Here is a 106,021-nt window from a genome sequence, read left to right on the forward strand (position 1 = left end):
CAGGCAGCATGGTGGATGTGCTGCCCTGGCTCCTGCTCTTCCCCAACCCCGTGCGCCGTGTCTTCCGTGACTTCCAAGCCCTGAACCGGGAGCTGCACAGCTTTGTGCGCACCAAGGTGGCACAGCACCGCCAGACCTTTGACCCGCGTGCCCTCCGCGATGTCAGTGATGTCATGATTGCCGCCGTGGAGCGTAGTGACAGGCCCCCCGAGGGGCTGGGACCCGAGGACGTGGAGGGTGCCATGACTGACATCTTTGGCGCAGGGCAGGACACCACGTCCACGGCCCTTTCGTGGGTCCTCCTGCTGCTGCTGAAGCACCCGCAGCTCCAGCGGCACCTCCAGGCCGAGCTGGACCAGGTGGTGGGACGCTCCCGGTTGCCCACGGCTGAGGACCGGCCCCACCTGCCCCTCCTGGAGGCCTTCATCTATGAGACGCTGCGCTACAGCAGTTTCATACCCATCACCATCCCGCACGCTACCACGGATGACGTGGAGCTCGAGGGCTTCCACATCCCCAAGGGCACCGTGGTCTTCGTCAACCAGTGGTCAGTCAACCATGACTGCGACAAGTGGCCCGACCCGCAACGCTTTGACCCCACACGTTTCTTGGACGCGCAGCTGCGCCTGGACCGCGACCGGGCCAGCAGCGTCATGATCTTCTCGGCCGGCCAGCGGCGCTGCATCGGCGACCAGCTCTCCAAGCTCCAGCTCTTCCTCTTCACCGCCATCCTCCTCCACCAGTGCTCCTTCCACGCCAACCCGGCGGAGCACCTCACCATGGACTGCGTCCACGGGCTGGCGCTGAAGCCGCGGCCCTTCACCGTCACCGTGCGGCAGAGGCTCCCCGCGCTCATCCAGCCCTGAGCGTCTGCCGGAGGCGGGCGGGGCTCCCATCTGCGCCGCACCCCCGCGCTCTGGAGCTGGCAGCGCCGGGGTGGATGCGGCTCTGGCCACCGGCGGGTCTCACGGCAGCGCACCCCCGCCCCGGCAGCGAGCCCCCGCGGCAATAAACGCCTTCGACACGGGCCCTGGCTCCGCTCGTTTTCTTGGGGCGGGGAGGGGTGGCTGGAAGCATCATTCGCGCCCGAGCCCCCGTCCTGCATCCCCGTGAGTTCTCCTGCCCCGAGACAGGTCAAAGCCCACCTCCCCACGGGGACCCCCCTGTAGGGACGAGACCCCCACCTCGCCCCGGGGGGTAATTTGCTTCACCTATGGCCGCAGGAGGATATTCGGGGGTGGGAGATGGGAACGCACTTCCCAACGTCAAGGAAAGCCACATGGGAGCCAAGGGAGGCTGGGGGGGGCTTGAAGGATCTTAAGAAGAGTTTAAGAACCAGTTGCTGGGGGTGGGTGGGGAGGAGGGGCCTGGCAGTTTGAAGCCATGAGCAAGTCTCCCCGCTGCGGGGTGGGCGTGGAAGGAGGTTTGGGAAGGGTTGGGCGGGGGGGGGGGCTTTCTCACCTCGCTTCCCCCCAGACCCCACTGGTGTGGAGGGACACCTCCCCGGGGACAGAGCAAGCCGGGTGAAGGCATTTCTCCTCTGGGAGCCTCTGCTTGAAGCAGAAAGAGGTTCTGGGCACCCAGAAGCGGGCTCAGCCTGCGCAGGGAGCCGCTTCATGTAACGGGGCACGACCCATCTCCAAAACCGACCCTTCCGCCCCGCGTTCAGCTCCTGAAGGCAGTCAGGAAATCCTCCTTTCCTGGGCACAAGGCCCTGCTGCACGCCGCAGGCCCGTACCGCAGCGCTGAACTGCTGAAGCAGATAAACCTCAGCAATTTTTTTAAGGTGCGACCAGAGGTAACAGAGTTGGCTTTGCATCAGGGTGTCTTCAGCTTCAGCCAGTCCCCAAAAGGGAGGACAGAAACAGCCACACAAGCTAAAACCGTGCTTACCTCCGCGCCAGCAGCCTGCGGCAGCCCCGCGGCGCCTCAGAGGGGGGCACAACCCCCCTCCTAAAGACAATAATTTGCCAATAATTGACCTCCTTCAGAGGCTCTACCAGTCGCTAAGGCTGGAGTTACGTCTGTTTGGGGGTGAAGGCGGCAGAAACAATTGGCCACGCGCCTGTGCTGGTGTTGGCTCTCAGCAGGAAAATGCCGGTCCTAAAAATCACGTTGGGAGTTCCAGTACCACCCGGGAGCCGGCCGGTCTGGCCGCGGCTGCCTCTCACCTTCATTCGACCCGCTGGAACGCTGCCCCGTAAGGTGCCGCGCCACGGCCGGTTTTCGTACCCGCGCGCCCGCTCTTCGCCTGTCGCCGGGGGTGCGAACGCACGACACCACAAACCCTCACCCGCCCCCCCAACGGCGCGAGGAGGATTTGAAACTCCTTGGGGGTATAGCGCAGAAACCAAGCCCTGGTCGTGCCCCGGCGAGCGGCGGGGCTGGGGGGTGCCCACCGCCGCCGCGGTGGCCCCTGGCGAGGCCCTGCCCGCGGCTGCCTCCGCAGGCTCCTACAATCGCCGAGCACCAACGGGGCAGCGGTCGGCTCCATGGGCCCAAGGCTTGAGAGCAAGCACACGATTTCTGCTCCTCCTTGGGCACGAGCCTTGAGCTGTCCCACGACAGAAAGCGGTGGCCAGCTCGGCATCACCCGCTGCGCGCTCCGAGCTTCGGCACCGACGGTCATCTCCAGCTTCCGCGGCGCCGCTGCAGCCCCCCTGCCCGACGGCAGCAGCCGCTGGGGGTGCCGGCGCCGCGGGCTCCTGCGCTCCTCGTCCGGAGGCCAGCCTTCCTGCCCGGGACCGCAGGCTGGCTACTCGCCCACCCGTACGTCACGGGCACGCTCGAACGGAGCGCGGGAGCGGCCCCAGGGCCCCCGCCCTCCTCTTCAAGCCACCTCAGGGCACGAGGACGCTTTCGAGCCCGTCTCCGTGCACCGCGGCGCTACCGGTGGCACCGGCGTGACCGCGGCACCCACGGTCAACAGAAGCGACGCGCTCGCCACAACCCCCCGGGACCCAGCACCGAGTGCCGAAGTACACGAGGTGTACGCGCTCGCCGCGGCACCGAAACGCTGCCGCGCGGAGCGTACGCCGCAGCTCCCCTTTCCCCGGCTGGGGGAAGAATCCGCTCCCAGCCCTTGAGCCCCTCCCAGCAAGACTCTGACCACCTCCTTTCTCGTGTTTAAGGAGAGGCGCTGCCAGGAAATACGATTATGTTTTTTGACCGTGGAAGCGGGATGCTGGGAAACGCGTCGCGTACTCACAGCCCCGTGTCATTCCCGCTCCCCGTCGGCGCCGGCAGCTGCCTTCGCGTGCAGGCAGGTACCGCGCCGCTCCCACCACAGCCGCCGAAATGCCGCAGGGTGCTCTCTGTCACTAAGCGAAAGACACCTGAGAGACCTGGCTGCAGAACCGAGCCTTTTCGCAAGAAGAAAAGCCGCCGGTCCTGTACGTGCACACCCAGGAGCATGGCAAGTCTGTAGCAGGCAGCGAGTTCAACCTTATTCGCCCCTCTCTCCCCACCCCCATTTTAACCTCAATTTCCCTTTACAGGGAAAACATTTCCCGAAGGTCAGATTTTGCTACGTGCTTTGCATACTACACTCAAATATTAGCCAAGTCAACTCCTGTAAATTAAAACAAGACAGCAATCCTATTGCTTGCAATCCTCCCACTCCAGGTTGTCTCTCAAACCAAGCAGGGTCTGTGCCGGGGTCAAATTTTGCCAGGGAATTTCCAAGGAATTACAAGTGTCGTTGAACCGAAGAAATCCGGGTTTAGCAGAAATAAGCCGGGTTGGGAGCCGGAATGACTGTCCCGTCCCCAGGAGGAAGCGATGTTGACATTTCTATTCCAATACTGAGTCAGAAGTTTCCCAGCACATCGGAGAGGTGCTCACAGCTCTGGTATTGTTGGAAACCAACTACATAACCGCATTTGTCTGCTTCCAAATCCCTCTCTCTGAACAGCTACCCTGCCCCAAGCCGCAGGGTCAGTACTGACCTCCTCTCCCAGATGTCCAGGTTGCTTAAATCCCTTTTCCCCAACCGTGCTCTAAGCCACCACTCCCTCGACCGCCAAGTTAACTCGCAAGTATTGCAAAAAGTCCCTTTCAAAAGCCATTCGGAAACCTCCGACGGCCCAAGAGTCAGAGTTACACTGAAGGACGGGGTACCGACACGTCCGGCCCCGACTCGGTGTCCTCGGCGTGTCACGCCTTTGGCTTCCTCCTCCTCCTCCGAAGCAGCAGACCTCGGCAGGATGCCCCTTGTATCGGCTCCGGCTCCTTTTCCTAGGGAAATCAAAATTCTCTGTAAGGGGACCCAGCGCACTAGAGGATGCTACAATTTCACCTTGAGGAGGAGATAAAAGGCACGAGATTACAGAGAAGTTGCGCACCGAAGACGGCCTTAATTCGGCAAGGAGGACGAAGCCAAGTGACGCTCGGCGGTGCTCAGGCCACCTCCCGAGCGAGGACTTCTTCCATGCTGGCCGCTCCCGTGTCCTGCTCCCCAGCACGGGGGTATTAGGTCTGCAGCGCACCAACACGCGAGGAATTTAAATCCGCAGCCGAACTACTCCTACCTATTCCGCTAAACCTCGTGTCCTGCTTCACTTACTCCTCTGCGCAACCACTGTATTCGAACTCCCAAACTAAGGGAATTTGGAGGAACGCTGAAGCGCAGCCGGCGCTATCATTCATTCTCTCGGCAAAGTAATTTGAAATAAAATGAGCTAAAAAAATCAGGCAGTCGAAACCACCCAGAACCAACACGGAACACAGCCTGCAAGCCCCTTGTTTGTGGTTTTTGTCCCGGAGAAGCTGATGACGGCGTTCAGGATCGCGACGGTTGAGCGCAGAATACTCGCACCGGGGCACAACTGAGGATCCGCCTTTATTTAAGAACAACTTCACCCAGAGTACGTCGTTTGCCACAAAGCCTGGCTGTATTACTTTGGTGCCTTTTAAAAACATCAGCAGCAGTTATTGTGTTGACATACAAAACCTGCTGCAGGTGTAACCCCCATTATTATAGATATAAACAGCGCTATACTAACAATAATGCTGTGCGTTACCTCCCCATCATCTCCTATTGCATTTGGCAGAGCCGCCACGCGTGCGACGACCTTTTGCGGAGGACCTCCACCGGCTGTCGGGTTTCTTCACCCACGGATCTATTGGCAAAAAAAGCAAGCGAGCAACACGGGCAACTTTAAGCAGGATTCCTTTCTCCTTATTTATAAACACTTTATTTCAAACGGAACAGCACAGTGACAATAAAGTAGTTAAATAGCTTCAGTTATCCTTTAGTGTCATAATTTAAGCACAGGTAGGTACGTCTTAAAATTAAGAGTAGCTCCAGGAAAGTATATTCCCTCACCCTGGGATAAGTCCAGAAGAAACTTTCTGGATGGGAGCAGCATAGAGAGTCTCTCTACCAAAATAGTACCAGGCAAAGTAACTCCCTGTGGCCCTGGAACGTATACAGCGCAGGCGTCTTCGAGAAATTCACACTGTACTGGAGGATTATTCTGCAAAGCACGTGCAAATTTTTAAGTCTCCGTTTCTGTGGTGTCTGAAAGCAAAGTGCACTCTCCCCTTGCAAACAGAAGGAACAGTTTCCCCGTCCCAGCCTGCGGCGTAGCAAGAGCCTAGCAGGAGACTGCTCATTTTATTGCAAAACAATGAAAAAAAAATCCCCGGCATTGATTGGGAAATGTTCTAGGTACGCAGCCTTGCCTTATCTCCACACCAACCTGCAAGCTATGCTATTAGAATGATATTATGCCAATTAGTCACGTTGTTCTTATTGGCAACAAGCCAGGAAAAGGGAAAACCAAAAGAAAAAGGTTCTTTTGCTCGTTCTGTCGTAACTTCCTGGCGACCAGACTGGAAACAGCAAAACGCAGCTTTTACCTGCGCTTGGAAGGGTCTGCGAGTTCTGCCGTCGCCCTTCAGCGTCGTCCCAGGGATGCACCAGTGCGGCCGGGCAGGCAGAGCAGAGCAGCACACACCCCGGGCCAGGCACCTGCCGGGGCCGCCCGCGGAAATCCGTCCTGGACGGAAACCAGAACAGACCTCGCGGCTTCACTCCCCAGGAGAGGGACAAGACCACGCACACAAAGGACAGGTGGCAGCGAAATGCCAGACCCTGCTCTTTTAAGCCAAAACCGAAGCCTCTTTATTAAAAACAAGACAAAAAACCAACAAAAACAACCCCAAACAAACAAAAAACCCAAAAGGGAAGCAGGCAATCAAATGCACGGAAAGCTTAAAGCATTCACCAAAGGTCTGAAACAGAATAAACGAGAGTTGAAAGGTCGCACCCATGTGAAATCATCTGAGAATGAACCCCAAAAGGAGAAGAATTACCATAATTTAATTACCACCACCTCCTCCAGGGAGGCAGGTTATTTTTATTCGGAGACTGAAGAGGTTCTGGTCACAGCCCCATACGCCCCGCACGACCACGCCAAATGCCTTCCCCCCCCGCCCCAAAGAAAATGACTTCAGCTTCCCTCGGTAAGGAAAACAAGGTTTTCTGTATCTGTTTCCAAACACGCCGTTCAGTCTGTAACCCAAAGCCATGTTTTTACAGCACTCTCTTGTGAGAGCCTTTAACAGAGGCTGCTTCTCTGGAGAGGTGCTGCCAACCCATTCGGCACCTTGGTAATTAGCAAATTAGCAAAATGCTTTCCTCGTGCATCACCCTCCTAAAGTTAGGAGGACTCAGTGAACATAACTGGGATAAACACTCAAACCTAACCCAGCAGAGAATCCAAAGCAGCAGCAGAACAGCAAATCAGCTTCCCCCCCCAAAGCCTACAACCCCTTGTTGTTTTGAAACAGACACCCCCCAAAAACCAAAGGAGAATTTAAATCTGTGAAAACACAGAGTGAAAGTTATCTCCCAAAAATACATAACCTAAAGACTCCTATAAACAGCTGACACCTTGACAAGTTAAACAACAGGCGAAGGCGTGAAGGAGTTTGCGAGTAAGTAAAGCCTTGGACTCTTGGCAGTGTAAGTATCTCCTTTTCACACTCTTCCGATCACGTACGCTGAAACCATTTACTTTTGAAAGGCACCAACGTTTAAGCAACGCACAGAACAGCAAACACTGCTGATTAATATCACTCTTGGACTTGCTGGCAGGGAAAGGCAAGGCAAGTGCAGCTAACCACATGACTGTTTCGAGAGCTGTTTCTCTCCAGGAAAAAAACCCTGCAAATCCTTCATGAAAGAATCAAGCTGTTGGTCATCATCTTTTGGATATCACTGTTGAGGATTTCCCAGTTTGGCTTAAGCAACCAAAAGAAAACTTGTGCAATTTTTTAAAGACTGAATGTTTAAAAGAAGAAAATGGTCATCGACTGGGAAATATTCAAAGCAAGACAGATTCACACTGAGTAAAAAAGGCAGCTTCATCATTCCACTGAAGAACTGCAAGAAAAGCATACATTAAGTATAAAAAAAGTCCCGCAGTTACAGATCAAGTGCCCACTCATCACAAGGGGAGCTCCGCACAAAAGCGCAGGGATCAACTTTAGCCCGTCAGGGTTCAGTTCTCCATTCGTAAGTACCAATTTCTATCGTTTCAAGCAAGCAAAGCTAATTGCACACTTGCCTGGATCTCATGAGATGAGTTCAGCACCAAAATCTTAGAGGGGGGGGGGCAGGGAGCTGAAGAGTGCCAAATCTATAAAATGGGAAGATTCTAAGCTTGGGTTTGCTACACATTTCCCCTTCAGCATTATTTTCACAAAGTAAAAAAGCCATCAGTTTAATACACAGGTGCAAGGGACTAAAAAGGTGATTAAGAAATGTTTTACTCTTGCACTTCTTTACACTTCACAAACACTATACAACATGGTAAGACATAACAAACATTAAAAAATAAGCCTCCGCTTAGCTGCCAGCTGGAATTTGAAGGGGTATCAAGAAAGCCTTGCTAAATATTTGGGGAAATTTTTGAAGGTAGTTTTTGCTCCACCATTTGTGTCAGTGTGCAGCACAGTTTGCTTTTCCTCTTTGGTACCCAGAAGCTGTCAGAGGAAATGTCAGTTGTCAGCTTCACCTTCTCGATGTCGCCTACTGAGTCAAGAAGAACTGGTAGAAGAACATTACAGGGAGGCATCAGCTTTGCCACAGAATATTCCCATTCCCATAACCAGTGTTTCATTGGTAAATAACTACTTTTCAAACTAAGTTATTACATCTAAACCATAGCAGCACAGTTTGGAGGGACATAAAAAGTTTTCAGTCTCATGCGAGTGCAGTAACATCAGCGGGAGGAAGTCCTAAAGTTTAAAATCATTACTCACTTCTGACAAAAGCAATGCACCTCTTAAAAAATAAAAGTTTGTATTGTGAAGGAAATCTCCTTGGTCCCCTGGTAATAACTCACTATAGTGAGCAGTGCTGGCTTCCCCCCGGTGGAAAACCAGTAAGGTAGTTTAGGCATAGTTGGAAAGGGCCAACAAGAGCGTCTTTTGGACACCACCATTAATTTTTTCACAGCAAAGAAGAAAGGGCTGACAACTCGCTTATTTTAAGTCACTGTCGTCATCTTTTTCTGCAATTGTCTTTTCTTAAGCCACAGTTTCAGTGTCCTTTTGAGTCACCGGGCTGCGGGCAGTGTGAACATCCCGCTGCCTCCAGTGCATCACGCTGGTAAAAATCAGCGGCACACCCACCGCTGAGCAGAGTAGCTCGAAATTCTCTCTCACCTATATATCTACGAAAGGCCTGTAATCAGTTATTTCAACTGATCCACTTAATACATATTATTAAGGAAAAGAGAAAATGGTTAATCTGAAAAAAAAATTTGGCTGAAGTCTTCCTCAGGGATCGGTTGAGAGAGCTCACCAGCAAGCAGGCCTGAAGCTCAGGTTGTCAGGCAGGTAGAGTTTGTGATATAAAATATATATGTGTATATATAAATATGTATATGTTTCTGTATATATTTTATACCACAAAGTATATCTCTCATATATATCTGATATATATAATCACAAATATTTTTGTATCACAAATTCTACCTACGCAGTCGTCGTCCCCCCCACCCCTCGGTTTTTAGGAATCTGACTTTTTTTTTTTCATTTTAAAATCAAAACACATGCAGTGCTGTAAAAAGGAAAATAATACAGAATTGTATCCGATTAAATCCCACCAAGATTTTTTCCAGGATGTGCTGATGAGACCGCTGCGTGTTTTCTCCTGTATACTCTTGTGGCTTATCCATGAAGTGCAATCAAAATTGTCAGGATCACGAAACCCTTTTAACTGGAATTTTACTGTCTGTGCAGTATCAAGTGGAATGAGCCTCTACATATTTATTCTTCCCAGACTGACCGCATCTCTTCAAGTTCTCTCTCGCTTTCTGCATCCTGTAAATGCAGTAAGAGAACAGATAAATATACAGCCCAATTGAAACAATTAAAAAAAGAGAACTTCCCGTTTCTTCTCCAACCCCATACCAGGTTTTAAGTATACCCCCAGCCTTACATTTTTCCTCCTAATGCTTTTTCCCTCCCCTGTACTTCCCTATTGACGCTACTGTCTTTGAAGCCTGTTTAAGTTTTCCAAGTATCAAAGAGAGTTTCTCTTATATTTCCTTTTGTGCGACAAGAACTGACAACCAAAACAGCAGAACTGAAACCTCTGCTCCCTCGCTGACTTCCACAGTCTGGATAAATGCCTCTGTGTTTCCTTCTCAACATAGTGGAAGTTATTTGATTGATGATGAGAACCAACATTTACAAAGACAAGCACTGGCTTCCTTGCTCAACTCCCACTTTCAATGTCAGAGCTAGAGAGAGAATTAACTGTTCATGACCTTTCTGACTGTAGCTTTTGTTTTTTTCCCGAAAATCTCAGTGCTCTTCCGATTAAACTCTTATGCCTCCAACACATGTATTTCTTGTTCTTTTGGAAAAAATCCTGTTTCTATTTATCAGACATACCATTCTAACTCTGTCTAGAGAGACTGCCAGCCAGCGTACGGTGAGGAAGCTCCTCATCAGGCAGAGCTAGGGTATTTCTTTCTGCACGAAGGGAATAAATTCTGCTCCACGCCCTGGTTTCCCCAGACTTGGCGCAGCCAGTGGCCAAGTGGTTTATGCAATACAGGACAGTGCCCTGCAGGTGGTAGCACAGGCAAACCAGCCCCCCGCCAGGATCTCTTGCATACTTGTGGCTTGAATCTCTGCAGAATACTTTTGCTACAGCAACCTAAAAACTAACTATGGCCTTAAAAACAGAGTGGCACGAAAATGCTGCGCGTTTCTGTAATTCTGCCTTCCACCCAGAACGTTCATTCCCTCAGACTAAGGCTGAAGCTGTAAGAGCTGGAGGACGCTGCTTACGTTACTTCGCCTGCATTTTTCATGACAACGCAAAGAACCTCAGATTAATATTAAAAGCTGATGTGTTTTTATTCAGTTTCTATTCAGTAATTCGAGGGCACCGTCTATACAGTTTCTACTTAACAGGAAAAGTGCAAAGGAAAAGGAAAGTGCAAAAGAGCTCCCAGACAGGGAACACTGCCAGACGGCAGTTTCTAAAAGGCAGTACAGTCTGCTCTCCAAAACCCTGTAAAAGCAGTAAGAGATGAAATATCCTAGATATTGGGGAAAAAAAAAAATGCTGGGCAGCACACGCAAACTTCCGAGTGGCTCGGCACAACCAGCTCCAGCCTGGGGGAGCTTAGGAGCCAACGTGGCACCAAGGGAGTTACATGTTGGCTGCTCCCCCAAAGCCACACGGGTAACTAGGAGAGGAAATACAGTGCTCCCGCCCTGGGACAACCACCCAGCTTAGGTGTCCCCGTCTGAATGGAGCCGGCCAGGCATGACAGCACCCAAACGAATAAGCCTTCCCTAAAAACGGCGTACCAGGAAACGCACTGCAGTTGCTCGGCGCTTCTGCAGACGCTCCGGTTTATGAGCTGCGCTGCTGGATACGTGCTGGGCCTTCAAACGTGTCTATAAGCTCACCCTGCAAGTAACACAGTATTTGCATGGTGCTGGGCTGGACTTCTAAGCCCCTATCAGACGTACGCTCAACTTCTTAGTATTTTTCACTATCTTGCTGAATTGCTTTAGGCATTCGGGTAACAGGTCCCAAGAGACGAAGAGGGTCCACAGTAAGGAACAAAATACTTTAAAACCTGGGCTTACGAGATGGAACACCTTTTAGAGAACAATTTTATCTCTGTAACTATTTCATCTCTGCTCATCACCAATGTGCGCTCACTGAGACTGCTACCTCTTTTGTATTAACTGGAAGCTCTGAAGCAAGATTCATCCAGAGAACAGCTGCAGAGTTATTCCCCAGGTCCCTGTAACACTGTGAAGAAAAAATGACAACGTGAGAAGAGTAAAATGGGAAAAAACAGGCAGCAAATTTAACTGAGCAATTAGGAACCCTGGCAACTGGTAAAAATAGCTATTTCTACCCCTTAACCATTTGCACTGTATAGTTTCAGGCTTCTGACATTTCCTGCAGTATCCTTCATTCACTAAGCACTACAATCACCGTCAGATTATGGAATACTAGACTTCCTTTTTTGTTTTGGCTTGGGTTTTTTTGGGGGGGAGGCAAGGAGATTGGGTTTTTGGTTGGAGATCTTAAGGTGTCCACAGGGATTTTCACCATTTTCAAAGCTCTATTGCTATTTCCACTTAGCCACTATTCCTCACACCACTTTCATCATCAAACCGCTATGTTGAGAGCACAGCATCTTACGAAGCTTATATTCCCTAGACCCTTGAAAATGAGGTTCAGCTGCAAGCACTGTAACATCTAATATTTACGGGTCTCTCGGGTCTCACAATAGGTGTGAAATATTCTTCATCGTGAATTCTTCTCCAACAGCAGAAAACAATCATCTCTCTGTAACAGGAAGCTTTTTGGTGCCTAGAGAGTCATGGAGGCATTTGGGGACTACGAAATAAGTATGGTAAAAGGAAGCCGTTGCTAAAAAAACCCAAACCATCCGCAATGCAGTTAATCATTGTTGTAACTGCCATAAAAAGCCAACGTTCAGTTAGAGTAAGAAGAGCAGTTAAAACTCCTGCAGGGCTATTACTTCAGACTCTGAAATGTCACTGCACGGTACATGCAATGTGTGTATTTTGGTGATTTTTCCTGCGTCGTGGGATAGCTCTGAAAGAGAACTATCTGTTCTGCTGTGAGCGCTGTCAGATTTCTGCATCTGGTGAATTCAAAATAGATGGAGTCATGGACCTCCTCAAAGCCTTTAAAACCCTATGTCCCTGCATATCAGTCAAAAATGTCTGAAGATGACTATAAAGCTTGAAGTACTCAGAGTGGTACTTTTTTTTTTACTCTTGAGTACCATTTCAAAATAATTAGATACCAATTGCACTTTTTAAATTTTGCAATTAAGTACATGATCCAAAGTGACAGAGCCTGAGATTAAGAAAAAAAACCCACAAACCAAAACCGAAGAGATACAAGTAGTCCTATTAACTTTTATGCTAATTTGTGTTTGCAGAGTATTTCAGAAGCTCAATCACATCTGCCACACATGTGGTGAACCATTAGTCCGATAAATACGTATCATCCCATGTAGATTACACACAATGAAACCCAAATTTTTAAATCAGCTCTGAAAAAATCTATTCAGGTTAAGACTTGCAAGGATTTGCTGCTGTAACTTCACTGGAAGTAAGTTCCAAGCCTTCCATCCTTTACTCTACACAAGACATTTAGGGGTGATTTTGAATTTCCATGAATGCTGGCTCTATTTACAAGCAGAGAGAGAAGCAAATAAGAGCACATTCATCATGGTACATAAGCAGCCAGGCTAGCTGGTTTACAAATACATAACGGATTTTACCTAATAGACTCATTACCAAATACACACAGTGAGTGGCAATATATCAAAGACAAAATCCAGCTGGTGTGAAGGCTACTACACCTCGTGCTGGATTTTCCTCCTCTGCTATCACCTTCATTTTCCTTTAACGAGATACTTATTGAGAAATAAATTCTGCACCTAGGTTCCAGTAATAATGTGCTCCAGACCAAGCAGATCCTACAACTTGCACACTATCCTGACAAAATTCACATTCTATGGGACATTGGGAATTCAGGAATTTCACAGAGAATGACTACAGTTACTCTTTGCTATAACCACTCCGGCTAATATTTCTAGAGCTATTTGGGTTTAAGTATTTCTAGAGTCCAACTGCAGGTTGTATGAATTAAGCAGCAATTTTAACATTTAAGAATTCAAAACAGATTACTCCCTCAATGCAAACAAAAAGATCTCTGGAGCTTCAGCTCCAGACAGTCGCGGTGTACCGAGTCGCTCAAGACTCCCATCTGTATTGGTAAGAGAGAGACATACTTTATCCTTTGCCCCGTGATTCTCTTTCTGTATACATCACAGAAATCCACGGGGGTGGTGGGACTAAACCTCCAGTCTGTGGCTTACAAGTTACCAATGCGGCTTTATATAGAATTTGATCTGTTAAAAAACAAGACGGATGCTCCACGGGATGACTCAAAGGCAAAATTCTCCCAGAATTTTAATACTTCTAGGTGATTTGGCATTTTTTAGAAACATTATCTCATAAAATCTTGCTTCTGCATGGAGTAATTTACATGTTCTTAGCACTTTACAGCCAAAGCTAATTTTTTAATACAAATATTTCTTGTCCTAGGAGTATATGACTGATCTAAAGAAAGCAACAAGTGACTGGTTACCTTGGCAATGTATACTCTTCCTGCTTTGGAAAACCCTGGGCTCAGTTCCTCAACCTACAAAGAACAGAGGGGAGGGTGCAAGAGGCAGAGAAAAGTGACATTAGACTATGCAAGGGACACAGTCAATGCTTCCATCAGGCTTACTGCATCTCTTAAAAAAGAAAAGGAAAAAAAAAAGATGACTAAACCGTACTTTCGTAAATATATAGATCAGTGTAGGAATTTTTCGTAGGCTTGCCTGGCTGGGCTAGTAGAGTCCTCAGATTCCCATAAAGTGCCTGTGACTCAAATGAACAACATTCATGCTCTCACCTAATATAAGCGTCATGGAAGAACAGTGAGGTTGTGAAGTCGAGCACTGAGAACCTAAGGGAAACTCAGAACCAGCTTGATATCCTCCTCCTGCACATGTGTGTGCACTATTTTTAACCTCCTTGCCCATTCAGTCTCATCCACTTGGGCTCCTCCCAAATACGCTGGTGCCAAACCTCAGCCACCTGAGGTGAGCAAAAAGGTGCCACCTTTCCCCAGTTTTTATCTTCTCCTTCCCAGCTACTAACTCCCAGTTTCCTAGTTGCTGACGTCCCTCTGCGTTCTTCCATTCACCTCAGTTATAGTCATCACTCTCCAAGCAACTTTCTTCCAGTCTGTTCTATTACGAACCCTTGGCTTGACCCATATCCCACCTGCATTCAAACTCCCCACCGTACTCTCCCAGGAAGCCCCAGGCCAGACATCAGAGGAAGCACTGAGAGCACGACACAATGTTCCTCCCCTTAATCCTGTTCTCTGGCCTTAGACCTAGTTCAGCTTGTGACTATCCCAGAGCTACAATTTGCAGGAAGATTTCCATTCCCCTGAAGCATGCCAACGGTGGCTGAAAGCTGAAATGGACCCTGCTGAGCATATGGGAAGTGCACTTGTTCAGGGGACAGTTAGCTTCCAGAGGGATGCTTTTGTGTCCTTTTAAAATTCTCTCCGTATTTGACCAAAGCTAAACCTCAGAAAAATGCAAGTTCCTCTTTCAACCCACAGCACCTCTACCTTTTCAATAAAAGTGACAAGCTATGTTTCTCTCTAATAAAAAGACACAAAACACTTTGCCTCAAACTTATCTCTGAAATGATTTAACCACTTTGGCTGAAAAGTATATTGCCTAGAGCAGATACCTATCACAAGCTTCCCTCTCAGACAACTACATTTTGGCAAAATTATAAGAAATTGAAATGAGTATGATATTCCCTGACACTTTGCAGAACTGCTGGCCCGATCTATGAGTTATAAAGTGGCAGGGCAATTTGTTTCTGTAACACTTCATCAGAGGTGCTTAAGAGTAGTTCTCACAGGCACAGCAAGACAGTGTTTAACTCATGCATTTTGTGCAGACCCTTTCAACAAGAGCTATACGCTCAAAAATGCACCTCGGGCCATGTCTTAAATTCATTTTCATCAACAGGGGGACAAAAAAAAGGTATTCAGAGGGCAGGATTCTTACAACATAGAAAGTACTCCTAAGAATTTCTTTCTAGAAACACATAAGCAATGTGCCCCTGAAAGCTTTATGTAGTTGTCTTCGCAAGCTTGAATTGGAGAAGTTTGACCTAATCAGACAGTATCTATGCAAGTATTCCCAGGGATGAGCTCAAACAGATCTTACAGACCCTGAAAGAGTACAGACCATATGCATTTAGTATCAAGCAATGAATCACTCCACTATGCAGGTTTTAAAAGGAAAAACAAAACCCTTAAAACAATTCTGAACACTCTGGGTCTAGTTCCGACGTCTTCAAAATCACGTTCTTCTGTCAAGCTATTCTATAACAGAGGCTCAAAAATTTTTACTTTCACCAGCTTTTCTTCCACAAGTTCTAGTCAACTGAGACGTATCATGGAGCACTTGGGGAGTGATGAGTTTAAGCAGAATACAAGTACTCCAATCCCCCACTTGTGATTGCATTTGTTAGGTTAGCGATTCCCTTGCTTATCAGATTTATTACCCGTAAGAAGTTCTGCAGGGCGTCCAGTACAGTGGCTGTAGGAGGGGCTTCAAACAAAGCAGAAGCAGTCTTTTTTTCAAGCCATCCCAGGTGGGAAACCTGTGGAGACAGTAAGATGGACTGTCAAACCCACTAGAGACACAGCATATGCAAAACTATACAGACAAGGAATTATCCAGTTTCTTGTGCGCCTGGGAGAAAGCCAAAGATCTTGGTAGTGTCGGCAGATTCCGGACGAGTATCCAAGTCCAGCCACAGAATTAAACCCGATTTGCTTTTCCTTGTCCCGAGTCAGCTGTTGCAGTTCCATACAGCAGCTGCCACATAACATGCATAACACTCAAATTAAGATTTGTCTCCACAACTGAGTATTACAGGCGTGGGACAGTGTGGGTGGTCCAAAATCCCAAACCGTCCTATTGCCACCACACCAGTCCTGGCAGCTCCCACCTACGCATCGGAGCAAACGCACAGATGGAGCCCACCCGTCTCCCATCTTAAATCTTGTACGAGAACGTGTTCTCACCATGCGAAGATCCCTTGAGAGAGGCAGGCTAAAGCCTTCCCACCAACAGAGATATTCACATTTTGAGAAATAGGTAGCTATTATAATTATTTAATGGAATCTTATTCTCCTGCTCCCAGCTCCCCTCTCTCTGATAACAAACACCCTGAAGGTTCAGTGGGGGAAAGGACGCATGGGACTGTAACTTCTGATAATACCATCTTTGTTTAATACTCTGTAATTCTTACAATGCAGAATAGCAGAAGTACTAACATATTTCTACATACATCTGCTCTCGTTCCATAGCTTCAGCAGCTCTAAGAGCAGTCAGGCTGAGTAGAAAGTCCACAGCAGAATGAAGAGCTAGAAGCTCCCACTAGTTTAGCTCACCGCTCCTCTGTAACTACCGGTGTCAATTATCCCAGCTACGATCTCTGCAATGTGACTTCGTTTTTGACAGCAGCAAAGCGCTTTCAAATTGTATAAACTGAAAAGTAGATAGTTACTGCAAGCTCTTATTTCTTTTTATAGGCACTAAATCTGATTTATGGTATTTGACTCCAAGCTTTTCCCTGTCAAGAAATATAAAGCAGCCGGCACGCTGCTTCTAATACCTCCAATACTTTGTGTAGCAAGGGCAAGGAAACACATGCAAAGGATTATACAGACATACTGTGTGCAGAAGCTCTTGCCAGCCCTGACATCTCCTTGATCACATCCATATGTGCCTAAAGGGTTGCAGGTAGTTTCTTTTTACTGAGTAAAGCACAGGGAACAGTAAGCTAGTTTGCAGCTAGTGCCTTTCCTAATCCATTCTTTGCCATTTCACCTCCCATGCCACCTGCAGTGACTAAAAAACAGTCCAGAGCCCTGAACCCTTCAGCGCTCCAATTCAGAGCGGTTCAAAAATAACACTTTTAGCAAACAGCTTCCCTCTAGGCAAGAGACAAAAAACAGGGGAAAAATGAAGAGCGGAACAGCGGCAATAAATAAATGAAACAGCAAAAACCCCAGCAGCTTTTACTCTATTGCAGACAGGTACACCAAATACTTTTAAAGCCTTTGTTGATCCAGGGACAAAAGTATTACAACAGCAAGAGCAAACGATACAGCCAATACAAAACCACACTCTTCATGCTTTTAAAATCTTCAGCGTGTCTTCAATACCACTAACCTTCCTCTACCTCCTCCTGGCCTTTGATCGTTAGCACAGAGCAACGCGCTGGAAAGGGGCTCAGCCAGCATTTGTCCTGATCACCAACTCGGTGTTTCTGTAGCCCCTCTCTTGCTATGAACTTACATAAACTCTTACCAAAAACCTGTACCGTTTAAAATCTAGTGCTCTGAGTGGTAACGCCAAGATGAAGGTATATGTTTCAGGTTTAACGGGAGGCAGACAAGAGGGAGATGGACTGCCCAAGACTTCTCAACCCCAGTTAAGGAAACAACTTAGATGGAAAGCTGCGGGGTTTGGAATGACACTGTATCCTGGCAGACAAGAGTTTCAGTAGTGCTTTTATAAAAGCATTGAGGTGCTACACGTAGAAGAACATGAGCTTTTACATCGTAAGAGGTTTCTGAACGCAATGCATTTACAGCAATCATCAGTGGAGTGTTTTTCCCGGCACTGTTTCAGGGCTGAAATGAAGAGTTTCTAGATCCCATGCAAGTGCAACTTCTAAACTACTTCCTCAAGCAGCTGGAATATTTCTGTACCAGAACTTTCTGGTACAATATCTGAATTCAGTAGCTAAAGAGTACCCTCAGTCCTTATGGCTGGTGGTTTGAATCCACCTATCTTTCACTCAAACAGGGAATTAAATTCCAAGAAGGAAGAAAACAGCAATAAGTAGTAATAAACTATTTTACCTGGTAACACCACCTGCCCAAAAGATAGTAAGACTTTGGATCTTCTGGTTTCAGTTCAATCGCTTTATCAATGTGTTCCTATGGAAAATCATCACCAACACACATCACATTTTTGTTATCAGCAAATACAATAACCACAAGAGCAGATGAACAAACGTGCAAAGAGGAAAGGAAGAAGTCCACAATTCAAGTGTCAGTGATCAATAAAACTAAGCTACAAAGAGATTCTTGAATCTTCTCAAAAAGGCTTCAGTGAACACAGAACACCAGCATTTTATCAGCCTTGGAGACAAGAATTACTACACACAAAAAAATGAAGCTGCCCTTCATTTTATTCTACCACCTTTTCAGAGCTTTGACATAACCAAATTACTGGCCATGTCAATAACTGATGAGGTAATAATTATACGTGGCCTGTTCTGTAGTGACTGTTCCAGGTGCATCCTTTTACCCTGTAACATCCCCGCTGTGGGTGAAAGGCAAATAAAGGGATCTGAGGCAGATTAAATCCTCTTTGAAAATAACCATTTTGCATTTATGAGCTGGTGCTGTATCTTATTACCACATGGTAATTTCATGTTTCAAGTTCTCTGTCTCATCAGATACATACATTTTATTTGCAAGGCTTTTCTTCTTTTTTTCTGAGATTATAGCATGCAAAAGTGCAGAGCCAGACCCGCCACCCTCATCACGTGTCGCTGGAATCACCCTCCTCAGCCCAAACCGCCCACCCACAGCATCCCTTTGAGACCTATCGCCTCCCTAGTAAGAGCTGCAGCCAATTTTTCCTAGCTGACTACTATAGAAATAAGTATTGATCAATACTTACACAAAAACCAGCATGTCCTTTCTACTCACCTTAAAAACATATCCAGTTTGAATGCGCTTCTGAATACTCTCATGTTCTGATAACTGCCCACAAAGAATAGCGTACCTGCACAGAGGAGACATTTGCATGAAATCAGACAGTCAGGTTTAAAAATACATTTACATTCTGTTGATATCTTCAGAAGGAAGACGTAGAAGTGCATTAAAGCTTCACAATTTACTGGGGAAAACAAGGAATACCGTACATCTTTTACAGGGAAGAGGCATATGCAGTAAAAATTTAGTGCACAAGAAGGTATTAGCATGAAGGATACCGGCAAGTCAACAGGAACGGTCTGAAGTGACACAAAAATTCATTGCACTGATGGCTGGAAAGCCTTACTTCTACGTAAAACAGGAGCAGCACACTTCTACACCCTGAATTTCTTCATTCAGCAGTGAAACAGTGTCAAAACACAGAGCAGCGAAGAGTAAACGCTACTGCAGCGAGAGCCAGAACGACGAAAAGCTCTAATTAACTCAGGTGCACAACAATCTTCCATACACAACACTCAATCGATAGCACAGCGGTTGTCTACTTCGAGGGAAAATACTGCGAAAACCTACCTATATCCTGCAGCCCCACACGGCCACCAAACTTGGGAAACAAAATAACAGGTTTTCAGTGTTGCAAGTGCAAAGCCATTTAGTTTTGTCTAGCAAGAGATGGTAAATTTTGACCATGAGAAGTACAGTGCCTAGCAAAATCAGTTATTTCATGAGCTGTGAAAGTTAAGTAAGGTTAGTTACTCATGGATTTGCACCCTCCCACCTCACCTCCCCGCACCACAGGGTTCAAGAAGCGGTTCCCAAGAAGCGACAAGTCGTGGAGGCGTGCGAGGGCACCACTGCTAAATAGAACAGGCGAACTGAAGTTTCGGACGCGCTGATTTGGTCTTTCACCTCTGCCATCCCGCTTAGGTGAGGGCTGTGGGAACGGAAGAGGCTTCCCCCCCTCTCCTCTGAGTTTGGCTCAAAAAATATTAGGTGGAACAGATGGACAAATGAATAACACAAGCCTCGTTCTTTCAAAAAATAAAGCTGAAAAGAAGACAGATGTGAGTAAACTTCCCCTGAGATTTCTTTTACTCCATCCACATCCCAGTGCCACATGATATCCCAAAGCATGCCTGGTGATGGTTAACCACAACAGATGTTCGTGCGGGAATTTGTCAGGAGACTTTTGAATCTCCAAGTTCACTTTCTTCAGTGTCATGAAAACACCCACAAAACATTTCACACCTCATTGCTCTTGCCTGAACTACATTTTCAATGTGTGAGTTACAACAGAAAGAAGTTTCATCTCCTGAATATTTACAATTCTGTCATTAAATCTCATTCCTTAACATGCTAATTCTCTTGTGAAAAGAACCAACTGTTTTAAAATTCTTATTCTTCATGTTAATGGAAAAGATTACCAGATCAATGTCTCAATGGGGTAAAATCTTTTCCCCCAGTTGAAAAAGTTCACAGTTGCACCGTCATAATCTGTCACTTGCAGACAATGAAGTGTTTTTATGACCTTCTCCAGTTTGTTTCACAACAAACATCAGCCTGTGCTAAATATCCCTAACCATAACACGATTAGGGTTTAGAAATACAAGCCAATAAAAGGCTTCTTTTCTAAGACCACAAGATAAAATATTCCTATACAATAAATCATGTGGTCTGTAGCCTCGTTTAACGCACAGGAATTTGCCAGACGATGGCTCCTATAACCATATTGTTTAGGCTCTTGCATACGTGGGCAGGCATTAAACATAATTAGGTCAAGTTTCAGGTTTTGCAACAAAACGGGGAAACACCATGCCTTTTTAAAACAGAGGCTAAAACTCCACGTAGTCTCCCTTTATACTACCCCGTCCTTCCTCAGGGAAAGCCTAACGAGCCCCTTAGATCAGCCACAGTTCCGATGGGACGCTGAGCTAGCCCAGCCCGATCCCTCCCACCAACCACCATATAAAAGTCAAGTGCTGTGATACTCAGCTGTCAAGGAATATAAATACCACATTTTTTAACAGCCTGCTGCAATGTTATGTTAAATAAGCAGTAAAGAGTAGTCCTAAGTTTTGTGTCATGAAAAAAAGTTTAAAAAAAAAAATTTTTTTTTAAATGGTAAGAGATGCCCAAGCTGGTTTTTCACTGCAGTCCCAGGAAAAGACAACTCCACCCGACCCAGCTTTTCAAGTCTCAGCCCTTTGCATGAACCTTCCGTTTCAACTTGCGCCTGCAGGCCCAGGGCCACCAGCCCGTTGCTGATTCTTATACGCAAGACTTTGCAGTTCGGAGATTTTAGGCTCTGGAGCTCTTCAGATCCCGACTTCCCCTCCTGACTCGGCAGCGCCAACATGGTTTTCTGCTTTTATCTCTCCTGCTTGTTTAGCTTGGCTTGCTGGAGCCATTTGTTCTGGTTCGTTTTGTGAAATGCCTCGGGGTGAACGTCACGAGAGGCACTGCTGAGCCGCAGGAGGACTGACTGGCAGTGACAGGCCGGATTAAAAATAATGCGTTAGGGAAAGGGAATTTCATCTTCCGCAAACAAGATGTAACCTCTGAAGCACTGTTCCCGAAACCTTCTGTTATGATATCGCCCAGCTAATTATTAACCAGAACTACTCATTAAGCTGCCGACACTGGCCAAACTGCAAGTTCCCGTAGGGATCTCAGCTCAGTAAGGATTTCCCCGTTTATTAGAAAATAACCTCTGTGGAAGCAGATACACTACCAGACCAGAGACTGCCTGTTCTTCCAGCTTAAATCCCCAAGCTGGGAACACGCAGCGCTGAAGAAACGTCATTTCGATGCTGCACTCTGGCTGACTCCCCCCGAAGCAGGACTCCCGGCCCCCGAACACCAACCACACAGCTCCGCGCGGCCCAGCGCCTCCAGCCCCACGGGCAGGGTGGTTTGCCAACCCAAATACATCTCCTTTCCCTCTTAACTCTTCCAAAGATGCGCTAGCGGCTGTGCCAGTGCTCTCTTCTGCAGGAGGCAATAGGTAAATTAAAAAGAAACTGTCAGGCAAAGGGGAATAAAAGGCGAAAGGGGAAGAGTGGGGAGGAGCAGCTATTTTGCAGCCCGCTGATCAAAGTGAAATACAGCGTGTTCTACGTTGCCGAAGATGAGTCAAACAGGAAAGCCTGGCCACTGACAACAGCATGAAGAGATCGAAGTCCTTTCCTTTTATTGACATCAAAACTTGCTTTATACGTATTCAACTAGTTTTTCATCGCAACGCCCAAATTAATGAGCTAGAATATATTCCATTTGAATCGGCATTAGCTGTGAGCTGAGCATATCAAGGCTAGCCTGTAAAAATTGTTCAGCGTCGTGCAAGCAGCATTGCCAGTAAATCAAGAGAGAGGTTTTATCACACACAGACAAAGAGGTAAAAATCCTCGTTGGAGCTCAACTTTCAGTTACCAGAGTCAGATAAAAGCTAGAAGAATAAAACTCTTTCGAATCAAGTAAATAATTCGCAGAAACAGAGCTCCAAAATATACGTCTTGAAAAAGAATTTGGAAGTTTTCCCAGTATTTTATAACTGTTACCAGTTTTTCGCCTTCCTGGGCACTGAGTAGATATGTGTCAGCCTCTTCGCTTGAGTAAGGGAAGGAGACAGATAATTAGCATGCAGGTATTTAGACTGCAACAAAACACACCAAAAATGAAAATAATCATTAATTTAGGAATTAGTACTGTGGGAGAGACAGCAGAATTCCCAGTGACTTAACCTGAAATTAATAACCAGCTAATCAAAAGAGCTTGGGAAAAAAGTTTTGGCTTTTCGAAGGGGAGACAAGATCGAAGGAAAAATGAGGAAGGCAGAAGTACTCCTCCAGGCTCGTCTGCAGAGAGAGCTCAGCGAGGAGGTCGGGGTGTAAATTCACAAAGCATCAGTTAAGCTGAAATAATTCCCCATTTGGATATACTTAGCGGCACCATCCTCCTGCACAACCAGGACCTTACAGGCCACGAATCCACCTGGGAGAGGTTCTATACTCCCTGTGTACGACTAGTCTCTGCACTAACCTCCCAGCGCAGGCGAGCCCCAGGTCCGAGCTGGGCTTTGCCCTGCCAGCAGCAGGGCTCTGCAGGCTGCGTGCCAGCTGAGCGCTAATAGGTGCTACGCTACCGAAAGCCGTGCCGCTGCTGTGCTCACTGCCGCTCACATGTCTCCCCAGATGAGGGTAAGAATTCATCAAGAGCCTTACTGGCTTGACTTGGGAGATAAGAGCCCAGTCTGAGGCCTAAAAAAGCCAAGATTTATACAGAGAGAGCAAATCTATATGTACGTACTAGTTGAAAAGGGTAGCTGACAACGATGGCACGTATGCTCGAAATTTAAGCACAATAAATCATGTTCTGGATTAAAGCAACACCAATTTTTTACTGTCACTGTCTCAATTTTCCATGAGGATTAAAATTTTATACACGTACTTTCACACTAAGGAATCGCATCAAAAACTGAAGTGATGAACATTGGCTTCATTCCTGTACTGACTCACAAAAATACTTACAGCTGCTCTCAAATTGTAAAAAAAAATAATCAAGTGTGTATACAGGAACACTTTTCAGGATGCTTCCCACCACCCCTTTAATAAATTTCATTTAATAAATTCTGAAAATTGGCCACTGCCCAAAGAGTTTTGAGACATCAAATGTTTTAGCCTTTGAATGACCCACACGGGTCACCATACGCACGTTATTCACAACTTTTTGTATGGTTAATAGGTAAAGCTGAAGTCCTCTCTGCACGCACATGTAATTACAACGTTTTGCTGTACAGAGGCTGCTGTTTGTGCGAAGCGATGCTTCATCCTCCCAGGGTTTGCCTCGGCTCTGCATTTCTGAAGTCTGACAACATGATAGGACAGAGAGTAATGGTTTGAAACTAAAAGAGGATAGATTCACTAGATAAAAGGAAGAAATTTTTCACACTGAGGGTGGTGAAACCCTGGCCCAGGTTGCCCAGAGAGGTGGTAGATGCCCCATCCCTGGGAACATCCCAGGTCGGGTTGGACGGGGCTCTGAGCAACCTGCTCTAGTTGGGTATGTTCCTGCTCATGGCAGAGGCCTGGACTAGATGGCCTTGGTCCCTTCCAACCCAAAGATTCTATGATTTCCTCACAGAAGGAAATTCTTTGCACAGCTACGTCCCAAACCTTCAAATACTGTGAGTCTCTGTGGGCATGGCAAACTCCTCTTACACAAACACCTAAGCTCCCCACCTTAGCAACAGCATCCCCCATTTCCCGCGCGTTGCTGGCGTTCACAGCCTCATACTTGATTTTCTTGATAAATCAAATGCTACCTGCAACATTGCTAGAGCCACTGCCTGAACCACTATCCAAAGAGCACAGATCTTCTTGGGTAAGTCTTTCTAAGACTCTATCCTTAAAATTTAAAACCAAGTCCCACAAAAGAAAATAGTGTATGAAAGAGTTTGCAGCACTTCCTCCTCTGAAGTCTTGCTGAGGACTGTATCCTTTCAGGAGAAGATTGGCTTCTGCTTCCTACAGAGCGGGAGTAGACTTGGCCTTACATTATAAAGTAAAGCTTTGACACATCATAAGCCATCTGAGCTACAGGTATTACATGGAAAAGGTGTCAACATAGGCAGCTCTTGGTTTTGCCTGTCACTCCGAGATAGCTGAATGTCAAATCCACACAGCTTGTTTGAACTGTCCATTATTGAGATTAATTATTCTAAAGAAAGAAACCTGCAATACTTAAAAAATACTGTTTTTCCTGGCACACCACTTGGTGAAGCCCGAAAATACTTTGTCACGTGAGAGCAGCTATGCTGGATTAGACCAGAGGCCACTCTGACCCACTACCCTATTTCTGTGTGCACATCTGTAAACAGCTTTAAAAATAGGAAAGGTACAAAGCCATCATTTACTGAAAGCTGGGAGAAAAACCAACTTTTATCAAGGCTTCAGTGAGGAAGCTCAAGTTCAGCTCACTTCTGTCAGAGCTGAAAAATCCCAGTCTATTTAATTGCTCCTCTAAGCTTTCTTTTTATACTGTTAATCATTCTTATCACCTTCTTGGTACCTTCTCTACCTCTTTATCTAGTCCAAAAAGAAGCTGCCACATAGATATGCTATAGATGTGTACAGTGAATTAAGATGCTTTCTTCGTTCTCCTCTTTCAACACATATTTTGCCTTTTGACTCCTAGGAGTGAATATTTTCAAATAACCGCTTAAGACACAAACTCTCTTGTTTTAAAAGACCATCATGGTACACGCACAACTAGGAATGCTTTGTACCTGCGATTATTACTTTGCCTCTATTGACAACATCTGCCATTTTTGCACAGTTATTTGATGAAATGACATCATTCTGCAACTTTTCTAAAGTCAGTTTTAGCTCACGTTGCTCTATTAATGAATACACTTAACAGTACACAGCCTGGCACAGACTCGGCAACCTCCCCCAGCGCCGAAAACTGAGCACATCTTCCCTCCTCTCCCATTTTTTAGCCTGTTATTAAGCCCATGCTGTTTACTCATGATAGCTTAGTTTCATTCAGACCTGCACAAGGGAATTGTCCAGTTCTTCGGAAACTCCAAGTACACTGAATCAGTGGCTAGCACCCTCACCCACAGCGAGGCATTTCTGCACAAGAGTTGCATTTTCTCATGGAGGTGGCGTATCCTATTAGTCTCAAAGCTATTTTAAATATAAGTTGAAGTGACAAAGCAGGCAGGGATGTTGGATAAGTTGCTAGTTTCCTGGATCCTCTCATTACCTGTAAAAATCACCATTACATTTACCACCTTTCACTGCTCTCATAGTGATGCAAATTTAAACCATTAACTATGTATCACAGCTAATATTTCTCAATTTCTGGTAATAGTTCTGGTTTTAATGCCTCTGAAACATTTTAGTAGTGATTTTAATTTAACTTCCTGGAGTTTCCGCCCTGTTCTATGTTCCTTGCGTACAGGACATTGAAAGATGTCTTCTTGTAGTTCTAACAGTCTCCTCTGCTGTTTAAAGCAAATAAAAAAAAAGTACCATGATTAAAGGCTCCTTTTTATTTTTATTAATGAGTCACTTCTTACTCACCCTGAACCTCTAAAACACTGCCTTTAAACAAGCTTTGAATTATCTGCCAGCACTTTACTCCTATGGCTCTTCCTGTACTCAAGCTTCCTCGCAGCCGTTTTGTTTTCTTCTGAAGTTATCATTACTCACTGGAGTCTTTGCCATGCTCCTGCCAGGATGTTCAACCTCAGCACTCTGTGGCAGCGACAATAAAGCGGGTTTGCTCTTATAACACCTTGAACCAGACCCTATTCATTGCTCAATGCCAAATCAAGGCTTGTTTCTCTGCTTTTAATGCTCCATGACATTGTCATCGTCTTATCGTATCATTTATGAAGCTTGTACACACACACAAAAAAAAGCAAAAGCAACAAAAGAAATTGCTACTTTATGTTCCAGCATGACACTTACAGAGCCTTGGGGAGAGCAAAGAGAGAAATGGTGTTCCCTGACTATTGCGGATTCTGCCCTAAAAGATATTCTGAGCTCGGTAGTTTTCTTTAGTTTGTGTCTCAATATCCAAGCCAACTAGTGTTACGCATTTTCTGTTTCAACATGAAATTTAATTCATGGGGATTCTCTGTTATCTGTTGATATGTTTAACTTACGGGGTTTTTTAACATACAATACATCCCCCAGTACAACAATTCCGTAACAGAATTTGCATTCTGGCATTAAAACAAACATAGTGGATATCTGGGGTTTACCACCTAAATGAGATTATGTCTTAGTCCAGTTCCTCACCATTTCCTATATGAGTTTTTCTAGTTCTATCTTTTTAGTTTAAAAAAAGTTACAATTTCAGGTATATAATCAAAATGCCACAGACTTTTTGCTGCACAATCTATTCTTGGGCAGGGGAGAGTTGCTCTTATTCACAACCACTATGAACTTGTTTAAGTCTGATTTTTTTTTTTCCTCCTTCTTAAGAATTTTTACCTTGGTTATAGCAGGAGTGCATATTGCTACTTCTTACCCACAGCCCGAATACGCTATTCCTTCCCTCCCAGCATCTCAGCAAACTTTCAACTTTCACAACAGCCAGCTGCTCTTAGCTCCACAGCTCCGTGTTTTCCTGAATATCTACTACACTACTGTATCCTCGTCAAGTAAAAATTTTCCCCTAAATTTGTAATTGTATGTATTAATCTTCACTTACTGCTCCAAAACTGCAAATGATGTTGCTGTAAATTACTATAGCTCTTGCATTTCGGGTCAGACTGTCCTCTAGCAGTGGCTAGTTGAGGGAGACCTATGTATCTAACTCAAGGGAGCACAACCTCTCAGATTTAACTAGCATACACGATTATTTGGAATTGGTTTTTGTTTTTTTAAATTATTATTCCTTTTTTCACCCCTGACATTTCCTAAACAGATTGGTTTGCAAATACCGTGGAGGCAAGATTTCTAGCTTTATACAAGAAAAGTAAACAGGATACAATTTGCACAACCTGGGCTTGAGCCACACGTATTCCCTTAAAAAGAAAACAAAACCCAGCAAAAAAGCAAACCACACAGCAGCACAGGTCCTTGAGGATGGAGATGGGTAGATGAGAGAATACAAAACTCAGAATTCTGTAGGGAAGCCCATGGTCTACAGGAGAATCCATCACGCTCCAAATGATAACAGTGTCAGGACTAAAATTACATGAAAGCAGAAAATCGCCATCCAGTATGGAAACACGTTAACACTTGCAGGGACTGTCTTACAGGTGTGCCTTGGAAACCAACAGCCCTGTGCATAAACAGGCTTTCAGCTGTTCCCGATCACCCCGAGGCCAAGCATCAGCAAGGCAAGCAAACCCACAGGGATGTCGTTACTCGGCATGACCAACTGTAAACCCTAAACCACTCGAGATAGCACTTTCAGCTCCTCGGACTGGCTGCACAAAGCATTTAAACAGCTAGTAATTCACGGGGACGTTTGCAGGTGGCTCCAGCTAAGAGAATATCCTTTCTGTCCTTCTCGGGCTGTTGTACTGGCCAGGTAAACCAAGGCTCAGAACAGGAGCAGCGCCAAGTCAGTGAGAGTTCACGTGCTCCTCTAAGTACCCGGGGGGCTTGCTAAAGGCAGGGGAACAAGTTAGATAAGGGTGGGGCAAGAAATGGGATCCGGAAAAACTTACCCCTCAGCTCCACAACTACTCCTTCTTGCAAACAAGAGATTTTAAGAGATTTATCTATCTGCTCTGCTTGCCTCCCGCTGCCAGAGAAAGGCTCCACAGTTACAGCAGCAGATGACGGCAGCAGGGAACGACAGTTCAAATCCTGCAGCCAGGGTGCTGGTATGAGGTAAAGGATCATACTCAGTCTGGAACCAGGATGTTATTAATGAGTTTGTATTTCTTACCCATTCGCCAACATTGTGCCCAGAAGCAACCTGGATGAACCTCACTCCATATATTGGGCTTCCTCCTGAGCCTACACGCTCGATGCCTGCAGATTTCCCACTCCAGGAAAATACAGAGGCATAAACTACAAAGACATAAGGAGGCATAAACTACCGACTCTAAAGACTCCACCTGCATGGAATAATTCATAAAGTTAAAATGAACTGTGAAGAAAGGTGATTAAAAAAACCCAAAAACATTAAGATAACACTGAAGCAATTTTTTAACTCTTAAATGCTGACAATTATCCTTAGTTGATCTTGCAGCATTTAACTGAAGGGAGTAACAGTGGCAAAAGACAGCAGGTTCCAAACAAGATACTGACATGGGGTCGTTAGGATGTCACACCTCTGCAAAGACGAAGGTGCTGATGCAGGACCAGCACAAGAATGGCCACACAAACTCTGCTGATTTTCTCCAGAAGTGAAAAATGGCAGGTGCGTAGGTAAGAACGTAAGAAAGCGCAAGCACATAACACTGCTTCCTCTGAAGATTCTTCCGGCCTCCATTTGGTCAGGTTTTGTCTGACTTTTTCTCTCCATGGCCACTTGCGTTTTGAAGCCACATAGGCTTTCAGTAGCCACCACAGCCTGGGGCAAAGCGTTCTGCAGCTTGACCACGTGCATGATACAAAACATTTCTTTTGGTGTGAGCCTGATGCCGTCTAGTTCTTGCCTTGGAAGAAAGAGTTCCACTTCACCCTCGCCATGCCACTTGAGGCGCAGGTAAGAGATATTCCTCTCAGTTACCTTTCTTCCAGCCTGACAAGCCTTAAATCTATTAACTAATTCCATCTACAAAAGCTGTTCTGTGCTTTCAATCTTCCTTGTCACACACCTCTGATAATGCTGCCGATTTACAATACTTTCTCAGAGAAGGTGGGGATAGGTTTGCTTAGTTTTTAGAGATATGTTAATCGTATTCCCATTTCACACAAGTGTAACTCCCCTGTTTTCAAGAGAAAAATTACTCATCACAGTCCATCCTGAGCTGTAGGTACAAAGATTTGTAAGACTAGTCCCCAGATACTTACCTGAACAAGTTTTTAATCACTTGGCCATGATGCTGAGGCTATTTGAGCACTCTACTGTTTTAGTCACAGACCATCAGCTCTGGTGGAACAACTAATCTGACAGCTTCCTGCATGTTAATTCCCCTTCCCAAGATTTAAAACTTCATAATGCTAGGTAAGTTGACCAGTACATAGCTTAAAAAGAGAGACATATGCACACACACTTTCCTAAGCTACAGACTTGTTTCTGCATATTGTTGGGTTTTGTATAATGATATATTTTATAATTTATATAGAATTTTATAAATATATAATATATAATTATAATATAGGTCATGTTTTAGATATATAATTATTTATAAATATATTATAATATACAAGATATTATATATTTATAAATACATACTATATATGTACATATTTTTACATATATACAATTATTTTACTTGCGTGTGTGAACTTTTTTCCACAATACACCGCTAATTAAACTCTGCGTCTCCTAATCTAGAGACTGGTATATTGATTTTAACTGCATGTTAAACAAGTTTTAACTAACATCCAAATATATCCACATATAACCTAAGTGTATCTACTCTATAACTAAACATTTATTTTAATTACATAAACTATGTAATGGAACTAAACATGTATTTTTAACATAAAGTCACTCAGAAGAAAGCAAAACAGGCTATTCTATGGCATACAAATAAGCAGAACGATTTAAGAGATAATTACCAAGTCCTGCAGTAGTATTTGGTTCACGGGAAAAGCATGTACATAGGTAAGTACACATGTATGTATAGTGAGAAAGTGGAAAAAAAAAAACCAAAAACAAACCATGTGTCTTAAATTCCCATAGACCCGGTCCAAACCTTTTATCTTTAAGTAGGTGTCCTCCATCCCATGCTTGCACAACTTGGTGGAAAAGTAACAGAAGATGTAGTTCTAGCTGAAGTGATATGGCAACTGGGAGCAAAGCTATGGAAGAAGCTCTCTGCAGGCTTCTCGCAATTGCTCTGGATGAGACCTCTATCTCTGCAGGAGACCTCATAGGAGTTTGACTCCTTAGTAGAATCCACAAGAGCTATGGTTATAGCAGTACAAACATTATCCCATTGCCAAGCCAAAAAATTCCCAAACGCCCAGATATCTGTATGAAGCTCTTCACTATTTTATATGAAAACAACTTTGATTTTCTTAAATTGAGGCAGTACTGTATTTTTTAAAATTTTTGTTCCTTATTGTACAGTCAAGGCAGATTACGGCTCCTATCTGCCAAGTAAGAAGCATCTCAGCTTTGCTCTGGTGGAACCAACAAGAACACACAACTGAAGCAACTCACGACGACTCTCGTCCCTCTGCAAAAGCAGCCAAAGGCTGCTACACAAGCAAAGCCTCACCCTTCCCAAGGGCCATCAGCTGCACAAAGACCATTTTATTTGACCAAGATACACTAAGATGAGAAAGCAAGAGCCCAGCTTCCACAAATGAGTAATTCCTATACCACCTTAAGGGCTTGAGGCAGAATATCACATAAGATAGTATCACTCTCAACTTGGAAGTCAGAAGAGTGCAACCCTAGGAATCTCGGGATGAACGCAGACGATCACTCAAAACCACTTCCAGATAGACAAAATCTGCTCAGAAGCTTGGGGTTGTCTTTAATATCCATTTGTGCTTCGCGCCAGCCACTATCAATGAGTTGTTCTTGGTTAATGCAGTTGCAATGTCTTAGGAACAAGCTCTCAAAAAACCCAAACCATCCCCAAAACAGCAAAACCTCAGCCTTATTACATATGGGATGCAGAATGTTCTAGCAACTTGAATTCCCAGTCTTGCCAATAAGAGAGACAAGAACAACATGTCAAAGTGATCTAAATGTCCTGCTTTTAGAGAAATGAACAAGGACAAAAAAAAGACAGACTGATGTACATTAAGTTTTAGGATCACTAGCATCCTTTTTGTGAAATTCCTGTACGCAAACAAAGGAAGCATTGTATAGCTGTAACTGGTATAAAGCTGATGTGCAGTTCTTCGAAGGGTGAACGTGGGTGGTTCATTGCTGAAGGTCTGTCTAATCTGTTTTGAAAAGCACCCATCAGAAAGAACAGGACTGTTTTGGAGTGAATAAGTTACCTGAGTCTCCCTAATTTTTCCACAATTAACTGTTCTTTGAAAATTACTGTGAATGAATGGACATTGAAGGGAGGGGCAAAAAAATCCCAACAACACCACTGATGTTATTAAGTAACTCCATTAGGTTGGGTAATATAGTAGAGATTACATTTAAATAGGCTGCAGACTAGCATATGCTAGAAAATTCACCAATTAATGAGGGGATGGCTGCAGAGAATCAAATTTAAAGGTTACAGTAAAGCATAAGCAGCCCAAGGCAATAGTATGATGCTGTACTAGCAAGCCTCAGCTAAAGTACTATAGAAAATTTTTGAGTAGTAAATTAAAAAGAAAAAAAAAAGGACGAGCTGGATATCATCCATAAGACAACAATAAGACGGGGAGGTTTGCAGAACGCCACCACACTAAAAGGTTGTGACAAGTAGGGCTGCTTTCTTTCAAAAGATTGGGTGAATAAAACAACTATTGTATTCTCTTACAAATAGTTCCTCATGTCAAGCTTTTTTTCCACATCAAGAGGACAGAAATAAAAACAAAGCTCAGGTTGATATCAGGAAATATCCATATAGTTATAGATATTATTTATATACGCATGTATATATGTATTATACTCACGTAATTAAATACACTACTTGATAAAACAGGAGAAAGGGGAGAGAAGGTGAGCCCCATCGCTGAAAGTTTTCAGGGATCAGGTTCAGCATACCTGGTATGCACCACTGCAAGACGACGGGCGAGATGACTTTCTGGAGGTCCCTCCCCGCTGTGTTCTTGATTCCTTAAACACCAGAAACCAAACACTTTCCTGGATCAGTGCTCTGTTTCATACTGAATTCACATTCCTATGAACATATTCAGGTTCCAAGGAGACCTGGCAAACTAGGTTATGTGTTAGCTAGTAAGGAGTTGACTCAGGCACACAGCTAAAACCAAAGCTAATTTTCATTAGTGATTTAAGCCAAAATTCAAATGACTGCCCCAGAAAAGAAAGGCTGAAATATGCCCTTCTCTACCTGCACTGAAATCCACCTTTCCCGGATCCTAAAAAAGTTCAAATCTTCATTAGCTACCTCAGCTGGGACACAGAATATGTCTTCAGTTTTGTCCAATTTCGATGTTGGTTTTATCTGCTGAAGATCTCTAGCCTGCCTCAGGAGGGAGAAGGAAAGGACCAGATGTGCTCTTTTCATAGAACAAAATGTATTCATCCCCAATGAAGTCTGAAGACACAAACGGTATTTATTGTGTAGAACATACAATTTTTATGGCGTGACCTCATGCTTATTTAAACCTCTGATTTTACTCAGAAGACTTGCAGTTTCAGCTGTCCTCCCCAAGAGCTACCAGCAAAGAGTCTGGACATACCTGGGCAAGATGTTCAAACTACAGAAAAAAGACTGCAGGAACTACTAGTACTTTCAAGGAAGGTGTCACCTGCATCAATACCGATGAGAAGAGCTGCAAAATGAAGCCTTTTGCAGAGTTCTTTTCCACATTTGTAGCATTACCTACTGTGCTGTGTGAGCTTTCTACTACATACTCATATACCCTTAAGACCTCAGTTCTCAGAACTTCTCTTTTCTTTATGCCTAACAAATAAAAAGCAACCCACAGACAGTAAATGTCAAGTTACTTCACTATCTCCAAGAGAAGGAGGGAATATTGTTCCCTGCTGAGATTTCTGTTGTCCTTGCTTATACTTTTTAGCACTTTCTCATTCTTGACTCCTCTCCTGTGTTCCCACTCCCAGAGCCTTTGTGGCTCGGGACATGGAGATGTTTCAGGGTACTGACATCCCTGATGAAGGGAGGGACCCTCCCGAGTCAGGGGGATGCTGTCAGGCAGCTCTAGCTGCATGATATTTTTCCTCCTCTAAGTGCTGAAATATCTTCTAACACCTATTCCTATTTGTTACAATATAGATTAGGGGCAGAAGCAATTATAACTCCCCTGTTTAATCCACCCAGAGAACAGGAAACGCTCAGCTCATAAATCCAGACATGGCTCAAAATTGGCCAAATCTGGGCAATAATCCATCAAGAGTTAAATCCTGAAGTACTGCCAATTGTTAAAATTAAAGCTATCTTCAATTCATATCCGGAATGCTGTCACTTTTCAAAAAAATTATATCCACCCACAGGACAGCCAGATATAGCAAAAGAATTTAAAAGGACTGGTACACAATTCAGCAGCTATCAAGTGTGCAAGATGCTCCACCAAAAGTGACAGACTCTTCAGAAGGGAGGGCACATTTTGGAGGCTTATCCAACCCAAGAAGGCATTCTCCTCCCACTTCTCTGTAACATATATAACAGCTCCAAGAGGGCCAAAGCTTATTACTTCTTCTGCAGTGACAGCTTTCAGCTATCAGCAAATAGCATTTAATTTCCAATGCAAAATACTCAATTCAAACAAAAGCTGGTAATACAGCACCTGCAAAATTTTTCCCAGACGGACCTCTGAAATCCCTCGTTGCTCTGGTTGCACTTCCAATATTTCTTCTACCAACAGAAGCAGAAGCCAAGGCAAACACACAGCTCGCTAACCTTTCCCAATCCCTAAAGCTGCTGTTACGTGCTTGCAGTTGCACTGCGAAGAGCCATACCGAAACGGACAGGGGACTCTAGCAAGGCCACGGTTGTTCCTCTTGCTTCATTTGTGACAATAAATAAATAAGTAAACCACACAGGTTTGTGCAGCGATCAATGCCTCTTCCATCCACCCCTAAAAGCAAGCAAGAACAAACTTACGAATTTGCTCTGTCCTCCTATTCATGAGCTGAAATCAGCTAAGGGAGTAATCAAGTTAGCTGGACATAAGATCTGTCTGTTCAGTGATCTCTTGCAATTAAAGCAGAGAATTATTTTGGTGCCTGTATCAAGAGTAAGAAATCAGGTAATTCTACACAGGCGTATATAGGTATTAAGAACACTTGGTATACTATCACTCGGCCTACAATACACAAATCTATTCTAAAGGTACTAAATACATCAAACGCCCAACACAACTCTCACGTGTTGCTATGTTCCTAAGTGGTGCCTACAAGAAAAGCACAGCCAGAGATCACTCCCACTGCACAAAGGCTGATTTGTCTCTGTAGCCCTGATCAAACCTCAGTTCTGTTTCGACCAGCTCTGCGGAGATGGCTCTCCTGGGAGCAGCTGACATCCAAGAGCAAGAGACTAACAATAACAGCTTTGTACCAAATCTAATGTCAAAAAGACCCAAGAGATCCATGAAAGGACTCTCCTACATATTTGGGCAGATCCCAAAGCTAATCCAGACATAGTCCCAGACGCTTACTGCTTTCTCTATCACTCTTGAGAAACCACTATCATGCTGCCAAAGCCTTCAAAGCATCCAGCCACAAAATGCTCCGAAGCTGCAGCCAGTCACGCTCCACACAGCACTGCCTTCGCCAGCATTCAGAAATCCCTTCTCGTTCACAAAGTTATTTTCTTTGTTTGTTGCTTTAAAATACTAGTCATTACTGCAGTAACTATGAGGCACTGAGAGAGGGGGGAAAAAAGTTTTACTTGCAATAATGATTGTATGCAAAGTATCTTCTGTCTTGCTTGCCACGCATCACACCTTAAAGCCAATAAAAAGGGGAGTGAGCTGTGCAACAGAAGCAAATGATACAACACAGAGGACAATGAATAAGCACCAAAAACCAGTACAACTGCATCTTAAGTAATCCACAAGCATTAAGTGGCAATTGATAAAATAGAAAATAATGACAGTCAATGTGAAAGAATGCACACAGGAAAAATGCATCCCTAACGACACTTACACAATCACAGACTTCACACAGCCTGTATCACACAGAAGAGGGACATTAAAATCACTGGGAACATTTCTATTAAAATGTCCGTTTAGTATGTTGTGGGGAAAAAAGAGAAAGACAACGTTGACCACTGTATATGGAGGTAAGAATGAAAAGGATTATCACATCAGTATTATACAAATCCACGCTGCTCCCACAACTTGTGTTCTGCAACCAATTCCCATACTTTTGTCTGAAAAAGACATGGTAGAAAGAATAATACAGGAAAGACAACATGTGTGATGAGAGATAATAAAATGATTCCCTATTAAAAGAGATAATAAAAGATTAGGATTCTTCAGCAAGGGAAACAAGATACTAAAGAGAGAAATATGACAGAATAAAACCATCCTTTACAAAGGAAGTGTGAATAATCATTCTCTGTTCACTTCTCCATAAACCAAGAGCTAGGGCATCAAATCAAACCAAAAAAAGCCTTAAAACCTCCACTGGCAATTTCAAACAGAGTGGGCAGGTTTTTGCTACCCAGAGCACGTTAAATTCTGGGATCTGTACCAGAGATTACACAAACTCACGGAGAATAGCTCCATCATAGGCTATGAACTCACCTCTGCACCTCGCCCTGCGGGAGGTAAGGATGGCACGGAAGGAAAGGCATCATTGTATTGTTTCCTTTTTTTTTTTTAGTTTCCTAAGCATTGCTACTACAGACAGCATAGTGAACTAAACGTAATTCTGAGCAATGTGCCCATTGCTCGAGTAAAGGGAAGACAGCCTATAATGTCTTTTGGAACTACGTTTTATCCTGTATTTTTCCTATCTATGCATCTTTTAATGCATTAAGCATCATTTCATTAGCAGTATTTTTTCTTCTCAGGGTAGTATTAATTACCCTAATGAGAGACTGCAATTAAAACAGCTTGCAACCATCCTATGACCCATACAGTGCCGGAAAGTGAATAATTTCCTGTTCTATGCGTGGCAGAGAGCAATTATTTCTGCGGCTGATAAAGGTAGTTACATATTCATTTCCAATAAATCTCATGCCTCCCACATGCTGCTCTGCTATTTCCTTTCTCCAGCTGCCCTTTCTGCAGCTGCTCTCTAGAATTAAAAGCAAGATGTAGATGTGCAGAAGCCTTCCTGATTTCGAAAAAAGACAGGTCTAATAGGACAAGAATTGAGCACTCTTTCAGCAAAATGGCTGTGGGAGGCGGTGGGCAGAGGCTGTAACTGGCACTGAGAGCATCGTAGCTCGAAAAGCTTGAGGTTTTCTACTGTAGACACATGACTACACGTCACGTTACAGCCATTACTCGTGCACACTATAGACTCCGAATTACAGAGCTAAGCTATTAATATTATACCCTGAAGTAGAGCCTTGCTTTGTAAAAATATCAAATAATCAAGTATTAAAGCGTCTTAAACTGCAAGACTCAACCTGGTGACTAAAAACTCATTCCTTCAAAATGTTAAACCAGCAGACAAAGTCAAACACCATACTCTGCTACAGATTAGTCACATTGTTTGTCCCAGTACTCCTACTGCATATCAAACCTTTGAGAACAGCAATTCATTACTAAGGGCTAAAATACACAGCCTTTTCACAATGATAGAGACATTTATTTAGATGCCAGTAGTCCAAACTGATCCTCCAAATAAACTTAACTCATCTCAGAAGAACACAGATCTTGTTTGGTAAAAGATATTTAGCATCCTGTTTTCCCAGTAATTTCCATTTGAAAAAAAAGTTCTCTTTTATTCTATTTTATGTGTTGTCAGTCCTTCACAGTAACTGCTGATAAACACTGTTCATCAAGGAATTCACCAGAACACCAGAAAAGCATATTCCCTTACCTCTACAAATATCTGTACCACTCTACAAACTCTCTTTTGGTGTATTTTTAAGAAAGATGAGCAATTCTTTCAACCCCATACATGAGTTGCAACCAAAGCCTTTTTGTTCACGCTGCTAAAGACAGCAAGGTACCTCCCCTCTTGCCTACCTCCTTACTGAAATTGTCACCAGCTGCAGCATTTATACAAACATAGAACACCTTGCTTGGCTAAACTGCAGATCATTTCATCTTTTATCATGAGGGGAAAAAAAAAATCTTTGTTAAAAAAAAGAGCCATATGCTTCTGTCTCAATTTCAAAGCCAGAGTGCTTTGCAGAGTGACAAGTAGCATCCATGAGCAGAATACAGCAGTGTCAGGCCAGGAGACACTCTCCAGAAGACTAAAAGGCTGTCTGGTAAGAATGATGTTTCTACTTACTCCAGAATTAAGACCAATGTAAGAACACTGGCACAGCACTAAGCCCACGCTCACAGGCATAGCTGATTGAGGCAAATATATCACCTCTTGACATAAAGCAAGCATCTCTGTGCAGCACAGCGTTATCGAAATGTCAATAACAGAGTAAAAACCAACAATTAACCCAAGAACGTTGGAGGAACACAAAGGAAAAACCTCATTTATATTTAATATGTAACTCTTAAGACTTTGCCCCCGCAGCTGTGCAGCTGGCTGTGAGCTTGGCTTTCAAGGCTCCACACATTACTCTACAGGGGGCTGAAAGGGGGCCAAAGGAAACAGAGGACTCGGGAAAGAAAATAAAGAGAGCCTCACCATACTGAGCTCTCAAACTCAGGAACTAGCTTTCTGCAAGTTATCTGTGTGAAACATATTCTTTGGCAGCCCATCTACACCCAGCACAGACCAGGCCGCTCTGATACGTGTTTTCCCAGGGTCTGTGCAGTCAAAAGCACCGCTGACAGAGCGCAGCTCCTTTCTGTGCCAGGACGCTTGCAGCATCCCGCCCAGGCACACACACGGGCCCGGAAGGCAGCTGCTGGGCAAGTACTGTCTTCCACTTTTGGAAAGGGAAACTGCACAATTCCTAGGAAAGCTTCGAAACAAACTTTCCTTCACCTTTTCAAAACATATGCACTTGAGCTGAGTAGCCCAAAGAATATGCAGTCTTTAAATTTAGCCTGGTGAACACCAAATGGAGCTCATAGTCCTCAATTCATCTCAAACTCATTTTATCAATAGCTTGTTTCTCTAAACATCATCCAGAAGTTCACCCTTCCCTACCACCAAAGTTCATTGACTCGTTAGGTGCAGACTCACAAAACCTTGATACAATCTGTTCTTAGTATGCAAAGAAGTTTATTATTTTATTTAGGAGCTTTTGCTCAAAAACTCTTCTGCCCATTCTCGTCTCACAGAGAAATTCATAATTAAATTGGTGCAAGCAGAGCAAAGTTTATTACTACAATCATAACCAAACCTACTGTCTGTCAAGCCATTACTTACACCAATTAATCAAAGCTGTTAAAAAAGGCTTTTTAAGGAAAATAGTATCAGTGTAATATACTCCCAGAGCAAATAAGTTTGGTGGTGGGTGGGGTTTTTTTTTAAGTTTTTTAAATGCCGCTCAGCTCACAGTAATCTCCAAGTCCTTTTCCTACGCTTCTTAAAAGCAAGAAGTAAAAAGTTACATACCACTGATGGCACTCAGCACTTTGATCCCATTTCTGTAAGGCAATGTCTATCACTTCTTTCCCTGCAAGTAAGTGGTCAGAGATAAGAAATTCAGCCACTTTCTCTTTCCTTCCTTCTTTAAGGCTGTTACAGTACAATAACAGAATGGCATAAAAAGTTGTATATTTGCTAGTTTTATACTACACTTGTCTTGAAAATGTTCTGTAAATAATTTCATACTCTTGCAGTGATATGGAACATCCAAGACCACTCAAAAAGATCCTGCAAAAGTAGAGTAGCAACATGGTTTCACCTCATTTGGAAGTAGAGTCACCTATAATGAAAACATCTTCCCCACCATGCTAAGAAAAGGTAAGGAGAGTTTTCAGTGGTTTTGTTCTGATTAATTTCACAGCCTCAGATCTAGGACTCGTCCCACTTCCCTTCCTCTCTTCCAAAAACCAGCAGGCCCAAAAAGTTGAAGAAGGGGGGCAGGGGGAGCAGGGGTTTTAACTCTGAAGCGTAATGTCAGCTTTGACCACCCCGCTTCCCTTGCCTTGAACACGCAATTCCTTACCATCAGATGCGTACGATCTCCTCTCATCTGGGTCTTCTGTGATTTCGCACATATCACTATGTGCTCGGGCCAGGCGCCAAAGAAAGTCTTTCTGGTCTGCATACTGCAGTAAAAACATAAATGTGATACATCAGGACCCATCCTGCCATTGACAAAGAGCATGAGAAAGAAAAATCAAGTGGGGGCATATACTGGAAGTCACACAGACATTTTCCTTAAACTTTAAAAGGCCTCAACTCTACAAGAACTGAAGCAAAACCACAAAAGAGCAAACTAGACGGCTAAATTTATAATTAAGCTTACCATGCTACACTACTGGTATAGGTCTAATTGTTGCTACCTTCTAACAAAGAACCCCTCCCCTTCAAAGGCCATACCAGGGTCAGTTCTTCAGCAGTCTCCAGTAACCTCAAAACACTGGAAAAATTCACCCCAAACCTCACCACTTCATTAAAATTCACAAATTGAATTTTACTTTTTTCATGCTTCAGTCCGTATTCAAACAGTTTCATATCCTGGCTTGTTCTTCAATCCGGGACAGTACTGTAGGTGTACTGCTAAATTTGAATCAGGTACATTCTGACAAACTCAAACTTACTTTAAAAAAAAAAAAAAAGTAAAAACTTAAACCACAACCACCTAACAGTCTGATTTCTTTTGTGATAGTATTGTAAATGAATGAAAGTGGGACAATCACCAGAAAGAAGTATGCAAGAGAATTTCAGAAACCAACAGGCCTGACATTTCTTCCTGGTGGGAAGGAAAAAAAACCAACCTACTTGAAATTAGAACTGATCAAGTGATCTGTTATTTCTTTCCTTCTATTCCTCCTGGAAATACAGGAGCCAAGCACGTCTTGCTTTTTAAAAGGCTAGTAACCCAAGAGGCTCAGTTTACTTTGCTGGCTGTGCAGTACTTCGGTAAACACTAACAGAGGCTGACAGTGCAACTGCAGCAGGCACAGGCAGGCCTACAACAGCCGCAGCAAGACACATTTTGGTGTAAGCTAGCTATCTGCAACAGCTAGGGCAAAACTATCGCTGCCCTTTGCTATGTCCCCACACCTCACGGGCAGCTCCAGTGTTCACTGAAGCAGGGGATCAATTAACATCACCTACAGGACATAAAAAAGACACATTCTTTAAGGCAAGGACCTGCACCATCCAGGTTTTTAATCTCATTAACTAATATACACGTGTTACCTAACCCTTCTGTTTGAATATGCAACTTAGTTATTTCATGAACCACCACACACGTGCACTGGGCAGTTCTCGGAAAGACCAAGTGTCCTGAATACAGATGGACCCATTGCACATGCAACGAGGTGAATGTTCTCAAAACGTTTGCTGAGTTTAATGTATACACACAGTACTGCTACTTTACACATGTACGGTGTGTTCACTCAGGGAAAGTGATGACATGATGAGACACAGAGTTCCACGACAGAAAGCGACTGGGAACTGGCTGCTGCTGCAGCCTGAACAGTTTTGGCCTTCAGCCCGCTCCCAAGCTGCTCCTGAGGAAGGGGGCCACTGGAAGCTGGCCCAGTTGTTGCGTGGGACCTGGACCCTGCTAAGACATGCAATTTCCTCTTTCCCAGCCATTTAGCTGAAAACACAAATCACTGCTGGAAAATATAAAAAGGCAACCTTTACCGCCAGTTTATTATTCAGCAGCAGCTGGAATCCCTCTCTCTTCTCCTGCTCGTCTCCGTTGTGCAAGCGGTCAGCCTGCTGCAGTAGCTGACCCAGTCCTTCCTCTAGCGAGGAATCTAAGATTAAATGGGCATCATCCTCGCTGACGAGATCCAGGGAATCCCGTCGCGCAGTTCTCACTGTTTCACAGCTCACTTCATCTTCCCCTTCTTCACTCTCTCTCTCGGACTCCCGGTCGTAATCAGACTCAGCGTTGGCTGTGGTGTACCTTTGAGGAAAAAAACCACAAGCAATGCAAAATTAGTTTGAGGAGATGCTGTGCAGCCTATGACCGTTTTATACACATGGTACAGAAAGAACAACTCTTCCTCACAGAGGAAGAGGAGAATCTTAGTTTATGCTGGAGAATACTGTACAATGCAAGTGTCTCAAATAACACACCAATCATTGTTCCTCATGTAATATACACCACCTCAAAAAGCTGAAGAAAGAAGGCCCCCCAAAAGTCACATAGAATTCAGTCACAGGTGCCCACTTCTCACTGGCGTACGTACCAGCTTCTCTTAGGCCTTCTAACTTCAATGTAAGAGAATTCAACAACTAAGAACAGAGCCAGGACAACTCTGTTAAATGTATGGATTATAGAAGAGAATTTCAACCAAAAAATCTAACATACTTGTCCATGTTGAAAATATAACCTGAGGTTTTTAGCCTGTTCCAGGAAATTTCAGACACAATAGCTGTTTTGGCAATATCTAGTACCTCCATCATCTCCATCATCTTGTCTGAGTGCTAAATACAAAACAGCTTGTTCACACTGACACGTGAAAAGGTGCAAAACAGTAGGAGAGCGATCAAAACTATTTCACACGAGCAAGAAGTCCAGCAAGGAGACAGCAGACAAGCCACAAAAAGACAGCACATGTGCAAAAACACAGGCAACGATTAGCTGCGGAATTAGTCAAATGAACCAGGAAAAAGCTCAGATCAAAGTTTCTGAAAATGGCTAAAAGTCAGCTCCCCCAAATCATATACAGGCACCTAAACTGGCAATTTAAAACAGCATTATATATTGACTGAAACCATTGCAGCAGGGTGTCTACTTACAGAACTAATTTCTGTTTTGAAGAAGATTCTCTATTTGTCCCCCTCACATTTATCTGCAAGCTCTTAAATGAAGAGTAAGCGCAAGTCAGCCAGTAATTTAAGAATGTGCACTTTCATATTTGGATTTTATTGGTTTATCTGAATAAGCTCTCTTCCTGAAGCAAGCTACTTCAAGTAATATAAACACTTAATTCTAGGGGATGTTTGTAATTGTTACCCAATTAAACTGTGCCCAAGCCATGTGTTGAACTTAACAAGTTCTGCTAGAATTAAAAGTCATTGCAGTCTGGGGGCATTCAGTAACTACAGCTGCATTGCCTTTTGTCCTGGCTGAATTTCCCCTCCGAGGGAGACCTTCAGTGCTCCGTGTGTGAAGATGCCTTTGTCTGGAGACAAAGATATGCGACCAAAGCCTGTATCTGAAGAAAGCAGTTACAGTAATTTGGCCACACAGATAACAAGACACATTTGGCTATCGAAGCTTCAATTTGCTGAGAACCATCAACAATGCTCAAGCATTTCCCTCTCTGCTAGAGGGTAAACAAACACCCTCACTCACCACAGCCTCCAGCCCTCATCCATTAATTTAAAAAACGCACCACTTTGTACTGACACGTTTTAAGATAAGAAATAAAGTAAGAGTCAGTCTTGTCACTTCAAAGCCAGGAAACCAAGCACTACAAGACAACACCCTGGAGATTATGTAGGCAGCACTAAATTAATGGATAACATAGCAACATGGTGGTGAGTGACACTGACACAGCTCTGTTTCAGATTAAAAGCCTCATTTCTTGATAATTTCTCTATAATACTGTATACTGTATAAATACTCTACACCTCATTTTTGGTACTTACACACAAACTCCTCAAACTCTCTTATTCCCCATCCTAACCGACTATGCAGCACATTTGTGGGCTACACAGCCATGACACCATCTCACTACACCATTTTACTGGCAGCTGCAAAGATTCCAGTACTTCAGCTGAAAAACACTTTCCACATTGAAGGCTCCTGAAATACAATATGGTCTTTAAAAACAGACAGCAATGGATGGCTCCTACATACTTTTTTTCTCCACCACAAAAACATGTTTTCTCCAAGACAGCTCATACAAGATGCTGCCAGTTTAAAAAGACAAGTAATACTGTATATAACTTCATAAACTCAGAGTCTGCAGAAAGATTGAGGGATTTAGATGTTATCAGCCTGTTTTCTCAAGTTTATGATGATGGAAAGTTCTTAAATGCTTCAGTATGTTGAGGCCTCTGGCTAGGGCACATCCTGAACGAAAATGAAAACATACTATCTGGAACAAAAAAGTACATGGCAAGAGGAGGCAAAGAAGCCCAAAAGACCAGTGCAGTGCCAATGCAATATAGAGAAATTAAGCAGCCCAAGACCTCTGGGCTCCTGAAAGCTCATGATGACTTTTGTGAATTGTATATGAAATCGGAGGAGGTGCTTATGTCTATGTGGCTTACAAAATAAGGCTGAAATAAGAGTTCTTCTTCCTGAATTTCATTAAAATAATACAATTGCCAGAAATGAATACACAGCTGAAATTTATCAGTTGAGAATAGTCTTATTCTTCCTCCCAGTGTCTGCTAAAAAGCTTAAATAGTCTTCTCCAAAATTTACATTTCCTACACTGATTTTCTACTAGAAAACTTTAGTATTTACATCTCTAAAAGACAACACTGCATACAAAAAGGCAGCTGGTCCTGAACAGACTCATATTATACCTATTGGTACAGGACAAACACCAGAGTGAGAATTTATATACTATTTGAATTTTTTTTAAATCAAATTAGAGATGCTTACCCACTAATTCTCCACACTGGTCATTAAACCCAACTACAGCTTTTAAATAAAATGTAAGAACTCCTCCAACCACCACTAGGTTCCCAATGAAGTAATGAGGTTGTGCAGTAACATACATCCCTGCTCCACCGATCACTGGAGGTCCCCTGAGGGGGATGTGTTCTCTGAACCTGAGCATTACTGTCGGGCTCTATCATCACAAAATTTTCTAATGATCCGACAACACCTAGGGCTGGTATCTGTTGAAAAAGACCACCCGTTTCAGCATGCTTTACAAAATACATTGGCACCCTGATGACTCAGTGCATCTGCTATCATCGAGATAGCAAGGTCTTGTCTTTAGAACCAACTACATAGTTTTAAAATTTGAATGCAGCCTTGTTACCTATTACACCATCGTGAATCACCTACTCCCTAATTTTGCTTTCATACGAACACCTGCTTCAGATGAATGAAGCAGTTCTCTAACCTGAATGAGGTCACATCAGCTCTTTCCCGCTTCACCAATTCCAGCTACTAGAGATAAAAATACTAAAACGACACATTTTTATGGCCATCACAAAGCTTGCTTTCCTGCAGATCCGTGTCCTTTGTTCTAGGAGGCTGCTTCCAAAATGGCTGCTTTGTCCCCCGATTACAAACCCATGCTACCAAGTGTCACTTTGCACCAACTTACTGGTCATTTAGCTGCCACAAACAGCATGTCATGTCCAAATTCTGCCTGCCTTGCTCTCAGTGCTACGATTAACTTGGAATCGTAGAATCATTTGGCTTGGAAAAGACCATCAAGTCCAAACTTCTCTCTTCATTTCAGCTTCCCTTGGAAAACGTATACAGCCAGTGCTGCATGTTTTAGAACACACGTACCTCAAAAGCTACAGAATTCATCTGATTAAGGCACAGAAGCATTTCACCAGAAAAGTAGCAGTCACATACATGTATGCAGTAGACCTCTTGTTCTCTAACAATATTTGCATCTCTATTGTAATTTTTACCAATGCTCTTAAACTACATGGTATTTTTCACCTGTTTTTAAACTACAAGAACTTAAGCAACACAACCGATCACACACTGAGAAAAATCTGTAAGAAATACCCTAGCCGAAGACATTTTAGTTAATTGGAATATATTTTTAACTCTCTGAAGCTTTCCAGACATTCTAAGATTATATTATTGGATGGAAATTTTATTTATAAACTCTCTCACTCAAGTCCCAGGCTGGACTTGTACTTCCGTTCTTCCTGCAAGGTTCCCTAATCAAATCACTGCTTTAAAAAACCCTCAATAACTATACACTTTTTTTTTTTTTTCTTCTTTCCCCCATTTCTCCGAAAGTCAGAATCATTGCACTTCTCTCAATCTGGCCCAGGCAGTAGTAGACTTACTGTAATAAAAGCAAATAAAACCACAGGACACCTAGTGGGGAAAAAAAATCCCTTCCTTTACGTTATAAACTGCTCCAGTAATTGGGCACCAAAGCCCATAAAAGCTGCTTCTAACTCAGTGCTCTGCTTACCCTCCTTCACTTTCTCCGTCATCCGTATTGGCTGTTCCTGAGCTGGCTGTGAAATAAATTGAACTGGAGCCTGTGGAATCACTTCTTTCTCTAGAAAATGGGAACCGCCTCCGGCGAGTTACTTTCTGGGTTTCTTCCAGATGGGACCTTTGAGGAAGGCAAAAAGAGAAACAAATAAACACTTGATACCAAAATGTCTGTTATTTTGCTTCCTTTCTCCTCTCTAGCAGATTCTACCCAATTTACTTTATATCCAAAAACTCACAAGGTGACTTACTCTGCCTTATACAAACATCCCGCTGCCATACACAAAACATCATATTCTACAGTTAAAGCAAGTCTGACCACGGACTTGGTCTATATACAATCCATATATGCTGTCCATACACAAAGGGGTAATCACATCACATGCATTCCTCTGATTTCCTTAACAAAGTCCATGGTATCCTGAAACATCTTGCAGAGCAGAGGACTTTTTATTCTGTATCAAAAGTTGCCTACGGTTGGCAGCAGAGAGAAAACAGCAGTAACAAAAGGTTAAAAAAAAAACATTTACAGAACAAATAACCTTCCCAGGCTAGAATATGAACCAAGCGTCACTACTTAATACTCCATAAGAAAAAAAAAAAAAAAACAACCCTGGCTAAACATACTGGTTTTTTACATTCATCTCACTGGAGGTCAAGACATAATGCCAGTGGAAACTAAACAGACACTTTTTCCACTTTTGGATTTAAATTTAACACACTCTGTCATGGCAGTTTTACCATGCTACAGAGGAATTGTGTGCAACAGTAGGAAAAAAGAGAGAGGGGCAGGGTCGATACCTGACTTCACCAATGATTTCTGCAGCCAAGTGCTGCAGGCTGTTTCTTAGCTCCTCCACTTCTTTTCTTAGCTCTGAAATGTTTCTCAACACCACGTCAAGGCGCTCCAGGACATCCACCTGCTCGTTGTGCATTAGGAGAGGTGTGTACATAGCACTATCTCCTGCCTCTACAGGAACCGGCACTCGGGGCGTGACTTGAAGAAAGCAAGAGGAGAAAAAGTTCATTAGATGCAAATGGGAAAGGATTTCACATGGGAAACCTCAGTCCAATTTTGTTTTCAGAAGATGGAGGATATGAGGCTTGGTCTCAAGCACTGCTGTCTGACCTGGCCTGACGTTTTGGGGTTCTTCAACTGGTTTATGGCTCCCTTGTCTGACAGCAGCATCTAGCCACACTTAGTAGACTTGCAATAGCAATTAGGGGTAAACAAAGCTCTTAACTACACTTCTATAAAAATCCCCTTGTAATTAAAAAAAAAAAAATCCATTCCAAATATCACAACGACTGCAAATTAAGAAATTGCTTGTTGTTTTTTTTAAAAGTCCTTACCACAAATTAATTTAATTCTTATTCTCCACACTTCTGTATTAACATCACACTGAAAAGCTACACTCTGCACTTCTCCTGAACTGCAATCAACTCCAGAGGCCATCAGCCAGGAAAGCAACCAGCTCACAAGATACCATGTGACAATGAACAAAGACAACAGAAGCTAATTTTGGCCAAAAAAAAGACCTATTCCTTAAAAAACAAAAACCAACCAACCAAACAAAACCCCACCCAATCCACCTCTATTCTTATTCAAGGAAAAAAACCCACAGAAGCCCAAAGAGGAAACATCAGACTAATTAACATCAGCAGTTTAGTCATTAAAATGTGTCATTGCCTTCTACGGAGTATCTAGAACCTCTACCAGTCTGTCTGATCCTTGAATCTTCCTGCAGATATAGCACGATCGGCCAACATGTAAGAACACTTACATCTGTGGATTTTAAATGTTTTCTTGAAAGCTCATAAATATTATAAATAAATACATTACCAGCTGAGTCAATTATTTAAGAAGGAACACTCTTTTTACATTTTTATATTAACAACAACGAAGAGAATCACTCTGAGAAAAGCAGCCACATTTGCAGAAACACAGGGCTTATATTCCAGCGCACCCTGTGTCAACGCACCTAAACTCAGAGATAAAAATCTAAATTCTCTTAAATAAAGAAGTACTGTAGTCTTTTCCCTACTCTTCTTTCGCTTCTTGGAAACCACGCTGTTTGCTTTGCTAGCAGGTTTCTCAGGAAGGGGCTGTAGAGAATCTCAGTGTGCTCTTTTCAAGGATCTGCCCTGCTCTGGCAGCACTTGTCGCTGCTCCGTTACCCCAGCAGCGGAGGCCGACGCTCCTGTCCTCCCCATTTCTGCTCAGGACCTGCTGTTTCAGGGTGAAGCTGCAGAAAACTGGGTGAACTAACTCCTTCCGAGATATACGGTCAGCAGCCGGGCCAGACGGTTGTTGCAGCCGTAGCTCCCAGCCTATCAAAGCCACACGGGCGTACCTGCTCCCCCATTACCGCTGTGCTGCTTGCCCGGTATGTGCTACCTGTAGCAGGGAACCATTACGGTACAAGCCTCTCAAACCGGCTTCTGTAACACCGCAGACTAACGCAGTGCACCGACTACTCCCGCCCCAACACGGTACCAAAGACAAGCCTGCAGACACCCCAATAAAGACGCTCCAGCGGAAGTTCTTCCCTGTGAGTAATAATGCTTTTTAAATCGAGCCCACTGAAGCACACGTACTGCGGCAGGGCCACCCCCGGCACCAGCGCGGCGCTCCCGCCGTCTGCTTTTAAAACCCGACCAGCGAACGCGGCTCCGCTTTCTGCCGCCGCCGCTTTGCGGGGCCGCGGATCAATTCGAAAACACCGCAGGTTTCCGAATCGGCCTCTTCAAGGGGAGAGGCCGGCAGCGAGCGGGTAAACGTGAAGCGTTACAGCAGCGCTGACACGCACCGCCAAGGCGCGCCTGGGCCAGAACAGGTGCCCGCGGCCTCTGCCGGCTCAAGGCAGCCTTTCGGTAGCCCGTCTGGGAAGAAACGCGCAGGACTACGGCCCGAGCGCGTTTTCCCAGACGCGCGGGACGTGGCGAGGCCCGCGCCCGGCCGGGAGGGCCGGTGGGCGCCGCTCCGCTGCCCCCCGCCCCGCTCCGGGCAGAGCGGCGACCGACGGCCCGGCGCGCAGCCCTGGGCGCGGCGCCCACCGGCCCAGCGGCCCGACCCCCGCCGACCGGCCCGGCCCGGCCCGGCCCCGCAGCGCTCTCCTACCCTGGCCCCGGCGCCCCGCGGCCCCCGCCTGCCGGCCGCTGCCCCGCCGCCATGGCCGCCCGCCGCGCCTCCGCAGCACCCAGAGCAGGCCCAGGCTGGCGCCCGCCGCCGCCGCGCCCAACGCCAGCCCCAGCGCCAGCCCCAGCCGGCCGGGCCCGGGCCGCGCCATCGCCGCCCCGAGCCGCTGCCCCGCGCGGCCACCGCCCCCCTGCCGCCCCGGGCGGCGCGCGGGGCTGACGCGCACAGACAGGCGCCCTATGGCGTCGAGCCGCGTCATCACCGAGCGCCGGGCCCGGCGCCAGCGCGGGCCTCGTGGTACGTCAGCGGGGCCGCCGAGGCAACACCTGCACCTGTACCCACACCTGCACCTGTACCCACACCCACACCTACACCTGTACCTACACCTACACCTGTACCCACACCTACACCTGTACCCACACCTACACTACACCTATACCTGTACCCACACCTACACCTGTACCCACACCTACACCTGTACCCACACCTACACTACACCTATACCTGTACCCACACCTACACCTGTACCCACACCTACACTACACCTGCACCTACACCTACACCTATGCTTGCACCTGCACTACACCTATACCTACACTACACCTACACCTGCACCTATGCTACACCTGCACCTACACCTGTACCTACACCTGCACCTGCGCCTACCCCACACCCCAGGCCCTGCAGCTCCACGCCCAGCAGCCCAACACAAGCGCTGGCGCTGCCCCGTGGCCTCACCAACAGCCCCTGCCGCCCCGCTGCCCCGAAAACCGCTACAGCCCCCGCCGCACCCGCACAGTGCCGCAGGCGTGGCGCCGCGGTTCTGCCTGGTGCCAAAACCGTGGGGCGTTGGGTTTAGCTCCGGTGGTATCGGGAGAAACACCACAACTGCCACTGGCTCTTCACCCACCGTCACCTTGTGACCTGTCCCCGTCCTCTCCGGCGGAGGAGCGACAGCCACTGGACACGGCTGCGGGGACAGGCCCTTGGCGTGGGCGTGGACGGAGCAGGCTGAACGCCTGCACGCGGTTATGACGTACAGCCCTGCCGCCCCGGGCAGCGCGAACGCGGGCTCGCGCGGATATTAAAGATGGTATCTGAGGGACGCCACGCCCCAGCCTCGTTGTTGTTCTTCCCCGCCGCGCTTTAATGAAAGTAATAAAAACAAGCTTTTGGAAAGAAATCATTTCCGGAAAGAGCAGGTGCTTTGCTCTTCCCCTTTAGCCCCTTCAGACCAGCAGAAAACAACGGCACGCCGGCGGGTGGTGGGTCTGAGACCCCCGTTGGGTTTGATGTTCTAGTATTATCTTTTTGCCCCGAAACGTGCCAGCCCCGCAAACGAACCCCCAAATCGTGCCAGCGTTTTTGTTATTGCCATTAAACCATTCCGCAACAGCAGCGGGGATTGTAGTAACACGGTAGTAACATCCCTTCCCGCGTCATCGCGAATCCTTTTAGCTGGGGTGTAGGCAGCGGTGTAAATCACAGACCGCTGACGAAACCGCTGCGGTCGGGCAAGGACGGGGCTGGCCAGCGGCTGTGGACGGTGTTAATTCCGCTCGGAAGTCCTTTTACGTCCCGGAGCACCTGCCCTCAGACCCACCCGGTGCAGCACTGGCACGCGGCGGGGCTCCGGGTGAAGTAGATACGCACGTAGGCTGATTTAGGAAATTTTCTTTAAATGCTTCACTTTTCCTAAAATAACCTTGTGATTCGGTTTTACAAAGACACCTCGGGCGTGTTCGCTACTGCAGGTCTGCAGCAGACGTGCCGGCTGAGTCGCTGAGACCGGCGACGCGTGGCCGCGCCTCTGACGCACGAACCGAAGCTCCTCCAGAAGCACGAGGGAGCTGCGGAGCGTTTTCACCTGCGGCTCTAGGGGGAAAAGGCTTTACTTCCCCCACGTGGCATCAAAACGTGGTACCAAAGTCACTGCTTCCTCGTAAAAATGGCTCCACCACTTCACGCCCCAGAGCGGGATCCAAGGCAGCGGCTTGCAAAGCCCCAGTGCTGCGGACCAGCGGCTTCTTGAGGAGTTGGGGACACTGTTAGGAGGAAAGGCAAAGACCCTCATACGCATCGAGCTGTCGCCAAGCGCCGTGCTCTTGGAACACCCACCCTTTTTAACGCCGCGAGGGCTGCTCGTCCCCCGAGCTCTGGGAGCGGAAGTGTGTCCCGAAGGATGGTGCCATGCTCCGGGAGCTGCGGCAGGACCGCAGTAAAACGGGGAATGTCCCAAACCTCCCTCTGGGCTGGCTGGGGGTTCGAGAGCTTCCAGGAGTAAGGGACAAATGTACAAAAAAGGGGTACTCGGCAAAGCCCAAAGCTGCTGAGTGAGGCAGCGGGAGTGGAAAACGGTTATTTTGGCGAGCGCACCAGTCACAGGACTTGCGGTGGTACGGGCGATGTAATGAGCCGCCGGTTCTCGGGTTGAGATCGTGGTATTTTAGGTGGCAACGGACTCTGTGTAAGGTGAAGATGGGAATGGCCAAACAATCAGCCCGAGCCTTTGAGGGTTGAATTTCTCCATCCAGCAGTAAAAGCAGCGAACGCGTGGGGCAGTTACACGTCCGGCGTGATCCCCCAAACCTGTGGCTTGTAAAGCAATTGCTGCTGCCGGGATTATTGAAACGAGAAATGCCGTCTTCTGGAACAGCCACAGGAAAACTAGTGATTCGTCTAACACCCTCTGCGGCGGATTTCATTACTAGCTGAAACGATGGATTAAACATGTTCTTTTACGACTGTGTCCCAAGTACAAAGCTCCCCAGCGGCAGCCTCCGGGAGCGAACGCTACCACCTCATCAGCTGTATGACACGACCTCCTGCGTTTTCTCCTTGCCACCAGACACAGCGATTCGCCTTCAAGAAGCAAACCCACACCTCAGGCTCAGGGGATGCTTGTCCTAAGGTGCTGCCCTCCATCCAGTTAGTAATGTTCTGGGCAGGAAATTTAATTGGGTGCTGCAGAAAGAAGAGGGTGTTAATTAGAAAAAGCCGCTGCTGTGGGGGGAGGAAGAATAAAGCTCTTCGTGTGCCGCTTGCCTCTCATAGGCGTGGGTAACGGGGCGATGATTCCTGGCAGAACCAAATAACCTTTTGCTTTTCTTTTACCCGAATTATTGGGAGAGATTCAAAGCCAGCAGCTCCCACCGGCCCCGTTCCCTCCACGACTGACGAGGGCTGTAAGCAGACCGAGCGCAGCCAGTGCCAAAGGGCAATAAGCTGCTTTCGGGTGACGGATGGGATCGCTGAGATATATTGCACTGCATTTCGTAGCTGGCTCTCACGCCACTGCAGGGCTGAGCGCTCGGGCTGTCTCCCAGATTTCGCTATCTCATCAGGAAATTCAATACCGAAATGCTGTGTGCAGGCTCTGTTTTCATTTTCCTCTCTAATTTTTTTTACCCCCGAAGAAAGAGCAGTGTATGAGCCAGACCGACTAGCGAGAGCAAGAGCCGGGCAGGCTGCCATGCAGCGAGAACCCCGGGCTGTTTTTTTCTTTACTTTGTGGATAGACCGAAGGGTCTGGATTTCGTATCCGTATTATTTTCTGCGGCCGGCAGGATGGTGACCGCGGGACCACGCTCACAGTGAGACCGCCCGATTGAGGTGCAAAGGGGTTACGGATTCTGGGACCCGTGTTGAAATCAAACACAACTCAGGTGAAATACGCAGGAGGCAGCATTTCTTTTTCATTAATTGGGCCACAGCAGCAGTAATGTGTTAATTTGTGGCACTAGAAGCCAAACGCAGGTTTACACTGGAAAATAAGAGTTAGAAGTAAACATTCGGACTGTCTGGCAGGGTGGATTTTGGGAAGATCCTCCTTAGGATGGAAATGATCTAAATGGGCTGGTGTTTAACCCATGGGGTAAGGCATCCCACACACAGCTTGAAATTAATATATTGGGATATTTGTGGCACATTTTAGGAAGACGACACCATCAGCCTCTGTTGGTTATTTTCTTTTATCACGCCAAACCCAACAAAAATGTTAATAATAATGATAACAGCGGTTAGCAGGATTTGGCTTTGTCAGAGCGTTTCCTTTAGTCTAAAGAGCAGGAATGTTAAATTCTCTCCCTTGCACCCCGTTGGAGTTAATCAGTAACTTGGGGCAGCGCAGAGAAACCAGCCCCAGGTCAGGCAGGAGGGACACGGCAGAGCACGGCACCGCAACGTCCTTCATCAGTTTTCTCCTCCAGTCATTTATTTCTGAAGGTTATTAGCAAAATTAGGGATCGATTACAGCTTGTTAGTAGTTTCTGTCGAGCTGCATGGAGATGTTTCTGTGCAAGTTTTGAGGCTGGGGGACTATTATTTGCAATTTATGGAAATATTATTTGCTTCATATACAATTTTCAAAGTGCTAGGACAGGTGTTGAGAGGGAATTACTCCCTCAGCACCTACAGAGGAAGCATCCCTGTCTGTCCCGGTCTCAGGAAAGGAGCTTCTCCTCAAATTTTGAAGGGATTTAAACTCCCACGTTTCCAGATAAAAGCTCAGCAGCCCATAGAAAAAGGGACTTTTTCCCCAACACGCTGGTTATGCCAAACACCCTGCTTCGGGGCAGTGTTTGGGACGGGCCCCAGGGCGGTGCCTGGGATGGTCTGCAGGGTCCAGAGCTCTCCACCTGCCTGGCTCCTGCTCCGTCGTCTCCCAGTCCTCACCTCCCTGTCCATCATTTCCCAGTCCTACATCTCCCCGTTCCTCATATCTCCGTCCATCGTCTCCCTGTCTGTCACGTCCCTGTCCATCATTTCCCTGTTCACTCTCTCCTGGTCCTTCGGCTCCCTCTCCATCATCTCCCTGCCCATCACCTTCCTCCCCATCACCCCCTGCCCATCACCTCCCTGCCCATCACCCCCTGCCCATCACCCCCTGACCATCACCTCCCTGCCCATCACCCCCTGCCCATCACCTCCCTGCCCATCACCCCCTGCCCATCACCCCCTGCCCATCACCTTCCTCCCCATCACCCCCTGCCCATCACCTCCCTGCCCATCACCCCCTGCCCATCACCTTCCTCCCCATCACCCCCTGCCCATCACCTTCCTCCCCATCACCCCCTGCCCATCACCTCCCTGCCCATCACCCCCTGCCCATCACCTTCCTCCCCATCACCCCCTGCCCATCACCTCCCTGCCCATCACCCCCTGCCCATCACCCCCTGCCCATCACCTCCCTGACCATCACCCCCTGCCCATCACCTCCTGCCCATCACCCCCTGCCCTTGCCGGGGAGGCAGAGCCGGGGTCCGCGGGGGAGCGCAGCCCCGGCGGGGCAGGGCCGGATTACCCGCGGGTCCCCCCGCGCCCCCCGGGCCCCGCGGGAGGGGCGGGCCGGTCCCCGCTGCCCGGGGGCGGTGGCGCGGCGGGGCGGGGCGCTGGGGCCGCCCCCGGGCACGGCCCTCCCGAGCGGCGGCGGCGGCGGCGGCGGCGGCGGCGGCGGCGGCGGGGGGACGATGCCGTACCTCCTCATCAGCACGCAGATCCGCATGGTGAGTGACCCCGCCGCTGCCCCGGCCCGAGCGGCGGCGGGGCCGGGGGGGCCGGGGCGGGCTGTGCTGCCCGCGCCGCCGTCCCGGGCCGGGCTGCACCTGCTGCGGGGGGCGCCGGGCTGCGGGGGTGGGGCGCAGATTCGGGGGACCCCCGGCACGGCCGGGCCGTGGCGGCTGCCGGCGCCCGCTGCGAGCGGCCGGGCACGGCCACCGGCTGCCTTCACCCGCCCCGGGGGCGCGCGGGGCTGCCTGCCCCCCTCGCGCAGCGGCGGCGGGAGCGCGGCGTGGGAGCCCGCGGGCGGCGGAGGAGCGGCTACCGGCCGCGCGTCCTCACGGTAGCTTTTCTCTCTCCCCCGAGGAGCCGTTTCACGGCGGCGAGCGCAGCCGTAGCCCCCGGACGGGCACTGCCGGCGGGCGGGGAGCGCGGCCCGTTATCCTCAGGCAGAGGCGTGAAGGAAGCGTCGCTTCCGAGCGATTGCAGCAGCCGCGGTCCCGGCGCAGCGGCCGCTGCCGGCTGGCGCGTCCTGCGGGGCCCGCAGGCGCGGGTGGGCGGGTACGGGTCCCGGCGCAACGGGGGACCCTACGTCCCAAGGGCCAAAGAGCACCATGCGTTTCGCGGCGGGGGGGGGTCGTGCTGAAGAAAGCACACCAAGGAGCTGAAGTTTGGCGAAAGGCGCTGCCGCCGAAGTCGTCCCGTTACACACGCACCCCAAACCCAGTGCGCGGTGCGGTGGGAATGAGGACGTGGGACATAGGGACGCTGCGGCACCGGAGCACCGGGCGGCAGCGGTAGTTGGCATCGCGCGAGTTGATGAAGCGATTACGGACCGAGACACCAAAGCGCCACGAGGTCGGGGTTTATGGTGCTTTCGGGAGAGGCACGCAGCAGGGTTGTCGTAGCTTCGCACGTTTGCCCCCCGGAGACTTTGGAAGCTCTGCTCTTTAGCAGGGCAAAGCAAACATTTCCACCCTGAAAGCCGGCCTTGAGCCGCGGCTGGACACAGCCCGTTCCCGGCCTAGCAGCGGGCCGTTGGCTTGGCTGCTGTTCCCGGCGGTGGCTGCGGCGGGGACAAGTTGCTCCCTCCCACGGCACGTCTCCCGTGGGGTTCACGGGGCCGGGCTGCGGGTGGCAGGGCCGCGCGGGGAGCGGTGAGCAGAGAAGTTTCTGCTGCCGTTGCTGCCTTTCGCAGCGCTGCGGGCCGCTGGGCGCGCAACGTGTTCGCCCCGCGTGCTGACCTGTTTGATGAGTGGTGCCACGTGAGTGCTTCTAGCTGGGATCTGACCGAGGCTCATGATTTACACCCAGTTTGCCAGTGCCGGTCTGTAAATGGATGCTGTCGGGGAAGGATTTCACCCTCTCTGCTGCGTTCGGTCCTCACCCATCCGCTTTCCCCAGCCCAGCTGTCTTGGCTCTCCCAGCCAAGGAGAAATTCTCTGCTTTCTCTGCCGTCAGACTGTCCGGCCGCTTTGTTGCTCAACTCACCGTCGGTCGAGGTGCGCGGTTCCCCGTCCTGCTGCGCTTGCTCCGAGGGCTCCGCACCACCCTGGCGGAGCATGCAGCCTCCCCGTGCAGCCTCCATTGGAGGCCCAGGGACCCTCCTCCTGTCCCTGGGCTCTGCTTTCTCCAAGGGGAGACAGAGACGGGTCAAAAAGGGTCTGGGTGATACTTAAAATATTTCTGAGGTTGTTTTGGGCTGAGAAGCCCTTTGTGTATTACACATTGTTGATAATTGATGTAGGTTTGCCGGTGGATGGGGACATCCCTCAGAAGAACAGTTTTCACTTGCAAACTTCTCATGAGTAGTGTGGAGGAGATTTAGAAGGACACAGTTGCTCCACCTACTAAAATCAATTAAAACTTGCTATTTTCAGGGGTAGCCTGGGGGGTGCGGGGGTAGGTATTGGTGCATGGAGCATCTTAGCACCCCCATTGGCGCCGAGCAAGGGGGAGTGGGTTGCGTGTCCCACGCCGGAGGTATGTGCGACGTCTTTCCCACTGACCAGCACTCGTGGCTGTGGGCAGTGCTCAGGTCTGGGTCTTCCGGCCCTTCTGGCCACGGTGTGGCTGGGCGGCTGGGTGCTGCCCTCCCCGGCTGTGCCGGCGGTGGGTTGGGATCACTGTGGAGGTCACACTGGTGCTGTCGTTACCTGCTGTGCGCTGATACCTCGTTCTGGAAAACCTCCAGACCAGGAATATATCATAAAATAACACTTTTGGAGCGCCGTGCAGACGTGTCCCTGTCCCCCCCATCTGACGTGTGGGAAGCCCACCTGACGGCGCTGGTGGCGAGATGACTCACGTCGCCGACAGCCTCGCCCCAGCTCCTGTCGCTTCCAGGGGAGCGTGACTGTCCCTCGTCAGCCCACGGGTGCTCATCTGCCCCACTCACGCTGCGGCACCTCCTCACCCCAACCCGCTCACCCTTTCCTGCTGGTGGAGCCGTTCCCAAAGACGTCTTCAGCCAGGACAGACAAACGGTCTGCCTGGGGACGCTCATTCCGTGCTAAAACACGCAGGTTTGCTGGTTTTGCACGATGAGGCTGCGAGTAGCGGCTCCTTGCTGTCCGACAGACTTCCCAGCCGTGGATCCCAGAGGATCAAAGCCAGCAGGTGGCCCTCCAGGAGCAAAGCCACCGAGGGCCTCTCCTGGGACGGGCAGGCGGCTCACAGCAATGGCCTTCCCAGTAAAGCTCTTACTGGACTGTCCCGGGGAGCGGGGAGGGGGTGGCCGTGCGGCCGCACATCGCTGACCCGCTCTGCTGCCTTTCCCTGCAGGAGGTTGGCCCCACCATGGTGGGAGACGAGCATTCGGATCCCAGCCTGATGAGCTTCCTGGGGGCCACGAAGAGGAACATGCTGGGCAACCACTTGTAAGTCCTCCTCTGCGACGTTTCAGGCTCTGCCCTCTCCTCGTTTTCCCAAGAAAATTGGGAACGTTTTTGCTCTTTGTATTCACGGTGGCACCTTCCAGCTGCACGGTTAATCCTGGGACTGGTTTGATGCTGGAAGGGCACGCGGTGTCCTTGCCCCAGCCTGTTGACGCTCACCCAAGAGAATGCTGCCTGATACTTCTTTTAGTTTGTTCTTTTTTTCTTGCTCTGGCCCTTTCTGGTGCCAAGCCACCCGACACGCTGACCCGCAGCCCGTCCCATCCCGCGCCCTACTGCAGCTCGAGGTTTCTCCCTGCGCCCGAGTGCCCGAGCCAGCTCCTCTCAACAGCTCCCGCAGCTTTTCCTTGGGCTGCTGAGCCCCAGGGTTGGAGCTGCTTCCCATCATGTCCCCCGAGCCCAGCCCATTAGCCTGCATGTTCCCAAGCCGTATGTATTTGACGCTTTGCCGTGTCCCTGTCTCTCTCTCTGCCCATGCTGTGTTGGACACCAGCCTTCATCAAGGTGCAACCTGGAGATGTTACCAGCATGTCCTTTACATCTTGGCCCACTTTGTTTTTTCTTTTTCCCCAACTTGGTATCTCACTTCTTGTTTTTCTCTAGGAAAAAAAACCACAACACAAAACAAAGCAAAACAAAACCCCGACTGCAAATTAAAAGAGAGAGGAGCGGTTAGGTTTCTGCTGAAGCTTGCCCACTCGTGCTGTGGTGCAGAGGAGGAGTAGGAGGAGAACCAGGCGTTAAACAGAAGGGGCCTCTCGGTCCCCGTATGTTCTCAGACTTCCATCAGCAGAGCTGGGAAAACCCACCTACTCGCTACCAGCCTGGCAAACACCGAGGTCCGGGTCCTCAACTCCCACAGCGTTAAAAACCTGAGCAGGGTGGGAGATTTTAAAGAAAGAGGAGATACAAAAAAAATAGCGCAGGCCCCCCGTTGAAGAGAAACTCTTCCCAACGCATGCTCCGGCCACCGCCAGCTCCCACGCACCTCCCTGCCGAAGAGCTCGGGGCTTGCTGGGCCGGGCGCTCGCGGCGCGGCTACTCCCAAGCCCGGGGGTGGCCGGGAGATCGGCGGCGGCAGCTTCGTGCCGCTGCCTGCCGAGCCCGGGAGCGTGCAGGGAGCTGTGCGGTGAGGAAAGGGACACCTGAGCCGGGGGGGAAGAAGAGGCTTTAGGAAAGAAGTGGTGCTGCCGGCCTCCGAGGAGGGTGAGGGTCCCTCGGGTTCAGCTGGGAGCGGCCAGCGAAGAAAGATAAAGTGCCTCGGTGGCGTCTGCCCCGGCAGCCCGGGAGGAGATGCAGCGTTGTGAGGAACCGGAGCGCCAGATTTTGCGTGTTGGGGAGAAGGGATCCGAGCTGCCCGTGGCATCTCCCTGCTGGATTCACCACCCTCCTGCCCTCCCTGCGGCCTGGAGCATTTTGAGCTCCCTCTGGCCCCACCGGCTTCTTGGTAGGGCTGGTGTTATACCACAGGTAACACCGCCGTGGCCCCGCGGCACGTCTTCCCCGTTTGCGCTTGAGCAAGAGGAGGTGGAGAAGACAACCTGGCTGGAACGTGGCTGCTGACGCCCCGAGAGGCCCAGTGGCATGGCAGCGGGGTGAGCCCCGCCGCCTCCCTGCCAGAAACGCCAGTCAGGGACGAGAGCTCCTCTACGTGTGCCACGGCCGAGCGGGACCCTCCATCCACCAGACCGCGAGGCTTCGCTGGCAGTAAGGGCCCCGAAACCTTAAACGTGACCTTGGAGGGAGCCTGAAAGGAAAGGTCTAGGCAGTATGGGCCCGCTGGGGCACTGCGATACACAGGTGAAGCACTTAATGGCCTCTCCGAGGGGAGAGCAGCGACCCTGGCGTGCAGCTCTGCGCCGGCTACCGCAAACGGCACGTCGTCGGGCGGGGGCGGCCGCCGGGGCGCAGGCACGCGCTGCTGCTCCCCCGTCGACGCGCAGAGGCAGCACCCGGGGGCGTCCGGGCTGCAGCGAGGGGGGAGCCCGGCTCAAATCCCCGGCCCTCGGCTGCCGCAGAAAGGGGGGTTCTTCTGGGTCCATCCAGGTGGAGGTAGGTGCCTGGGTGGCTGCTGGGCGCTGGCCCCAGACTCTGCTGCAGTTACAAAGGCCATCAGCGCCATTGGGTCTGAAATGAAAACCAGTGCCTCTCTGCCAAATTTTGGGAGTTTTGGTCTGAGGCACCTGCTAATACTTCAATTTAGCTGTTCCCCGGGGTGCCACCAGACCCCGTCCTCGAGGAAGCCAAGGGGCGGCCGGGATGACCAGGAGGTTGTGGGCTCTACCACTACCAAGGGCGCGGAGGACGCCCCGGCGCGGCTCAGCCGCATCCCCGTGTGCATGCCTCTGGGCTCCCTGGCTGGGAGGCAGGGCGGCCGGGGCCCCGGGCTCGCGACACGCAAGGGCAGAAGCCCTCTCCGCTCCCGGGTGACTCTTCTGTTCCCTGCCGGCGTGCGGCTGAGAGGGGAGGCTTTGCAAACGTTCCCAACCGCTTCGCCCCGATTCAGGCTGGTGGCACACGGAGACTGCAGCGTATTTGACAGGCACTGTCCCATCTTTTGTTTCACTCAATGTGGAGTTGCGTTGAAAGCCCTGGACAACTCGGCTTTCCTTCCGCTTTTAGCTCAGCCACTCAGTTTTTTAGGTTCCTACAAATAGTAAACAATCCCGGCCTCCGCTCTTTCCTCTGCATAATGGGAATAATATTTACCAACTCCAACATGTGAAGCCGATGGGTATGTGGCAAGCCTCTTAGAGAAAGCATTAAGTTCAAAGACACTTATAATAACACATATTATCTTTACACCACATCTATAATTACAGCAAAGTATAGTCTGTCTTGAGAAACTGAAAAAAAAGCTTTCACATCTTGGTGGTATTTCATGCTTTAAAAGCACTCACCACTCCATTAATGTTTTGCAATCTTAGCAAAAAAAACTTTGGATATGCTTTTGGGTCTTTTTTTTTTTTTTTTTTTTATTACTATTGGTACGAAAACTGGGAGAGTCTTTGCTAAGGTGCCCAAACAAGATCACCAATGATCCTGCAGCCCATCATTATCAGCTTATCTGGCACAGTGAGTCATCCAAGAGCTAAACTATTATGTTTATCCCATCTGCTTGAACAAATACTGCATCCAAAAAGACTGCGTTAAAGGAACAGAAAGGCTGCCAAATCCAGCGCTGAAGGTTATACTTGCCATGTCAGCTCTGCTACTTCCCCATGTAAATTCAGCCCCTTTTGTGCCTCTACTGTGCTATTCTTCCAGCCCACAATCACAGTCTCTATTCTTTATGGCGGGAGCAGTCCCACAGCCCGCGAGTCTTCTGCGGAGAAGCAGCCTCAGGGATCAGGCAGAAGAGGGAAGGACAGCTTCTGCCCCAAACGCGCACGGCCAGCAGAAACTGCAGAAGAGCGGACAGAGATCGCCAGTGTCAGCTCCTCGACGCCCATGGAACTGCTCTGACCTGCCAGGGCAGAGAGGAGCCTGCGCTCCACCTTACTTGGCAGCTCTCTTGAGGACTGATGACTTCTGGTTTGTCAAAGGCTTAATACTTGGCTGAAGGCAGCGTTTTTTTCCAATCCCCAAATTTCAAGCACACCCTCTCAAAACCACCCCATTTACAGACATGCTCTGACATAGGCAAAACATGGGGTTTACATTCCTTAGAAACACCTGAATCATTCTTCCCTGCTTTGCAGAGATCGTCCTCTTTTTCCATGAATTCCCAGCTGTGAGTACGTGGGAACCCTCTCTGCTCCAGTTCCAGCCCAGTTAACCGAGCAGCACGTGGCTTTGGACAACTGGTCCCTGAGCCACATTCCAGTTTAACATGACCCTTCCATTTTGGACAGGCTTTCTCCTTGGTTTGGTAGCTGTGGGTTTTGGCCTTCCCCAGCTGGTTAACCAAACAGTCAGTATGCCAGAGGTGATCATTGCAGTGTCCTACAGCAGTTTAGTAGCAGGGCAGAGTCACTTCCACAAGGAAATTCTTGTCTCTTTCTCCTCCACCTCATTTTATTTCTTCTCCTGTTTCCTGCTTGCAGCTGGGAGTACTACGTGAACGACGCACCGCGGATAGTCTTGAACAAGCTGGAGAGCTGTGGTTACCGGGTGGTGAGCATGACAGGCGTGGGCCAGACACTGGTGTGGTGCCTCCACAAGGAATAGCGAGGAAGACTTCTGCCTTCCACCTGGACAAGATCCTGCTGAGGCCCATCTCACACAGGACTGACAGCAAACTTTGCCCCTTAGTTCCTTTCTGTCCCAGACTCCAGGCACTCGGGCACGGGGGGAGGAGTGGTGTAAAGGCAAAAAGCTGACCCAAAGGAAACTTGCCATCCCTGCCGCTTCACAAGACCAGGGGGAGGAAGGTATGCCCAGTCCAGACAAAATCTCGCATGCAGAACAGATGGCTCTCTCTCCGCATTCATCCGAAGGGCAGTCTGGCAAATACCATCTTTTTACATTTTAATCATCGCCTATTTAGCATGCATTGGAGGAGCTCAAATAACAGACCTGTCTGCCTGTTCCTCAGGGCTGCCCAGAGAGGTCCGCGCTGAGCTGCGAGAGCTCAGGCCATGCTTTCTCCCAGGGCATGGGGGGCAGGGAGGGGAGGCCAAGCATGGATGGCATCCTGTCTCATCCCTGAAACGTAAGCGGGAGCTGCTAAACTTACACAGTGCTCTTTCAGAACGCCTTCACTCGGCAGCAAGGCCAGTTTCTCTTCCCAAATGGGATTGTGGTCAGCAGCAGCGTCAGATTTTCAGCCCCAGGAGTGCCATTCAAGCATAACACATCGTTCCTGAAATAGTCTTAGGAAGGTCTTGTGAACATTTCAGGCACAGGTTCTGTAATCTCAACAGCAGCAGCTGCACTGCTGGATTGTTTGGGACTGTGTATCAATCCTGCTGTAGGGGTAACACCAATAAAACATTTCTCTAAAAGAGACCAATGTCTTTCTGTGGGTTGTTTTAAACAGTTGTTGCCAAAGCCGCCTGGATCCACAGCTCCTGCACAAGCTTTCAGGAATTAAAAGAAGCTCCAAGGCTTGGTGTTCCAATAGCACCTCTCACACCCTATCCTCTGTGACTGGGCAGCTGCTCTGAGTACACAGACCGACAGGTTAACACACTCACTCTGAAGCTGAGGCAGCCTTTTTCCCCCCGCCCTGCTCTGGAAAGGGACAAAGGCTGCAGTCACTGAGAGTTTCTATTTCTACAACAGTTTAAAAAAAAAAAACAAAGGAGGTTTATTGACTTAATTTAAGAAACAACTTTGGAAATGGAAAATGATGGGGTGGGGAGAATCCATACTCTCTCATGCTAGGTGTGAGACTCTTCCTCATCTTCCCGCTTGAGCTGTTCAATAAGCTGCTGCCTCTCTGCTGCTTGGCGCATCCGCATCATCACCAGGCTCTCGTAATCCCGTTCTGATACCACTGATGCCTAAGAACAGAAAACAAATGCAACTTGTCAAGGACTGCACACTCCCCAGTCCCCCTCTCCATAAAGCACGCTCACAACAGGCACGTTCGGGTCAGGCAGGCAGTCCGTAGCGGTATGGCCCCAGGGAAATCGGGTAAGCTGCGAAAGCTGCCTGGCCTGCAGAAAGTAGCCTGCTTCCTAACAGCGTTACTGACCCTCGGGAGTGTCAGCGGCGAGGCAAAGGACAGACAGGGAGCCGGAATTACCCTCTTGCTGCTGGAGCTACTCCCTGCTCACAGCAAGGCTGGATGGGGAAGCATGGCTTGCCTCGCTGTGGCTGGTTATTCTGGGTGCCGAGCTTGCTCTGCAAGTACAATGCTGGTGCACAGAGTCCAGCATACACTTCATCCATTACAAAGGCTAATGCCATAAAAAAAATAAAATAAAACCTTTCTGTGGTTTAGTCATGGAAGCGGCTGCAGAAAGCAAGCCAGCGGGTATGTTCCCAAACCTGACACAAGAGTGTTTTAGTTCTCAAAAGCTCTTGGAGCCTTTCTGCTGTGTGTGGTAGCAACTGTCACGTCAGCGAAGTGGTGACTGCAGACTCTACCTAATAAACGTAGGCAGCAGATGACAGCTGCTATCGCAAAGTGGTGGTTTTGGCACTCTACTTTCAAAAGCCATTTAACATTAGTAGGTGGCCATACCATTTCAGATATATTTAAAGCACTGCAATGCTTGGAAACATCCATCTCATTTGCTTGACAGTTCAGGTAGAAATAAAAGCATCTTGACAGAAGGTGAAGGAAAAAAAAAATCTCATGTTCATTTTTCTAGGAACTAGATTTAGTGGTGATTTAAGGACAACTTAAATAGAAAATAAAAGGGATGAAAAGGCAATAGAATAGCTAAGTAAGATTCTGCATGAAAACGCGGCAAATGCAAATTTGTTATCATGTGCCAGCTAAGTGGTTCCTCCAGCTGCAGAGTGTCTAGTTGCAAGGACAAAATAGAAGCCCACAATAGCTGAGAAACTTAGACCAGGAAATTAAGAGGCTAATATGCCATAATTGGTGTCTTAGGAGCTGCATGAATGAAATAACCTTTCAGTACTGCGCAGCCCAGGTTTTCAGTGTCTGAGAAAGCACCAGATTGTATCGGCCTTCAGTGGCAGAACTAGGCTTCTTCAAAGAGCCTGTCCACTAACCACAGGTGCTTACTGTCATTTGCTTGGCTGAATGAAACAGCCTACATGAGACTCATGCAGATGAATCACCCATACAACCTGAATCACTACCTCACACTCTGGATTTAAATTTAAAACAGACAAGAGATTATTTCCGGCCTTGTTTGGGAGCGCTGCTGATACAACAAGCCATCAGAAGTGGCAGAAGGGAGAGCACCAAGAGAAGAAACAGTCTGATTCAAGATGGGCTACAAGTCGATATTGCCGCTGACGGTTCTCAAGCAATCTGGGTGCCTCTAAGGGAGCTTGCTTTCTCCTCAGGCAGAGTGTGGGCTGATGCTTTGCCACTCTACACACCTACTTCCTGCAATCCTAGCAATTACCAATAGTGTAAAACCCAGTTTCTGACGTGGCTGACTCAGCAAGGGCTTGGCTCAAAACAAATACATACGCACAAGGAACTGCAGCCTGGGAAGCAGTGACAGGAGGCACATGCAGGGAAGGCGGCATTGTGGATTTTTAGCATTCCGGGTCCAACCTGGCTGAATCATCTCTGGACTTGCTTCTTCCAACGTCCCAGCATACTGGTGAACGTGGCGGTCAGAGTTCTCCGAGTCCCTCCGCAGTTCCTCCTCACCGCCTGTTAGACTCGGGTGCTGCTCCGACACAGCGTAAGTCTATTTTGCATTCAATTTTCCTAACGCTTGTCTTTTACGTCCGCGTTCTGTTGCTTTTTACATTTCCATTCGACTATTTCTTTGGTTTCCTTCAGTGTGACTGAGTCACCATCTCCCTTCCTAACCACCCACCGAGATTTTTATACTGTGCCCTCCACCATGAAGGTGGCTGGTTACCATGGTACCAAAGTGCCCTTCTGTTCTAGATGCTAGATTAAATCTGTTCTCATGGTGACTGTGTGCCTTTGCTACTCTTCAGCAGCTTGTTTCTGCAGCACAGATTTAATAAGCTCAGATATCGCCATTCCTTCTCCACTGAAGAAGGAGACTCCTTGGTATCTCAGACAGGCCAATTGCTCCTTAACACAGGGACATAGTGTGAAGTTTGCATTTCCTGCAATACCAGCCTCTCTTTTTTTTTTCCTTCCAGCTACGGGAACAGGGAAGGAAGAGGTTGTTCCTGTTGTGTGGCTTGCTGCTGATCCTGCGACTTCAGTCCAACACCTGACTGTGAAGAGTCAGCAGTTTCCTTCTTCTCGTTGCCTTTCATCAGCATGGATACTTGGCGGAGAGGGTCCATTAAGTCCACAACGTTCTTCAGACGTTTCTCACTCAGGAGACACAAAAAGCTGGGCAACCAAGTCATCATCTTGAATCAGAACAGCCACACTCTGGACAGTGATGGGCAGTGCCAGAAGAGGGAATGCTTGAGGGATCTGAAGGACAAGTCTGATTACCTGTCATGTCAGAGTGAGCAAAACCTGGCCAAGGCACAAGCACCTCCCAAGCCTCCCCGGCTCTACCTGGACAGTTCTAGCTGCCCTAACATCATTGATCACACGGATTCTCACTCCGACATCTCCTTTTCTGGTGCTACTCATCAATACCACAAAGCCACTCAAACTCAGTTCCACAAGGACCAGGCTACAGACTGCGGGACCTCGGCGACAGGTTCCCAGAATGGCACCGCTCCTTCTGACCTGTCTGATCCCTTCCTGTCCTTCAAAGTGGATTTGGGGCTATCGCTTCTCGAGGATGTTCTGCAGACCCTCAGGAAACAGAATCCAAGAGATTACGCCATTTGAAGGTATTTATCATTTAACATATCGTATTTACTTACTGCTGCTGCCAGTTTCTCTAGTCCTAGCAGGAGGAAGGATGCTGCAGCATTCCTGTTGTGTGTGGCCTGTTTTGTTGTTCTTGCCTTACGAACCACAGACTGTCCTTGCCCTTACCAAGAAGTCCTTCGGAGCAGAGCTCACAGGCTCTGTGCTCAGATGAGAGCACTGTCTGCTGGAACCTCGTGGGCAAGTTTCCATTCTCCACATGGGGAATTTTCCACTCTTGACTGCGCATCTCCTCCTCATGGAAGAATGGCATTGTTTGGCAACAGACTTGTTATTTTGAGGATGTGGATGTGACACTGCAGAGCACGGACAGAAAGGGACATGGCATACATCATTTGTGGATAAGCAGGCAGCTCGCAAGGAGACAATAGCATTGCATCTCAAAGCCATAGCTATGGCAAGGGGCAAGAGACAGAAGCTGGTGTTTCTTCTCCTACCATGTTTGGATGTGAAAAATCAAAGCTGTTCCTTTTTTTTTTTCTTGTGGGTTTCTTCTCCCCTAACTCAAGTGCAGTTGGCACTCCCAGCCTGGAAACAGGTAAGCATTCATGTAGGCTCGTAACACAGCAACAGCAGTTTATTCATCCTACTAGCAGGAGAAGAAATTTCTCTAGATACTGCTGCTTGAAGCATGCACTGACCTATCAGCTGTACAGATATGGAAGAATAAATGTATCTGTGACTGGAAGTGTCTTGTTGCCTCATTTCATTGGTAGCAAGCCAGAAAAAGCCCAGGCACCAAGAGCATAGGTCTCTTATCTGTAGTGGCCAAGATCTATCCTCTCTGGCGCTTCAGGTTTTTATGAGGGTGGTGAAAGAGTGTGGCTCTGTTCTTCTGGGCTGGGAGAAGGCTAGAGCTGCTGGTACTTTATCTTCCCCTGAGGGGAGTGCACACAGCTCAGGTCAAGACCCAATGTTGAAATGAACAGTTCTTCACCCCGTGAGCTGGACAGCGGGAAAGGCTCCGCCAGGCTAAGAATATCTTAGGCACTATCAGGGAAAACTGTTAAAAGAATGCTGCAGAAACTACCAGGTCACCAATCTTACAGTTTTCATACCTAGATTAGATACTAAAAAAAATTAATAAATAAAACCTCCATGCATCCAGATAGCCATAAGCTTTGGAAGGCGGCTACAGCAAAGTGCACAAATGGCTCTTAACCTACTAGAGCCACATCAGGCTGTGAAGTCAGATAATATGCAGATAATATGAAACAAACTCTGTGAAACCTCAAAGGAGCTTAGAAAAGATGCAAGAATGCCAGACAGAAGGCTTTTCTCAGCACTTTAATACAGCAGAATGGATGGCCCAAAATGAGTGAGGAGCACTGGCAGGGAGATCCCACTACAGGCACAAGGAAGACCTTCCCAGAAGCGAGTGCTTCATGCTCTTGTAGCAAAATACGCTCTTCACAGCACCGTACGGCTGTTGCGTGCTTTGAACCATTCAGAGCTGCAGCAATCAAATAGTCATTGCTCTCAAATAGCCTGGAGTAACACTGGCCAATCCACAGCTTTTGTAATTCAAGTGTAACTCGCCAGTTTGGCTCCAGCAGCTCTCCAGGAACTGCTGGACAACACGCACCCACTGCTGTAGAATACAAGCCAACGAAGACTGTGGAGGCAAGCATCTTGCAACTTACTGCCTCCTCACAGCACGACTTTTCAACAGGCAGCCCTGCTTTCACCTGGAAACTGCTTCCAAAGCCCCTCTCATCTAGTTAGTGTGTGGCTGTCCTTTATTTGAAGACTTTGGTGCAGAGCTCCTGGCTGACTACCCCAGGCAGGGAGCAGACACAGCTCTGAAGCCGATGAGTGGCGACTGTGTTGCCATGAGAACACTGCAGGTCTTCGGCTGCTTTCTGAAGCAGAGCAGCGAAGAAGCTGCATTTGCACAGAGTGGGAGCAAACACGGGGGTGGATTCGGACAAAAATAGGAGCAAGCCAGAGAGAGCAGCAAATAGGAAGTGAGGGCAGCTTAAATGAGAATGAGATTAATGCAGCTTGAAAGCAAGAACGTGGACCCCGATGGCTGGGAAGCCAGACTGGGTATGAAGGGATGAGGCAGGAAGTAGGTTGAGGCAGTGAGGCAGATACCTGAAAGCTCATTTTGCATAGTCTAGAGGTGAAGAGCTGAGGACAAAGAATAAGTCAACTGGAAGCAGTACAGCCAAGAGAAGCTACTACCGCCTTACAGATTTTGGAAGCATCCTAGTGGAAGCAGAAGCAGGATTTGGGGAAGGTCTAGAGTAGGAACTCGGCAAAGCAGGAACCAGAGCAGCTTGGAGATCTTAGCCTGGACAGCAAGACTGCAATGTAAGCAAAGCAATTGCTGCTGCTTACATATGAAAGCAGTAGAGAGGACAGACAAGCATCAGCAGTGCAATTCTTGGGAAAGGATGCAAGTCACTGGCCATAACCCCTCACCATTTTGGGAGCTAATATGGGATTGACGAAGCTGTGCTGGACAGAAGTGACTCACCACCTTCACACAGCATGAACACCATTTGCTGCTTTAGCCTGCTTTCCCTTGCTGCTCCACCAAGTTAATCCTTCACAGCAGGCAGATGCTGCAGTTCCACACTAACAAGCTTTCATCATGGAAACTAGCCAAGATAAGCTCAGTCAAAAGCCAGGGGTTTTGAAGCCACAGAGGCAAGAATCCACTACCAAGCTCCAACTGCACCAGCAACTGCAATTGCACCATACCCTTAGGTACAAGTGAGCCCGTTCTCATTCTCTATTAGCGAGAGATACTCAGATAAAACTGGATTGGATTCTGCTTTTTTTCCCCCTAATTTGCCTTCTAACACTTGGGCCACCTCTGTGAATCTGCTGTGTCTGCAGGACTCTCACTGGTTCTACACTGCGCATGGAGATCTGCCTGGCTCCTGGGCTACGATGCTGTAATGCCTTTGCTTGAGATTTCTGGGAAACTATGCTGCTCAGGCCAGGCTGTTCGGACAAAGAACACACATCCCAGGTGAAAACATACGACCCTAAACAAAATGAGGATAACAACAAGGCATTCTGATGTATAAATGCATCTACTATAAAAAAAGTACTTAACAAAAAGTCAGGAGAGTGAATGTACTGAACAATCTCATAAGCTACTAAAATATTTAGGTAGTGAACACACGCAAGGCTTATAAAGAAACAGACACACAGACTAAGGGCACCTGTACAGCAGGAGGCAGGCGTCCTCTCAGCAATTAGATCTTTTTGATCTTTATACCACAGGGAAGGAGACGGGAATAAGTGTCACATGAAGTTTGAACTCAAATAACCAGCAAAGGATCTCGGGTGCCTTCACACCTTCCCAGCCAAGGAATTACTAACGAGATCAGAAGACATGTAGAGCACAAAATAAATTATATGCTATAAAGCGAAGTGTAATGTAATATGCTTCAGAAGATGTTGATAGATCTCCCACTCGAGGGCCAACAGCAGCAAGGGGTAACAGAGAGCCAACAATTTGCTGCAGCATGGCCTTAGATTGGTCTCTATGTTTTAACCACTGGATTTTATTACCTTCCATGTGTTTTGTGATTGGAATACATTTTTTATTCAAGAACAACAGGTTCAGAGGGATTATCTGATGAAGTAAGACAGGAAGTGGCTAAGAGTTAACAAACACCTTGCACTCAAAGTAACCACACTGAAAGAGGACTCAAAGCACACAATAAGGTCTCTACAAAGACATTTAATTTGATATTGCTTTCTCTGCCCTCCTGCAGACTCTAAGAATATAGGTCTCCTTCTAGCACTGAAATTTCATCCTTTTGCGAATGCAGTGAATAAGCAAGCCTCTCTACAGAAACCTTCTAGGAGATCCATTTCAACCAGTTATCAGCCAGAGGATTCCCACAGTCAAAGTATATCAGAAAAAATTCCAGAAGAATGGCATTAGAGGCTTTGGGCTTAGCAAGGAACATGCCTGTTTTTCACTTGGAAGAGACAGAGTGAGATTGTGTGAAGTCACCCAAATAGCTTGTGTTCTCACTGTGCTGCTACTCAGGCAAAAGGTGCTTTAAAAAAGCCACTGCTTCAGCACAAAAAGGCTCATCAGAAAGCCAGGTCTTTCATTAACAGCTTCTTCTCAGCTTTGCTGGGAATCAACGTATCTTAGCATAAATGCGAAGCACAGTTAAATTTAGCTACAGAAACAGCTTTAAATAACAGCAGCCTATGTCTCCTTACCTGTGAAGTCCTCGGCTGACCAGTGCTGTCAGAAAGGACAGTGCTGGGATTGTTCCGGGGCTGGCCCTCCAGCCAGGAAATCTTTAGGGGATTATTTATCAGGCCAACTTCATTCTTCACAGCCATCTCCTACCAATGAAAATATTATTCTGTCACCATCTGAATTTCAGACCCCACTCCCTCACAGGTCGTGAACAATCATAAAAGTTTCTCCATCTCAGCCTGGCAACAAGGCCAAGTAGGGTACAAAAAAAGATGATTTTGCAGCACTGTTTATGGTTCATATCTGCATCAAGCATAGATAGAACATATCACTGCCAGTATTTCTGATAAACAGGTCACAGGCAATTCTGGGGTTTTTTTTTCATTATTTGGATATATGAGGGAAAACAGGAGACAAGGAATAAAGACTCTTGTACAGTATAAGTTGAGGGAGATACTAAAATTAAGGGTAACTGATGATTTCTGTTTCTACAGCTACATGAATTATTGTAACTCCTAGTGAGTCAAGACATTTTGGTTCCTTTTAAACTGCAAATGCCCGATATAACCCCTAAAACTCATTAAACCCATCCCCACAATGGGTAATTCACCTTCAGTGAGAGGTGATTAAATGGCTCGGTGCCTGCTTTTTTAAAGCAGTGTCTCTTTCCTCAGCCTTTCACATGCACAGCCTGCTTGTTTATGTGCATGATCTGCTCTGGGTTTACGCCTCCAGCTTTGCCACTCCCTTCATGCATCTGTGCCTTTAGACTCTCATTACCCTTCTCCACTGCCTTAATGACAAGGCAGCGTCCCTAGGCCGTCAGTCTGCTAACCCTTCCCTTCTGCAATACAACTTCTTGCCCACTCTCCATTACACACAGCTGGGGTCTCCACCAGACTTACAGCGGCCTTAACTGTAGCGAATTCCACAACTGCACTCCCAGTCTTCCTACTTGAGATCAATAAATTGAGCACATCGCCATACTGTTAAGACAAAGGAAGAAAGAAAAGTTAATTACAGACCCAGAAGAGAAGTAAAGTTCATCTGTGGAATGCGTGCAGAGAAAACATGTGTTTTCACAGACATGAGGCTTGAGCCGTCACCCCTTCTGTCTTGCATGATCCACTGATCCCAACCTATCATAATTTCTGTCCCTCCAGGAAATAATTCCGGGGAGGCAGGGAGCTACACGCTTTGCTTCCAGCAAGCCCCAGTGCAAGAGGGCTGCTCAGCTCAGCGTCAGAGCTACAGGAGATACTTGCATGAAGGGAAAAGAAAGACCACATGCTGGGATTAATCAGATCAAAGGCTTGTCTATTCCTGTCTCTGAACTTCCCGCAGCAGCTAATGCACTGTGCTTTAAATGAAGGCAAAAGTGCACAGCCAGACTAACTTTTATACAGGGCATGAACCATTCAGTGGGAGGAGTTTGCAGTTGCTCTATTTCCACAGCAGTCCCTGCTGGGAATGAGAGAAAGGTGCTAGCTGGGGAACAGTTACAGCTAATGGATCACGCTGATGATCTTTGAAAATGGCATGAGTGAGAAAGCGGGAAAAGGGCAAAAAGGGCAAAAAGGGCAAAAAGGGCAAAAAGGGCAAAAAGGGCAAAAAGGGCAAAAAGGGCAAAAAGGGCAAAAAGGGCAAAAAGGGCAAAAAGGGCAAAAAGGGCAAAAAGGGCAAAAAGGGCAAAAAGGGCAAAAAGGGCAAAAAGGGCAAAAAGGGCAAAAAGGGCAAAAAGGGCAAAAAGGGCAAAAAGGGCAAAAAGGGCAAAAAGGGCAAAAAGGGCAAAAAGGGCAAAAAGGGCAAAAAGGGCAAAAAGGGCAAAAAGGGCAAAAAGGGCAAAAAGGGCAAAAAGGGCAAAAAGGGCAAAAAGGGCAAAAAGGGCAAAAAGGGCAAAAAGGGCAAAAAGGGCAAAAAGGGCAAAAAGGGCAAAAAGGGCAAAAAGGGCAAAAAGGGCAAAAAGGGCAAAAAGGGCAAAAAGGGCAAAAAGGGCAAAAAGGGCAAAAAGGGCAAAAAGGGCAAAAAGGGCAAAAAGGGCAAAAAGGGCAAAAAGGGCAAAAAGGGCAAAAAGGGCAAAAAGGGCAAAAAGGGCAAAAAGGGCAAAAAGGGCAAAAAGGGCAAAAAGGGCAAAAAGGGCAAAAAGGGCAAAAAGGGCAAAAAGGGCAAAAAGGGCAAAAAGGGCAAAAAGGGCAAAAAGGGCAAAAAGGGCAAAAAGGGCAAAAAGGGCAAAAAGGGCAAAAAGGGCAAAGGAAGCTGCTCTGGTTTGCATGTAGCTTCCCAGAATTTACTGTCCTTTCTTATACCATTGACAGCAGGGGAAGATCAAGCAGTAGGAAAGAGTGTCAGACAGGACCTTTTGTAGAATCCGCAGCAGAACCTCTTTTGAGTATCCCCCTCTTGTCTCATCTTCTTTCCCGCATTTCCATTTTAGCTGGGAAATAAACACGACAAGTTAATTTTGTCCATCTGAACACATGTTGCCACATTCAATGCAGCTCCTGCCACCTGCACAATAATTAAGTTTGCTATTTACAGATACACTCCCAGAATTGCCAGGACAGTGATTTCAACATCAGAATGTGCAAAGGGAACAAGTCATTGGGGGAACAGGGAGAAACACTGCTCACTGAAATAAAAAAGTTAATACTTGAAAGCATACTAATGGCTATATGAGGTTAATAAGCAGAGAGAACTCAATTCAGGCTCAAAAATGTAGACCAGACAGAAAAGGGTGGGGGTGGAAGGGTATTTTAAAGGCAGTGACAGGAGCTGTTCACTTGCATGATACACATTAGATACAGGAACTTCACCTCTGCTGTACAAAGGGACGTGTCACTTCAGCAGAGTTGAAGTGTCCCTTCTCTTATGCAGCTTTGCAAAACGTTCTGTCAGCTTTGACCAAAACCCAGCTTTATAAGGAATAAGGATGTCTTACTTTGAGTTTGGGAGTTATTTTGCCTTCTGCTCCATTTCTTGCTTCCTTGCCTGAAGAGGGGAAAGGAAAAAAAGATGGAAAGGACATGGGTGAAAACTCCTAAAGAGCATTTAGCACAAAAATTTACCCCAAGAATGTACATATGGCAATAGCAAATACTTCTGGATTTTCACTAGACCATTTCAGCCCCAAAAGTCTTGTGCAATGCTATCATCAGGAACACCGCTGGATGTCAGCATTTTTCCCTTCTATGATGGCCAGACTTGCCATGATCAAGACTAGAAACAGCTAAGTAAAAGCGCAAGCAGGAGACCTGTTAGATTCTATGACTTTTTCCCTGCGAGAGGGTTATGCTGATGGGAACAAGGGTGGAAAAATTAAGGGTAAAAAAAAAAAAAGCATAACCCAAGAATTTAATCTGGCCATGCATCTAAATACTTCATAATGATATGCTCTCGTTGCAAGGTTCTCAAAGTGTTTTACACTAAGCAACTGCTCAACATCCTCCCCAATTCCTGATATGTGAATTTTTTTTTTAACTCATTAGATCAACATTCTTCCTGTGAGAAAGCAGCAGGCCTTATACTATAGCCTGTGTCAGAACAAAAGGTGTAGGAAGCAAGAGACAATAAATCTTGCCATTGAACTGAACAGCACTCTAATTTCTTTTGAAAAGCAGAACAGAACTTTCTGAAACATAAAACTGTATTTTAAGTCCACACATACAGAATACTAAAAAAGACAATTCACTATAGAAACGTGTGGATGGGAGTGAGGTTCAGGAATACAAAGGATGAGGTACTGGGATTCTGGAAAAATCTCATCCCCTCCTGTATGAAGGAGACTAATTACAGCTACTTAACAGCCCACAAGAATTAGAGGGAGGGAACTTCAAACACATCAACTTCCCATTGTTGTATGGCAGCACAGGACACAGACGTTTTCCAGTTCAGTATGTCACTCATTTCCTGACAGATTTGTGTCTGCTCTTTGTACAAACCTGGGATTAAAACTGTGTATGCCCAAGGAACACAAGAGCATAAAGTTCCAGAAAGTAAAGCCTCAGCAACCATAGGCTAAACAAAACTTTTTTTCTCCACACTGAGTCTATTTTGGGTGATAAGTACTGAGAACTTTCAAGGGGAAACAGAAGTAGTAACCCAATGACAACCACTGTTTTTTGCAAACTTGAATCATTCCCTATTTTGAGTCTGCAACACTGACTGCTTTAATTGTGACAGACCAGCAGGACTTTAGGCTCTCTCCAGCATAACTGAGGGGCTCTACATCAGCCCATCTAGACTCAATGCTTGAGAATGTTTATTGAAAAGGAGCAGCAACAATGTCTTAAAGAGCAGCATGCCACATACAAGCAAGCAAGCCCACAACTAGTCTTTTGATTTATCCCTGAAAAAGGTGCCAAGCAGGATCCCACATAAGGCAACGCGACCAAGTCACAAGGCTGCATCTGTATGTGAGCTAAGTCTACAGGAGAGTTGGAGTCCCGCATGCACGTCGTTTGGCTGGGGGCTCCGATCTCATCTGTTCTCACCTTGGATGTGCTGCTCTCTTTCAAGCCGGATCTGTTCTCGAATGAGTCTCTGCTGCTCCTCAAGCTGACGGGAGCCTTCTTCACGCAAGCGTATTATCTACACCAGAGGTAAGACAGCACAGATATATGAGGGCACAGTTCCACGGTTGGCTCATGCCAGCTAAAGACTGCCACGGAGAGCTTTTGTCTTACAACCATCTCTTGGGGCAACCCTCCTAGTTCCCCTGTGACAGCTCCAGTGCTCATACAGTTGGACCCCTCATGTTCCTAGTGACACAGTCCCTATCAGCCAGCATATAACCAATTAGCTGTTACTGTCTGCTATGCAAAAGGAAAAGGGCAGACAAAAAATAAAATCCTGAGACTGACACATTTGCCAGACTGCTACAAGACCCCTTCTACATGCCTCTCTTCCACAGAGCCCATTAATCCAAAAGGCTGAAGGACTGCTATACATAGATTTGCTGCATGTCATCACATGGTTTTCATTATTATTATAAAGACTTTCAGCAATTCTTCTCAACAGAAGCAGAGAAATCTAAGAATTTATCATTACTTCTTGTTCTAATGATCTCGTTATCCTGATCTCTTCCTCTTCACTCTCATGGGTCTGGGCTTCTCGTTCTCTGGCTTCAAGATCTGCAGAGAAAGAAACAAAATTAAAACAATCCAAAGAGAATTTTCACTGCTGACGCTGCTGACCAGAGGTGAATGGAAAGATCACAAAATTGGCTACACCTACACCAATTTCAAAGTACAGTCCTGATGCTCTGCTGCTTTTCCTCTGCCCAGGCACATCTATGTATCAGCAGTCCTAACAGTCATCAAAACCCCCATTCCTTCCCAGAACAGGACCATCCCCAGCAATGACTGCAGGAGGAGATTTCAGACAGCTGCTATATTGTACTGCACATAAAGAAACGACAGCCATCACAAATGGACAGCAGATTAACCAATGCTGAATTCCAGTGGTACAAGAAATGCAAACACCCAGCTAACGAAGACTTCAGCCAAGAGAAAAAGAAGTTTTGATTTTATTACCAAGCTTTACTTTCTTTCGCTTCTCATCAAGCTTTTGTGTCCTTTCTGCAGCTTGCTTCTTAGCCTTTCTCACTTTGTCATACGCCGCCTGCCAAAGAACCAACACAGTAGCGTGAAACTATATAAAGCAGAAGAGATAAAATGGAAAGTGGCAAATAAAGGTGCGATCAGATACTGAAACTGTAAGCAGAGGCGAAGCATTTTCTGCTTCTTGCTAGCATTCCTCCTAAAAGCTTTGGAAGTTAACACAAATATCCTGAAAACATGAGAAGAGGCCCAAGGATCTCCAGATGGAGCCTGAAAAGGTGAGGAGGAATCAGTGCAAAGTGTACTGGAGAGAAAGTCTGATCCATCTTCAGAAGTGGGAAGAATATTTTGGTTTACTGAACATTCCAAAACTAGCTGTAGGGGCACCGATAACAGATAGGGTTTCGTTTAGAGCAAAATTCTACAATTAAAAAGGTCTATTTTATATCAAAGATTTATTCACAAGATAGATGTTTGACTCACATGAACATATTCGATCAAAGAGCATCAGAACTCTTCAGCAGCAATAACACGTCAGCATTCATTTAGCACTACAGAGTCCTAAGAACTGGGGTAAACTGGTATTTTCACTGCCCCCTGTTTAAACCAGTAGGTAATCTGTTCATCACCCTGCACAGAACCTTTCTGTAGCAAGTTAAGCAGACTGGCACAAATGCTCGGATATTACTTGTAGAATAGTTGTACAGAAAAGCACTGCTCTTGTTTTATAAACTGAAAAAGCTGATATTTTTCCTTCCTGCATGGGAAGGGTTTGCTAAACAATTTTTCATTTTTAAAATGTAGAAGCCAGGAAGTTCTTGGATGCCAAAAGCTTAAATACCCCTTGGAGGGGAGATTACAAGCTTTGCCGATGTTTGAAAAGAGGAGAGTTATTTCATGTTTTTAAATCTCATCATCAAATACACCTTCTCTGATGACTTTTTCTGGATAGAGTTACTTGCTCATTTTTATTTTATTTTTGTTCTTTCTCTTCACATGTCCAGATTACTTTCAGGCCTTGAGCAGTAGGCACTCAACCACTTCCTCACAGCAAGAGAAGTCCAAGCTACATCTGGCAGCCTGCAAAGCTCTTGCAGCAAAAGGACAGAGATCGTGACTATGATTCAGCTTTTCTGTTTACAAGGCTCTTGTGCCCCATGGAAAGGCAGGCTTTGGGCCTCAGCAATCACATCTAGATATTGTTTATTTGTCAGACTTTGAGTTCAAGGGAACTGCAAATGCACCGTTGTGATGGGAATTTAATGTGTGCCTGAATCAGTGGTGGTTATCATTTATTTTTTTAAATGGAATATGCCCCAGTCCAACACATTATTAAAGACAGTATCTCACCCTTGCAGCAAGTGGACAGAGCTACTCCCAGCACAACAAATCAGAAAAATAATATTTGTTCTTATCTGGCACCTACTATTTGATCTCACAAAGAACAGGGAATAACAGATGAGACCTGCATTCATGAAGTGACAATCGGAGAAGAGAGCAGGACTGGCAGGAAGAGAGTTTCAAATACTTCTCCAGCATGCCTGCAGAGAACTACACCACACAATCCCAACATCCCCAAGGGATGGGCATCCTTACCCTTGCTGCTGCATCTGTTAGCACGGCTAAGGCCTGAGACAGTTGGTGGAAGACTTCCGCTGGGAATTAGAAGAAAAAAGGGTAAGATGCAGAAAACCATGCTAGCGGCCTGGAGATGAACCAGAAAAGACAATCCCTTACGGAAGTGACCTGCAGAACATCAGAAAGAAGAATAATCTTTCCAAAGCATTTGTAAGCCAACCTATAGCCAGGATCACCTCAACTCAAAGGACAACATTTGTTACACAAACTTCAGTGTGACTTAAGAAATAAAAACTGGGACCGTTTCATTTTAACAGAAGTCTTGAAAACATGAATTCAGCAGAACCCATCTACAGAAGTTTATTACCCAACCTGCAGTCAGCCTGAAATACACAGTTACAAACAAATTCTCCCTTTCATATCAATAGCTTTTCAGCCCAAGGTTGAAACTTTGCATTTTACATCAATATTGCTGACCTTCTCCCTGGAAGGTTACACATATAAGCCAGAGGCCTCCCCACACACTCCAAATCTGCAGAACCTTCTGCAGATATCAAAGCCCATAGCTTTCTTCACACTGCTGCTAAAATATATTTTTTTTCTGGTAGAAAAATTCTCTCTGTACTGCAGTTATAAGTTTTCCATCTATGAGACTGTAGCCTATCAGATTGGAAAATGCAGATACAAAATGATGTTTATTTTGAGGTGTCTTGATGAGCAGCATCCTCTAGTTACCACTGCTGTTCACTGCTACCTATAAACGTAAATGGAGCAGCTGCAGAAGCCAGACCTTGCTAACAGTTTCGGTACACTCAGTTCCACAGAGTCAGGGCTTTGTCTCTAACAGACAAAAATGGGCACTATCCATAGGTAATATGATTTATAAGCTTACTATGGAAGTTTTGACTGTGAGAGGTACAAATCAAAATAGGGATCACCCAGTAAACACCAGGGACAGTATGGCCAAAGGTCTGGGATTCAAGAATCATGCAGTAGGATCTTGAGAGGTGCAACTAAAATTTCACCACTGACTTAACACCGATGTTTCTAAAACCAACATGTATGCATTTAACCCTAAAAACCAGCGCTCTCTAATAGTGACGAAAATAACTCTTAGTCCTGCGTATGCATACTTCACATGACATACACCCAGGCATGCCCTTAACTAAATGCAAAGGCAGACCTGAAGTTAAGCACAGCCACTGCCAGGAGTCTGCACCTGTGAAAATTAGCATGAAGAGTTGTTTCTGTCTGCACAGCCCCATCTTACCTGCCCTGGGATTGTCGGGGTTCTTATCTGGGTGACAAGTCAGGGCCTTCTGCCGGTACGCTTTCTTAACCTGCAAGAGCCACAATTGAGATTTACTGGTCAGTGCTGTTTAGTCTGTGTTGAGAAAAGCAACTTAGAAAAAAAAACACAAAACAAAACCAAACAACAACAACACACTGCAGAAACAAAAAACTACTCTTCAGAGGGTTTCCTTTTGTTGGTTTTGCTGTTGTTTTTGCTTAACTTAAAACACACCTCCCTGTCATAAGTAGAAGGCTGTGGCTGAACCAGCATTCGTTTGCATGACTAGATGTCACCCAGGTCTGAGAGAAAGCAAAGACCATTTTTGGAGTGTTGATAGCTTCCATTAGCCTCTCATACTGAAAGGTAAAGTACAGCCTACTGCAATAGCAAGAGACCTCTGAAAAGCTCAGTTTTCAACCTCAGTGCAGTGACTTGTCTTTTTTAATCACACTGTATTGCAGGGATAAGCATTTGAGCCCAGGACACTTAGTAGGCAGGCAGCCTAGTTTAAGCTTTTCAAAGCCAGAAGTTTTACTTCTAGGTGCATTGTATTACCGCAGTCAAACCTCACGATCGTCAAAGCCGAGTCTGGTTCACCAAGGCAGTTTTCTAGCCAGAGGGATACTGTGTTCTTTGGTGCTATAACTTTGGGACAGAGAAAGTACCATTTACCGTGCAATAACTTAGTTTGGCAAGGTGAAGAATTTTTGACCAAAGGCTGTTTCATCTTGTCTACACTTCAAAGGAAGATTGACGACCTCCTGAGCTAAGTCACTTTTAACAATCTGAGCTCCCTTGGTCAGGGACACATCTGCATGCAAGAAAGGAAAAGAAAAAAACCTATCCAGTTCCACTGCCAAGCACTCCTCTGCTAAAATGAGTGGAACAAATGGTGGCCTGACACCATCTGGTGGACAAAGCTCTTGGAAGGGAAACGCGCAGCTAAAAGCTTTACAGGCTAATCCTATCTCCTGCCTACGCAAGACTCCAATTAAGAGAGAGTTAAGTCTCCTCCCCATGCATCAGTCACAACTATTACAATAACCGTTCTACCTGGCAAGTTCAGATAAGGCTTCTCTACACAGGGAGGTTAAATTGCTTGCACAGTCTTGCTCCCCTTTGTTCATCTCTTTTGGCCACGTTGCTCTGCATACAAAGGGTCTGTGGGTTGCTTCAAGTATTTTTACAGGACGGATTAGCACTCTAACTTACACTTGTGAGTTTTTACGTTGCACCGTAACGTCAAATTTGTCATTTTCTCAGCCTTTTCCCCCAGTGACTAACTCAGCAGTGAAGCTGAGTGACCTGACCTAGCTCAGGTCATCTGAAGTCTTTCATCTCATTCAATCCCGTGCGTTTGGCTTGTTACTCTGCTTTGTGCTTAAGAGACACGGAATTTCCAGGCAGCCTCAGACACATTCGCCGGTTAGGACCAAACCGTAGCTTCCAAGTTTCACCCTATTGTACTCCTACTGCTCTCTACTGCTAAAGAAAAAGAGAAAGCCTAAGAGGGAAAACAAATTTTTTCTTTCAAGCTTAATTTGTTCAGGTATTAACAGTTTTACTCAGAGCCTTACTTCCCTTGAATAGGTCACTCCCTCAGTTCGATAGCCCAAGTCTTCTGCGTTTAGTCATGACTTACCTATTAAAGCAAAAGAAAAACCAGAAACACGTAAACGCAAACCCACCAAATTAACAAGATGACTCAGGGGAACCTACAGTACCTAGAACAACAACTGGACTTTTGGTAAACACCAGCGGAGCTTTCCTTCCGAAAGCACATAAACACACAAAGCGAAAGAAATGTCATCTAAGACTAATTTTGCAGTTCTCCAACGGATTTCATCCTCCCCCAAAGCCAGCTCTCGCCCCACTGGCTTAAGAGGGGAAAACGGAAGGGTAAGTTAAGCGCAAGAAAGCCAAGATCAGGAGAAACGGGCTTTCCCACTTACAAGCAGCTCCAGCAGACCGCGCAGCGAAAACACGGCGCTTGGAGCAACCGCTCAGCTAAACGCCCGGAGAGCAGCAACGGCAGCCCCGCGTCCGAGCCGCCTTCTGCCCTCAGCAACGGCCCCCGCTCCTGAGGGAAAGGCGCGGGGGGGAAGAGCCGGGCTAGAGGGGCCGAGGAGGGAAGAGACGGAGCCCCGGTCCAAGCCTCCCCGCCGCGCCGTGAGGGTTCCCGGCCCACAGCCCTGACCTCCTTCTCCGACGCCTTCTCGCCGACCCCCAACAGGCCGTACAGGTCCAGCTGCAGCAGCTCCTTATCGACCGCCATCTCGGAGCTCAGCGGCTTCCCCCCCCCCGCTGCCGCCGTCGGGCCCGCACCGCCCGCCGGGAAATAGAGTCTTCGCTCCCCGCCGCCCCAGCTCCCGCTACTGGCACCACGACTACACGTACCAGGAAGCACCGCGCTTCCCACAGCGGCGGCCACTCCCAGCGGGCCCAGCGGGGCGCGATGTTTGCGGGGCGATGTAGTTTTCTGGCGGCAGCGGCAAGCGGCGCGGGGCGGCGGAGGAACTACAACTCCCGTCGGGCTTTGCGCCGCCGGGGTCAGAGCGGGTCTCACGGCTGCAAGGCTGCCGCGGCGGTTACGTGCACGCGCGGGGCAGCGGCTCCGCTGGCGGCAGACGTAGCGGGTTCCCGTCGAGATTTGTGTCGTTATGAGGAGAAAAAAGCTCCAAAACAAACCATAACGATAGGCACACACCCAGGGGCCTAGGCCACTTCAAAATACGCAGGGAGGTTCCTGAGGCACATCAGAAAACAATGATGAAATAAAGTGGAATAAAGGATGCTCTCGCTAACTGTAACAACAGCTGTGATGTTTATTTGGGAGAGGTCAAGCCGTGGAAGAGGTTGCCCGCGGGGTTCGGGAGGCTCCATCCCACAAGACCATCAAAGCCGGCGCGGAGGCAGCCCCTGCTCGAGCAGCGGGCTTGGGCTCGATGATCACCGGAGGTCCCTTCCCACCTCCTCGAGCCCGTGATGTGCCACGAGAGGAGGCGACAGGAGCGCTTTCTGCCGTGGATGTCGTTCCTCAGTGCAGGCAGCAGCGGGGCTGGCTTGATCCTGTTTGCTGCCGCTGCCAGAGTCGGAGACAAGCCAGGCTGCGACCGTCCCGCTGCCACGGGCCGGGTGCCGCACAACCACCAGCTCTTCTGCGTCCCTGGGCTCGTCGCGCCGCCCCGGCACGCGTTGGTCGGGGGCGAGCGTTGCGTTTCCCTTCTTGGTGGGGTGTGCTACCAGGCCCTGCGCCCGGCACGGCTGCGGGACCTCCTCCGGGATCGGCTCCTTGTGGCGCGCCGTTCTCTGGAGGAGTCGTGGCCTCCGCGCTGCCGGCGCGCTCTTCGCTCGGGGCTTAGAGCTCGCCCCTCATCCCGATCCCTCCTCCTTTGCCGCTCCCACCATTCTCGGCCCCCAGTGCTGCGGGACCTGTTCCGGGATCGGCTCCTTCTCGCGTGCCGCTCCCTGGAGGAATCCCGGCCTGCCCGCTGGCGCCGCTCGCTCCTCCCCGGCGAGGCCGGGACGTCCCGTCTGGGCCTCGGAGCTCGGCCCTCATCGCGAGCGGCGTCCCGAGCCCTGCTCCGCTGCCGCCTGCTGCTCCTCGAGGAGCCGTAGCCCCCGGCGTGCTGAGCCCGTCTGTGGCCGTCGTGGTGCCACCTCTGGGACCTGCTTCGGCCCCTGTCTGGGGCCCCAGCGCGGCCACCGCCATGGTCTCTGCTGGAAGAGGTGCGGTGCTGGCGGCCTGAGGAACGCCCCCGCCTCCTTTCTGCTGAGCGGCCTCGAGCTCTCGCTCTGTTGTAGCGCGCGATGTCGTGCACCTCATAGTTGCAGGCTGCCAGCTTGCGGAAGATGTGGTGAACAGACCGCCGGCAGCATGGGCACACGGCGCTTCTGCAGGCCCACTGCCATATGCAGGGGAAGCAGAAATGGTGCTGGCACCGGCTCACGCAGCCTTCATCGTTGATGGCGCCCAGGCAGATCGGGCAGGCTGGCTCCTCGGAGGCATCCGGCCTCGCGGCCTGGGGCACCTGGCTGGTGCTGGCAGCAGGGGAAGAGGCATCCTCTTTGGCCATGTCCTCCTGCGACGCCATCTCGTGCTGCAAACGAAAGAGACACAAAGCTCGTGACCTGCCCTGGAGACGCAGCCTGCAGGAAGCAGCGAACACGCTGAAGAGGTGCCGGCTCTGCCCCGGGGCTGTGCTTGTGCCGCCACAAACGCCAGGGACCATCCCGGGGCAGGCGGTGACACCGGGGCCATCTCTGTGTGCTCCCGCTCTCCGGGCAGGGCGGTGACTGACCTCTCCACGCCTGCAGGCAGGAGTCGGGAAGCAGGAAAGCGGTTCCCGGCCTCGGCAAAGGCAGCACAAGGCTGGGGGTGCGGCAGGTCGGGAGCGGCACCCCGGGCCCTGCCTGCGTCCCCGTCCGGCAGATCCTCTCTGCGCCCTCGGCAGGGAGCCCGCGGATGGGGGTCCTTCGTCCCCCCACCTGCAGACAGCTGTGCCCCATGCACGAGGACAGCACTGTGGCCCTTCAGGGCTGCCCCGCACCTTAGAGTGCTGTAACGGGCATCACAGTGACTCTCTGGTGACGTCACAAAGACTCCTTGGTGACAACCCAGGGCTATTGAGGACCGTACGCAGAAGACACAAGCTCTGTCCGTGGGGCAAAAAAAAAAGGCCCACTTGGAAAGAGTACTGTGTTGACATGGGGTGATGGTTTTAAACTAAGAGAAGGAAGATTTAGACTAGATATAAGGAAGAAATTTTTCACACTGAGGGTGGTGAAAGCCTGGCCCAGGTTGCCCAGAGAGGTGGTAGGTGCCCCATCCCTGGAAACATCCCAGATCGGGTTGGACGGGGTTATGAGTGACCTGATTGAGTTGAAGGTGTCCCTGCTCACTGCAGGGGGTTGGACTAGATGACCTTGAAATGTCCCTTCCAACCCAAAGATTCTAGGATCCTCGTGGTCAGCCTGACCACTTCAGTGCTGACCAAAAGTTAAAGCAAATTACCTTGCACCGAAGGCTCCTCTACTTTTTCTCGCTTCTCAAAATTCGGGTCAAACCTCTGCCCTTCTTAGGGCCAGGCGGTGACTGACTTCTCTCTCTGACGTGTGCAGGCAGGAATTGGAACGCAGGAGCGAGGCCTCTCCGCAACGGCCACCTCAGCGAGCGCGCAGCAGCGTGGCTGAAGCCGCCAGGCCCCTGTGCCGGGTGGCTGCAGTTCAGAGCTGGTACCCGTGCTGGGGGCGAGCACTGTCTGGGTTGATCCGGCCGTAGGGCTGAGATATCGTAGAGGTGTCCCAGCGCATGGCGTGGGAACAGGGGGTTGTGTCTTCTGCGTACGGTCCTCAATAGCCCTGGGTTGTCACCAAGGAGTCTTTGTGACATCACCAGAGAGTCACTGTGATGCCCGTTACAGCACTCTAAGGTGCGGGGCAGCCCCGAAGGGCCACAGTGCTGTCCTCGTGCGTGGGGCACAGCTGTCTGCAGGTGGGGGGACGAAGGACCCCCATCCGCGGGCTCCCTGCCGAGGGCGCAGAGAGGATCTGCCGGACGGGGACGCAGGCAGGGCCCGGGGTGCCGCTCCCGACCTGCCGCACCCCCAGCCTTGTGCTGCCTTTGCCGAGGCCGGGAACCGCTTTCCTGCTTCCCGACTCCTGCCTGCAGGCGTGGAGAGGTCAGTCACCGCCCTGCCCGGAGAGCGGGAGCACACAGAGATGGCCCCGGTGTCACCGCCTGCCCCGGGACGGTCCCTGGCGTTTGTGGCGGCACAAGCACAGCCCCGGGGCAGAGCCGGCACCTCTTCAGCGTGTTCGCTGCTTCCTGCAGGCTGCGTCTCCAGGGCAGGTCACGAGCTTTGTGTCTCTTTCGTTTGCAGCACGAGATGGCGTCGCAGGAGGACATGGCCAAAGAGGATGCCTCTTCCCCTGCTGCCAGCACCAGCCAGGTGCCCCAGGCCGCGAGGCCGGATGCCTCCGAGGAGCCAGCCTGCCCGATCTGCCTGGGCGCCATCAACGATGAAGGCTGCGTGAGCCGGTGCCAGCACCATTTCTGCTTCCCCTGCATATGGCAGTGGGCCTGCAGAAGCGCCGTGTGCCCATGCTGCCGGCGGTCTGTTCACCACATCTTCCGCAAGCTGGCAGCCTGCAACTATGAGGTGCACGACATCGCGCGCTACAACAGAGCGAGAGCTCGAGGCCGCTCAGCAGAAAGGAGGCGGGGGCGTTCCTCAGGCCGCCAGCACCGCACCTCTTCCAGCAGAGACCATGGCGGTGGCCGCGCTGGGGCCCCAGACAGGGGCCGAAGCAGGTCCCAGAGGTGGCACCACGACGGCCACAGACGGGCTCAGCACGCCGGGGGCTACGGCTCCTCGAGGAGCAGCAGGCGGCAGCGGAGCAGGGCTCGGGACGCCGCTCGCGATGAGGGCCGAGCTCCGAGGCCCAGACGGGACGTCCCGGCCTCGCCGGGGAGGAGCGAGCGGCGCCAGCGGGCAGGCCGGGATTCCTCCAGGGAGCGGCACGCGAGAAGGAGCCGATCCCGGAACAGGTCCCGCAGCACTGGGGGCCGAGAATGGTGGGAGCGGCAAAGGAGGAGGGATCGGGATGAGGGGCGAGCTCTAAGCCCCGAGCGAAGAGCGCGCCGGCAGCGCGGAGGCCACGACTCCTCCAGAGAACGGCGCGCCACAAGGAGCCGATCCCGGAGGAGGTCCCGCAGCCGTGCCGGGCGCAGGGCCTGGTAGCACACCCCACCAAGAAGGGAAACGCAACGCTCGCCCCCGACCAACGCGTGCCGGGGCGGCGCGACGAGCCCAGGGACGCAGAAGAGCTGGTGGTTGTGCGGCACCCGGCCCGTGGCAGCGGGACGGTCGCAGCCTGGCTTGTCTCCGACTCTGGCAGCGGCAGCAAACAGGATCAAGCCAGCCCCGCTGCTGCCTGCACTGAGGAACGACATCCACGGCAGAAAGCGCTCCTGTCGCCTCCTCTCGTGGCACATCACGGGCTCGAGGAGGTGGGAAGGGACCTCCGGTGACCATCGAGCCCAAGCCCGCTGCTCGAGCAGGGGCTGCCTCCGCGCCGGCTTTGATGGTCTTGTGGGATGGAGCCTCCCGAACCCCGCGGGCAACCTCTTCCACGGCTTGACCTCTCCCAAATAAACATCACAGCTGTTGTTACAGTTAGCGAGAGCATCCTTTATTCCACTTTATTTCATCATTGTTTTCTGATGTGCCTCTGGAACCTCCCTGCGTATTTTGAAGTGGCCTAGGCCCCTGGGGGTGCCTTGGCTTGCTCTCATCAGGCCCCATCATTTTCCCCTGCTGCTCCCTCCTGGCCCCCTCATGTACCTCTGTGGACCAGGCAAGGAGCTGAGGGGCTCCCCACATCTCCGCCTCAGCTCTTCACCTCTCAGTTCCCTAGGCTTCTACGGCTGAAACCGATTGATTTGTATTGTTTTGCTTTCCCTCCAGTTATTTTCAGGGGAAAATTGCTGGGAGGAGCTGGTACCCCTTAAATCTCATGTTTTCAGCAGAGCCATGGCTCGGTGCAGCAGCAGTTCCCACAAAACCCCAGGTGCTGGTGAGTGCTGCTCATTGCTGGAGACTGGATGCGCCTGCGGCCCGCAGCGCTGCCTGCAGCAGCCTGGAGGCCAAAGCTTGCTCTTCGCTTTAGTCCCAGCTATCATGTAGTCCCTGCCCTCAGATGCCAGCCTTTGAAATCACCCCATTAAGTACACAGTAATGTACACACTCTGATAACCCGTAACTTGGGCTATCAGAGTAGCTCATATTCTCCCTAGATGCATATTCAGCATGTGAGGCATCTGGTTTGCCTATGGGTGTATTTTCTGCTGGATGGAAGAAGGCTGGTCTCACTGGATCCCTCTTGCACCGCTAGAAGGAGTTGGAAAAAAACCCGTAAAATTAAACAAATGGTGCAGAGCATTGGCGGGGACACACAGGAGTTGGGTGTGTAGGTCAGGTGTGGGATGCCGAGCTCAGGAGTTTTCCAAGGTGGGCAATCGTCCCTTCTGTCCACATCACGCTCTGTTAGAGCCACACCTTTGCTCAATCAAGTTTATTTTTCTTCCACAGAAACCTGCTTCCAATAGACCTGGGCTTCACCCAATTTTCCGATTCTCCTCCAAGTCAGGCTCTTGCTGCCAAAGGCTCTCCTGGGGGACCACACACACCGCATCAGACGAGACAAGCAGGTAACCTGTAGCCCAGGAGCAGAGCTATCCTATTTAAGTTTTCCCTGTACATTTTTCTTTAAATGCAAAACATCCCATCTGGTATAAGCTGATGTTTGTTTCTCTCCTACTGTGGAAAATCCACTCTCTGGACACGGTAGCATCTTTGAGCATAGTGCCAGGGACCTGGAAACGCTGGATGTGCCCACCTAAACACACACACAAACAAACATTTTGCTGAGAAAGCCCTGGAGAGATATAGGTCAAGATTCTGCGTGGATGTGGGTTTGTGCCAAAGCTGTATTTCCGCTATTTTAGAATAACAGCAAATAATAAAAGATTCAAACAATTTCTGCTGAAATAAAAAAAAAAAACCAACCAAACCGGTTCTTGGAAAAGTGCAAATAGGCTGAAATAGTCTCAAGGAAAAGCGAGCGCATTTGACCAGCGCTGCCCGGAAAGAGGTCAACTGTCCAGAAGCTGCAGCAGTCTGTCAATTTAGGAGGTCTTTATGAAAACGGGCACCTCTGCGAGGCTGGCGGAGTAATTCCTGAGGACGGTGCCTCCGTCAAACACGCGGGCAGTGTTGGTGTCCATCCATAGGTGCCCTTCTCCAGGCAGGTAGATATCTCTCCCCGTTTGCCCTTTTTCTGTTATTGGGGCAACCAGGACCTGCAGCGAAAAAAAGAAAGAAGAACAGAAACTTAGCACCGGGAGGATTGGCCGGGAGGGACCGCCTGCCGCGCCACGCACACCACGGGGCTGCAGGGACGAGCAAGCGGCCACGGAGAGGGTCAGGTTGCCTGGCCCACAGCTGCAAACGAGCGTGTCCAGCCCGGCAAGCGGCAGAGACCAAAGGCGGTAAGCACAAGGCTTCCCGAGCTGCCGTCGCAAAAGATGACGGAGTGGCCTTCATTCGCCTGCGACTGGGATCGTCCCCGCCTGCAGTAGCCCCTGGAGTCCATCCAGCTCGTGTTTTGGAAGACCTGAACGACAAAACCCCATCGGAAATCTGTGTTTCCCGCGGAACAAAGCTCACGCTTCCAGGCTGAGCGAGACGGGGCGGACGCAGGCAGAGGGGAGCGTGGGCTGGCCCGTAAGCCCCGGGTGCTGCAGCGGGGTTCAGGCTCACATGAAGCAGCTTCTGAGGAGGCTTTACAGGATGGCAGCGGGAATGGGCGGCACAGAGTCGGGACAGAGACATCCTCGGGCCACGCAGGGGACTTGGGGCAGAACTGGGCATTTCCCTTTCCGCCCGTGACCCCGCGCTTGGGAGAATCTGGTTCAGACAGACTCTTTGATACGACTTATTCAACCAAGTCAAGTATAATCTGGTATGAGACCGAGCAGAGACTGGTATTCCAATCAGAAATGAACACATTACAGGGGTGGGAGAAGAGCTTCAGCTCCAGGCTGCCGAAAAGGAGGGCTTCAAAGGCCCTCTGCCTCCTGCTGCTCCCCAGGCAACTGAACCCTCCCTTCCCACCTTTCCCCTCCTGCGTTTAGGAGAAAGATTTGTGCTTCAGCCTCTCAGAGCAATTAAGTGTTGCAGGTTACATACACCCTAGGAAAAGCTTGTGTTCCAAATACACAACGTGATGCACACAATCTCAAGCAATATATTCACATTTATCATTCTGTGGACTCAAGGCTCATTTGGAGAGTCAAAGGATTTAGCTGCCCAGTGCTCTCAAATGTTCATGAAAAATCTCAGCCAGTGGCCTTGGCATACGGGTAATTGCATTTAAAAAAAAAAAAAAAACAAAGTGTAAAAAAATTTGCACTTGCGTCACAAATCAGTGAGTCCCATTCAGACATGCGGCATAAGAAGTGTGCCCTGCTCGCTCCTTCCCAATGACTCAGTTGAGGAAAGCTAGTCTCCAAAGAACTTTAGAGATTTTTTTTTTCTTGCTTTATGGGAAAAGCAGTTTCCAACATTCTCAGAGTATTTACTTCTGACAAATTATTTCACTTCAGAAACTGAAAGAGGTTTTCAGGGCCCTAAATAAAAGTTTTACAGAAAAAGCAAAGCTTTTCTGAAAAGAAAAAAACCCAAACCCACACAAAACCAGCTGCTTCGGCTTCAATTTAAATCTGCTTGAAGACTGAGGCTTTGATTTGTATTTGTGCAGAGCTGGGTTCACATGCCGATGAAGAAAGAGGGGATGATAGGAAAAAAAATAAAACTCTACAGAAAGGCCATTAAAGGAGAAAAAAAAAGGCTAAATAGTGAAAAGTGGATATGAGGTTTATGGATCAGTCCCTCTTAAACCCCATTTTTGGAGGTCCTGGTCAACAGCAAAGAGCAAGTGCCGGCGGCTCATCCCTGCAGCCCTTGGTGATGCTCCTGGAGCTGCATGGCAGCACCGTCCCAGGGAGACATCGTGGCGTTTCGCACACTCTGGGGGACACTTTTGGACCTTCCTGGCCTTTATAAAAGTATTTGGCGGCAAGACTCGGCTTCCCTGCCTCTTGCGGCACCCACGTGCGCCGGGCAGATGGCACTGACAAACGGCGATGCTGCGGCACAGCCACAGAACAGCACCCGATGGCATTTTTTTGCCAAATCGGTGCAACTCGTCCCTTTGCTATCATATTTCAGTGTGCTTTGCTGGAAGGATTCAACAGCGGTCGGCTCCAATTCCCTTTCCCAGTAGTGGAGATCTGCTCAGGGGCAATGCTGGAAATACGGCTGTGCGGTGTTAAATCCAGTTTCAAGACCTCTAGTCACGGCTCAAAAACGCCCGACCGCTGCAGCCCCACACCGCCCTGTCCCCAAACCCCTTGCAGAAGCCCAAAGGCATTGCTGTCGCGTCTCCTCGGAGGGAGCAGGTACTTGTTTCCCGTTGTAGTCAGCAAAAATGTGACATAAAACCTGCTTATTGAGCACTCCTGATAATTTGACAGATCCACTGTCTGGCCTGATTCAGGTTGAATGCGTGCTGCCACGAGATCTGGATGAACGAGGTCTGGAAGCAGTGAACGTACCAATCACTGGCTGAAAATCAGGTTTCAAAGCAGGGCTACCCTCCCAGCCCAGAGGTACCCCCAAAGCCCCCTGGGGCACAACCCAGGAGCGGGAGGGCTTCAGCGATAACACGGAGCCGTGTTCGTCAGCACCCTGCAGCAGCTGCTTGCACTGAGGGGTGTACTGGAGAGAAAGTCTGATCCATCTTCAGAGGTGGGAAGAATATTTGGGTTTACTGAACATTCCAAAACTAGCTGTAAGGGCACCGATAACAGATAGGGTTTCGTTTAGAGCAAAATTCTACAATTAAAAAGGTCTATTTTATATCAAAGATTTATTCACAAGACAGATGTTTGACTCACATGAACATATTCGATCAAAGAGCATCAGAACTCTTCAGCAGCAATAACACGTCAGCATTCATTTAGCACTACAGAGTCCTAAGAACTGGGGTAAACTGGTATTTTCACTGCCCCCTGTTTAAACCAGTAGGTGTTCTGTGCAGGTTGATGAACAGATTCTTTCTGTAGCAGGTTAAGCAGACTGGCACAAATGCTCGGATATTACTTGTAGAATAGTTGTACAGAAAAGCACTGCTCTTGTTTTATAAACTGAAAAAGCTGATATTTTTCCTTCCTGCATGGGAAGGGTTTGCTAAACAATTTTTCATTTTTAAAATGTAGAAGCCAGGAAGTTCTTGGATGCCAAAAGCTTAAATACCCCTTGGAGGGGAGATTACAAGCTTTGCCGATGTTTGAAAAGAGGAGAGTTATTTCATGTTTTTAAATCTCATCATCTGAGATTTTAATACACCTTCTCTGATGACTTTTTCTGGATAGAGTTACTTGCTCATTTTTATTTTATTTTTGTTCTTTCTCTTCACATGTCCAGATTACTTTCAGGCCTTGAGCAGTAGGCACTCAACCACTTCCTCACAGCAAGAGAAGTCCAAGCTACATCTGGCAGCCTGCAAAGCTCTTGCAGCAAAAGGACAGAGATCGTGACTATGATTCAGCTTTTCTGTTTACAAGGCTCTTGTGCCCCATGGAAAGGCAGGCTTTGGGCCTCAGCAATCACATCTAGATATTGTTTATTTGTCAGACTTTGAGTTCAAGGGAACTGCAAATGCACCGTTGTGATGGGAATTTAATGTGTGCCTGAATCAGTGGTGGTTATCATTTATTTTTTTAAATGGAATATGCCCCAGTCCAACACATTATTAAAGACAGTATCTCACCCTTGCAGCAAGTGGACAGAGCTACTCCCAGCACAACAAATCACAAAAATAATATTTGTTCTTATCTGGCACCTACTATTTGATCTCACAAAGAACAGGGAATAACAGATGAGACCTGCATTCATGAAGTGACAATCGGAGAAGAGAGCAGGACTGGCAGGAAGAGAGTTTCAAATACTTCTCCAGCATGCCTGCAGAGAACTACACCACACAATCCCAACATCCCCAAGGGATGGGCATCCTTACCCTTGCTGCTGCATCTGTTAGCACGGCTAAGGCCTGAGACAGTTGGTGGAAGACTTCCGCTGGGAATTAGAAGAAAAAAGGGTAAGATGCAGAAAACCATGCTAGCGGCCTGGAGATGAACCAGAAAAGACAATCCCTTACGGAAGTGACCTGCAGAACATCAGAAAGAAGAATAATCTTTCCAAAGCATTTGTAAGCCAACCTATAGCCAGGATCACCTCAACTCAAAGGACAATATTTGTTACACAAACTTCAGTGTGACTTAAGAAATAAAAACTGGGACCGTTTCATTTTAACAGAAGTCTTGAAAACATGAATTCAGCAGAACCCATCTACAGAAGTTTATTACCCAACCTGCAGTCAGCCTGAAATACACAGTTACAAACAAATTCTCCCTTTCATATCAATAGCTTTTCAGCCCAAGGTTGAAACTTTGCATTTTACATCAATATTGCTGACCTTCTCCCTGGAAGGTTACACATATAAGCCAGAGGCCTCCCCACACACTCCAAATCTGCAGAACCTTCTGCAGATATCAAAGCCCATAGCTTTCTTCACACTGCTGCTAAAATATATTTTTTTTCTGGTAGAAAAATTCTCTCTGTACTGCAGTTATAAGTTTTCCATCTATGAGACTGTAGCCTATCAGATTGGAAAATGCAGATACAAAACGATGTTTATTTTGAGGTGTCTTGATGAGCAGCATCCTCTAGTTACCACTGCTGTTCACTGCTACCTATAAACGTAAATGGAGCAGCTGCAGAAGCCAGACCTTGCTAACAGTTTCGGTACACTCAGTTCCACAGAGTCAGGGCTTTGTCTCTAACAGACAAAAATGGGCACTATCCATAGGTAATATGATTTATAAGCTTACTATGGAAGTTTTGACTGTGAGAGGTACAAATCAAAATAGGGATCACCCAGTAAACACCAGGGACAGTATGGCCAAAGGTCTGGGATTCAAGAATCATGCAGTAGGATCTTGAGAGGTGCAACTAAAATTTCATCACTGACTTAACACCGATGTTTCTAAAACCAACATGTATGCATTTAACCCTAAAAACCAGCGCTCTCTAATAGTGACGAAAATAACTCTTAGTCCTGCGTATGCATACTTCACATGACATACACCCAGGCATGCCCTTAACTAAATGCAAAGGCAGACCTGAAGTTAAGCACAGCCACTGCCAGGAGTCTGCACCTGTGAAAATTAGCATGAAGAGTTGTTTCTGTCTGCACAGCCCCATCTTACCTGCCCTGGGATTGTCGGGGTTCTTATCTGGGTGACAAGTCAGGGCCTTCTGCCGGTACGCTTTCTTAACCTGCAAGAGCCACAATTGAGATTTACTGGTCAGTGCTGTTTAGTCTGTGTTGAGAAAAGCAACTTAGAAAAAAAAACACAAAACAAAACCAAACAACAACAACACACTGCAGAAACAAAAAACTACTCTTCAGAGGGTTTCCTTTTGTTGGTTTTGCTGTTGTTTTTGCTTAACTTAAAACACACCTCCCTGTCATAAGTAGAAGGCTGTGGTTGAACCAGCATTCGTTTGCATGACTAGATGTCACCCAGGTCTGAGAGAAAGCAAAGACCATTTTTGGAGTGTTGATAGCTTCCATTAGCCTCTCATACTGAAAGGTAAAGTACAGCCTACTGCAATAGCAAGAGACCTCTGAAAAGCTCAGTTTTCAACCTCAGTGCAGTGACTTGTCTTTTTTAATCACACTGTATTGCAGGGATAAGCATTTGAGCCCAGGACACTTAGTAGGCAGGCAGCCTAGTTTAAGCTTTTCAAAGCCAGAAGTTTTACTTCTAGGTGCATTGTATTACCGCAGTCAAACCTCACGATCGTCAAAGCCGAGTCTGGTTCACCAAGGCAGTTTTCTAGCCAGAGGGATACTGTGTTCTTTGGTGCTATAACTTTGGGACAGAGAAAGTACCATTTACCGTGCAATAACTTAGTTTGGCAAGGTGAAGAATTTTTGACCAAAGGCTGTTTCATCTTGTCTACACTTCAAAGGAAGATTGACGACCTCCTGAGCTAAGTCACTTTTAACAATCTGAGCTCCCTTGGTCAGGGACACATCTGCATGCAAGAAAGGAAAAGAAAAAAACCTATCCAGTTCCACTGCCAAGCACTCCTCTGCTAAAATGAGTGGAACAAATGGTGGCCTGACACCATCTGGTGGACAAAGCTCTTGGAAGGGAAACGCGCAGCTAAAAGCCTTACAGGCTAATCCTATCTCCTGCCTACGCAAGACTCCAATTAAGAGAGAGTTAAGTCTCCTCCCCATGCATCAGTCACAACTATTACAATAACCGTTCTACCTGGCAAGTTCAGATAAGGCTTCTCTACACAGGGAGGTTAAATTGCTTGCACAGTCTTGCTCCCCTTTGTTCATCTCTTTTGGCCACGTTGCTCTGCATACAAAGGGTCTGTGGGTTGCTTCAAGTATTTTTACAGGACGGATTAGCACTCTAACTTACACTTGTGAGTTTTTACGTTGCACCGTAACGTCAAATTTGTCATTTTCTCAGCCTTTTCCCCCAGTGACTAACTCAGCAGTGAAGCTGAGTGACCTGACCTAGCTCAGGTCATCTGAAGTCTTTCATCTCATTCAATCCCGTGCGTTTGGCTTGTTACTCTGCTTTGTGCTTAAGAGACACGGAATTTCCAGGCAGCCTCAGACACATTCGCCGGTTAGGACCAAACCGTAGCTTCCAAGTTTCACCCTATTGTACTCCTACTGCTCTCTACTGCTAAAGAAAAAGAGAAAGCCTAAGAGGGAAAACAAATTTTTTCTTTCAAGCTTAATTTGTTCAGGTATTAACAGTTTTACTCAGAGCCTTACTTCCCTTGAATAGGTCACTCCCTCAGTTCGATAGCCCAAGTCTTCTGCGTTTAGTCATGACTTACCTATTAAAGCAAAAGAAAAACCAGAAACACGTAAACGCAAACCCACCAAATTAACAAGATGACTCAGGGGAACCTACAGTACCTAGAACAACAACTGGACTTTTGGTAAACACCAGCGGAGCTTTCCTTCCGAAAGCACATAAACACACAAAGCGAAAGAAATGTCATCTAAGACTAATTTTGCAGTTCTCCAACGGATTTCATCCTCCCCCAAAGCCAGCTCTCGCCCCACTGGCTTAAGAGGGGAAAACGGAAGGGTAAGTTAAGCGCAAGAAAGCCAAGATCAGGAGAAACGGGCTTTCCCACTTACAAGCAGCTCCAGCAGACCGCGCAGCGAAAACACGGCGCTTGGAGCAACCGCTCAGCTAAACGCCCGGAGAGCAGCAACGGCAGCCCCGCGTCCGAGCCGCCTTCTGCCCTCAGCAACGGCCCCCGCTCCTGAGGGAAAGGCGCGGGGGGGAAGAGCCGGGCTAGAGGGGCCGAGGAGGGAAGAGACGGAGCCCCGGTCCAAGCCTCCCCGCCGCGCCGTGAGGGTTCCCGGCCCACAGCCCTGACCTCCTTCTCCGACGCCTTCTCGCCGACCCCCAACAGGCCGTACAGGTCCAGCTGCAGCAGCTCCTTATCGACCGCCATCTCGGAGCTCAGCGGCTTCCCCCCCCCCGCTGCCGCCGTCGGGCCCGCACCGCCCGCCGGGAAATAGAGTCTTCGCTCCCCGCCGCCCCAGCTCCCGCTACTGGCACCACGACTACACGTACCAGGAAGCACCGCGCTTCCCACAGCGGCGGCCACTCCCAGCGGGCCCAGCGGGGCGCGATGTTTGCGGGGCGATGTAGTTTTCTGGCGGCAGCGGCAAGCGGCGCGGGGCGGCGGAGGAACTACAACTCCCGTCGGGCTTTGCGCCGCCGGGGTCAGAGCGGGTCTCACGGCTGCAAGGCTGCCGCGGCGGTTACGTGCACGCGCGGGGCAGCGGCTCCGCTGGCGGCAGACGTAGCGGGTTCCCGTCGAGATTTGTGTCGTTATGAGGAGAAAAAAGCTCCAAAACAAACCATAACGATAGGCACACACCCAGGGGCCTAGGCCACTTCAAAATACGCAGGGAGGTTCCTGAGGCACATCAGAAAACAATGATGAAATAAAGTGGAATAAAGGATGCTCTCGCTAACTGTAACAACAGCTGTGATGTTTATTTGGGAGAGGTCAAGCCGTGGAAGAGGTTGCCCGCGGGGTTCGGGAGGCTCCATCCCACAAGACCATCAAAGCCGGCGCGGAGGCAGCCCCTGCTCGAGCAGCGGGCTTGGGCTCGATGATCACCGGAGGTCCCTTCCCACCTCCTCGAGCCCGTGATGTGCCACGAGAGGAGGCGACAGGAGCGCTTTCTGCCGTGGATGTCGTTCCTCAGTGCAGGCAGCAGCGGGGCTGGCTTGATCCTGTTTGCTGCCGCTGCCAGAGTCGGAGACAAGCCAGGCTGCGACCGTCCCGCTGCCACGGGCCGGGTGCCGCACAACCACCAGCTCTTCTGCGTCCCTGGGCTCGTCGCGCCGCCCCGGCACGCGTTGGTCGGGGGCGAGCGTTGCGTTTCCCTTCTTGGTGGGGTGTGCTACCAGGCCCTGCGCCCGGCACGGCTGCGGGACCTCCTCCGGGATCGGCTCCTTGTGGCGCGCCGTTCTCTGGAGGAGTCGTGGCCTCCGCGCTGCCGGCGCGCTCTTCGCTCGGGGCTTAGAGCTCGCCCCTCATCCCGATCCCTCCTCCTTTGCCGCTCCCACCATTCTCGGCCCCCAGTGCTGCGGGACCTGTTCCGGGATCGGCTCCTTCTCGCGTGCCGCTCCCTGGAGGAATCCCGGCCTGCCCGCTGGCGCCGCTCGCTCCTCCCCGGCGAGGCCGGGACGTCCCGTCTGGGCCTCGGAGCTCGGCCCTCATCGCGAGCGGCGTCCCGAGCCCTGCTCCGCTGCCGCCTGCTGCTCCTCGAGGAGCCGTAGCCCCCGGCGTGCTGAGCCCGTCTGTGGCCGTCGTGGTGCCACCTCTGGGACCTGCTTCGGCCCCTGTCTGGGGCCCCAGCGCGGCCACCGCCATGGTCTCTGCTGGAAGAGGTGCGGTGCTGGCGGCCTGAGGAACGCCCCCGCCTCCTTTCTGCTGAGCGGCCTCGAGCTCTCGCTCTGTTGTAGCGCGCGATGTCGTGCACCTCATAGTTGCAGGCTGCCAGCTTGCGGAAGATGTGGTGAACAGACCGCCGGCAGCATGGGCACACGGCGCTTCTGCAGGCCCACTGCCATATGCAGGGGAAGCAGAAATGGTGCTGGCACCGGCTCACGCAGCCTTCATCGTTGATGGCGCCCAGGCAGATCGGGCAGGCTGGCTCCTCGGAGGCATCCGGCCTCGCGGCCTGGGGCACCTGGCTGGTGCTGGCAGCAGGGGAAGAGGCATCCTCTTTGGCCATGTCCTCCTGCGACGCCATCTCGTGCTGCAAACGAAAGAGACACAAAGCTCGTGACCTGCCCTGGAGACGCAGCCTGCAGGAAGCAGCGAACACGCTGAAGAGGTGCCGGCTCTGCCCCGGGGCTGTGCTTGTGCCGCCACAAACGCCAGGGACCGTCCCGGGGCAGGCGGTGACACCGGGGCCATCTCTGTGTGCTCCCGCTCTCCGGGCAGGGCGGTGACTGACCTCTCCACGCCTGCAGGCAGGAGTCGGGAAGCAGGAAAGCGGTTCCCGGCCTCGGCAAAGGCAGCACAAGGCTGGGGGTGCGGCAGGTCGGGAGCGGCACCCCGGGCCCTGCCTGCGTCCCCGTCCGGCAGATCCTCTCTGCGCCCTCGGCAGGGAGCCCGCGGATGGGGGTCCTTCGTCCCCCCACCTGCAGACAGCTGTGCCCCACGCACGAGGACAGCACTGTGGCCCTTCGGGGCTGCCCCGCACCTTAGAGTGCTGTAACGGGCATCACAGTGACTCTCTGGTGATGTCACAAAGACTCCTTGGTGACAACCCAGGGCTATTGAGGACCGTACGCAGAAGACACAAGCTCTGTCCGTGGGGCAAAAAAAAAAGGCCCACTTGGGAAGAGTACTGTGTTGACATGGGGTGATGGTTTTAAACTAAGAGAAGGAAGATTTAGACTAGATATAAGGAAGAAATTTTTCACACTGAGGGTGGTGAAAGCCTGGCCCAGGTTGCCCAGAGAGGTGGTAGGTGCCCCATCCCTGGAAACATCCCAGGTCGGCTTGGACGGGGTTATGAGTGACCCGATTGAGTTGAAGGTATCCCTGCTCACTGCAATTCCCATCACAATGGTGCATTTGCAGTGCCCTTGAACTCAAAGTCTGACAAATAAACAATATCTAGATGTGATTGCTGAGGCCCAAAGCCTGCCTTTCCATGGGGCACAAGAGCCTTGTAAACAGAAAAGCTGAATCATAGTCACGATCTCTGTCCTTTTGCTGCAAGAGCTTTGCAGGCTGCCAGATGTTGTTGGGATCACCCTGCAAGGGCTCGACCTTAAGGAGAAGGAGCTGTGGCGTTGATCTGCACGGCTCAGCCTTAAGGAGAAGGAGCTGTGGCATTGAGAAGCTGGTAAACAGCTGGACATCTGCACAGCTCGGCCTTGAGGAGAAGGAGCTGTGGTAAACAACTAAGAGGAAGTAAAGGAGCACGTGGACACCTGCAGGCAGCGAATCCTGACTGTGGAGAAGTGCGTGGACTGTGTGTGGTAACCAACCAGAACGTATTTGGTGGCGCATGAAAGAGCTGTAACTGGATAAAAAGCGGACACTTGTCGCAATAAAGGTCTTTGGCCTGAAACCCCGCCAGAGTCCGTTCCCTGTTATTCCACAAGATGTAGCTTGGACTTCTCTTGCTGTGAGGAAGTGGTTGAGTGCCTACTGCTCAAGGCCTGAAAGTAATCTGGACATGTGAAGAGAAAGAACAAAAATAAAATAAAAATGAGCAAGTAACTCTATCCAGAAAAAGTCATCAGAGAAGGTGTATTAAAATCTCAGATGATGAGATTTAAAAACATGAAATAACTCTCCTCTTTTCAAACATCGGCAAAGCTTGTAATCTCCCCTCCAAGGGGTATTTAAGCTTTTGGCATCCAAGAACTTCCTGGCTTCTACATTTTAAAAATGAAAAATTGTTTAGCAAACCCTTCCCATGCAGGAAGGAAAAATATCAGCTTTTTCAGTTTATAAAACAAGAGCAGTGCTTTTCTGTACAACTATTCTACAAGTAATATCCGAGCATTTGTGCCAGTCTGCTTAACCTGCTACAGAAAGAATCTGTTCATCAACCTGCACAGAACACCTACTGGTTTAAACAGGGGGCAGTGAAAATACCAGTTTACCCCAGTTCTTAGGACTCTGTAGTGCTAAATGAATGCTGACGTGTTATTGCTGCTGAAGAGTTCTGATGCTCTTTGATCGAATATGTTCATGTGAGTCAAACATCTGTCTTGTGAATAAATCTTTGATATAAAATAGACCTTTTTAATTGTAGAATTTTGCTCTAAACGAAACCCTATCTGTTATCGGTGCCCTTACAGCTAGTTTTGGAATGTTCAGTAAACCCAAATATTCTTCCCACCTCTGAAGATGGATCAGACTTTCTCTCCAGTACACCCCTCAGTGCAAGCAGCTGCTGCAGGGTGCTGACGAACACGGCTCCGTGTTATCGCTGAAGCCCTCCCGCTCCTGGGTTGTGCCCCAGGGGGCTTTGGGGGTACCTCTGGGCTGGGAGGGTAGCCCTGCTTTGAAACCTGATTTTCAGCCAGTGATTGGTACGTTCACTGCTTCCAGACCTCGTTCATCCAGATCTCGTGGCAGCACGCATTCAACCTGAATCAGGCCAGACAGTGGATCTGTCAAATTATCAGGAGTGCTCAATAAGCAGGTTTTATGTCACATTTTTGCTGACTACAACGGGAAACAAGTACCTGCTCCCTCCGAGGAGACGCGACAGCAATGCCTTTGGGCTTCTGCAAGGGGTTTGGGGACAGGGCGGTGTGGGGCTGCAGCGGTCGGGCGTTTTTGAGCCGTGACTAGAGGTCTTGAAACTGGATTTAACACCGCACAGCCGTATTTCCAGCATTGCCCCTGAGCAGATCTCCACTACTGGGAAAGGGAATTGGAGCCGACCGCTGTTGAATCCTTCCAGCAAAGCACACTGAAATATGATAGCAAAGGGACGAGTTGCACCGATTTGGCAAAAAAATGCCATCGGGTGCTGTTCTGTGGCTGTGCCGCAGCATCGCCGTTTGTCAGTGCCATCTGCCCGGCGCACGTGGGTGCCGCAAGAGGCAGGGAAGCCGAGTCTTGCCGCCAAATACTTTTATAAAGGCCAGGAAGGTCCAAAAGTGTCCCCCAGAGTGTGCGAAACGCCACGATGTCTCCCTGGGACGGTGCTGCCATGCAGCTCCAGGAGCATCACCAAGGGCTGCAGGGATGAGCCGCCGGCACTTGCTCTTTGCTGTTGACCAGGACCTCCAAAAATGGGGTTTAAGAGGGACTGATCCATAAACCTCATATCCACTTTTCACTATTTAGCCTTTTTTTTTCTCCTTTAATGGCCTTTCTGTAGAGTTTTATTTTTTTTCCTATCATCCCCTCTTTCTTCATCGGCATGTGAACCCAGCTCTGCACAAATACAAATCAAAGCCTCAGTCTTCAAGCAGATTTAAATTGAAGCCGAAGCAGCTGGTTTTGTGTGGGTTTGGGTTTTTTTCTTTTCAGAAAAGCTTTGCTTTTTCTGTAAAACTTTTATTTAGGGCCCTGAAAACCTCTTTCAGTTTCTGAAGTGAAATAATTTGTCAGAAGTAAATACTCTGAGAATGTTGGAAACTGCTTTTCCCATAAAGCAAGAAAAAAAAAATCTCTAAAGTTCTTTGGAGACTAGCTTTCCTCAACTGAGTCATTGGGAAGGAGCGAGCAGGGCACACTTCTTATGCCGCATGTCTGAATGGGACTCACTGATTTGTGACGCAAGTGCAAATTTTTTTACACTTTGTTTTTTTTTTTTTTTTAAATGCAATTACCCGTATGCCAAGGCCACTGGCTGAGATTTTTCATGAACATTTGAGAGCACTGGGCAGCTAAATCCTTTGACTCTCCAAATGAGCCTTGAGTCCACAGAATGATAAATGTGAATATATTGCTTGAGATTGTGTGCATCACGTTGTGTATTTGGAACACAAGCTTTTCCTAGGGTGTATGTAACCTGCAACACTTAATTGCTCTGAGAGGCTGAAGCACAAATCTTTCTCCTAAACGCAGGAGGGGAAAGGTGGGAAGGGAGGGTTCAGTTGCCTGGGGAGCAGCAGGAGGCAGAGGGCCTTTGAAGCCCTCCTTTTCGGCAGCCTGGAGCTGAAGCTCTTCTCCCACCCCTGTAATGTGTTCATTTCTGATTGGAATACCAGTCTCTGCTCGGTCTCATACCAGATTATACTTGACTTGGTTGAATAAGTCGTATCAAAGAGTCTGTCTGAACCAGATTCTCCCAAGCGCGGGGTCACGGGCGGAAAGGGAAATGCCCAGTTCTGCCCCAAGTCCCCTGCGTGGCCCGAGGATGTCTCTGTCCCGACTCTGTGCCGCCCATTCCCGCTGCCATCCTGTAAAGCCTCCTCAGAAGCTGCTTCATGTGAGCCTGAACCCCGCTGCAGCACCCGGGGCTTACGGGCCAGCCCACGCTCCCCTCTGCCTGCGTCCGCCCCGTCTCGCTCAGCCTGGAAGCGTGAGCTTTGTTCCGCGGGAAACACAGATTTCCGATGGGGTTTTGTCGTTCAGGTCTTCCAAAACACGAGCTGGATGGACTCCAGGGGCTACTGCAGGCGGGGACGATCCCAGTCGCAGGCGAATGAAGGCCACTCCGTCATCTTTTCCGACGGCAGCTCGGGAAGCCTTGTGCTTACCGCCTTTGGTCTCTGCCGCTTGCCGGGCTGGACACGCTCGTTTGCAGCTGTGGGCCAGGCAACCTGACCCTCTCCGTGGCCGCTTGCTCGTCCCTGCAGCCCCGTGGTGTGCGTGGCGCGGCAGGCGGTCCCTCCCGGCCAATCCTCCCGGTGCTAAGTTTCTGTTCTTCTTTCTTTTTTTCGCTGCAGGTCCTGGTTGCCCCAATAACAGAAAAAGGGCAAACGGGGAGAGATATCTACCTGCCTGGAGAAGGGCACCTATGGATGGACACCAACACTGCCCGCGTGTTTGACGGAGGCACCGTCCTCAGGAATTACTCCGCCAGCCTCGCAGAGGTGCCCGTTTTCATAAAGACCTCCTAAATTGACAGACTGCTGCAGCTTCTGGACAGTTGACCTCTTTCCGGGCAGCGCTGGTCAAATGCGCTCGCTTTTCCTTGAGACTATTTCAGCCTATTTGCACTTTTCCAAGAACCGGTTTGGTTGGTTTTTTTTTTTTATTTCAGCAGAAATTGTTTGAATCTTTTATTATTTGCTGTTATTCTAAAATAGCGGAAATACAGCTTTGGCACAAACCCACATCCACGCAGAATCTTGACCTATATCTCTCCAGGGCTTTCTCAGCAAAATGTTTGTTTGTGTGTGTGTTCAGGTGGGCACATCCAGCGTTTCCAGGTCCCTGGCACTATGCTCAAAGATGCTACCGTGTCCAGAGAGTGGATTTTCCACAGTAGGAGAGAAACAAACATCAGCTTATACCAGATGGGATGTTTTGCATTTAAAGAAAAATGTACAGGGAAAACTTAAATAGGATAGCTCTGCTCCTGGGCTACAGGTTACCTGCTTGTCTCGTCTGATGCGGTGTGTGTGGTCCCCCAGGAGAGCCTTTGGCAGCAAGAGCCTGACTTGGAGGAGAATCGGAAAATTGGGTGAAGCCCAGGTCTATTGGAAGCAGGTTTCTGTGGAAGAAAAATAAACTTGATTGAGCAAAGGTGTGGCTCTAACAGAGCGTGATGTGGACAGAAGGGACGATTGCCCACCTTGGAAAACTCCTGAGCTCGGCATCCCACACCTGACCTACACACCCAACTCCTGTGTGTCCCCGCCAATGCTCTGCACCATTTGTTTAATTTTACGGGTTTTTTTCCAACTCCTTCTAGCGGTGCAAGAGGGATCCAGTGAGACCAGCCTTCTTCCATCCAGCAGAAAATACACCCATAGGCAAACCAGATGCCTCACATGCTGAATATGCATCTAGGGAGAATATGAGCTACTCTGATAGCCCAAGTTACGGGTTATCAGAGTGTGTACATTACTGTGTACTTAATGGGGTGATTTCAAAGGCTGGCATCTGAGGGCAGGGACTACATGATAGCTGGGACTAAAGCGAAGAGCAAGCTTTGGCCTCCAGGCTGCTGCAGGCAGCGCTGCGGGCCGCAGGCGCATCCAGTCTCCAGCAATGAGCAGCACTCACCAGCACCTGGGGTTTTGTGGGAACTGCTGCTGCACCGAGCCATGGCTCTGCTGAAAACATGAGATTTAAGGGGTACCAGCTCCTCCCAGCAATTTTCCCCTGAAAATAACTGGAGGGAAAGCAAAACAATACAAATCAATCGGTTTCAGCCGTAGAAGCCTAGGGAACTGAGAGGTGAAGAGCTGAGGCGGAGATGTGGGGAGCCCCTCAGCTCCTTGCCTGGTCCACAGAGGTACATGAGGGGGCCAGGAGGGAGCAGCAGGGGAAAATGATGGGGCCTGATGAGAGCAAGCCAAGGCACCCCCAGGGGCCTAGGCCACTTCAAAATACGCAGGGAGGTTCCAGAGGCACATCAGAAAACAATGATGAAATAAAGTGGAATAAAGGATGCTCTCGCTAACTGTAACAACAGCTGTGATGTTTATTTGGGAGAGGTCAAGCCGTGGAAGAGGTTGCCCGCGGGGTTCGGGAGGCTCCATCCCACAAGACCATCAAAGCCGGCGCGGAGGCAGCCCCTGCTCGAGCAGCGGGCTTGGGCTCGATGATCACCGGAGGTCCCTTCCCACCTCCTCGAGCCCGTGATGTGCCACGAGAGGAGGCGACAGGAGCGCTTTCTGCCGTGGATGTCGTTCCTCAGTGCAGGCAGCAGCGGGGCTGGCTTGATCCTGTTTGCTGCCGCTGCCAGAGTCGGAGACAAGCCAGGCTGCGACCGTCCCGCTGCCACGGGCCGGGTGCCGCACAACCACCAGCTCTTCTGCGTCCCTGGGCTCGTCGCGCCGCCCCGGCACGCGTTGGTCGGGGGCGAGCGTTGCGTTTCCCTTCTTGGTGGGGTGTGCTACCAGGCCCTGCGCCCGGCACGGCTGCGGGACCTCCTCCGGGATCGGCTCCTTGTGGCGCGCCGTTCTCTGGAGGAGTCGTGGCCTCCGCGCTGCCGGCGCGCTCTTCGCTCGGGGCTTAGAGCTCGCCCCTCATCCCGATCCCTCCTCCTTTGCCGCTCCCACCATTCTCGGCCCCCAGTGCTGCGGGACCTGTTCCGGGATCGGCTCCTTCTCGCGTGCCGCTCCCTGGAGGAATCCCGGCCTGCCCGCTGGCGCCGCTCGCTCCTCCCCGGCGAGGCCGGGACGTCCCGTCTGGGCCTCGGAGCTCGGCCCTCATCGCGAGCGGCGTCCCGAGCCCTGCTCCGCTGCCGCCTGCTGCTCCTCGAGGAGCCGTAGCCCCCGGCGTGCTGAGCCCGTCTGTGGCCGTCGTGGTGCCACCTCTGGGACCTGCTTCGGCCCCTGTCTGGGGCCCCAGCGCGGCCACCGCCATGGTCTCTGCTGGAAGAGGTGCGGTGCTGGCGGCCTGAGGAACGCCCCCGCCTCCTTTCTGCTGAGCGGCCTCGAGCTCTCGCTCTGTTGTAGCGCGCGATGTCGTGCACCTCATAGTTGCAGGCTGCCAGCTTGCGGAAGATGTGGTGAACAGACCGCCGGCAGCATGGGCACACGGCGCTTCTGCAGGCCCACTGCCATATGCAGGGGAAGCAGAAATGGTGCTGGCACCGGCTCACGCAGCCTTCATCGTTGATGGCGCCCAGGCAGATCGGGCAGGCTGGCTCCTCGGAGGCATCCGGCCTCGCGGCCTGGGGCACCTGGCTGGTGCTGGCAGCAGGGGAAGAGGCATCCTCTTTGGCCATGTCCTCCTGCGACGCCATCTCGTGCTGCAAACGAAAGAGACACAAAGCTCGTGACCTGCCCTGGAGACGCAGCCTGCAGGAAGCAGCGAACACGCTGAAGAGGTGCCGGCTCTGCCCCGGGGCTGTGCTTGTGCCGCCACAAACGCCAGGGACCGTCCCGGGGCAGGCGGTGACACCGGGGCCATCTCTGTGTGCTCCCGCTCTCCGGGCAGGGCGGTGACTGACCTCTCCACGCCTGCAGGCAGGAGTCGGGAAGCAGGAAAGCGGTTCCCGGCCTCGGCAAAGGCAGCACAAGGCTGGGGGTGCGGCAGGTCGGGAGCGGCACCCCGGGCCCTGCCTGCGTCCCCGTCCGGCAGATCCTCTCTGCGCCCTCGGCAGGGAGCCCGCGGATGGGGGTCCTTCGTCCCCCCACCTGCAGACAGCTGTGCCCCACGCACGAGGACAGCACTGTGGCCCTTCGGGGCTGCCCCGCACCTTAGAGTGCTGTAACGGGCATCACAGTGACTCTCTGGTGATGTCACAAAGACTCCTTGGTGACAACCCAGGGCTATTGAGGACCGTACGCAGAAGACACAACCCCCTGTTCCCACGCCATGCGCTGGGACACCTCTACGATATCTCAGCCCTACGGCCGGATCAACCCAGACAGTGCTCGCCCCCAGCACGGGTACCAGCTCTGAACTGCAGCCACCCGGCACAGGGGCCTGGCGGCTTCAGCCACGCTGCTGCGCGCTCGCTGAGGTGGCCGTTGCGGAGAGGCCTCGCTCCTGCGTTCCAATTCCTGCCTGCACACGTCAGAGAGAGAAGTCAGTCACCGCCTGGCCCTAAGAAGGGCAGAGGTTTGACCCGAATTTTGAGAAGCGAGAAAAAGTAGAGGAGCCTTCGGTGCAAGGTAATTTGCTTTAACTTTTGGTCAGCACTGAAGTGGTCAGGCTGACCACGAGGATCCTAGAATCTTTGGGTTGGAAGGGACATTTCAAGGTCATCTAGTCCAACCCCCTGCAGTGAGCAGGGACACCTTCAACTCAATCAGGTCACTCATAACCCCGTCCAACCCGATCTGGGATGTTTCCAGGGATGGGGCACCTACCACCTCTCTGGGCAACCTGGGCCAGGCTTTCACCACCCTCAGTGTGAAAAATTTCTTCCTTATATCTAGTCTAAATCTTCCTTCTCTTAGTTTAAAACCATCACCCCATGTCAACACAGTACTCTTCCCAAGTGGGCCTTTTTTTTTTGCCCCACGGACAGAGCTTGTGTCTTCTGCGTACGGTCCTCAATAGCCCTGGGTTGTCACCAAGGAGTCTTTGTGACATCACCAGAGAGTCACTGTGATGCCCGTTACAGCACTCTAAGGTGCGGGGCAGCCCCGAAGGGCCACAGTGCTGTCCTCGTGCGTGGGGCACAGCTGTCTGCAGGTGGGGGGACGAAGGACCCCCATCCGCGGGCTCCCTGCCGAGGGCGCAGAGAGGATCTGCCGGACGGGGACGCAGGCAGGGCCCGGGGGTGCCGCTCCCGACCTGCCGCACCCCCAGCCTTGTGCTGCCTTTGCCGAGGCCGGGAACCGCTTTCCTGCTTCCCGACTCCTGCCTGCAGGCGTGGAGAGGTCAGTCACCGCCCTGCCCGGAGAGCGGGAGCACACAGAGATGGCCCCGGTGTCACCGCCTGCCCCGGGACGGTCCCTGGCGTTTGTGGCGGCACAAGCACAGCCCCGGGGCAGAGCCGGCACCTCTTCAGCGTGTTCGCTGCTTCCTGCAGGCTGCGTCTCCAGGGCAGGTCACGAGCTTTGTGTCTCTTTCGTTTGCAGCACGAGATGGCGTCGCAGGAGGACATGGCCAAAGAGGATGCCTCTTCCCCTGCTGCCAGCACCAGCCAGGTGCCCCAGGCCGCGAGGCCGGATGCCTCCGAGGAGCCAGCCTGCCCGATCTGCCTGGGCGCCATCAACGATGAAGGCTGCGTGAGCCGGTGCCAGCACCATTTCTGCTTCCCCTGCATATGGCAGTGGGCCTGCAGAAGCGCCGTGTGCCCATGCTGCCGGCGGTCTGTTCACCACATCTTCCGCAAGCTGGCAGCCTGCAACTATGAGGTGCACGACATCGCGCGCTACAACAGAGCGAGAGCTCAGGCCGCTCAGCAGAAAGGAGGCGGGGGCGTTCCTCAGGCCGCCAGCACCGCACCTCTTCCAGCAGAGACCATGGCGGTGGCCGCGCTGGGGCCCCAGACAGGGGCCGAAGCAGGTCCCAGAGGTGGCACCACGACGGCCACAGACGGGCTCAGCACGCCGGGGGCTACGGCTCCTCGAGGAGCAGCAGGCGGCAGCGGAGCAGGGCTCGGGACGCCGCTCGCGATGAGGGCCGAGCCTCCGAGGCC

At 49.0% G+C, this 106,021-nt stretch overlaps 5 protein-coding genes across 5 annotated transcripts; 3 read left to right on the forward strand and 2 right to left on the reverse strand.

Moving 5' to 3' along the window:
- Positions 1–5: 5 nt before the first annotated feature.
- LOC309416461 (cytochrome P450 1B1-like) lies at positions 6–866 on the forward strand (the record flags this gene model as incomplete). Its single annotated transcript, XM_082016007.1, has 1 exon — positions 6–866. A coding segment is annotated over one exon (861 nt), but the record flags the coding sequence as incomplete, so codon positions are not given.
- Positions 867–9,282: 8,416 nt separating this feature from the next.
- RMDN3 (regulator of microtubule dynamics 3) lies at positions 9,283–48,787 on the reverse strand (the record flags this gene model as incomplete). Its single annotated transcript, XM_082016008.1, has 12 exons — positions 9,283–9,336; positions 11,216–11,296; positions 13,685–13,738; positions 15,682–15,780; positions 18,056–18,133; positions 18,914–18,989; positions 38,816–38,876; positions 39,372–39,474; positions 41,027–41,294; positions 45,472–45,618; positions 46,299–46,494; positions 48,619–48,787. The coding sequence occupies 12 exons, from the start codon at positions 48,785–48,787 to the stop codon at positions 9,283–9,285; spliced, it is 1,386 nt and encodes a 461-aa protein (XP_081872134.1).
- A 5,317-nt stretch (positions 48,788–54,104) lies between these two features.
- On the forward strand, positions 54,105–61,199 carry GCHFR (GTP cyclohydrolase I feedback regulator; the record flags this gene model as incomplete). The annotated part of the gene is made up of 3 exons (XM_082016006.1): positions 54,105–54,140; positions 56,917–57,011; positions 61,076–61,199. 3 exons carry the CDS (start codon positions 54,105–54,107, stop codon positions 61,197–61,199), a joined length of 255 nt encoding a protein of 84 aa, XP_081872132.1.
- Positions 61,200–62,105: 906 nt separating this feature from the next.
- Positions 62,106–80,539, reverse strand: DNAJC17 (DnaJ heat shock protein family (Hsp40) member C17). Its single transcript, XM_082016004.1, has 11 exons — positions 80,256–80,539; positions 78,035–78,104; positions 76,783–76,841; positions 75,160–75,247; positions 74,675–74,757; positions 74,119–74,215; positions 72,567–72,616; positions 71,985–72,062; positions 70,534–70,614; positions 69,646–69,774; positions 62,106–62,476 (listed from the first exon to the last, which is right to left on the reverse strand). Exons 1-11 carry the CDS (start codon positions 80,331–80,333, stop codon positions 62,354–62,356), a joined length of 936 nt encoding a protein of 311 aa, XP_081872130.1. The 5' UTR covers positions 80,334–80,539; the 3' UTR covers positions 62,106–62,353.
- LOC309416459 (uncharacterized protein C15orf62, mitochondrial) lies at positions 64,873–65,403 on the forward strand (the record flags this gene model as incomplete). Its single annotated transcript, XM_082016005.1, has 1 exon — positions 64,873–65,403. One exon carries the CDS (start codon positions 64,873–64,875, stop codon positions 65,401–65,403), a length of 531 nt encoding a protein of 176 aa, XP_081872131.1.
- Positions 80,540–106,021: the final 25,482 nt, after the last annotated feature.

Source organism: Phaethon aethereus, assembly GCF_964289735.1.
Source record: "Phaethon aethereus genome assembly, contig: HAP1_SCAFFOLD_343, whole genome shotgun sequence".
Classification (NCBI taxonomy): domain Eukaryota; kingdom Metazoa; phylum Chordata; class Aves; order Phaethontiformes; family Phaethontidae; genus Phaethon; species Phaethon aethereus.

What these genes read in the sequence shown, in the direction of transcription:
- DNAJC17 (XM_082016004.1), bottom strand. Translation starts at nt 80,333, where the DNA reads ATGGCGGTCGATAAGGAGCTGCTGCAGCTGGACCTGTACGGCCTGTTG. An exon ending in GCGAAAGAAAGTAAAGCTTG is followed by an intron (nt 74,758 to 75,159) that starts GTAATAAAATCA and finishes CTTTCTCTGCAG; the next exon opens with ATCTTGAAGCCAGAGAACGA. An exon ending in CGAGATCATTAGAACAAGAA is followed by an intron (nt 74,216 to 74,674) that starts GTAATGATAAAT and finishes CCTCTGGTGTAG; the next exon opens with ATAATACGCTTGCGTGAAGA.